Genomic DNA, 144,179 nt, shown 5'->3' with positions numbered 1-144,179 from the left:
AGTGCGCGGGCTTCTCATTGCGGTGGCTTGTCTTGTTGCGGAGCACAGGCTCTAGGTGCGTGGGCTTCAGTAGTTGCAGCACACAGGCTCAGTAGTTGTGGCACCATGCTTAGCTGCTCTGCGGCATGTGGTAACTTCCCAGACCTGGGATCAAGCCTATGTCCCTTGCATTGGCAGGCAGATTCTTAACCACTGCGCCACCAGGGAAGTCTCTCACTGAAACATTTTAAAATATAGCTTTATTAGGATATAATTTGCACACCATACATTTCAGCCATTTATAGTGTACAACTCAGTGTTTTTTAGTTTATTCAGAGTTATGAATGTATTATCATCACAGTATAATTTTAACACATTTGTCTGCCCTAAAAGAAAGATTTCCCAGCCCCATTTTCCCTGAAACCTCCCAGCCTTAGGCAGTTGTTAATCTACTTTCTATCTCCATGGAATTGTCTATTCTAGAATTTTAAATAAATGGAATACAATATATGGTCTTTATGACTAGCTTCTTTTGCTCAGCAAAATATTTTCAAGGTCCATATATGTCCATATATGAGCATATATCAGTACTTCACTTCTTTTTATTGTTGAATAAATTTCCATTCAATGAATACACCACATTTTGTTTACCCATTCATCAGTTGACAGACTTTTGGGTACTTGCTAAAATTTTTAAATTAATTTCTAGGCTACCTTTCAAATATTTTGATCATCAAGTCATATTCTCAATTACTTTTAAAAAAATCCTTGAGTCATTTTGAATACCACAAAAGTAATATGGAGTCGTGAAAAATTAAAACACTTGAGAACTGTTGACGAGAAAAATGGAAACTCCCTCTGTGTTCCCCAATTCGTCTTTCTTTCCCAGAAGTAAACCTTTTATTTCTAGTGTTTTTGTCTAAAATGTTTTCCTCTATGTTTACAAACATATACAGTCAATCCTCATTATTCATGGATTCTGTATTTACAAATTTATCTACTCATTAAATTTTATTTGTAACCTCAAAATCAATACTCGTGGGGCTTCCCTCGTGGCACAGTTGTTGAGAGTCTGCCTGCCGATGCAGGGGACACGGATTCGTGCTCCAGTCTGGGAAGATCCCACATGCCGCGGAGCGGCTGGACCCGTGAGCCATGGCTGCTGAGCCTGCGCGTCCAGAGCCTGTGCTCCGCAACGGGAGAGGCCACAACAGTGAGAGGCTCGCGTACTGAAAAAAAAAAAAAAAAAAAAAAAATCAATACTCGTGGTACTTTCAAGGTCATTTTTGCACATTCAAGGAACTGCAAAAATGTGAGTTGCCTGAATCCATGTTCTCAGCTGAGGTCGACAAGGTGACATTCTGTCATCTTGTTTCAGCTCATGCTGTACAGAAGTGTCCTTTTCGCGGTCTACTGAGCATATTTTTCTCATTTTTGTGCATTTGGTGGTTATTTCAGCGTGGTGTTGAAGTGCTACCTGGTGTCCTAAGCACAGGAAGGCTGTCATGTGTCTTATGGAGAAATCATGTGTCAGATAAACTTCCTCTACCCATGAGTCACAGTGCTGCTGGCTGTGAGTTCAACGTTCATGAATCAACAATATGTATTATGTAAATAACGTGTCTTTAAGTAGAAGCTCACACAAAACAAGGTTATGTATATATTAAGCAGTTCGTGAAAATATTGTGACCAGCAGCTCACAGAAACCTAACTTTGTATTTCCCTTAGGAGCAAATGGTTCAGTATTGGATAATTCACTGTTGGAAGTCACTTTATAGAACATGACTGTCACGAATAATGAGAATTGACTGTATATGTAAATGCACATGTAATTTTCAAAATTGCACCATATAGTACATTGTTTTCCAACTTGATTCTCTAAACTAATGCATGATAGAAACATTTTCTTATCAGTACATTAGATCAAACGAAATCCTTTAAATGAATGGCAGGCAATCTGTAGTCAAATCGGACCAGTTGCTTCTTCGTATAAATGAGGTTTTATTGAAGCACTGCCTTGCTCATTCATTTTAGTATTGCCTAGGGCTGCTTTTGCATTCCAGTGGCAGAACTGAGCAGTTGAAGAAGAGACCATAAAGCACCCAAAACCTACAGCATTTACTATCTGTCCCTTTACAGAAAAAACTTAACCAAACTCTGCTTCAAACTATTGCAGAAGATTCTGTGGTATGGATATTCAACAATTCAGTCGTTCCTTTATTAGAGGGCTTACAGGTCCTTTTTTTAATTTTAGGTAATACTCCATGGATCATTGTCAACATTTATTTGTATGAACAAGTGCAAATATTTCTTAAAGTTTCTTAGAAGGGGAATTGCTAGTTAAAAGTGTATATGTGTTTGAATGTTTGAGAGATATTAGTAAATCCCCTTCCAGATGGCTTATGCATTTACACTTCTACAAGAGTATATTTCCCTTTACCCTGACCAAAACTCAAGTTTATAAAAACAAATGTTTACCAAAATGATGGATGGACTTTCCTGGTGGTGCAGTGGTTAAGAATCTTCCTGCCAATGCAGGGGACACGGGTTCAATCCCTGGTCCGGGAGGATCCCACATGCCGTGGAGCAACTAAGCCAGTGTGCCACAATTACTGAGTCTGTGCTCTAGAGCCCTTGAGCCACAAATACTGAGCCCACACGCCACAACTACTGAAGCCCATGCACAGCAGTGAAGACCCAACGCAGCCAAAAAAAAAAGAAAAGAAAAGAAAAGAAATTGTTTTCCCTTGTTGTTTTATTATGCTTTTCCCTAATGGTTAATGAGAAAGAATCTGTTATTTTTCTATATTCATAATTTCACCACTACCACCTGGACAAATATATATATATATAATTTTGAGAATAAATATATTTATGTTACTCTTCTACCTTTCAAGACAAACTCTGGTGTTTTTGTTGACTTTGTCTTTTAACTGTTTCTTTTTCCTGTATTTTGCTGAAATAATTGGGAATTGTGATTCCAGATTACCTTATTTTAGAAAAACAATGTTTGCTTCTAATTTTTAAGGAATGCTTATGTAAAAGCTGAGTTCCACTTTATAGCCATATCATTGACTACTATCAGATATATCGCTATGTTTCTTTGTCACCATTCTTCTTTGGGTGTCATCCTTTTTCCTGAAGGTCTTTTCTATTTTATTGGAGTATATCCTTAAATTATTTTTTTGGAAGGGATACAAGAGTGTGTAGTGGATTGTTATTTGGCAATCCAGTACCCGTTTTCCTTCTTTCTTTCCAAGAAAAGCTTTTTGAGGTATTTACCCCTCTCCCACTTCAACCACATGACTGAGTTTGTGGATTAATTTAAGATAATCAGCACGTGTTATGTTGTGCAGGGCACACACAGCTCGAGCCAGTTTCATCAGATTGAAGGGAAGGAAGTAGAGTTTCCGCTCTTTCTCTCCTGATGCATGTAAATTAGGAAACTTGACACCCTAATGAGAGCGAGTCTTAGAATGAAGCGGATTCTAGAAATGGTAGAATGGAGAGATGGACAGACAGGAACAGGGTCTCTAGTGCCATCATTAAGCCCTGAAGCAACCCCATGTGACCGTTGCCTTACCTCAGGGTTCCTGCTGCCTTCAATCAAAAGCTTACCTTTCCAAGTTCAACATAGTGTTCTTCCCTGCTCAGATTTCATCGATATTTTGGCTGTGTACAGGAATCTAAGTTCAAAATAATTTCCCCTAAAGCACTGCTTCCTTATCTTCCAGTGTTAAAAAAAGCATTAGATAGAGACCTCAGTCTAAGTCTTGTTGTTCATGAAATAAACTGTTTATCTTCTTTGAAAGTTTTAGGATTTCCTCCTTATCCTTGATGTTAGGAGTTCCTCCAAATTGTACCTAGGTGTGTGTCTTGTAAATTTTTCTGTTTGGTACTTGGTGGATTCTCTAAATCTCAAAACTTGTTCATCTCTAAGAAATATTCTTACATTATTTCTTTATTGTCCCTTATCTGCCTATTGACTTTATTCTCTTCTTCAAAGAATCTAACCAATTTATTTGACTTACATATACATATTTTGATGTCTCAAGTTTTCTCTCACCTCTAATTTCCTTGATTTTACCTTATAGACCACAAATAATTCCATCTTTACCTGCTTTGTATCAATAATTTGAAATTTCAGATGAAATCCCAAGTTATAATAATCATACATTTACACAATTTTATATATATAATATATAAATTTTAAAAGTTCTAGCAACTTTTGCTCTAGTTGCTCCTTTTTCCTAGCAGCCCATTCTTGTTGTTTGCTTTTTTTAAATAAAGTTATTTATTTTATTTTATTTATTTTTGGCTGCACTGGGTCTTCGTTGCTGCGCGTGGGCTTTCTCTAGTTGCGGTGAGCGGGGGCTACTCTTCATTGTGGTGCGCGGGCTTCTCGTTGCGGTGACTTCTCTTGTTGCGGAGCACAGGCTCTAGGTGCACGGGCTTCAGTAGTTGCGGCACGTGGGCTCAGTAGTTGTCGCTCATGGGCTCTGGAGCACAGGTTCAGCAGTTGTGGCGCACAGGCTTAGTTGCTCTGCAGCATGTGGGATCCTCCCAGACCAGGGATCAAGCCTATGTCCCCTGCATTGGTGGGAGAATTCTTAACCACTGCATCACCAAGGAAGTCCCCCATTCTTGTTTTATTGATGCGGTATAGGCACTGAATCTAAGGATCATGATTGCAATTCACATTGGGCAGGGTTTTCTCAGGTATAAAAAAAAAAAGTCATGTATGTTGTCCAGGTATTAAGGCCTTTAATACAGAGATTTAAGGGTTCACATAACTATTTAAAGGTGGGGGGATAAAGCTAAGTGAAGCAGCCATTAAAATTTTTAGCTTGGCTCCTCAGAAGTTGGTGATTCTCAGGAGATTCCCAGGATGCTGCTGCAATTCTCATAAATCTTTGGAAGCTCCCACCAAATTTCACTCTGCAAAAGTGAGATGGGTAGTTCTGTAGGGCAATCCAGGGAGATGCTCTGAGTTCAACATCTGTTCACATGTTCTATTATAACTGCCACCTCTAAATAATCGTCTCTCGTCTTCTGTCCTCCTAATCTCTTGCACGTGTCTTTCATGGGCAGACACTGTCCCAGAACCAACCAAGGAAAGAGATTCTGGGAATGTGGTTCCTGGCTCTATTGCAATGTGGAGACCATAGATGGAAGTGTTGTTGATGCCTTGTTTGCTTACAATAGACTGTCAAGCACATACTGCTCTCTTTATTGTCTCTGTTTTCTTCCAAGTCTGTTGTGTTTGCTCATCTTGGTCCTTCTCTCATGGATGTTCCATGTATTTTAATGACAGAAGGCAGCCGAGTGAGCCTTCTTGTGTGTTTCCTTAAGGACTTCCCATCAGTCTCCTTTCCTGAAGGTGTGCTGGGGAGAAGGTAGGCATGGCAGGGAGCTGCATAACTGTCAATGGGTGCTCTTATTCAGGGGGTGGTGTAAGTTCATATATCTCTTACACTTGGGGTGAGATATCTTTATTTTTCTTTCCAATTTCCTGTTAGTCCAAAATTACCTCATTCTCTCCCATGCTTCTCTAAGAGAAAAATACCCATGCTGTCAGATCTCTGCATTGTTTAGACCCTTGAGAAGTGAACTAGGAGCTTTAGTTTTGGGACAAACATCTCTGTTGCCACCTAATTTTTTACGATTAGGCAAAATGTTTGATTCCCTGATAAGCCCTTTTGCTGTTTTTCAACAAGCTGATGGATTTGTCATTTAAAAGTAAGTTTTCTCCCATTTCATGGGATTTCTAAGGGAAGAAATACTATGCTTAGGACCCCATCTTGAACTGGGGACTCTGCAGAACCTTTACCAACACATGGCTTCTTTAAGTCCTTCCTGTGCTTGGCACACCAAGCTAAGGGGAAAATGTGAGTGGGGGGAAGGGTCAATTGGTTTAACAATGAACCTATTATTAGAGTTTCCTCCGGAAAAAAATAAGAAAAGGCTCTTGTTTATATTTTTATTGTCATATCTAGAGAACATCTGGAAAACATCGTTGTCACTAACTCACTCCATTTGTATTGTTTCCCCAAGAAGTAAAAACTAAGAGGAAATCCCAAATAACAATGTTTTCTTTTCCAGGGCCAAACATCTCTCTTTATTATAGACATGTTTGATTATAGCTACTGATACAGCTCTCAACATCTAGTAAGCCAGGATCATAGTGAGTATACACTGTAACAGATTGTTGAATATAATAATTGCTACTGTTGTTAATAAGAAGTGTTCAGCGAGTACCTTTTATGCATGCAGCGTGATGCTTCAGAATGCAGCATTTAAATGTGGCTCCTGCCTGCAAAGAACATATGGCTTGGTTGGAGGGATAGTATTAATGGTCCTGGTGTAGTTTGAGATCATGAATTGTGTGGTTCTGACAATGAAGGATCAAGAGGGACTCAGAACATTAGGGTACTAAGGATACTAAAGTATTTATGCTGGTCCTTGAAGACTAATTGGCTTGAAATATGGAATTGTGATATGTGGGTTGTAGTCATTTTCTATTGCTATTTAATATATTATTCCAAAACATATCAGTTTAAAACAATATACATTTATTATCTCATAGTTTCTGTGGGTAGGGAATCCCTGTGCAGCTTAGCTAAGTGATCTGGCTCAGGGTCTCCCCTGAGGCTACCATCAAAGTGTTAGCCAGGGCTGGGGTCTCATCTGAAGCTCAAATGGGGAAGGAATCAATTCTGGGCTCTCATTGTTCTTGACAGGCTTCAGGTCCTTGACGGCTGTTTAACTGAGGAGCTCATTCCTAGCTGGGAGTTGGTGGAGGCTGTGCTCAGTTCTTTGCCACATCAACTCCAACATGACAGTTTGCTTCATTAAAGTCAGCAAGAGAGAGAATCTGCTGGCCAGCTGGAAGTTACTATTGTATGCAACCTAATTAGGGGAGCGACCTTCCTTCACCAGTGCTGTATTTTACTGATCAGAAGCAAGTGCCTTTCCACACACAAGGGCCATGTTCACTGTGCTTACGACTATGGACTACAGGAGAAAAATGACCTTTGTATAGAGCCCAGCACACACAGAGGCATGGAGGTGACCGCAAGGTGCATCAGACCAAGCACAGTGACAGTGTGCAGCTCTGGACAAGGAGTGGAGTCACAAGACTGATGGCTGAGAAGCTGGCCTGGGAGTAGAAGGTGGCACACGGATCTGTGTGACGAGAAGAAACTGTGAGAAATATCTACATGTCTCTCCTACTGTGTTCTGGCTAAAAACATTTTAACTCAAATCTCACCAAACTTTTAGACATAACTCCAGTTATAGGAAATACAGGGACAGAGCAACGATAAAATGACACCAACAGTGACTTCCCTGGTGGTGCAGTGGTTGAGAATCCACCTGCCAATGCAGGGGACACAGGTTCGAGCCCTGGTCTGGGAAGATCCCATATGCTGCAGGGCAAATAAGCCCGTGTGCCACAACTACTGAGCCTGCGCTCTAGAGCCCATGAGCCACAACTACTGAGCCCACGTGCTGCAGCTACTGAAGCCCACGCACCTAGAGCCCGTGCTCTGCAACAAGAGAAGCCACTGCAATGAGAAGCCCGTGCACCACAACCAAGAGTAGTCTCCGCTCACCACAACTAGAGAAAGCCTGCGTGCAGCAGTGAAGACCCAATGCAGCCCCCCCCCAAAAAAGTAAAAAAAAAAATAACACACCAACAGGAAACAATCTGAAAAAATCCTTAAAGTGAGACGCTTTTCATGACAACTGGCCTGGTCTCTCCAACAAGCCAATATTATGCAGATATAAGGGGTTGGGAGGGCTAGTTTAGATAAAAACAGAATGCAATTCTTGGATCGTGGTTCTAAAACCCAACTATAGCAGAGGTCCCCAACCCCCGGGCTGCAGACGGGTAGTGGTCCACAGCAGGAACCAGTTAGGAACCAGGCTGCACAGCAGGAGGTGAGCGGTTGGCAAGCGAGTGCAGCTTCATCTGCTTCTCCACATCACCCGCGTTACCCCCTGAACCCCACCCACTGTCCGTGGAAAAATTGTCTTCCAGGAAACCCGCCCCTGGTGCCTAAAAGGTAGGGGATGGCTGAACTATAGGACATGTTTGGGGTGGACAACTGGGGAAATTTGAATATGGACTGAGCATTAGATTACATCTGGAAATGATTCATTATGAAGTATTCAGGGGTAAAGTGTCATGAAAGCTACAACATATTTTATAATTGTTCAGAAAAAATACATACATGGCCTTATATTGGGAAGTCATAGCAGAAAAAACAAAATATTATAAGACTTGGGAACATGACAATACTCTCAAATAGGCTTTGCTATAAATTCCAGAAAGCCTCTTCCTTGATGCTTTGCCTTAGTCAAACTATGTCTTTCCCCTCAAACTAGCACAGTGCTCTGCTCAGAGCAATTGCTCCACTATTTTTTGTTGAATTGAAAACGTTCAAAGACATTAGGCCACCTTTGGGCTAAATATGGCTTCAAAAAAAGAAGGGCTTATTTTTCTTACAGAACAAGAAGTCTGGGGATAGCAGTTGCCAATGCAGGTTCAGCTGCTCTGTGATGTACCCCGAGATCCCGGGTCTTTCTGTCTCCCTGCTCCTCCATCCTTGGTGTGATGGATCTCAGAATCACATTTGCTGCCCCCTGTTTGGAGGTGGCTGCAGTGACCTTCAGTGCAAGAAGAAGGGAAAGCCTCCCATGGCACCTTCACTGACATATCTTTGGCCATAACTGCTCCCATGGCACACTGACCTGCAAGGGAGTCTGGGAAACAAGTATTAAGCGATTCTTTTTCATTTTTTTATTGAAGTATAGTTGAATTACAATGTTGTGTTAATTACTGCTGTACAGCAAAGTGACTCAGTTTTATAGATATGTACATTCTTTTTCATACTCTTTTCTGTTATGGTTTATCACGGGATATTGAATATAGTTCCCTGTTATATAGTAGGACCTTGTTGTTTATCCAAGTATTAAGCCATTCTAAACTCTCTTAGGGGCAAGCAAAGGAGTTGACTTTATGAATTGGGTTCTGGAGGAGCTAAAAAACAAGTTTGCCCTCCAACTGTTTCTTACCCTATCGAAATGTATCTTCTAAGTAGATTTCTTTAGTAGATATCCATGCACAAATTAAAGGAAAACAAAAATAGGAAAAAAACCTAACTTGGAAAAATTACTGCATTTAGTATGGATGGAGCATTAATTCGTTCCATAAACATTTCACAAGGCCCTGACTACACACCAAGCACTGGGCTGAAATCCCTGGAGACAAGGATGACTGAGGGATGTCCCATATCCTTAGGAAGTTTACAGTACAACTGTGGAAACAGGCCTATAAATAGATAGTTACAATATAATGTGGGAAAGGTCCTGCAAAAGAAACACTAAACAGACAGTGACAAACTAGCATGGGGACTCAGAAACGTTTCAGAGAAAATTCGGCACAAATGAAGGCGTGGTGATGAGGACAGCTTGGCACCCCGAGGAGCTGTGAGCAGCTTTATGGACCACTCTTGTGAGGGCTTGTGTGTGTTCTTCTAAGAATTTTCATTTTTTAGCTCTGCAGAAGATGTGCAAGACGTGGAGTCAAGAGTCTCCTTCTGGTTCTGCTGATGACTAGCTGTGGGAGATCAAGTTTGAAATTTAACTCAGGGAGCCCCTTTATTTAGCACTGCAATCTTAGAACGGTTCCCATCCTGTAAGAACACTCGTGCTTCGTGTGCTGGTTCTTAGCTGCGGAGCTGCCAGTGGTGGTTGCAGTTGCAGCCATCTGCTAGCACTTGGTAAATTTCTTTTGCAGAACAAGCCAGACATAACTCACTATGGCAAATTTGTACCTGGAAATCACGGAGATGTGATGGCAGACAAGCGCTGTGGTCTTGGAGGAGTCTCGCCAAACTGTGAAGTGAAACCTGCAGAATTTCCTGTGACAGCACTGACTTCCCGATGACTAGAAGCACCAAAACCAACATCACCAGGAGGAAAGCACTTTAAATCAGGAAATACTGACATAACTTTGTATCTGCCAAATTCGGAGAGAGAGATTGCATGCTGTCATGGGTGCTCTAATTTCATTTAATCTTTTTTTTTTAATAGAAAGCCTTCACCTCTCCTTTTTTGGTCACTTAAGCTTTTCTTGCTGGTGGTTTAAAAATGTCTTTTATTCCATGACATTATAGGAAAGGCTCTTTTGGAGCCATAGTTTAGTTATAAATGACTCTTGCACAACTGTTTTTTATTTCCATTTTGTTTCACTGACTGAGAATGTAAATTGAACTTTAGTGCTATTGTGCTTTGTTCTGCCTCTCTTTGTGGAAATGTGTTCTGAATTAAAGCCCACGAATAAACCAGAGCTGTCCCAAATATTGCCCTTCAGCTTTTGACTAGCCTGAGAGCCAAGAAAAGATAGAGAATGTGGTTTTATGAGCCCCAGATGGCGTAGTGGGTGTCATGATGTCTTTATGCGGAGAGGTCATGGGTTCAGTCTCCATCTGGAGCCGTCTCAGAGCCACTTTGTATCCAGAGGAGTCAAGATGGGATCTTGGGAAGGGGACGCAGTGCCCCCTCTACCTCCCCATGCGACCTTGATCAGGGTCCATCATCTGTGCGTTTGATGTAGACCAAAACGCTGTCCTGAATGATTTCCCCACCATCCCTGTCTCCACTGGCTTTATCTTTGCTAGGACCCCGTGTTAGCCTCTTCCCTGTTCATCACTGGGAAACTCACGGCATCCTCTCACTCACTCACTCCTGAAGCAAGTACGAAGGCTTAGAGAAGTATTTTTCTGGTCCTCCCTATGCTGTAGTCCTTGGAGAAAGAATAATTAAAAGAAAGTTTCTGAGACCATTTTCTGCTTCTCTCCAGAGCAGGCATAAATCCAGACATAGTGATGGCATTTCATTTTGCTTTTGAATAGTACTGGTACAGTAAAGTCATAATTGATTTGTGGCCATGTTATTAATTCATGTACCTTTTTTTCATTTTCAATTTAAAATTTTAAAAATTGTGGTAAAATACACATAACGTAAAATTTACTATCTTAACCATTTTTAAAGTATATGGTTCTGTGGCATTAAGTACATTCACATTGTTATGCTACCACCATCCCTCCACAGAACTCTTTTTATCTTGCAAAACCGCAACTCTGTCCCCATCAAACACTAACTCTGCATTCATCCCTCTCCCCCAGCCCCTGGCAACCTTAATTCATGTAGTTTTGCTAGACTTTTAGATATAAGCTGTAGGGAAATCATCCTCCCTTTTTCTCCCCCCAGCATTCTGAGCTTAGCCCAGGAGCAAGGAATCTCTTTCCCTTCACTCCAGTCAGCACAAGGGAAGAGGGGAATTTCTCTGATGGGTGTTTGGGGGAAGCCGAGGGTTTCTGGATCGTCCGTGATTTTTGGAGGTAACAGGCTCTCCAGATCTGGTCACTGGGCTCTTCTGCCTTCTCAGGGGCTGTGGTGGCTCAGGTCTGCCTGTGACTGGATGGGGCTGGGGGAGGATATTAAGAAAAAAGCCCTTAGAAAGTAAAGGAAAAACACTTTTCTCCAATCCACTTTAAACACTTGTAAGACTGGTATTCTGGTCACTGATTGTCTTACTTGTCAATTAGTTCAGAATTCAGGAGAAGAAAAGAGGGGTATTATTTGCTGCCCCCCAGCAATCTCAACACAAGCTTGAGAACTTTGTGCATGCCTTCCATTTTAAATTATGAACACATTTTAGTCAATTTGTTGGCATATCTTTGAAGATTCCTTAATTCGACTTTCTGTTCAAGTCATACGCCAGTCTTGGTGATCAAGAGCCAGTTCTCTTATTACTAATAACTGGCACCTTTCCGTTTTTCATGAGACTAAATAAATCGTGACCTTGATTCTCCTGGGACTGTTCCAGTTGCCCATGAGAGATTCAGACAGATCGCTGATCACAAATCCATGCCAGCCATGGAGAGCAGCCACCCGTGGGTCTCGTGATTTGGTGCTCAAGTGGGAGGAAATCATTCTCTCTGTTGCCATTGCTTCTTTTCTTTATATTTTTTATTTTGACATAATTTTAGTCTTGCAGAAAAGTTGTATAATAGGACTGAGAGTTCCTGCATACCCTCACCCAGGTTCCTGTAACATCTTCCAAACCATGGTGATCAAATCCAGGAAATTAGTGTTGAAAGGATGCTACTACACAAATCACAGACCTTATTCAAGTCTCACCAGTTTTCCCACTACGTCCCTTCTTTGTTCCAGGATCCCACCTGGCATCTAGTTACCATGGCTCCTTAGTCTCCACGGTTCTGGGACAGTTCCTCAGTCATCTTTGTCCTTCATGGGCTTAACATAGTCTTGAAGAGCACTGGTCAGTTATTTCTATAGAATGCCTCTTGATTTGGGTCTGATGTTTTCTCATGATTAGGTTGAGGTTACACATTTTCAGCAGGAAAACCACCCAAGCGGTGTTGCACCTTTCTTAGTGCAAGGTGCCCTCTCTGGGTTCCTCATGTGGGTCTGTCCGATCCTTGATGAGGTCACCCTCAGTCCCCTGGGGAAGGTTGTCTGTTGGGGTCCCCACTATGCAGTGTCATTATTGGAGGGGGGGATATTTTGAGACAATGCAACTATCCTATTTCTTCTCAAACGTTTCCTCACTGATTTTCACACCCATCGGTGGATCTTGCCTACAACGATTATTATGTCTGTTACTACCTAATGTTGACTTTCTATTTCCCTTGTTCCTTATACCATTGTTAACTGGAATTCACCTGTAAGAAAGAGCTGTTGCTACTTCTCCATTTATTTACTTATTCAAGTTTTTATTTGTGCCAGTATGGACTTTCAGATATTTATTTATTCAAAGGGTTAGATTCCATTATGTACGTGGCTGCTCCATTTGTCAGCCCTTGGGTCCAAAATCTGGTGACTCCCTCCTGGCGTTTGTAACTGATGCAAAACAGTTCTAAAGTCAGAGGTAGCCTTTGTTTTACACTAGTTACCATTTCAACGGGTGCTCCATGCCAAAGGCACTGGATTTTTTCTAATATAATATCCTGCTAATTAATCTTGACCTAACGATTAAATTTTTAGTCATAAAAAGTTTGTTATTCGTGAGAGGTTTTGCCTGGTTTTTGAGGGAATCAGATAAGTGCTTGACAAAGTGTAGGGCTCATTAAATGCTAATCATTAATTATGGTTATTGCTCCAATCACTCAGGAACAGTATCTTGATAAATAGGACAATTCATAAAGAGGCCAGCAGAAATTCATTCAGAAAAACATTTCTCATTTATACAATGGGGTGAATACCTACCCCACGGAATTAATGTATAATATATATATATATATATAACTGTTATTATTATTAGTTTGATTTTAAGTGTTATGTGGACCATCTTCAAGCATTTCTTCTTTTTTGTTGTTGTTGTTGAGGGTAGGAGTTTATTAATTAATTAATTTATTTTTGTTGTGTTGGGTCTTCGTTTCTGTGCGAGGGCTTTCTGTAGTTGTGGCAAGCGGGGGCCACTCTTCATCATGGTGCGGGGGCCTCTCACTATTGCGGCCTCTCTTTTTGCGGAGCACAGGCTCCAGACGCACAGGCTCAGTAGTTGTGGCTCACGGGCCTAGTGGCTCTGCGGCATGTGGGATCCTCCCAGACCAGGGTTCGAACCCATGTCCCCTGAATTAGCAGGCAGATTCTCAACCACTGCGCCACCAGGGAAGCCCGCATTTCTTCTTTAAGTGTTACTCCCCTACCCCCTAAACTAACTCTATCACTAATCAAGTTACTCGTTGCAAGTATTAATAATAATTAGTCTTTTACCTTTGTGGGGAAGGATCAAGGGTGATTTTTGTCCTTGATGCTTTCCTGAACAATTTGAAGTTTCTATACAATGAACATGTATTTTTTTCTATCATAATAAAATGTTATTTAAAAGACTTTATAATGTAACCCTTAAACCCTGCTCAAAATGAAGTAGAAATCTCCCTTTGTTGAAGAGACAGGATGTCTCTCCCGTTTTGCTTCTCATATTGAAATGCACAGTTGCTTCCCCCTTGGGCAGCCACACTTGTTTGTTTATACATCAGAACGGTGTTAGGGAGATTATTATGTTAGCTTGTAAAATACACACAATTGGATTCATCTTTCTCCTTTTGAAAATAGTACCACCAGGAAAATGTGATCTGTTCAAATTTCCCCAACACAGTAAAGAATTTTAATTTACTTATGTTTCGGCTTTGAGAAATAGGATTGCTTAAACAAACTCCCTCCAGACCTTGGAGTGCTGTGGGCCAGGTATTGGATTAAATTCAACAAGCCCGAGTTTCCTTACCTAAGTATAACCATATAGGCGAATTAGCATTTGTTCACCAAGCTCTGCTAAAACCTTGAATGGATTTTAAACTAGATGGGTTTAATTCAGAAAACTCTCTACAGCAATAAACCTCGAAAGCATTGAAGAAAGCATTTGGAATATAGCTGCCCAGCCCGAATTCCAGTTGAGATGGAATGAACTAAATGGCTGTAAACAGTGCCCTTGATGGCTCAGGGAAACTTGGGGGCAGCGGAGGCCTTGACACTGGGAAGGTCCCCCCAGGGGCCCAAATCCCAGGGCCTCACAACTTCTGGTCATTGAACAGAGCTCATCCAAGTCCCCAGAGCATTTGTTTGCATAGAGTATCCATTCTGGTTAAAAATCTCCAGGCTGTTTACCTGCTTAATGAAAGTGAATGACCCTGTCCTGGGAGAAGGCTGGTGGGACGGGGAAGGTGGGGAGGGGAGTGATGGAGACACCCCTCACCAAAAAATCAGAATATGCCACCCCAAAATCGCCACTTTGGCGTATTGATTATTTTGAGCTGCAAACACTTGAGAAACAGCAGGTGCAGGAAGGGCTCTGACCTCCTCCTTCTCACCTAAAAGCAGGTCATCAATTTCCAGTGATAAAGTGCTCTCTCCATACTAAGCAGAGAACATTCTTACCACAGAGTCAATACCGAGATGGATCCCCACAAACAAACCTTACTAAAACAACCCTTATCTTCCGTTAGTTTCCCCCATATATTTATCTTCCCTCAATTTACTGCCCCTAGAAACATAAACCCCCTTTCCTCTGTCCTGTTTCCACAATCTTTCACTCATTTTTTCATTTCATTTCTGTGAGCCTCCCTCATTTGTATATGACATAAACTTTTTCTCACCTTAACACCTTAATATGTTTTTTTTTTTGTCAGTTTAATTTGCAGGGTCCCAGGAACTGAACATAAGAGTGTGAAAAAATGGATTTTTTTCCCCTCTCATTACACCATCTCTTGACTCTCCTTTATCCACATGAGTAAATCTTGCTCAAGGAGCCCCTGCAGCTCAGGGAAACTGGAGCTCTTTTCATTGTAAAAATAAAAAGAAGAAAGTTCTGTCTCTTAGCTTTTTGGAGGGAGCTTAAGATTTAGACTGGGAGCTTGTTTAGTAAATTAACCTTGTTTGGGATGATAAGCCCCTTTAAGAATCTGATGGAAGCTACGGACTCTCTTCCCAGAAGAGCACAGTTGTGTATAATGAGGGTGGATTGTCCCTCCTTACAGCATCCAATGGCATTTCTTGCAAACTTATGGGAAATGATCAGGGAACACTGCCTGGGGCGCTGCGGGCTTGGAAGGAGGACTGTAGCTGACACTTCAGGTCTGGGTCCATGGCTCCTCGCACCCTGGTGTAGGTCTCAACCAGTAGTTCTTTAGAAACTTGAGATGTCTTTGCAATAGCTAAGGAGTGGTTATCAGTCCTTTTCAAATGATCTCCTGTTTAAACAACATTCTTTTTTTTTTAAACTGAATTGTTGTGAGCACTCCTCCCAGTTGATGAAAGAGCAGAAATTGTATCAATAGCTTTATCTTGCTTACCCACTCCAAGATGTCTTGGGCAAGTGTCCTAGTCTCTTTGTTTCTCAGTTTTCTTATACTAAAATTGGGGTAATATTAGTATCTATCAAATAGCGTGGTTGTGAGGATTAGATAGGCTAATATGTGTAAAACTCTCAAAACTGCCCCTGGTACCTGGTAAGTGTTGTCTAAATAGCATTAATTTGATGATCAATGGACTCAATGATTTCTAGGGTTCTTTCCTGCTTTAAAAATCACAAAAGCTACCTCCATATATTAATCTACTACCCTGTTGACATACTTTATTTCACTTAATGCCCCAAACAATCCTGTGAGTTGGGTTATATCACCTGGTTAGAAAAGAAGAGGCTGAAGTTGAGTAATTTGCCTAAGATCACAAAGGAGTTGGTTTAGTCTCAAAGATGACACAACCAATCTATAAGGGAAAAGAATCTGAAAAGGGATATATATATATATATATATATATATATATACACATATATATACATATATATGTGTGTATGTATATATGACATATATATATAACTGAATCATTGTGCTGTATACCTGAAACTAACACAATATTGTAAATCAACTATACTTCAATAAAAAAAAAGGAAGAAATAACTCAGTCTAGAAATGCCTACATACTGGATGATTCTGACTATACTACGTTCCGTAAAAGGCCAAACAATGGAGACATTAAAAACTTTAGTGGTTGTCATTGAAAGGGAAGACAGCAAGGGATGAAGAGGCAGAGCTTAGAAGATTTTTAGGGCAGTGAAACTATTCTGTATAATACTATCATGATGAACATATATCATAATACATTTATCCAAACCCATAAAATGTACAATTATCAAGAGTGTACTCTCTCTCTCTCTCTCTCTCTCTCTCTCTCTATATATATATATATATATATATATATATATATAAAATGGAATAACTACTTAGCCATAAAAAAGGATGAAATAATGCCATTTGCAGCAACATGGATGCAACTAGAGATTATCATATTAAGTGAATAAGTCAGAAAGAGAAAGACAAATACTATATGATATCACTTATACGTGGAATCTAAAATGTGGCACAAATGAACCTATCTATGAAACAGAAACAGACTCACAGACATAGAGAACAGACTTGTGGTTGCTAAGAGGGAGAGGGCGTGGGGGAGGGATGGATTGGGAGTTTGGGGTTAGTAGATGCAAACTATTATATATAGAATGGATAAACAACAAGGTCCTACTTTATAGCACAGGGAACTATATTTAATAGCCTAGGAAGAGAATATAAAAATGAATGTATATATGGGTATAACTGAGTCACTTTCCTGTACAGCAGAAATTAACACAATGTTGTAAATCAACTATACTTCGATAAAAAAATAACTGAAATAAATGAAAAAAAAGAATGTACATTAAGGTAAACTATGGATTTGGGGGTGATTATAATGTGTCAATGTTGGTTCATCCTCGGTATTAAATGTACCATTATGGTGAGTGATGTTGATAATGGGAAAGGCTATGCATGTGAGGAGGTAGAGGATATAAGGGAGATCTCTGTACCTTCTCAATTATGTTACGAACCTAAAACTGCTCTAAAAAATAAAGTCTTTAAAAAAAAAGATGACACAGCCAGAATGCAAGCCCTAATCTCCCCAAATTACAGACTGAGAAGTTATTTTCAACATAGAGAATAAGGGATTAGTACCAGAAGACAAAAGGAAATTTACACATCAGTAAGGAAAGAGCAAGGAATTCAAAGTGTATAAAACAAGTGGACAGTTCCTAGAAGAAGAAATCTACATGGCCAATAAACCTGTGATAAATGCTCAGTCTCACTGGCTATCAGCAAATGTAAATTAAAATGACAATGAGAAACCATGGGGTACCCACTGGAAGTGCTGGTGAGGACAGAGGGAAATGCGCACTCTCTACTAATCTCTTACTCTTTTAACTTCTCATATTGCTGCTGAAAAGTTCCATGCTACTATTATTTCTGATTCTTTGTATGTGTATTAATTAAGCTGCCTTGGGTAGCAAGGAACTGTAGGGGAGGCAAAACATTTCCTCTACCCTCTTAGTTTCTGTAGATGCATTTGCAAATGAAACTGGTAAAAGACAGATTAACAGGAGAAAACGCACACAAATTTTATTTGATGTTAATTTTTATGTGTACATGGAGGCCTCTACAGAAAAAAAGTAAAGACCCCAAGGGGTGGTTAGACCTGGGGACTTCTATGTCATTTTAACAAAGTGATAAACTGTGGAGATGCAATTAGATAAAGGAGAGGGGTTTAGGCTTCTAGAAGCAGTAAATTCTGGGGAGGTAAATATACGGGAGAAAGTAGTGAAAGATAAGGATTATTCAGTAAGGTTTTTTAATGCAGATTTATCACCTCCATCTCCAGCGATAAAGGTGGTTCTTCCCTTCCTGGTAGGGGAGAGGGGTACAGCTTCATGAAGGGAAACTTATGCCCTGATTTTAGGCAGATAGGGGGAGGCTAGAGAGCCTTTCCTATATCTGCTGCTTCTCAACTGCCTTCAGCTCAAAATAATCCTTATGCCAAAGCGTCATATTTTGGGGTGCATGGTTCTGATTCTTCCCAGAACATAACACCTGTCTAAAAGTAGCATGAGTACACTGATTGCTCCCTTAAGGAGAGGTCTAGAAGGAAGCAATCCCAAGGTTGGATTGGCACCTTCCCATGCTCTTCAAGGCTCCAGGCTTATTCCAGCTCTGCCCCTCCCTCCTCAGTGTGTCAGCAATGGTGCTCTTCACTGGGATAAGATGGCTGCACCAGCTCCACACATCACAGCCCGAGTAACAGGAGAGTAGCAGTAAGATTAAACAGTCCCAGTAGATGTCTCCCTGCATCTCCTTGGTCAGGGCTGTGCCACTACACACCCTGTCCAGTAACTGGCCAAGGGGCCCTAGTTGACCATGCCTGACCTGGATATGATTCTTCCCCCAGGAGGGGCCATACTGCAGGCTTCTGATGTGGGAACATCCACAGTGGCTGTCACAATAGAAGATCTGTACTTTTTTCTCTATGGAAGTTTAGGATTATCAATTTTCCCTGTTTTGGGTGGAAGTAGATAACTCTAAGCCCCATATTCTTTAATTCAGCTTCGGCTAGAACATTTGGCTGAAGTGGAAGCATTTAATTAAAAAAACCCAAGTGAATGCGAATCTGCTAACATTTAACATTGTTTTTTCCTGTTCTTTCTTTCTATACCTTTGGTAATTCGATATTGTTCCTCCTACAATGATTCTCTAATTTTCTTATATTTTCCATCCTTCTTATCCTGATATTTCCTTAACTTTATCTTCCATGCCACCTACTGAACTTGTAAAAAAAAAATTAATTTAGAGGACTTCCCTGGTGGTGCAGTGGTTGAGAGTCCGCCTGCCGATGCAGGGGACACGGGTTCGTGCCCCGGTCTGGGAGGATCCCACATGCCGCAGAGCGGCTGGGCCCGTGAGCCATGGCCGCTGAGCCTGCGCGTCCGGAGCCTGTGCTCTGCAACGGGAGAGGCCACAACAGTGAGAGGCCCGCGTACTGCAAAAAAAAAAAAAAAAATTTAATTTAGGCTGCTTTTTTTTTTGTCTCTGATAATTCTTCTCAACTCACAAATGCCAAATTTTCTCTTCTATTTCTGATGATATCCAACCACAGGAATGTGTGTGTAAATAATTCTTTACCTGATTATGTTTGATTTGTTCATTTGTTTTGGTCCCTCACACGATGGTGATCTTAATCCATCTGCTCGTATTGAAGAGTCAGGTGCTGAGAAGCTGGCTGAGGGAGTTTGGGGCTAGCAGCCTCCTAGGAGTGAGCCAGTTCTTTCACTCCACATGTCAGCGCTTGGAGGTTTTTTTCTCCAAAGAAGGACCCTCAGAGGGGGTGGCCCTGGGCAGCTGAGAGCCTGCCGCCTGCCAGAATTCTAGAACGTACTGGACAGACACGCCATCCAGTTACTCCTTGAAGGAAGGGCTTGTTGCCCCAGCTGTCAGCTCCTTCAGGTCTGTCTCAGTTGTAGTGAGCTCCTTACCTTGGGAGCGCAACTCGCCCAATGACTGACTGGGGTGAAGGCCTGCTGTCGGTGCCTGGAGTTGAGCTTGAGCATCAGGCCAGGTCTGCTCACTGTGCAGAGAACAGGCACCGGCGGCAGAGCCAGGCAGCGTGCTTCCAGGTCCTCCAAAGTCCTAGGTTTAACTCTCTGCTGAAAGTGACCACTGTCCCCTTGGAGACTCGCTAAATGCTGAGTCCTCTTTTGCAAAACCTGTAATAGCAGTTGTAGCAGACGCTGTGGATGCCACGTTCCCTCAGAGCTCATGTCTGCCCATCTGTGACACCTACAGCCAGCGCCTGTGGCTGCAGGAGCTTGTGCAGAGTGGGCAAGAATGTGCTGAGCAGCCCTCAGCCAGAGGGGCAGGAGTAGGATCACTAACCAGCCTTCTGACTCTCCAAGCAGTCAACTGAGAGGTTCCCAGCAGGACTGAGCCCCTGATGTCCACAGCGTGACCCTCTCACTGATATCCATCCCTGGAGAGGTGTCAGTGCCTCCCGCTCCCCTGCAGGTGCTTCCCGGGATCACCTCCCAGATACACTGCTGTCACTTTAATCTTCGTTTCAGGGTCTGCTCCTGAGGGAGCCCAAACTCAGCCACAGTCAGTCAGTAGACATTCAATCAGCACCAAGCTGGATGCTCTGCATGACCCGCTTAGTCAGAGCTCAGTTTGAGGCTGGCTGTGGGCGCCATTCTGATTGGCCATCGGTTGTGTGCATCCATTCTGACTGGTCATCGCTGGAATCAGGGCTCTGCCCTAAGTGGGTCGGGTATCTGATTACCTAAGCCTTGTGGAATTGCCCCACACCTCTGGGAAGCAGCTTGTCCCACCTCATTTCATAGAAGGGGAAACTGAGGCTCAAAACGTTGCCTGAGGTCATAGAGCTAAGAAACTGGGAGACCCTTATTGAAATTCTATCTTCCTGAAAAACTCCAGAGTCCTCTGTTCTTAACGTGGAAGAGTCTGCTCTGCCTGTCCAGAAACAGATGAAAAGTGATTCGGAAACAATAGCCCAGGAATATCAATAATGTTCCCAAGACTCTAAACACCTATTCTCTAACAAATAAATGCGTTTCTCTCACTTTGTGATTTATAAGTTATTTTTTGATACACCAAAAAAAAAAAAAAAACCCACAAAAAAACCCCAAACACCATCATTTGAAGGGAAAAAAATTCCAAATTTAAAAGTAGAAGGTGGTGAGTGGGACACAAAGAATGTTACAGTTCAGTGGAACAAAGGAAAGTCATGTTGATTAGAAATTAAGGGAGATTCGAGGGCCCTTTTGGAAATTATTGTTTTCCCAGGATTTTATCTTCCAGGGCTATTTTTAGCCCATTTTGGATTGCTGTGTGATAGAGAGAAAAGTATAGCAAATGGAGTGAATAGGAGTCAAGAACAGGTCTTGGTGACATCCTGGCTGTAGGACGAGAGGCAAGTTAGTTTCCCTGTTTCTTTTCTCATCTGTAAGTGGGTTTTGGGGGGTGGGTTAAATGAGTTGCAGTTTCTTGGAGAGCTTTGAGATATAATGTGACAGATGCTAATACTCTACACCCTTGGGTGCTTTTAAGCTAAGTCTTGGGGAGAAGAATAAGTGGGATCCAATTGTGTCACCCTGACGTGTGGGTACAAATGAAGATCCGCATTCCATTTCTTCTTGGTGCACAATCTCTTCCCAAAATATTTGTTATAAAACCCTTCCAAATTTGAAAGCTCATCAAAATAACCCATTCATCTCTGAAACATAAGCACACTTGGAATTTGGTTTCTATGAAATTATTTAAGAAATGGCTGTGTGACTATTTCTGAAACAACATAAAAGAGGAAATACAGTTGGTAAATTCTTTAGATGTTAAAGTGTGTTTTTTCTTTCTTTTTTAACCAGACTCTGATTCTGAAAAATCAACTTTCAAATATAAACATTCCTGAAATCAGAAAACTGTACCTATTAGTTGCCGAAAACTGGGTTTAAACCCAATTTTACACCCTCTTGTTTGACTGCAGTCAGGGTGGAGTGAAGGAGACAGTTGGGTTTTGAATTCCTGAACACTTGAGATGGAAAGGGAGTGAAGCCCGTGGGACAAAGTGTGCAGGTAGCCACAAAGCCGCCCACAGACCTCCCGGAACACAACTGCGTGTTCTTAATGGTAGATTACCTTGGGGTAATTTTCCATTCGTTTAATAAATATTCGCTGAAGAACCTATTTAGTGTCACTTATGCTTCTGAAGGAAGAAGTTAAATGTTAATAAAATGCTCCAGGTTTAATTTATCTTTGGCATGAAAGCCATCATTACTAATGAAAGATAATAGGTGACATTCTAAAAGCTTATAAAAATGGGGTACTGAAACAACAAAGTTGAGAATATAAAAGTTTATTTCTAAGTATTCAGAACTCATCTAATCTGCCATATCATCTTGGGGAACAAGGGCTGTCTGCAGTAGCAGTTTTGCAGAGGGGTGGATGCCAGCACCCCACAACCTAATTTAAAATAATCAAGTCCAGATGCCGTTGCCAAAAAAGAGGTTTGCACCATTCACCACTGTGACCTAGATCATATTTCAAAAGTGTCAAATCAAAGCTGTCCCACCAAAGCCTGATTTCTTAATGAATTCCTTATGTATTTCATCTCTTGAATACAAAAAGTGGGGTATCCACTGGGGAGTAAAATTCAGATTTACAAAAACAAAACCTGCGAGTGTGATCCTTTGTGAAACACACCCCTCACAGTTGATCCCCTCACCATAGAATTATTTACTGCTTCATTAAGATGTTTTTATTTAAAAAGCCACATCTGAGAGGCATCATACTATTCACAGAGAAAAGGAAATATGAGCTGAAGGAAATCTCATTGAAATCTCAACATTAACATCTTTAAAAAGTGCTGACATTCTGTCATGTTAATCTGGTGTTACTAAGAGTAAAATTTCAAAAATTTTATCATTTCTGTATCTTAAATACTGGCCTTTTTCTTGAAGAAAGATTCTAGCTAAGGGGGTGTTTTTGAGTCCTGACTTATTATGCTAAGTATGTCTGAATACTGAAGAGCAAGTTTTCATCTTTTTGGAAAAGAGAAAAGAATAATGATCCTCGAGGTGATTATATATATACAGAGAGATGGATGGATGGATGGACAGACGGATGGATGGATAGACAGATATAAGGACATAGTAGTGTCATCCGCTTTTAAACAATAGCAATCTCCTACCTTTAGGCCACCAGTTCATTGTGGTCTTTTCTCAGAAAGATGAAGCCTAAAACCCCTGAGAAGTACTTGTCCAAGAATTCAGGAAAACGGGGCTCTGTCTCACACATGCCTCCAGGACACTGAAATTAAAGTATGAAAACTCCATTTTTTTCATTCATTCAACCAATAATGATTACAGAGTGCCCACTCTGTACCAAGGCCCAGAAGTGGCTCTTGCAGCCATGCAATTTAAATGGTTCATTCCTCTTTCCATATGCAAAATCTTTAATAGCATTTCCAGTTCCAGAACAAGAAAGTGTAGGCTCATTTATCCCTCCTCCACCCATCCCCCCAAGAAACAATCAAATAGCCCGGAAATAATCCAACAGACAAGAATAAAGGATTCTGAAAGCTGGAAAGAAGAGGTGGACTAGTTAGAGACCTCAGGACTTCAGGACTGATGATGTGGTGAGTTCTTTTATCTCCTATATGCCTCATATGGGTGCCAGAGAGGCCTGAAACCTGGAATCACCAATGTGCATAGACAAGCAAACAAACAAACAAACAGACAAGAAAGGCATTGGCCAAAGAACCCAGAAAGGAGAAACCCAACAGAGCCAAAATGGTGGGGGGTGGGGTGGAATGCTAACTCCCACTTCACAAGGGGGCACATCAGAGGGTTCCATTTGCCTTCAAAGTCACACTGGGCTGACCCAACCCCTTCTCCACCCCTTCTTCTGGGGACTGGTGGGTAGACTGATCCACCGTGGGGCAGCATCAGCACAGCCTGGCATGGCTTCACTCTCCATCCAATGGCATGAGAAGATCTAGGCCCTGTGGCTTCAGTCTCTCCACCTCCCTTGGCTGAAGGTGGCCTTGCACTCTAGGTGACCCAGGAAAGCAACTTCCACCCCTTCAGGCAACACCTGCAGGGACTGAGCAAGAGCCCCAGAAATGCCAAAGAATGAAGCAGACCAGAGTAGAAAGTCAAGGGCTCTGAAAACTAAACTGTCACTGGAACTACAGCCCACAAAAATAGGCCAGAATCTAAACATTAAACTTAAAAAGGGTGAGTGTCTAATAAAATAGATTTAAATAGCATTTAAAAGTCTCCTAATATAATAACCAAAATGTGAAGGATACAATAAAATTTCATACCAAGAACCAGGAAAACCACACTTTTAATGAGGAAAAAAAAAATCCAATACTAAAATTTAAAAAATGCCAGTACTGAAATGACTATGATGCTGAATTTATTTAATAAGGATTTTAAAATCCTTGTATTTAATAAGAATACTTCAACAAGCAATTACAAATTTTCTTGAAACAAATGAAAAAATAGAAAATCTCAGCAAAAAATGGAAATTATCAATACAAAAGACAGCTATATGGAAATTATAGAACTGAAAAATATAATAACAGATATTAAAAAAAAAAACCTCACGTGGTAGACTCAATAGTAGAGTAAAGATGACAGTGGATAGAATCCATGGACCTGAAGATAGATCAACTGAGTCTATACAATATGAACAAAACAAAAATATAGACTGAAAAAAATGAACAGAGCCTCAGGGATCTGTGAAACAGATATGTAAGTAAATATTTAAAATATATAACATCCTATCATCAGGGTCCCAGAAGGGAATGAGAAAGAGAGTGGGGCTGAAAAAATACTCAAATAGTTCTTTCATTATATCAAAGAAATAATGTTTAATTACTTCATAAATTTGGCAAGAGACATAAAACTTCAGAGTCAAGAAGCTAAGTGAAACCCAAATAGGATAAACCCAAAGAAGTCCAAACAAAGACACATCATGATTAAACTTCTGATGAACTAAAGACAAAAAAAAAAGTCTTAAAAACAATCAGAGAGGAATGATGCATTAACTATACAGGAAGACCAAATTAATGACACTGGATTTCTCATCTGAAGCCATCAAGCCAGAACTCAGCAGCACAACACCTTTCAAGTTATAAAAGAAAAGAACTGTCAACCTTGAATTCTATATCTGGCAAAATTATCCTTCAGAAATGGATGGAAAATAAGACTTCTCAGATGAAAGAAAATTAGGAGAATCTGTTGCTATCTGACCTACATCTAAAGGTTGGTTAAAGGAAGCTCTCCAAACATAAAAAAAAACAAACGTTATGGATTGAATTGTATCCCCCAAAATTCATGTGTTGAAACCCCAATCCTCAATGAGACTGTATTTGGAAGGCTTCCCTAGTGGCACAGTGGTTAAGAATCTGCCTGCCAATGCAGGGGACACGAGTTCAAGCCCTGGGCCAGGAAGATCCCACATGCCACGGAGCAACTGAGCCCGTGCGCCACAACTACTGAGGCCCTCGCACCTAGAGCCCGTGCTCCACAATGAGAGAAGCCACCACAATGAGAAGCCCATACACCGCAATGAAGATCCAATACAGCCAAAAATTAAAAAAAAAACAATTAAAAAAAATATTACAAATAAAGAAAGAAAAAACATTCAAGTAACTCACAAGAAAACAAGAAAAAAATAGAGGAATGAGAAACAAAGGGACAAATAGAAAACAAATACCAAATGGCAGAACTTAAGCTCTAACACATCAATGATTAATTTAAATAAACCAATTAAAAGAGATCAATTATTCTTCAGTAAAGTTGGAAAAAAATTAAAAATAGATAGAGTGAATAATACACATTTATCAATTATATACAGACTAAGAAAATGACTTCACAGATAGCATAGATAAGTAGGAAGTAAAAGGATAGAAAAAGATGTATCATGTAAATAGGAATTAGAAAATTGTAAGAGTGACCATAATAATATCAAATAAAGTAAACTTCAGGGCAAGGAAAATTATTAGGAACAAAAGTGGGCATTGCATAATGATAAAGGATTAATCAACCCACTAGGATGTAGCAATCCTGAGTATGTGTGCAGCACCTAGCAGCATTTCAAAATACATGAAGCAAAAACTGATAGAGATGAAAAGAGAAACAGACAAATTCACAGTTGTAGTTGGGTATTTCAGTACCCAACTTGCAGTATTTGGTAGCACTACCAGAGATAAAATCAGCAAGAATACAGATGAGTGAACAATTCATCAGCCTAGTAGATCTAACTGACGTTTATAGAACATTCCACCCAACAATAGCAGAATACTCATTCTACCTAAGTGTTCATGGAACATTCACCATGATGACTACGTCCTAGGTCATATAACAAACCTTAATGAATTTAAAAGAATTGAAATCATAGAGAGTATGTTTTCTGTCCATAATAAAATCAAATCAAGAAGTCAGAAGCTGAACAGGGGAGATCAGCTCAATGCTTTGTGACGACCTAGAGGGGTGGGATACAGAGGGCGGGAGGGAGGCTCAAGAGGGAGGGGATATGGGGATATATGTATACATATAGCCGATTCACTTTGTTGTACAACAGAAACTAACACAACATTGTAAAGCAATTATACTCCATTAAAGATATTAAAAAAAAAATCAGTAGATGAAAGACAACAGAAAACTTTCCAAATTCTTGGAAATTAAACAATACACTTCTAAATAATCCATGGGTCAAAGAGGAAGTCTCAAAAGAACTTAAAAAATAAAAAAATTGCATAAATGAAATAAAAAATACAACATATCAAAGTTGGGCTGAGAGGGATTTACAGCACTAAATCTTTACATTAGAAAAGAGAAAATATATCAGTAGTCTAAATTCCTAACTCAAAAGACTGGAAATAGAAAAGAAAGGAGAAAACAACAATAAAAAGCAAACAGAAGGAACAAAACAAACAGCAACAACAAAAAAGCAGAAGTCAATGAAAATAAAAACAAGAGAGAAAATTAATGAAACAAAAAACTCATTTGTCAAAAAAAATCAATAAAACTGGCAAACCTCTTGACAAAAAGAGATGACACAAATCACCAATGTCACAAAGGATCCTGCAGCCATTAAAATAATAAGTAACAAATACTACAAGAAACTCAATGCTCATAAATTTGATAACGTAGAAGAAATGGACCAATTCCTTAAAAACCACAAACTACCAAAATTCAGCAATATAAAATAGGTACATGAATAGTTCTATAATCATTAAAGAAATAGAATTTGTAATAAAAGCTCCTGAAAAAGAAATCCCCAGGTTTCAGATGTTTTCAAATAGACAATTTCGCCAAACATTTAAAGAATACCAATTTTTACAAATTGCTCCTCTTCCAGTAAAGAGGAGAGAACACTTCCCAACTTATTTTATGGTTAATTACAAGATAAACGTGCCCACTACCACTGCCACCACTTAATCTTGTTCTGGAGATCCTGGACAATGCTACAACGAAAGAAAAAGAAATAAGAGGTATAATGAACATCTAACTAGAAAAAAACAAAAGAATCAACAAATGATTCAGTAAGTTTTCAAAATCAACTTATAAAAATCAGTGCTAGGGCTTCCCTGGTGGCGCAGTGTTTGAGAGTCTGCCTGCCGATGCAGGGGACACGGGTTCGTGCCCCGGTCCGGGAAGATCCCACATACCGCGGAGCGGCTGGGCCCATGAGCCATGGCCGCTGAGCCTGCGCATCCGGAGCCTGTGCTCCACAACGGGAGAGGCCACAACAGTGAGAGGCCTGCGTACTGCAAAAAAAAAAAAAAAAATCAGTGCTGGAGTCATGCTGGTCATCGTGTGGTTCAGAGTGTGCTTGGAACTTTGAATTATAATGCCAAGACATTTTCTGAATATGTTTCTGCTCTCAACTGCTCATAACTTTTTAATTATCTACTGAACACATAAAGGAATAAGCCAGAGATAAATTAAAGGGAAGCCCAGGCCTCAAGCTTCTGCAACATCCATCAAGGAAGCTCAAGCATGTCAACTGAATAAAAAACTTCATCTTTCTTCCCTTCAAATATCCAGCTGCAGTCTTGACCAGTGGTGTCTAATACAAATATGATGTGTATATCATATATATAATGAATTGTTTTCAGTACCCACAAGAAATGAAAATGGAAAAAAGTGTCCTTTCTAAGGACCCTTTCTGCCTTCTTGAGGAAAAGATAGAGGCAGAAAGGATGATGACTGAGTGTTTGAGAAATTGTTCTTGGGACTCAGTGACCTTCGCTGATGTGGCTGTGGACTTCACCCAGGAAGAGTGGACTTCACTGGACTCTTTTCAGAGATGTGATGCTGGAGAACTACAAGAACCTGACCACAGCAGAGTAACAATCATTGAAACCCACTCTGATCTCTTTGTTAGAACAAGAAGATCTGAGGACAGTGGAGAGAAGAGGAGTCCTCCAAGACTCAGCAATTCAGCAGGATAATCCTGGGGGAAAAACATCTGTTGGAATTGAAGCAGTAACATTGAACTGAAAAATGCAGTGAGGAACTTGGAAAGACAAGCTCATCTCTCCCATTGAGACAACAAGCAGGCTTGGTTCCTACTTCAAAGAAACTGAAATAAATCCCACAACCTCAGCATTCCTCTACTGTGAGACAACCAAGCGTATGTGCAGACTTCACGTGGGCCCTCTGTGTCACCCCTGAGAGACTCAGGGACAAAGGGAACCAAGACAAACAGGCTAACTTTCCTTGGAAGAAGGGAATAATCAAGTCACAAGTCCAACAGTTTTGGTGATGGAGACGTGGCTTCCTGGAAGAGGCAGAACTGTAGTGGCCAGTCTGGGTGGAAAGACAGAAAAGCATCTGGAATCCAGTTATGAAAGCTCTTCCCCTAGACAACTGCCCATGTTTGGGGCAAGAAGAGGGAACAAGGATCCCTGCTGTCCTACTTCTTAATGATGCTCATCAGTAAGTATATCAGTAGTTATATCAGTTTGCTTTTCCTTAATTGCTCAATCTTATTTACTTTTTTAATGTCACTTTACACACAGTGGACATTATGTGGAGTTTTAATATACCTAAGTTTTTGCTATCCAATCTTAAAATGCTTTTCTTTTACTTGGAGCATTTACTCTATAATATAATAAGTTACTAATAAATTTGAAAAAAAAGTCAATGCTTTCCTACACCAGCAAAATTGACCAGTAAATACTATAAAAGTAAATACAAATTACAATAACTAAAAGTATAAAATATCTAGAAATTATCCAGTACAAAAATCCCTCTATGGGAAAACTTAACTCTAATAAAGGAGATTGAAGATCTGAATAAATATTTACAAAGATGTCCCATTCTCTTAGATTGGACAATTTAATATTATAAGATGTTGATTCTTCCTAAATTAATCTATGAATGAAATGCAATATCAGACAATTCCACTTGGATCTTTTTTGAGGAACTCAACTAAACTTTATTTTAAAACGTATATGAAGGAATAAAAATCTATGAATAGTGAAGTCAGTTTTAGAGAAAAAAAAGGGTGAGTGTGCCCTGCCAAATATTAAGACATGTTGAAAGACGATAATTTAATAAAGACAGTGAAATTGGCACGAGAACAGATGAACAGACCAAGGGAACATAATAACTTAAAGACTGATCCTTGTTTGTATGAGACTTAATATAAGATAAACTATAAGAATAAATTAATGGAGAAACAACAGTTTGCTTAGTGAATGATTTGGGAAAACAATCTCACCATGTGAAGAAGAATAAAAATGAAATTTGACCCTTGCCTAATCCTGATACAGGGATAGACTTTAGCTGGATTAAAGACCTAAATGTGAAAATAAAGATCTGAAATCAGTGGAGAGCTAAGAGTATTGAAAAGTCCTTAAACTAAACTTCAAAAGCAAAAACTGTAAGGAAAAAAAGTTGATAGGTTTCATTACATCAAAATGCACGCTTCTGCTCAATGAGATAGCTAAGATATAGAGGTCAGCTAGTAATGCAATTGCATGAAACTATAAGGGGTTATTACCTGGCATAAACCAAGAATTCCTAGAAGAATGAACAAGTGAAAGGTAGTAATTCAAACAGAGAAATGGGGAAAAGATATGCACAAAATATTTTTGAAATAGGGGATCCTAACTAAGGCTGATAAATGAGGAAATAGAGACATAACATTACTTAGATAAATATTTGGTTCTCCAGAAGAAATAAAGAGAAAAAGGTTTAAGTGGTTGCCTCGTGAGAGTGTGGCTGAAGGTGGGAACATTTGGGGTAGAAATCCTTCAATATAATTTGATTTTTAAATTTTAAAAGAAAAAGAACTAATGTCAAATAGCCTCATCCATATCTTTCAAAAAATTAAAGGAAGTATCTCACTTAGAGTCATCTAGTCAGTAGTAATTACACTGAAAATGTTGCATAAGAATAAAAATTTTAAGATATAATTTCAAAAATGACAGCAACATACTATTCACAAAATAGAAGGATTCAAATAGGTACAGATAAGTGACAAATAAAAAACAGTTCTAATAAATCTTATATAGGAATTAAATATATCATATTTTATAAGACTTTTTAGCAGATTACAAGAACACAAAAATACACTGAACAGAAAAAATTATATTGAAAATGAAATAGATATGAAATACAAACGCTACAGTACATAAAAATATAAACCAAGAAATCTTTTTTTTGGGGGGGGCGGATAGGTAATAAAACAACAGTAATTTATTCTCTCACAGTTCTGGAGGCCAGAGTCCAAAATCAAAATGTTGGCAGGTCTGCACTCCCTCCAGAGGCTCTGGGGTAAGATGACCAGCTTGTGACAGCTGTTGGTAATCCTTGGCATTCCTTGGCTTGTAGCTACATCACTCTGATCTCTATCTCTGTCTTCACGTCTTCTCATCTCCCCTGTGTCTCTCTTCTGAAGATACTTATCATTGGACTTAGGTACGCCCCCGTCACTTCTCAATACTCGAGAATGATCTCTTCATCTCAAGAACGTAAAATTAGTTACATCTGCAAAGACCCTTTTTCTAAATAAGGTAGCATTCACAGGTTCCTGGAATTAGGATGCAGACGTCTTTTTTTCTTTTTTTAATTAATGAATTTTTAAAATTGAAATTTAGTTGATTTACAATACTGTATTAGTTTCAGGTATACAGCACAGTGATTTGTACACCAAATAAATCTTTTATGTTAAAGTACGTTATAGTTTCCAAAGCATTTTCATTTTGAATAGAATTAACATTAACATTAGCTAAACATCACTCCAGATACCTTACTTTGGAGATAAGTATCAATATATATCTCTTAGATGGATATCTAAGATTCTTAGGATCCTCAGATACATGTAACCAACAGAGAGAGAAAGCACATTGAAAATGTGATTTTGGGGCTTCCCTGGTGGTGCAGTGGTTGAAAGTCCGCCTGCCGGTGCAGGGGACACGGGTTCATGTCCCGGTCCGGGAAGATCCCACATGCCGTGGAGAGGCTGGGCCCTTGAGCCATAGCCGCTGAGCCTGCGCGTCCGGAGCCTGTGCTCCGCAACGGGAGAGGCCACAACAGTGAGAGGCCCGCGTACCGCAAAAAAAAAAAAAAAAAAAAAAAAAAAAAAGAAAATGTGATTTTGCATAAGAAGCAGTGTGATGTGGTGGATGGGCACATAGTCGCTGGAGCCCAACTACCTGGGTTCTATGTAGATCCTACCTCTTATTGGTTGTGTGATGATGGGCAAGTCACTCCACCTCTTTGTGCCTCAATTTCCTCAACCATAAAATGTGGATGTCAATAATCCCCACCTCACAGGGTTTCCTTGAGGATGAAAAAGTGCTTAGAACAGCATCTGGTACATTGTAAGCTTTCAATTAAAGACCATCGTTTTCCTCGGTCTGATTTCCAACAGACAGAATGCCAAGGAGGAGCAGAGACAGGTAAGGATAAGGAGAGAAGGAGTCATTGCTGGGTCTGGGCTCTGTACACTCTTTTGCAATTTTGTCAGATGTTTTAAGCAGAGGTTCATCCATCATTTTTGGAGGTGTTTTACTCCCCCAGGTCCCAGGCAGCTCCCTAAGACTTCCAGGGATCCTGAGAACAGGATGTCTTTTGTCTCTTCTAGAGCCTTCTGTGGGTGGTTGGGGGATGGGTAGCAAACAGTCCAAGGAGAACATTTTCTTTCTTGTCTAGCTTTTACCTGTCTTTCCACCTCCTCCCATTTCCATTTCATTAGGAAGTTTCACCTTAGCTCACTCTCTTAGTGTTCTGACACCGCATGGCACACATTTGGTTCTGGAATCACCGAGAGGTAGGCAGGACTTGTAAGACTGTGACCATATTACTGATGAGAAAGCCAACTGTCATAAAGTAAAGCTATTTGCTCAGGGTTGTACAAGGCTGTAAGGAAGAGCCAATGCTGTGGGTCTATAACAAGAGCTCATTGCTCTTGTCCTAGAATCTATTCACTCAATGTTTACTGGGTCAATGAGGGTCAGGTTGCACTGATGCAGGGGGCAGAGGGGACAAAGATTAATAAATATAGATCTTCTTTTTTTTTAAAAAAATTTTTCTTTGGCTGCACTGTGGAGCATGTGGGATCTTTGTTCCCCGACCAGGGATTGAACCTGTGCCCCCTGCATTGGGAGCGTGGAGTCTTAACCACTGGACCGCCAGGGAAGTCCCTCCCTGTGGATCTTCTAGCATGTTCAGAAAAGGTTTCCATCAACACAGCTGGTTGGAGCATTTGACCTCATCAGGTAGTTTCTGCCTGAGAGAATTAAGGTCTCCATCAACATGTTTGAAGGCTGTATGGTGCAGATACAACCGTGCCGATTTTAAAATATGATAAGTTGATTCTAACATTCTTCCAGAAGAGAAAAAGTGTGAGAATGTCAAAGAACATTTTGAACAAGAGAAAGATAGGAGACTTGTCCTACCAGATACAAAAACATATTAGAAATCAACAATAGTTGGAAAGTTCTGATGTTAGCCAAGGCAAGACAAACGGCTCTCCAAGCAGCTATGGATCCATACGAAGAAGTATTTGAAGGAGAAAGGATGGCCTTTTTATAATTCTGGAGTGGGGACATCTTTTTAGCAAGGCAAAATTTCCAGGCCATAATGGAAGAGACTGGAGAACTTGATAGCATAAAAATTTGAAATAGTTGTAGAGAGAAAGATAACAAACTCAAGAAAAGAAATAAAATAAAAAAAACTTGTCCTATAGATACCTGATAAAACTATTTGTTGGTATCTATCCAAAGACTTTGCAAACTCTTGGACTCAAGATTCCAATTCTAAAATCCACATCGTAGAAATACCCACAGAGGCACATATAGTTACATGTTCCAGGATGTTCATTTCAGCATTGTTTGTCATAGGAAAAAAATAAGAACCTTAAATGTCTACAAAAAGAACGTCAGTCAAATAAATTGTAACACATCCAAACTACAGAATACTCTTCATAAAGTAAAAGGAATGAGGGCCTGGTATAGAAAAATTCCTAGGCTAAGTCAGAACAAGGAACAAGAACAAGGCTGTTGTTCTGCATTTTAAAAAATCTATTTGAATACAGGTATATATGTAAATGGAAACCAGTCCTGAAGGATCTCCAATGAACTGTGAATAAGAGTTACCCCTGGGAAGGGGAGTGGAATGGGTGGAAATAGGATTTTCAAGTTTTATTCTTCATGCCTCCTCATTGTTCGGATGTTTAATTTGAACATGTAATCACTGTGTAATTTTAAAAATGTAAACAACAAGGAAGCAAGGCTCCTCATCCCCAGGGACGGAGAATAAGGACTTTGCACATCCATCTAAGCTGGGGAGTCAGACGAGCCAGGAGGCCACCCAGCCACTAAGGGACAGAAAACAGATGTGGAGGAACCGTGGGCCACGTGCACTCACCAATCCCCTGGTGCTCAGCTCCAAGCAGAGACTGTGGGTCGATTGCACAGGGCAAATGAGGGTTTTCTCTTCACTTGAACAAAAGAAATCAAGAATGTGGAAGAGGCAGATGTGACAGCCATAAAATGATGTATCACCCACAGATCTGAGGCCGTGGAAATGGCAACTCGGGCCTGTTCTAACTCAACTCAGCTCAGCAGCAGCAGCATTAGGATGCTCAGATAGAGAGACATCTCTGCTATCCCGGTAGGGGACTCAGGCCTGCCTGCATGGAGGCAGCCTGTTGTGAGGCCTGGCCTCCAGACCTCTACTAGTTCTGAGCTTGTGAGCTGAGAAAGGGCTAAGCTGAAAATACAAGTCTTGCTTACCTGCAAGGAGCTGGGAAACCTGACAACACACCACACTTTCCCTGCCTCTTTCACTTTCAGTGGCATCAGATCCTAAAGAAACACGCTGGGAATTTGAACAGAGGTCTCTCTCTTCAGCTCCAGCCCCCAGGGTGGGTGGGGCACTCAGTTTCTCAGCTTTCTATCAGCCCCCGTGTGGGAGATGGAGGGGTGGGCTTGGAATTAACTGCCAGGAGATCTGGATTGTCAACAGAACATGCAGGAAGCTGGTTCTAAGCCGTGCATGTGAATTAAAGGGACAGAAATACTCCTTCAGTCTTCAGTATTTGGGGTAGCTTCCATAAAGCAGTTGCAGGAAAAATCATGGACCTGGATGTCATGTAAGTCCTAAGCCCTCCTGGAGTGATTTCTTACTGGATCATATAAGAGGTAAGAGATCTGCACTCCTGTATCGAGTTCTTTTTGCCAATTTGTCTCATTTACATTATTAATAATAATAATAACACATATTTTGTACTTACTACACATCAGGTACGATTTAAAGTATTTGCATGTATCGTCTCACCTAATTCTCACAATGGCTCTGTGGGCTGGGGCACGATTACTCTCATTTCACAGATGTAGAAACTGAGGCACAGTCAGTTGAAGCCACTCTCCAGGTTCACACGGATGGCAGGTGGTGATGCTGGTTCTTGTCTAGATGACCTGACTCCAGGGCTTCCTCTGCACTGTGCATGGAACCCTCAGCAGCCTCCTCAGATGTCACGGAGTCTGTGGACTAAATGAGGGTGAGAGGACAAAGGGGCCCATGGTGACGAGCAGCGTGGAGGGTGCCTCCAAGGAAGTTCTTGGAAGCCATTAAGCAGGGGAGAGATGGCGTGGGGTCAGGGGGACAGTCACTGAGGATAAGTACCAACAATCGGGGGAATGGAACCCTATATTTGAAGTTTTCTGGCTTGTGCATTTTCATCAAAATAGGATATTGGTTGGTGTGAGGCCGAACAAAGGGGCCTCCACATCCCCTGTGGGAAAGGTGTGTATGGGTAGTTCTTTCTCAGTGACAGAGGTCTGTCTGGAGCCAAGGAGAATTTTCCAACTTGGCCTGGGAAACACTATGACAGCAGGAGGATTTAAGATAATTCAAATATAGTCCTTCAGCCCAACTCTCTATTTCATAGAAAGAACTTGTTTCAGTGAGGAGTAGGGTCTTGTCCAAGGACTCATGGCTATTGAGTAAATGAGCTAGGAACAGACCCTGTTCTGTTTTCGAATTTGCCTTGGGCTGCCTCCTGCTCTGTTCTGGCACGTGGGCCACGTGCACTCACAAACCGTGCACATCACAAAGGGGATGAGGAACCCAGCAGGAACCACCTCTGTGCTGAGGCCTGCCAGCCCATACACGTCACAGACTTCCAAATGTTCATCATGGACAACACAGATAAGAGAGTATTTGCTGTAATGACTGGAAGAAAGTCAGTTCATTAGTAGTTATGTTCATTATCAGAGATTTGTGCTTGATTCAACGGTTTCTAGTATATTCAGAGAGTTGTGTGCCCATCACCACAATCCGGTTTTAGAGCACCTCCTGGAAAGGTCCCCGGGGCTGACAGTCTTCATCAGTCAATCCCATTCTCACCCCCAGCCGCGGGCAACCACTAACTTAGCTTCTTTTTACATTTCTCTGGACATTGAATATACATGGAATCACGTAATTTCGTGGTTGTCTTCATCTGGTTTCTTCACTTACCAAAATGTTTTCTTTTTTGAGATTTATCCATTTCTTTTTATTGCTGAAGTGTATTCCATTGTATGGATATACGGCTTTCTGTTTACTCATTCATCAGCTGGCAGACATTTGACTATTATGAATAATCCTGCTACGAATAGGGCTTCCCTGGTGACGCAGTGGTTAAGAATCTGCCTGCCAATGCAGGGGACACAGGTTCGAGCCCTGGTCGGGGAAGATCCCACATGCCGCGGAGCAACTAAGACCATGCGCCACAACTGCTGAGCCTGTGCTCTAGAGCCTGCGAGCCACAACTACTGAGCCCACGTGTTAAAACTACTGAAGCCCGCGCGCCTAGAGCCCGTGCTCCACAACAAGGGAAGCCACCGCAACGAGAAGCCCACGCACCGCAACAAAGAGTGGTCCCCGCTCGCTGCAACTGGAGAAAGTCCGCGCGCAGCAACGAAGACCCAATGCAGCCAAAAATAAATAAAAAAAATAAATTAAAAAAAAAATCCTATGAATACTTGTGTACAATTTTTTGCACAAACATGTTTTTATTTCTCTTGGAAGTGGATTTGCTGGCCCACATGACAAATTTATATTAAGAAACTGCCAAACTTTTCCAAAGTAGTTGTACCATTTTACCTTTCCACCAACAATGTAGTTTCCAATTTTTTCCGCATTTTGCCAATATTTGGTGTTATCTGTCTTTTTGATTTTAGTCATTCTAGTGAGTGTGTAATAGTATCTCTTTGTAGTTTTAATTTGCATTTCTCTGATGACTAATGAGGTCGAATACGTTTTCATGAGTTTAGATATTTGAATGTCTCTCTTGATGCAATGTCAAGTCTTTCACCATTTTAAAATTATGCTTTTGGATTTCTTATTTTGGGGTTGTGTTCTTTATATTTATGGATACGCATGTTTTATTACATATGATTGGCAAATATTTTCTCACAGTCTGTGACCTGTCTTCATTTCTTTCAAGCTGTCTTTTGAAGAACAAATTAAACAATGAATTAATGAAGCTTAATTTACCAATTTTTCCTTTTATGGCTTACGCTTTTGGTATTGTATCTATGTTTGCCTAACCAAAGATTTAAAATATTTCCTCCTGTGCTTTCTCTTAGAAGTTTCGTAGTTTTAAGCTTTATATTTAGGCCTGTGGTCCATGTGTCCTAACCTGACTCAAAGCCCCACATTTCCTGAGCTAGAGCCTTCTATGGACAACAGAAAGGGAGCCGCTGTGGGTGGCTTCTTTCTCCCCTGGGGGCAACTGTTGAGTGGAAACCGGCTCAAAAGGTTTCCACGCTGCTCACCCAGCCACTGCCTTTCTAAACAGAGGTCCGTTGATAGAGCACTTCAGAACCCTCTCTCTCTCACTGTTTCTAAAACAGCAATTTGTAAACTACTTGAGGTTTGAGATGACTGTTGTTTCTCAACATTTTGCTTGTTTCATACAAATTTATTGCTTCCAGTAGATATTTTCTGTGGTGTGTATTACCAGATTGTGGTCACTCTATAGCTTTAATATAAAGACTCTATTTTTGGTTCGTGTTGATGTGTTTCAAGGATTGAAGTTAAATAATGTGTGAGCATTAAATAATGTTAATAAAGTTAAATAATGTCCACCATCTTTTCCAGGAACGTCCAATCATTTTTTTTTTTGAGTCCAATCATTTTTTAAATGTAGCAATAAACCACTAGATTATTGCAATTTTGACTTATAGAGTATTATAAAAGTAGCTGAAAAGTTACAATCCTAATCTGTTTATAAAAATAACAGGTCTGGTATTTTTGTAGTCATAAGTGGCCAAGGGTTAAATCAATAGGAACCAAGGAAATTTCAGATACTGTACATTGAAGAAAGGCACTAAGAAATTAAATTAATATTTTCCAAAAACCCCCACGACACAAACACACACACACACAGAATACTACCCTAGGCCTGCAGAATTTAAAATCAAGAGACTATTCTGTTGAATAGATTACATATGCAAAAGACTGATTATCAGGAATGTAGGTTTATTTCATTAAAAAACAAAACAAAACAGATTCATCCCCCAAAGAGTACTGTGTCCTTTAAAGCAGCAGCAATCACAAGGCACATATGTACAAAATACCTCGAGCAAAATAGAAACTAAACATTAAAAAAATATGTTATTTAAAAAGATGTTGAAGACCATTTGTTAATATGAACATATATTATAAAATGACGTTTTTAATATAATTTTATTCCTTTCCCTTTAATAAGAGATGGAGTAATAGTGTAATATTTATGTAGTACCTTATGGCACATATCACAAACATTTATACCACCCAACTTGGTTTGCTAAAGAAAAAAACAGATAGCTGAAGCACAGCTTAAAAATTTTATTTTTAGTGCTTTCACATCTTTTTTAGATATTTGGAATTCATAAACTGAAAAGAAATAAAGGTCTCATTTTCTTTAGCTTAGAAAAAAAGCTTGTAGTTATACGTCCCTATACAAAAAAGAACACATTCTAGATATTCTAAAATATCAAGGACATGATTTCTATTTTGGGATCATCACAATAATCCTCTTCTGAAAACAGATTAGAAGTCAACACATAACGAATGTAAAGGTCAATTATACTAAAATAAAATAGCATTTGATTTAAATTATTGCTCACTTAGGAAGTATAATGACTATTCTCTGGTTAGGGATGCTAAGATTCACTGTTAGAAATGGTGCAACATCAGTATTTAGTGTATATAAAAATTCTAGGATTCAAATATAACGAAAAATTTATAATGATCACACATAAAGTATTCTTTATATATTAGCCACCATTGAGCTTCACATGACGAAGACTGAAAAAGATGTGGTTGAATTAGATCTTCAATACATTTTGTATCATATATGCTGAAGTGCCTCTAAGCTTTAATGTTGCAGAAAATTTTCTATGAGATATTAAGGAGTGCTCACAATCTTTATCATTAGAAGGGAAAGAAGATACACTGAAGCTCCATTTTTAAACAATGACAACAAAAAAAAAGAATATAAAATACTAGTATTAATAAAACGTTTAAATAGTACTAAACAGCACAATTTAAATATCAATTATACGCTGTCATTAGTTTTTCTCTTAAGAAAATCAGTTCTTGGGCTTTTGGATTTGTTTTCTTTTAAGTACCCAGCATCCTTTCCATGGTCATACACTGAGTCGATATCCACACCATCTAGTGACACCCTATGTGGTTCCCGCAGGCCCCCTCTGGCTCACTCTGCAGTGACTCAGGTCTGTCTGCGTGTTGCGTGGTGAGAGGCCACCAGGTCCCAGACTAAAGCAGCACGGTCTGGGCCACCTTGCTGATTGTGGTCGCAGCTTTCTCTAGTTCCTCTTCTGTTTGTTCCACTGTGACCACAACCCTAATGCTGAGAAATAATAAGGGACACAAAAGACAGTCAAATGAGAGTCTATACCAAGGGTCAGCCTGCCACCTGTTTTCGTGAATAAAGCTCTTCTACTGGAACATGGCCTACTGTCCATAGCCACTTTCTCACTGCCCCAGCAGGGTTGTGTAGTTGTGGCAGGGACCTTGTGTTCTGCAAGCTGAAAGCATTTTACTATCTGCTATTTATAGGAGTTTGCCGTTCCCTGCCTGGACTAGTAGCGATCTAGTCAAGGTAACCTTGCAGTAGGGCTCTGCCCAGGGCCGGCAGGAAACTGTCCTTTAAATCTACCGCTGCAAGCAGTATCAGGCCCAAAGCAGGAAGTCAACGTTTCTCATATTAATGTGTGGTTGTTTATAAGTGTAATTCAATAAGTCATATAGAGGTTCTACAATACTTTGATGTGAGGCAGAAATTTTCAAGTTTTCAGGAAACTGAAGACAAGAAATATCAGCCTGACAGGGCACTTCTACCCCTGTCCCTCTCACTCCCCTCTGCAAACATCTGCATCAGCCACTGGACACACACACACTGAGTTGGGCTGGGCCCAGAGTCCTGAGGGCATAAAACGATGGTGGCCCCTGTCCTCATGAAACACAGGATCACAACTTTGGATGGTGTAGCTAGAACGGAGAGAGCAGGATCTTTAGGGTGCCAGAACAGTCTTCCAGAACCCAGCCCAGTGCTCCACGCCTGCACAGCGCTGACTTTGTGTGCTCTCGTGGGTCTCTCCCAGACTCTTCCAGGCTCCCTCTCCATGGTGCCTCTCAAACCTGTGCTCTGGGCTCCCCAGATGCACCTGTAGGTCTCTACGCCACTGCAGACCCTGCTGGAAGGCCTGATGCCCACCCCAGCTTGTTTGATATGCTTCATTTTGCAGGCTCGGCTTAAGTGTCTCCTGTTCTAGGAAGCCTCAGCCCCTCCCAGGCCAGAACTAACCATGCCCTCCTCCTCTGTGACCTCCCTGACCTGTGTCATGACCCTGAAACCCTCAAGCTCTGGGTGTCTACCTTCTTGGACTACACTGTTTAAGTGCTTAGGGGACAGAATCAGGTGTTGAATGAACGCCAATTTTAAATCATGAGTCAAGGTGCCTTCCCATTGAGGGCTGCTTGAACCTCTGTAGAGGTTTTCCCCACTGTCACTTTGCTTTTCCTTGGGTGTTTAATACGTATTTGTCAGATGAAGTACCACACAGCGCTTGGGCCAGAGGTGGGATGAGCAGCAACCCCCAGACTGTGCCCCCACCCCCCCACACCGTAAGGACTATCCTGGTGGCGGAAACAGCTGGCCCAGCACATGCTACCACAGCACAGTGGTAGGTCGTCGCCAATGCGAACCTGGGCTGTCCCAGTTCGTTCTTGGGATTGCAGATGTGTCATTAAGTTAATTACAGAGTCCTGAGGGCATTTTCAATTAAAATGGGAAAACATCTAGCTTAAGAACAGAAACAGGTGATGTTCTATCTTTTAACAATACACATTCTTCCTTATCCTGTGACAGTCTTTCAAAAAATTTCAAAACATAATACATTTCATACAGTTTAAAGTAGAAAACAATGACTCAGGTCATAATTTTAAGTCTACCAACCTTGGAGGAGGGAGATGCTTCTCTTCTTTCTCCAGGTAGCGCGCCTGAGTTAACGCGATGCCTCTGTCCATGCACTGTATGAGGAAAAGGAATACATTTGCAACCTGAACAGCAGACACTGATCATTAAAACAGGAAGGTGCAGTGAAATGCTACTCTCAGTAGTAGTTTTAATTCATTTTTCCAATTATAACTGCTAGAAGACAAAACAAAATACCACAGAATCATCTTATCATCTTGAGAGCACTGTTCTACAGAACTTCCTGCAATAATGGAGGTGTTCGCCCTGTGCTGTCCAGGACGGCAGTCAGGGGCCCACGTGGCTCTCGGGCACTTTGAGATATGGCTAGTGCAACTGTAACACTGAACTTTGAATCTGACTTAATTTAAACAGCCATAGGTAACTAGTGGTTACCACTTTAGGCAAAGCAGAGTTAGGACAAGGGGAAACAGGACCAACAAAGCTCCGGAGGCTAACCAAGAGCTGCACTTAGTAACGCCAGCAGAATCATTTCAGAGAGGAACTGCTCACACGTCAAATATCAACAACACCTCTGATTCCCATGTGCTACACTTGGACACAGTGCTACCAAGCACAGAAGAGTCTGGTGTCACATTTTGCACAGCTTTCCAATACATCAGCTACCTGCCAACATTTTTTAAAAAATTAAATAATCGCTATCAAAATAAAGCATAAAGTCAGACGAGGGTGATGGTTTATAAGGGTTTCTCCTTGGGGTGATGAAATGTTTTGAAATCAGACAGTGACGGCTGCACAACCCTGTGAGGATACTAAAAACCACTCAACGGTATACTTTAAAGAGTGAATTTTATGGAACGTGAATTGTATTTTTAAACAAATGAACAAACAAACAGTCAGCTAGAGCAAGGGGTGCTGTAAAGGAAAGAACAATCAGTGCCAGCGTGTGGCAGTGCAGGTATTTGCCTGAAGAGGGGCCATTCTGTAAGCTGTGAGGCAAGGTTTTCCTCTGCTAGGAAAAGATGGAAAACAATGGCAGGCAATGTCTTTTGCTGATTCTACATTCTGGAAGTGTACTTGGAAAAGTTAACTCCTTCTGCAAACATCTGGACTGGCTCTGTTTCTAGTCCTGTCTAGTTAAGAAACAGTATAAACCATAGCTCAGTTTGTAAAAACTTTTATCAGGAAGTCAACAAAAATTTGGCAGAACTGCTCAGTTCTGCAAAGCTTAAACAAGAACTACGGTGTCATGATCCTTTTTTCTCTTTCAAATATTGAAAAGAAAAAGCAAAGAGGAACAGGACAAAAGACTTATTAAGATGGAAGCTGCAATGATGCAAAGAAACTCTAAGAGTTTTCCTCTTCCTTCCTACAAATGCAGTTTCCAGATAGTATTCTGTTCCCTTCCCCAGAGCCTGTTCTCTCCTCATTCAATTCTCAAGGTGATTTCCTGAAGACAGCCAATATCCAGCGGGAGCCCACAGATGTAATTTTGGGATCTGTGAATTGTCCAGACTCACTTTTTCTTTTTGTTATGAGGATAACCTATGTAAGAGAAGTATCGAGTCACTTGATTCACATGCCCTTTCTGAGTCTCCCTCTGGAACAGAGTAGCAGTAAGACCTTAGCTGTCGCTACCTACTGAGAAAAGAACCGAGGTGGATCTGACTGGAACTGACACCCTGGCACCTAGAGAAGGCCCACGTCCCGTGACACAAAGTGTGTAGAGAAGCACCCTGAGGGGGGTTGGAGGGGAGGCTCTGGGATAATAACGGCGTCACCACAGACTCCAACACAGGACATGCAGCTTCACAAGGCTGCTCTGGCGGCAGTCAGCGTCAGTCACACCACCCGGCAACTCAGTTAGAAAACAAACTCAGCTGTCACATGAAGGTAATGTCATAATTTGACTCTTACTAGGCTTGTCTGTTCTGCTTATATTTAAGTTATAAATTTGTTTTGGTATTACATTTGTATAGGAGCTCTAATTAAAAGGATGTTGTACTTCCTTTTATAGCTTATACATTTAAGTAATATGACAATAAAAACACCGAGGCAGTAAAAAAGGTCTGTGGGATGCTTTTCCCCTTTAAAGAGTTTTTTTCATGTTTGCAGAGCTGCACCTGAGGAGACATCCGTGACATTTCCTCACCCAGCAAGGCGAGAGCCACTCCAGCCTGTTCATTCATAATCTGACACGTTTCCTTAATTAGGAATCTCATATTCTGGGTTTGGTTTTATTTTGTTTTTTTAGGACAACTGACTCTGGAAGGCCACAAGTTGCAAGAAGCTCTCCATGAATCAATGATCCACAAGTTGCAAGAAGCTCTCCATGAATCAATGCCTGCAGGTACTGTGGTTCACACATCTCAGGGTACAGGTCAGCTGAAGCCAGAGGCTGGCTTAGCACCACAGCCTCCATACTGAGCAGCCACGTGACTGCCTGCTGTGCCACAGCCGGGCAGGGGCACATGGCAGACTTGACCGTCACTACTACCCTGATGCCTGGCAGCACGGACTCAGGGAAGGAGCCTCTGAAAGGAACCGTGAGGACAAGCAGGACAAGGAAATTCTCAAATACATATTCCATGTATTTCAGATTCAAGTACAAGGCAGCACCCCCCTCGGTGCTCAGTGCTGCAGGGCCACTTGACCATTCCTTAGAAGGAGGTAAGTGAGGAGAGGGGACTTGGGTGAAAGCAGCTCTACTGAACAGTAAAAGGCCAAGGGATCTTCCCTAGTGATGCGTTTCTTAGTTAATAACTAAGGTACACTTAGTAGTAAGGCTTTCAGAAGTCAGACATTTAAATCAAGCTCCCAAGTTAGGCATGGTAAAGGAGTGGCTCTTCTTCCTTCCTTTTTGGTTACAAGATTATTTCGACCTGTTTCTGAGCTATGCTGGGTGTTCAGCCCCAGTCAGCTGTCCGGTGTTGTGCGCCATCACCATACACAATGCCATCCCCACCTACATGTGCAAAAGCCTGTCTTTGTAAATAGTAAGCAACTGGGTTTTCTGGAAGACTAATTATTCAGAGTGGAAGCAAAGTGTATTTTAATACAATGTGGCAAAGGACACAACTTCAATGTGAACTGAAAATTGACCCAATGGAATAACCTGCAGCCTGTCAGTAGAGACTGCTACAGACTCCACTGGGCAGGGACAGATGTCAGGAAGGCTGGGCATCGGAACAATTCCATGTCACCAGAGGGGTAACCACAATTTCTGTTGTACCCAATCTCTTAGGGCAAAGAGAGCATTCTTAAAAATGACCTTAAAAATTGCTTGGGTTCAGGGTAGAAGAGTACGAAGAGATTCACCTGAATAACTGGATACTCACTTGAGTTACTATTTCCTGAAGTAGTTTAACATCTCCTTCTCGACACCCAGTGCTCTCTTCCAGCTGGAGGTGAAATGCTGGAGAAATGGACTCACCCACCACTTTTAATCCAGAAATGCTGAGGAAGGGTAACACACACACAAGCATAAATCCTCTTCCGAGCTCAGATTTCTCACATATAAATAATTTTACAAAGTCTGCATTAATGAATGTGACAGAAACTTGGGACTTCCATGGGAAACATCATGTGGTGGGATTCCAGATCTGACAAAGGGAGGTAAAAATGCACGCTCTGGGCAGTGCTTCCTAGTCTAGGACACCCTGCAGCATGGCTGGGAAGAGGATTCCCGGTCCCGCGGGACTCTCCGGCTCACATTTAACAGGGAACACGTGCGTCATCCCCAGCCTCCCACCAGACAGTCTACGTGCCTCACCCACCTTGGCTGGGGCCAACCCCTCCTCGAGGGGCCCCTTGCAGGCCCACTCAGCCCTGGGCCTCTGCCCTGTCGCTTCCTCTCACCTGCTCTCTCCTGTTCTTGCACGGCTAGCGCCAGACACGCCCGGTCCCAGGTCCAGGGGGGCCTCCCTCATCACCCACTTTAGGGAAGTGTCTGCACCATCAGTTTCTATTACCTCTGTTTCCTCCATGGATAACATATTATAATTGATAATGTTGCTTCCTTATTTTCTAAATCTTTAGTTTGTATCTTGTCTTTTATAAACTACAGGGATGATTTCTGACACTAAAATTTTATACTTTGATCACCAACAATATATTTAGGTTGTAAAGCTGTCTTCTTGTGTACATGTTTAATTTTAAATTTTTCTTGAATTACAATTATTTTCTTCTCTCTTAGGATTAACAGCACAGAATCTGCTGTTTCTCAGGAAGGAAGGGAGATTTCTTTAGGGGTGAAAGCCTGTATTTTCAAATGATTATTGCAGTGTTATGAGAACGGTAGGCCATATAATTTAGCCATGTATGGTTTGATTTCTGACCTATCTCCTAGGACAAAAAGAGTGATACATGTCTATCTGAAATTGGGCTAAACATTTTAAATGGCTTTCATTTAGTCTGCTTTACCTGGAAAGATTTGCTTTTCCCTTAGAATGAAATGAGCACAAAAAGCATTTGCTGGCATATTCGATTCTTCAAACATGTTTAGGACTCAACAAGCTTTTACTGAATGACTACCTGTGCCGAGTATCACATGAAGTGAGGAAGCTAAGCTCACCTGCCTTTCAAACCACCCTTGAACATCATTAATTTGTGTCTACTTTCTTTAAATGTAATGCATCACACTAGGATCTCTCAATAAATCAGGCTGCAGATTTGAATCATGGAATCTTAGACTCTAGGGCTTCTGGAATATGGGGAAACCTTATAGACCAGTTGTTTTACTACTGTAGAAACTAAGAAATATGCTTTCAAAACCCATTTCTTAGGTGAATTTTGAATGTGTTAAACTTGTACACAAAGAAGTATTAATTGTTTTAGGTCATGTACTCTCAGGGAGAACTTAAAAAATTACTTTTCAAATTGCATTTCATATGAATTAAATGGCCTGGATTTTCCTTGATACAAACAAGGCACCTATAAGCCCAATCGAGCTTATTATTTGATCAAATGGGCTCATCTCACATGTTAGGTGGAGCAAGTTGGTGTGAGAAGGAATGAAACAAAATGCCCTCTTTCTGGCTGCCTGGACGCCGCATTAAAGTTTAACTAAAACCAAATGGACAGAGAATTATAACTTGAGTTCAGAAAGTTAGAAGCTGTGTTTCAGAGCCTGTTATACTTAAAAAAAGCATTTCTGGAGAGCACATTATTTACCATATTATTTTACCCATTTTACCAAATGGAAATACTAAAAACTGGTCTAGGTCCTAGGGATAGAACAATCAACAGTTCAGACGTGGTCTCCATCATGTGCTTAGTGTGGGGAAAGCGCTGGACATGAATAATTATCTGTTAGAATTTAGGGGCTCTTCAAGATTCCAGCAAGGACCCAAAGTAGCAAAGGCCGCTGACCTCCTCTCCCAAATGCAACCTCAGAGATGAGAGAAGCAAATCACTGATTAGAGGAGACTAAAAAAAATTACTTAGAACTGAACACTGAAAATACTTACTGCCTTTGAAATGTTTATCCTTAAGATATTTATTGGAAAATAATAACACCAATAACCTAAATGTAAAAAGCTAAAAAAGAGTAAAAAAACACAATTCAATGAAACAAGAAAGTAGAGAAATAAAGAAAAAAAAATCAATCAGAGAAAACAAAATATGAGTAAAAAACAAAATCAAACTTAAAAAAACGTGCTGGGCAAAATCCTGGACAGATTATCATAAGAATGAAAATGACAAAAACAGAAAATAAAAAGGGGAAATAATACAGACACAAGAGAGATAATCACAGACTATGCCCAGCCCAAAGGCCCCAAGTCTAGAGAGTCTCACAGAGGAGTCCTGCTCAACTTTGGAGAAACAAATAATCAAGCCTGGTCTTATACAATGGCTCCATAACGCAGGGAAGTGGAAAAACTGCTCAATACTTTACTGAGGCTACCACACATTGATTCCTAGGTTATGTAAGGTTGTTGTAACAAAAGATTATAGGCCCATTTAAATTATAAATATGGATATAAAAATTCAAAATTCTAACTAACAGTGCAGAAAAATACACTGTAATCAAGGAGGGATTTACTCAGGAATGCAAGGATGTTTTAACATCAGAAAATACAGTCATCCCTCGGTAGTCACAGGAACATTCTGGGTAAAGTGCCGTAGAGGTGGGTTTCAGTAGTTTCAAGTGTACATGAGAGGTGAGGATGTGGAGAGGGCATAAACAACTCTGGAAAAAGACTGGCTACAAAGAGAAGCAGAGCAATGGGCTAGTTGCTAGAGGGGAGTATGGGGCCACAGGAAAGAAGAATTTAAGACAAGATAGGGCAGGGTGTACTTGAATGCTAATCAAATGACTCAGGAAAGGGGAGAGACTGAAGAGAAAGGAGAGGAGACAACCAAAGGCACTTGGTCCTTAAGAAAGAAGAGCTGTGATGGATGGAGGAACGTTTCTTTGGCTATAACACGAGGGAAGACTGGTTCGGATACCCGCAGGTGTTGCAGGTCTGTGAGGGAAAATGAGGGAGTTCCCAAGTGACAGCATGAGGCAAGGCTGTCAGCTAAAACTGGGTGGAGTGAGACAGAGGGTTAGGGATTTTGGAGAGAAGAAAAAGTGTGAAAGAGCTGGGAAAAGTAGAGGATTGGATTTAAAAAATAAACAAATTAACACTCATAGAATAAAGGGCATCTGAGGTAGGTGTTCATGAGTTGACAGTGACTCCAATGTGCTAGGCTGAACTGGTTTATTAATATTTCATAAGCCAATGTAACTGGAAACAATAATATCTCTCTACCATAAATCATACAAGGACTTTTGTTAGGATCAGAAAGTCAGACCCAGACTTCAATTATTTCTCCCCCTACTTTATCGGGAACATCTGTGACCCGCTTATTTATTAACTGTCCTTTTTAGAAAAGTTTCTAGTTTCCATATCTGGCAATAGGGATAGGACTTCCATGACTGAGAAGGCAGGTTTCAACTTGGAAAGGCAAAAAGAAACCACAGGCAAGGTGAGATCATTTTCTGTAAGATAAGAAATCTGCCTGAAGATGTCACTAGCCTCAATTTTTTTCTCAATTCTAGAGGAATCTTAAAGAACTACTCTTGTGTAGTTAAAACAAAATTAAACAGAACACTCATAAGGTTCACTTCGATTTCACTTGTTTCTTTTTCTTGAAGTAACTTAAAATAAATCAGTGATTTTCTAAAAAGCAGGATGGACAGTATGAGCCCACTGTCATCCTTTTATCCTTACAGATGTGTGGAGATTCTCCAGTGTTTATGCTGGTTATTTCTGGTGGCAGCATGTTGTGTTATTTTTTTTCATCTTTGTTACCTTCTGTACTGCTGTAGTATTTTACCGATGAGCTTGTATCATTTTTAGAAAAACAAAGTTATGATATTTTAAAACAATGACAAAATGAATGCTCTGGTTTCACACACAGAGACAAATTTGAATGAACTGTGTTTTTGGTTTCTTAGCTGCAATTTAGACAAACTGACTCAAGCCTATTAAATGCACTGAAAACCAAAGAGGTGACATTCAAAATATTTCACAAGTTGTTTAAATGTTGTGCAGATAAACTTTTGAGTTGGTTGAAAATATGTAAAACTCACCCTTGTAAAGCTTTATGAATTCGTTTGCACTTTTCCTTCAACACTGCAAAAATACCTGAAGGAAACAAATACATTAGTACATTTGGAAGATTGCATATACTAATCTAAAAATGTTTTTAAAGATCCAGTTCATCAATTTAAAATGCAGCAAATCCTTCTGCCCACTAATAACACACAAATAGACTGCCAGTAACTCCTCTGAAGGTCCCCGACTTTCATCTGTGGCATATACTAGCTGGCACGTGCTCACCCAACTTTCAGCAAAATCTGGGATGAGGTTTTCCACAACAAAACAATGGCTCTTGTTCTTATTAAGACACTATAAATTATCTGGCCAAGAACAAAAGGGTACAAATATATTAAATATTTCTGGACCCTAAACAATTTGGGAGAAAATAGACACTGCAGTAATGTTTATGATCTCTTCTTGATATTTTCACTTTCTTTTAAGGAAAATCCACAAACTGAAATATCTGAGGAGACAGGAGTGGCAGGGTATCTGACAAGCAAGCATATGAATGTGCACACAGAAACACTCACTTTTACTGATTCTCTGAATTAAAACCAATGCTGAATCTTTAGAAATTTATAAAATTTAAAATTACAAATGCCAGGCCTGCTTTTCCATTTTCCTTTTAGCCTTTGGTGAGGAGGTGCTATCACAGCCTAAAACCACATTTTAAATTGAGTCGACTGCCCATTAAGCAAGATTTAATAGTTGGTAAACCTGTATGGCCTCAGCACCAACTCATGAATCAAAGGCTGATGAGGAAAACTAGACAACAGTTATAAAATTATAAGTACCAAGAATTAGCATACTTCAGCTAATTTCTCAAAAAACCCCGATAAACTAAAGGATGACTGGCCCAGAGCTAGTCCCTCCTTTTCCTGGCATCTCTGCCCACCAAGGGAGCGAGCTTTGCTTTGGCTCTGGCTTCACCTCCCGAAACACGAGAGAAGCTCTAACCCGAAACCCTGAGGCAGGGGCAACTTCTTCACCGTCATTTTTCCTATAAATTGCCAGATAATGTAATTCAGAGCCAGAGCCTTGTCTGGGAAATCATTTCCTCCAGCTAATTTCTCCAAAAAGGCAAACCAGCAGCATGGCTAACATGACTTGAAATATCTTTGACTTCCTGTGTTTAAAGGTTATACCTGGATTTTCTTCCATGATGTTGAGGGCCTCAATTGCAGCAGCAGCTAAGAGGGGAGGTAATGAAGCTGAAAAGCAGTATCCCTGGCCGGAAAGTCGCTGAGAAGAAACACACAAGTTATAAAACATAAACACTTTTTTTTGTCTTTGTTTTTCTTTGGCTAAAAAAACGAAAGTCACCAAATCTCTGCACTCCCTATCAAATAGCACGTACAAATCGTGAGGTGGTAAGACCCAGGCATGTACAGAAGTTATGTAACAAAACCAAAACTTTTTTAGGAAGGGAGATAATTTCTAAATGTAAATATTTTGAATGATTCTTTAACAAATCTACTTCTAAATAAAAATTGTGTGACAAACTAAGTTAGAATGAAATTTTGTAATAGCAGTTACATTTTTAGTTGACCAATGGAGCAACAGGTTTCAGTTTTTACTTCTATTTTTAAAAAGAACCCACCTGATGGTCAATTACGAAAGACCTGCCACAGCAGAAACCCCCAATAGAAGCAAGTGAATTCTCCATGTTGGCACTGATAAGATCAATATCATCAATCTGTCAGAAAAGAGGGACAGCGGGAGTTATTTCTCAATTTAAAGAAAAGGGGGGGGGAAGGCCAATGTCAATCCTAGAGACAAAATTTCAGCACTAATCATGTCAACATCTGGATTCAAACTACCTCCTTGAAAATAAAGGGTAAGTCATACAAAATCAGTCGTTAAAAGGACCGATGTTTCATAGCCCACCTCTGAAGATGTCTCACTTTATACTTTTTTGCCATTCCATCATTCATTGACGATTTATTCACAGTGGAAGAGCTAGATAAAAGATGAAATCTAAAGTTGTTTGATACTAAACATATTCAGAGGTACAAGATAAGATAATTTCCTTGCTAAAACAGTGGTCTCAGCTGTCCTTCTCCATAGAAGGTACTTGAGAGAAATAAAAAGAAATCTATCAGGGTTTTGAACACTTTGGAGCAAGTACTACATTCCATTTACCTTTTCCACCTTTTCAAAAATGAAATCAATTTATCCAAACATGATGGCAATGGGCCATCGTGGGCTCTGACCAAAATGGACCAACTGGGCAGTGGATGAACCTAATGTGCCCACTGGGCTCCTGAGTACCCACTACCTTCTCAACTGCTCAGCACTCCTTTGGTCCTCACCTTCTGCTCCAGCCCCCAGCACCAAGTTCCATCCTGCATACAGCAGCCATTCTGTAATTACTCACTGATGGCCATAATAATGACTGGTCAGATCACATCTGGTGTTTTCCCAAGTGTTCCACAGATCCAACAAGGAAACCTGTGCACTATTATTCTTTTTTTTAACCTTTCATTATGAAATATTTCAAACATATACAAAAGTATAAAGAATCCCCATCACCAGATTCAATAATTATCAACTTATGGACAATCCTGTTCCACGTATAAGCCCCCTACTGCCCTCTTCATTTCTTTGGAGCAAACCTCAGACTTTTTAATGTTTTCATCTATAAATATTTCAGTGTGCATTTCTAAAAGATATGCACTCTTTCAAAAACATTACCACACTTAAAAAATGAAAAATTTCTTAATTTCAAATACTGAGTGTTCAAGTATCTCTGTCTCACAAAGCTTGTTTTTCACAGTATTTGTTTGAATTAGGGTCCAAATAAGGTTCATACATTCTGCACTCTTACTCAAGCCATTATAAATACTACCTCTGAGACAACTGCTGGAAGCAGTGAGAAAACTAGAACAGTGAAATTAGATAGTGCTTTTTCCTTCTTTAAAATTTTCATGCCTTAAAAATTGCTCTGGTGTAAATTTTACTTGAATTACATTTCCATTTATCTTAAATTCTTCAGTGCATTTTATTGCCAAATGTCAGTTTGTCTTTGAAGAGTATGCTTCAGTTAACTTGGTGTGATATTCATTCTGCTCTACATTTTTCTCTAGGTCTGTATGGGTAGAGGGATGCAAATAATCTAAGGTGAGTTTATGTTTTATAGTTCAACATTTTAACACAAGTTGCAAAACTTTTATGCACAAGATTTGGAGAAAAGCTTCCTTCACATCAACCACACAGCGGTGGGTAAGGACAGGTTACACAGTGGTGGGTGAGGACAGGTTCTGCAGATGGGCCCACACTGTTCCTCTCCGAGGCTCTAGGAGCAAAACCCACTAAGAGTGGGGCTAGTTGAGGCTCACTTCCTTTCAGCAAAAGAAACAATGAAAAAATCACTCCAGTTGTCTGGGACCTTGAACGGCTTTGTGAATCCATGCTGGTGGTATTTCTATTATATATATATATATATATATATATATATATATATATATCACCCCCATACACACAAATAACAATATAGAATTTTAAATATTAGAAAGAACATCTTTTCACTGCTTTGATACTTTCTAAAGGACAACTTAGAGAATTCTTACTGATTTTAAAGAAAAAATGGAAGGCAAACTTAACTGTTTCTAGAGAAGAAACACTGAAAGCTGGGATCAAATGTTACCATGTAAACAGAACACAAATTCTATGATTAGCCACTGAGTTCCAAGGGAAGATAGGGACCCCGGTCTGGCTGACCCAACCCTCTGTGGGCTCAGTGAAGTGACAGACACCAAAGCTGCACCCTGCACATTGATGAGGAACACTGTCTTGTGCCCATGAAACCTGCCCAGCAGGATGGAACTGCATGGTTACTGTATGAGGGAATGTTCCAAAAAAGGAGAGCTTACATCGATTCCAAAATGTTCAGTGACTCCTCGGCCATGCTCCCCCAGGACTCCAAACGAAAGGCTTTCCTCCAGAAAGATCCTTGCTTTATATTTGTATTTTAACTTAACCTAAGTGGTAAATAAACACAACTTTAAAATACTGAAAATTCATAAAATTCATATTTGTGAATCTGCCTACATGCTAAAATTTATTTGTAACCTCCAAATCGATACTTAGGGCATATTTGCAGGGTGGTGAAAAACTTTGAGTCACCTGAAACGCACCTTCCCAGCTGAGTTAACAGGCTACTGCTTCAGCTTATATTGCAAACAAATGTCCTTTTCACATTCTGTTTACTGACACATTTTTCGCATTTTGTGTTTTTCTTTGTGATTTTGTTGCTTAAAATGGCCCCCAAGCACAGTGCTGAAGTTTGGCCTAGAGTCCCTAAGTGCAAGAAGGCTGTGATGTGCCTTATGGAAAAAATGTATGTGTTACATAAGCTTCATTCAGGCCTGAGTTATAATACTGCTGGCTGTGAGTTCAATATGAATAAATCAACGATATATATTAAATAAGGTGTCTTTAAACAGAAACACATATAAAACAACGTTATGTATTGAGTGACTGATGAAAATGTTGTGACTAGAGGTTTGCAGAAAACTAACTCTGTATTTGCCCTAGGAGCAAAAGTTCAGTATTTGCAGCAGTTTTATAGAACATAAATACACACACACACACACACACACACACACACACACACACTTTATAGAACATAACTACCATGAATAATGAAAAATAACTGTATTTTAGATGCTCTAAAATGATTCAATTTAACTCAGTAATACAGACAGCACAATGCCAATTTTTAAAGAAGGAACTGTTAAGACATTATGAGTACAGACATGTAATCTATCTGTTAAATACTGGTCTGATTATACATAAAAACTCCTAGAGAAATGTTGTAAATATTCTTCCCTCAGAGGCACTGTTCCAATTTAGATTCATTTTTTTAATCCAGAAAAAGTTTTCATTAATATGTTTTTTAATCTTATTTTTCCCCCTTTGCTTTCCGGCTTATAAGAAAGTCCTTTCCCATCTAAGGTTTAGATGCATATTTATCTATATGTTCTTCTAATTATTTCATAAATTTTTTGGTTTATACAATGGGAGGCTGAACATATGTACAGATTTTTTCCCCCTAGTGTTTAATTGATTTACCCCTTTATGATATGTATGTGATAAGTTTCACAGCTGAATTAAAATACAGTGATTATCAACCACTAAATTTTTATATATATAACATGAGAAGTTGGGCTCTTAAATCTTTCCATGACTCATGTAATCTTCTCTCGTGCCAGAATCATAATTTTAGTTATTAAATGTTTAATTACTATGATTTTTTCCACTGAAACTATAGAAATAATGCACAGAAATATATAAGATGGGTTGATGTCTCATATCCTGAGTCTGATAATTTATTTTTTAACCATCAAGATTTTACAGGCTAATCTTGTGAATCAACATCAAACTGGGAGAGGGGTCCTCACTGGGCTTTTAGCTGAATTTTCATTAACAATGAACAAACTCATTTGGGGAGAATTACATCTTTTCAATACTGATTCTTTCCCATCCATTAATATGAGGTATTATATGAGTGAGATAGTTTCTAAAAACTATGTTTTAGAAAATATTTAATAATATTATCACAGTACTGGAACACAAATAGACAAGTAAAACAAAACAGGAATCCTTTCGTCAAACCTTAATTTGTATCCTGTAATTTTACATACTAAGTACTTTAGGTACTTGATCTGTTCCTACACTTCACATTTTGTTTCATTGGCTATATATTTGTCCATCAGTACTGCTTTATTATTGTACCCCTGTAACATACAGTTCTAGTATCTTGTGGCCGACTATCTCTCCTACATTATTCTATCAGTCTTTGACACTCACAAAAGGAAGGAGAGGAAAACAAATCATCTCTTTTACTGACATTTAGGATGTATCTAGATTTCCTCAAGAAATAGTGAAAAACTAAAAAAATAAGATATGAAACCTTTATTTTGAATCCCTACTCAATTGATGGACTCATAGATTCAGATTTTAATGGTCAAATGCAATGGTGGTTTATTACAGGAAAATCAGTGTAATACATCATATTAATAGAATGAAGGATAACCACATGATTAACTCAGCTGAGGCAGAAAAAGCATCTGACAAACCCCAAATCTCTCATGAGACAAGCATTCAACAAATAAGAAATAGGAGGGAACTTCCTCAACTTGATAAAGGGCGTTTATGGAAAACCCACAGCTAAAATCATACTCAATGGTGATGGCCTGAAAGCTTTCCCCTTAAAGAGCAGGAATGACACAAGGACACTCACTCTTGTCACTTCTAGTCAGCACTGTACTGGAAGTTCTAGCCAGAGAAATCAGGCAAGAAAAAAAAAGAAAAGCACCCATCCTTAGAAAGGAAGAAGCAAAACTAGCTCTATTCACAGATGACATGATCTTATATACAGAATACGATCCACAAAAATACTGTTTCAGCTAATAAACAAGTTCAGCAAAAGTTGAACGATGCAAGATCAATACACAAAAGTCATCTGTATTTCTATAATTAGTAGTGAACCATCCAAAAAGGAAATTAAGAAAACAATTCCATCTATAATAGCATAAAAAAGAATAAAATACTTAGGAATAAATTTAACCAAAGAGGGGCTTCCCTGGTGGCGCAGTGGTTGAGAATCTGCCTGCTAATGCAGGGGACACGGGTTAGAGCCCTGGTCTGGGAGGATCCCACATGCCGCAGAGCAACTAGGCCCGTGAGCCACAACTACTGAGCCTGCACGTCTGGAACCTGTGCTCTGCAACAAGAGAGGCTGCGATAGTGAGAGGCCCGTGCACCGCGATGAAGAGTGGCCCGCGCTTGCCACAACTAGAGAAAGCCCTCACACAGAAACGAATACGCAACACAGCAAAAATAAATAAATTAATAAACTCCTACCCCCAACATCTTCTTAAAAAAAAAAAAAGTAACCAAAGAGGTACAAGACTTTACAGTAAAAACCACAAACAATACTGAAAAAATTGAAGAAAATTGAAATAAATGGAAATACATTCCCTGTTCATCAATGACAAGACTTAGTATCATTACGATGGCAATACTTCCCAGAGTAATCTAAATACTCACTACAATCCCTATAAAAAAATCTCAATGTCATTTTTTACAGAAATGGAAACTGATCCTAACATTCAAATGGAATTTCAAGGGATGCCAAATAACCAAAACAATCCTGAAAAAGAACAAAAATGGAGAACTCACGTCTTGATTTCAAAGTTTACCACAAAGCTACATGAATTAAGTAATTAAGCATGGTACTGGCATAAGGCTAGACATATAGACAAATGGAATAGAACTGAGAGTCCAGAAATAAACCCATATACCTACAGTCAATTGACTTCGGCAAGGGTGCCAAGGCCATTCAATGGGAAAACAATAGTTTCTTCAACAAATGGTACAGGGACAAATGGATAACCACATGCAAAAGAATGAAGCTGAATCCCTCTCTCACAGAATATACAAAAAGTAAGTCAAAGTGGATCAAAGACCTAAAATAAGAGCTAAAACTATAAAAATCTCAGAAGAAAACACAGGGGTGTATCTTCATACCCTGCAATGTATTTCTTAGATATGACACTAAAAGCACAAGCAACAACAAAAAACTAGATAAATTGGACTTTGCCAAAATTAAAAAGTTTTGTGCATCAAAGGACACTATCAAAGAAATGAAAAGACAACCTATAGAATGAGAGAAAATATTTGCAAATCACGTACCTGGTAAGGGTCTAGTACCCAGAATACATAAAGAACTTTACAAAAAGACAACCCAGTCTAAAAATGGGCACAGGACTTCTACAAACATTTCTCCAAAGATATACAAATGGCCAACACAAGAAAAGTGGCTCAACACTATTAGTCGTTCATGAAATGCAAATCAGAAATGCAAATATACTTCACACCCACTAGAATGGCAAAAATTAAAATAAAAAAGTATACATTGGTAAGGATGTGGAGAAACTGAAACCCTCCTCCATTGCTGGTGGGAATGTAAAATGGTACAAGCCACTGTGGAAAACAGTATGGCAGTTCCTCAATAAGTTAAAAATAGAATTACCACATGATCCAGCAATTACATTGCTAGGCACATACACGAAAGAGTTAAAAACAGGGATTCAAACAAATACTTGTACATGAATGTTCACAGCAGCACTATTCACAAATGCCAAAAGGTGAAGCAATCCAAATATCTGTTAACAAAAAAACCAAAATGTGATATACCCACACAATGGAATATTACTTAGCTTTAAAAAGGAATGAAGCGAAGAGTAGCCCCTGCTTGCCAAAACTAGATAAAGCCCGCACACAGCAACGAAGACCCAACGCAGCCAAAAATAAATAAATTAAAAGAAAAAAAGAGAAAAAAAGAGGAATGAAGTACTGATAAAATGATGCCACAAATTGGATAAATGATGAAAACATTATAAGTGAGTGAAGCCATAGTCATATATTATATGATTCCATTTATCAGAAATACCCAGAATAGGTAAATCCATATAGATAGAAAGCAGACTGGTGGGGGCTAGGGGCAAGGAAAAATGCGGAGTGATTGCTTAATGGGTACTGGGTCTTCTCTGGGAGTGACAAAAAGGTTTTACAACTATCTAGTTGATGAGTGCACAACACTGCGCACGTACTAAATGCCACTGAACTCTACACTCTAAAATGGCTACTTTTATGTTATGTGAATTTCACCTAAAAAAAAAAATCTCAACAGTCATGGTTTCTAAAGACAGTGTACTGTATCCCCTTTTAAAAAGCTGAGTTTTAAAAAGTACATATTATATGATTTCATTTATACGAAATTCTACAAAAAGCAAAACTACAGGAACAGAAAGCAAGTCAACAGTGGCTTGCAGCCAGGAATGGGGTACAGATTACAAAGGCGCATGAGGGACTCTGGAGTGACAGAAATGTTTTATATCTTGACTGTGGTGGTGGTGGTGATAGGGGAGTATACATCTGTCAAAACTTATCAAACTGTACACTTAAAGTGAGTATATTTTATTATGTGTCAATTATACCTCAATAAAGTTGGTTTTATAAAACTCAGTCTTGGGCTTCCCTGGTGGCGCAGTGGTTGGGAGTCCGCCTGCCGATGTAGGGGACGCGGGTTCGTGCCCCGGTCCGGGAGGATCCCGCATGCCACGGAGCGGCTGGGCCCGTGGGCCGTGGCTGCTGGACCTGCGCGTCCGGAGCCTGTGCTCTGTGGTGGCAGGGGCCACAGCGGTGAGAGGCCTGCGTACCGCAAAAAAACCCAAAAAAAACCAAAAACAAAAAAAACTGTCTTGATTACTCTTTAAAGGTCAGGGTTGGCATTTAACGTTAACCTACTTCCCTAGTATGATCAGAATTTACTTATGATACCTATTAAGCAAAGCAGTGCAGACATTATACATTAAAAATGGTCATAAACAAAAGGCCTAAGTGCCAAATAGTCTGAATACTAAAATAATAAATAAACATGGCTGCTCACCAATTCTGGAAGAGGGCAAATAGTTCCAGTATTCATATACAACCCTTCGACTACAATGAAACGTCGAGTTACACGAGCCTTGCGAGGATTCTTTAAAAGAAAAAAAAAAATAGATGTTTTAAATTTCAGTAACTCCAAATACAAAATCTGTTATGTGCTCTCTAGCACTTTCACCCTACAAGATTTATTCACCAAGATAAATCAACAAATAGATAGTCAAACTAAATTAATTTCAAGCTCAAGGTTTGAGGTCCTGTTATTTTGAGATGAAAAACAGTGCTTTCTTCTCTCAGACATGTTTTCAGGTCACACAGTCAACTAGGAGGCCTCACACACAAATACAAACTGTTTAGACACTGAGAATACTAAAACACAAACAAAACCCTCCAAGCCCAGAACGACTGGGAAGGGACCCAAGGGAACTTTCTGGGGGAGGTGGGGATGTTTTATGTCATGATGGGGGCCATGATACCTGGGCTACACGGGTATAACCACTGGTCAGAACTGTATAACTAGGACTAATGTATTTCAATGTCTGTAAATTTTACCTAAAATAAAAAGAACTCTAATGATGATGACCATCATCATCATCACAGAGATTGAGTGGGGAGTTAGGCGAAGGTTCAGATGATACAAGAATGGCACAATATTGAAAACAAAGCCAGGAGAAGGGTACGGGGGCTTCACTACACTACTGTCTCCTTTGAATGTGCCAGAAATTTTCCTAATAAAAAGTTAAAAAACAGACAAACCCTGATCTCCCTTATTTACCAAAACACAGATGAAACCCTTTTCCTTCCTTACTCCTCACTACTGGTTCAAGTAAAACTGGACCATGACCTCACCCAGTGACGTTTGAAGGTGGTGCAGTGGAGGGACTCTTTCAAGTAAGACACACCTTCCCACAACCCACTGATGTCATATCATTAATAAACCACTCCCACTGCTGAATTTGTAGATGTTTCAGGTACACTGCACTAAAAAAATTCCACATAGTTTGCCGCCACCTTTCTACTCAAAGGTTTCTTGCCTCTAAGCTTCTAATGAACAACTAGAAACTCAAATATCAGAGCTATTCTTTAAGGGGTATTTTAGAACCCACAGCTGTATGTAATGCTCAGAAAAGTGTCGGCTGAAGCATGCAAAAGTTTACATCATTCTTGGTCATCTTTACTCTGTCACTAACTCAGACCTGAAGGCTGTGGGTCTGCTGGGAGGTCACAGCTGAGGACATGGGGGCATCCCGCCTCTCCCTGCCTTTAAAAAACAAAGTATCTTTCTTATGATCTTAAAATACTCAATAAAGGAATATTTTATTTTTGGAATATTCTTGGGAAATGGAAAAGTACAAAAAAGAATTTAACAAATGAGCTCACACCACACACTGGTAACTTTTTCTTGTAACTACATATCTTTGTGAATTACCTTGTTCAAATCGGGGTTTTACTGCAATCGTTCTAGGACGTGAGGTTTTAAAATATTATGTTGTGAACATTTTCACATTATTTAATATTATTTAAACCATGATTTTAATGGAGATTTAATATTCCACCTTGTAGATATACCGTAAATTATTTAACTACTCCCACAGTGTTGGATTTAGGTTGTTTCCCTCATTTTGTTTTTTTACATCACGTGAATACCCTTCGATCTTTGACACCACTTCTGATTCTCTTCTAAAGATAGCACTCCAGAGGGTGTGGATATTTAAGAATCCCAGAATATACCTGCCCATTTACCCTCTAGAAAGGCTGTGCCAACTGAAGCTCTCCTCAGAGTTTTTGGAAGGCCCTTTGTATCCTCACATACATCAGTGTGGCACTGATTATTATCATAAAAAGTTTTCCCTAATTGGACAGGCAAAACCTCTTACCCTAATTTCTGTAATTGTTAGTGAGGTCAGACTATTTTCTATTTGCTCAGTTATCTGCATTTCTTCTATGAACTGCTGTTTTTATCAACTGTCTTTTTTTTTTTTTTTTAAGAAGGATTAATAGGGGATAAGAGAACTCTATAAGAAAAGGAATGAAAAAACATATGAATCCCATTAGTTGGGAAACTGACAAAAAGAGTTTGATCCATACTCAGATTATTTAACTTACTTTCAAAGGAAATATAAGCATCTAAGTACAAAATATTTAAAAATTTAACATTTATTATTTTTGTGAAAACAAAATTAAAAAAGAATTATTTCTAAAAACCAAAATGTAAAGTAATTTAGAAAGCCTACTCTTGGCAGGAATATGTGGTATAAATTAATTAGTAAAAAGGTAAAAACTATAAAATGGAAATAAATTTTAAGATAACTTTATTTCTTGTTATTCATTAAAAAAAAAGTCCCACAGATTATAAATCTTACACAACACACACACAGAACTTGAATATGTTGTCTTCCAAATTTGTACAATGCTAACTTGGCAAAATAACTCTACAGCAGACTGGTTCATTGGTCACACTTTCTAAGGCAGTGTTTTTCAATATGGTAGCATTCCATTACTGAATCAGAATCTACATCTACTGAATCTACATCTTTTTACAATCTGTAGAAAAAATTCATCGGTGGAATGGTCTCAATTTTAAGATTTTCCCTATAGACTTTTCTAAATTGTATAATTATAAAACACTGTCTATAGCACACCCAGCATAAAATAGCATAAGTCTATACATATTCATCACAAGAATGTGTATAATCATGAAGTGCTGCTCTTAGGCTATCACCTCAACAAAGATGATAGAATCCAAAAGGAATAATGCAAATATCTGGAAAAATGGAAATTAACACAAAATTAAGGATGTGATGACCATTTTTATCAGTTACTCTAGTAACGGACGAGTTACACTGGGAAAGTCCACTTGAAAGTGGTGCTTGAGGCAAAGGATGTGGTGAATGGGTTCCCAGTACAATCCACACACAGTGGTTCCTGATGGAGAACCACAGACCACAGAACTACGTTCTCTGATCATGTTGTCAGGGGCAAATAAATGCTAATTCTAACAGTGATGCTTTGAACACGATTCCTCTGTTCCACTCTCTATCAGAACAACAAGGAGCAAGTTCCACCTGCCTAATTCCCTCCCTGTTCCAAGGGACGACACAGGTGCTTGAGAAGAAGTGTAAATAGGTTTCAAGGTAGAAGGAAACCATGCTTGAGGCAGCTGCTTCCCACAGGGAGCAGCTGAGCTGCTCAGAGATCTGGGATGAGGTTGGGGTAGGGAGAAAGAGTCTTCACTTTGTTCATAAATTCATAAATTAAGATCTGCCGCCATAGTGTCTTCCGGTGAATTGATACATGATTTATTCTAATATGAATAAGCCTATTTTGAATTCACTAGATACATCTTGTTAATGCCCTAATGAGTTCTGTTGTTACTTCTGTAGAGTTGAGTGTACATCCCTCCACCCCCAAAATGCATGCTGTTTTTCTTTTTCTCTTTTAGAAAGCTGTCTAGATAACCTTCCCTCAAATTTGCCATATATAATTATGGCAATGATGAGGCAATTACTATCAGCCTTGACTCTCTAATCTGAGGTACATTTAATAAGTAGAAACACCCTTATTTAATGTCCAAATGTGATCCACAAGCAAGTTTTCATGACAAATTACCATTTCACTTATAATTTAGCTGGTTAGAAAGTACAAAAGAACTGCGTAATTTTCTTCAAAAGAATACCTTTTTAAAATTTTATTTTATTTTGTTTTTTTTTAAGAATCATACCTTTTGATCTTCAATTTCTTGTTCTTTCAATAGTCGATCCAGGTCATCCATATCATTATGGTTAAACAGCTTAATGTCACTACGTGATGCCTGTAATCCCTTCTGAATAGCAAAGCAGGCAGCTTTATCTCTGCAAAGAAGAGAGACCCACCAAACTGGGGTTTAAAGGGTTTTGTCAACATTCTCAGAAAAGGAATGCTTGCTTTTGTAAGTTGACCAACATACACTTGTTAAACTGAACATGGCAAAAAAATGAAACATGTTTGAACTTTAATACATTATTGTTTGCACTTCACTCTGCAAGCCTTTCCACATAACTACCATACTGATTCTGTTCCAGGAAGCAAACTCTTGCCATATTTTGACATCTGAGAAATCAGCATGCATCTTACTATATGGATGGCATATTATTCAAAGTACTCTTCTCTTTCTGAAAAATAAATGAAATACTGGTGTATCTCACCATCAGTGGCATCTCTGATTTGACTGGCCACCACTTGCCATCAAAAGGAATACTGGGTTACTGACTCTACATAACCCAGAGGAGAACTCTGAGTCATGCAGATTAATCTTCAGTAAGATCTCCTAAATTGAGTTAATGGGGGGCAGGATATATTTCTTAAATTAAGTGTATTATTTAAAAGTACATGCAACACTTCTACTTCTGAGAAAATAGACGTATTTTCCCTATTTTTCTCACTGGGTACAACCAAAAATCCTGGACATCATGTATAAGACAAACATAAGATGATGCTGAAAAATGGAGAGAAAAGGCAGACCAGCGAGGGACCTGAGAAATGACATGAAACAAGTTCCTGGATTTTCCTAACTTGGAGCTGATGCAGCTGGCAAACTGGAAATGCCAACAGGCAGAGACAGAAAAGCTCTGACTAAAGTCTGCTCTCTGTAGCCAAAGGGACAGGAAAGGGGACAGCCCGGCAAATGTCTCTACTGCAGCCAAACCACAGAAAAACCTGGGCCTGTCCCCTCCACACTAGCAAAGGCTGAGAGGGAGGCCCAGACTCTAACCGTCACAAGGCCATAACAAGGCTCCCCAATACCCCTGTGGCTGCTGTCAGAGAAGGGAGCCAGAACTTGTATCTCTGCTGGGTAGTAACAAGTGGCTCCCACTGTGGTGTTAGTGAAGACCGTGTGGAGAGACCTAACTTCCAGTCCCCTGCAGGGAGAGACACTCTCCCCTGCCTATGCTTAGGCTGTGTCAGGGGAGGCTCAGAGAAGAGTAGGACTCTCACCAACAACCAGAAGAAATGAAAATAACCCCACCTCAGTGTCAGTGGAGGCCCCGTGGGGACCCTGGACTTGTACTTCCACCTGACAGTAATGAGGCAGCAGTGCCCCCCTGCCCTTGTTGGAAGACTGTCAGAGAAAGCCAATTAAAACAGAAAGTTTAAATAAAGCATAAACTATAACAGCATAATATGAAACTGTTCATGTTTCACTTGTCATACCAAGAACCAGAAAACATCACACAATGAAAAAACAAACAAACAAAAAAACAATCAACAAATGCCAGTACTGAGATGACAGAGCTGTCAGGATGATCTGATAATGACTTTAAAACAGTCATGATAAAAATGTTTCATGAGTAATTATGAACATGCTTGAAACATGAAAAAACAGGAAGCTGCAGCAGAGAAAAGGAAGATACAAAGAAGAATCCTGTGGGGATATTAGAACTAAAAAGCAAAATAGTCAAAAGAAAAAGCATAGTGGGTGAATTCAGCAGCAGAATGGAGAGAGGAAAGAATCAGTGAGCTGAAAGATGTAACAGTAGAAATCAAGTCAATGTAAATCACAGAGAGAAAGTAGACTAGAAAGAAAAGAACAGTCTCAGGGACCTGTGAGACTACAATAAAATATGCAGCATTCAAGTCTGTGGAGTTCTAAAGAAGAGAATGAGGGCGGGACTAAAAAGGTACTTAAAGAAATAATGGCTGAAAACCTATAGATTAAAGAATAGGCTTAAAACTATAGATTAAAGAAGCTGAGCAAAATTCTTGCAGGTAAACCCAAACAAATAAATGCCAATACAATTATAGTCAAACTTCTGAAAACTAATGACAAAGAAAAAAATCTTGAAATCAGCACAAGAAAAATGACACCTTACTTGTAAGAGAAAAGCAATTTGAGTGACAGTAGATTTCTCATAAACCATTAACAACAACAACAAAAAAAACAAGAAACCATTAACACCAGAAAAAAGTGTCCCAATGTATTTCAAATGCTGAAAAAAAAGACACAGCAACCAAGAATCCAAAACTAGCAAAAATATCCTTTAGGAATGAGGGGGAGAAGACATTCTCAGTTGAAAAAAAACTAAGAGACTCTGTCCCAAGCTGACTTCCCCTAAAGGAATGGCTAGAGAAAGCTCTCCACATAGAAAAAATAAATAAATAAAAGAATCTTAGATTATCAGGAAGGAAGAAAGAACACTGTAAAGAGTATGAACAAACACACTAGGCTTTTCTTCCCCTCTTGAGTTTTCTAGGTTATTTTGGATGGTTGAAGTAAAAATTATAACACTCTCTGATGTGGTTCTCAAAGTGTTTACAGGAAATACTTAAAACAACTGTATTATAAATAAGGAGAGTAAGGGGATGTAAAGGAAGATAAAAGATTCTATAACTGAACTGGTGAAATAACACCCGTAGAATGTGATAACTTATGCATACATATAACATCATACTTAGATCAATGACTAAAAATCTATACAAAGAGAAACACTAGAAAACAAATGAATAAAATAAATGAGATAAATAAAAATGGAACTCCAAAACTCATTCAATTAACCCTGAGAAAGGCAGGAAAAAGAGAAAAGAAAACAAAAAACAGAGAGAACAAATAAACAAAAAATAAAAATTGGGAGATTTAAGATGCCATATATCAATAATTACATTAAATGTAAATGGCTAAAATATACAATTTAAAGACAGGGAGTGGCAGATTGGATTAAACATGCTGTCTATAAGAAATTCACTTCAAATGTAATGAGATGGGTAGTAAGGGAATGTGTGTGTGTGTGTATACATGTAGTTATATATATAGTTATATGCCATATATATGTATGTATGTTATATACAATAATATAGGTAGTAAGGGTATACATATATATTACATACAATAAACACACCATGCAAACATTCAAAAGGGAAAGCAGAGTGCCTATGTTAAAATCTGATAAAGTAGACTTTGGAACAAAGAAAATTACCAGAGACACAGAAGGATGTTATATAATGATAAAAAGAATCAACTAACCAAGAAAACTTATCCTAAATATGCACCAAATAACAGAGCTACAAAAGACACAAAAACTAATAAAAGTGAAACAAGAAATTGACAAATTACAACAACTGACAGAACTACCAAACAGAAAATCAGCAAGGATATAAAAGAACTCAATAACACCATCAACTAGAAAGATCTAATTGTCATTTATAGAACACTCCATTCAGCAGAATTTTTTTTTCTATTTAATGATAATGACAAAAAAAATTTTTTTTCTCAAAAGGTAAATAAAGTTTCATATGTAAATTGCTTTTTGTCTCACTAAAACTTTTATATAAGTATACCTTAGGAAGTCGACATGTAAAACTAGCGCTCTCTTAGTGGATTAAAGGATAGAAGTGGCAAATGAATGTTCTGTATGTTTTTTTTGGTTTTTAATTTGCATATCAGTGACTTTTAAAAAATAATGGTCAGTGTAACATTTGATCATCCAATACTATAATATGAAAAACAGAAATGTATAAAGAAGGAAATTAATCACATGTGTATCATGGAGTGATACCTTCTCACTGGCGTCCTCACGTGGCCTTTTCTCTGTATTTACCAGAATATTCTTTTTTAAGTGACTATGGAACATATTCCAAGATAGACCACATCATGAGCCATTAAACAAACTGTAACAAATTAAAAATTTCCAAACGCCTGGAAATTAAACAACACACTTCTACATAACTCATGGGTCAAAGAGAAAGTCTAAAGAGAAATAAAATACAAAAATGAACTAAACAAAAATGAAAATAAACACATCAAAATTTGTGGAACGCAACTATAGCAGTGATGACAGGGAAATTTACAGCACTACTACATTAGACATGAGGAAAAGTCTCAAATCAGTAATTGAAGTTCTCACCTCAAGAACCTAGACAGAGGAAACTAAACTGCAAATGAGCAGAAGGCAGGAAATAATACCAGAAATCAGTAGAAATGAAAACAAAAATACAATGTAGAAAAATCTATGAAACAAGGAGCTGATTCTTTGAAAAGATCAATAAAATTGACAAATCTCTAGCAAAAATGACAAAAAAAGAGTAGACAGAAATTACCAGTTAGGAAGGAAACAGGGATCTGCAGACATTAGAAGGATAATAAGGGACTATCACAAACAATGCTACACATACAAATTTGACGATTTAGAAGAAATGGACCAACTCCTTGAAAAACACAAACTACCTCAACTCACTCAATATTTGAATAGCCTTACAAGTATTAAGGAAATTAAATTCATAGTTAAAATACTTCCAAAAAAACCCCCCAAAAACTCCAGGTTTTTGGGGAGAATTCTACCATACATTTAAAGAACTAACAACAGTTTTATACAGTTTCTCCAGAATATAAGAGGGAACACTTTCAAATTGACTTTATGAAGTATTACCCTGATGCCAAGACCAAAGTCTAAAAACAGTAAGTATGGTAGCATCAGGGAAATATAGACTAAAACTACAATGAGATATCTGTACACACCTATCAGAATGGCTTAAAAAAAAAAAAAGCGACAACACCAAATGCTCCTGAGGATGTTGGAGAAACTAGATCACTTATACACTGTTGATGGAAATGTAAAATAATACAGCCACTCTGGAAAAGTTTAGCAATTTCTTAAAAAACTTAATGCACAATACTTTATGACCAGCAACTGCATGCCTTGGCATATATCCCAAAGAAATGAAAACTTATGTATACAGAAAAACCTATACAGGAATATTTACAGCACCTTTATTTGTAATAGCCCCAAACTAGAAACAACTCTGATATCCTTAATAGGTGAATGGTTCAACAAACTGTGGTGTATCCATACCATGGAATATGACTCAGCAATCAAAAGGCACAAACTCTTGATTCACATAACAACCCTGGAGAATCTCCAAATAATTAATGCTGAATGAGAAAAGCCAATCTTCAAATGTTTTACCTACTATATGATTACATTTGTACAACAATCTCGAAATGATGAAATTATAGAAATGGAGAATAGATTAGTGGCTGCCAGGGGTTAAAGAGTGGGTAGAGTAAAAGGGATATGGGTGTGGCAACAAGAGGGATTATCTTGACTTCATCAGTGTCAACAGCCCACTTTTGAAACTGTATTACACTTTTGCAAGAGGTGACCATTGGGGAAGACTGGGTAAAGGGCACATAAAAATCTCTGTATTATTTCTTACAAGTGTATGTGAATCCATGATTATCTCAATATAAAACATTTCATTAGAAAAGGGTACACAAAGTAACATAAAAAAGACAGAGTGACAAGGAAAGACTTACGTATATAAACAACCATTGTTCTGAGACCTACTGGCAAAGCATTATCACTGTTTACTACAAAAGAAAGAAAATAAAACATCGAACATAGAGTCTATGCCTAATGAATTTATCAAAAACAATTTATCAAATAATTTACTAAACACCATTTTTACCTCTAGCGTTCCTACTTTCAAATGAATTTCAGGTGGAATATTTAAAATTATGTATAAGGGAATAATTAAGTTGTCTAATGGCTCACTAGAAACTGAAGTTCTAAGACACCAGGCATAAGATTTGAAAGTGAGTTTAGACTAGGTTTCCTAGCAGTGAAAACCAAAAGGACAATATAGTATTTATTATCTGACAAAGGAAGCATACAAGTTCAACTGTAACTATAAACTTTTTCTGGACTTTAAACTCAAAAAGGAATTTATGGTGGAGGCTTGTATAAAGCGACATTGGCTGACACTGTATTGTAGTTGTCTGCAACTATGCTTTATTAAAAAACTAGAATCACTGTTTAAATCACTGGCTCTCAAATTTGTGATGAGTCTTTATTATTATTGATTTTTTAAACTATGTGCAAGAAATTAATAGAAACATTCATTTTCATGGTCACATTGGGAAACAATTCTACTCAGGCCCAGGCCATGTGCTGGAGTGCTCCCAGGTAACTGTCACAGGGCTGTGGGGAAGAATGGGACACAAGCACGCTGAAAACCCCCAGGAAGAGCCAGCCCTGCAGCGTGTGCTTGAGCTTGTTGCACTACAGGTGCTCCGACACGGAGTGAGAAGCAGCAGGATGGTACAGGGACTGAGGTAAGCCGGGCTCTGAAGTCCAGTCACTTGGACCCCTCTTCTGAGCTCCAGCCTCCATTCATTCTCTTACTGAAGGTATTTATTGAGTACCACTAAATGGCACATGCTATCCTAGGCAATGGGCTGGTATAAACTGTTGAATGTGCTATAAAAGAGTACAGTGAGTGTGAGGCAAGATGAGCCAAGAGCAGAGGGTATGGGTGCACATGAGCACACAGGCCCACACCTACATATATAAGTTAAGGGAGGCTTGAGAAACTGATTTTGACAGGCATGTAAGTGCTACATGGTCATAGATTCACAGGGATACCAAACTCCTCTGGCTGTAAAATTTTCTCCACATGCAGCAAGGGGTCTTGACCTGGTCTGAGAGCTTGGGGAAGGGTTTCCTGCAGAGGTGGTATATGTGCAGGATGAGCAGAAATTAAGTAGGAGATGAGAGGAGGAACAATGTTCTAGGCATAGGGACTCAGGGTCTTAGCACGTGCAAAGGCCTTGAGAGGAAACTAGCATATAAGTCTGGTAAGGCTACACAGCATGACCACCTAAGGGAAAATGGTAGAAAATGGGTCTAAAACAGCAGTCTAGAATCATAATAAGAACTTGGATATTTATTTTAGGAACAATGGAAGCTCTTAAATGGAGTGTCTGGATATGGTGTCAAAAAGGAAAAGAGGAAACAAAAGTCACTCTGAGACCTAAATTAAGAGAGTCATTTAATAGTCCAATCAAAAGATAACAGAGGCTCGGGCTAGTGGCAGGTGCTTCTGATGGGTATAACCAGCTGCCTGGGCTATGCCAGCCCTCATTCTACTCCTCTCTGCTCTTCCCCTCCACAGTAAAAAGCAACACCATACATCTAGTGCACATGTATGCAAGTGTGTAGATTTGTTCCTGGAAAGTTAAGGAAGTCTGCAACTCATGATGACTTCTATATTCTTAACAAGCCATGAAGCAAGATCAGCAGAGGCCAAGAGTTGCAGCGAGGGTGCTGAGAAGTGGAGTGACTTTATCAGGTAGTGTGAGTGACTATGTGGGTTATGACCATGGACTCACAAGGACACCACACTGTCACAGAGCTGCACAGGGAAAGCAGACGGCTGGCCCCCTCCTACATAAATTTGGCCTTCTCAACATCAATAAATAAAATCATAATGGCAGATAACAAAGCACCGACACCTTAAGGCATCCTTCCAGTGGAGGTCTCACTAATTCTGCAGAACTACTTGGCTGGGTGGCTATATATTTCTTTAAAAATGAAAAAAAAAAAAGTCAATATTATTTTAGGCAGATGACCTCTAACAAAGGAATTCTCTAGGAGGGCCAATATTATTTCCAAAGGAATTCAGGTAAGAAATGTCAGTAAAGATTACTTACACAAACACAATGTCCCCTCTCTTAGAGTAAGCAGGAATAGCACTGGCTATGGTGGCAAACCCATATGAGTATATAATGGCTTCTTCTGTCTTCATAAATTTTGCCAGGCGGTCTTCCAAATCCAAGTGCACATCTAGTTCAAGAGTAAAAAGTTAAATAGTTAAACTGTCTTATAATTCTTTTTCTTTGACTAAAGAACAAATAAAATAACATAAGCAGTTTAGTTGTTAATACTGTCTAAGATAATTCTGGGCCAAAACTGTTTCTATACTCTGTGAACTGAATCAGCTACTCATTTGTCTATAAATATGTGACTGGGACAGCTCTGACTCTAGGTTTTGCTTTTATATCACTCTAGCAATAAGAATTCAAGGTCCAGTGACCTTGTCTGCTTTAACTTCCCTCAACCAAAAATGCCAAGACTTTACCAATGTAAGACATTAATTTATTAACACCTTTTTGCATTTTAGTAGAAGTGACCAAACCAGGCACTAAGACAACTGTCAACCAGCTTTTAAAAGGAAAAGAAAGAAAAAAGAAAAGTAGTTAAGTTAAAAAGAACCCCACATACTCTGCATCAAGGAATTTTTTCAGTTGTGGTGGTCACTCCTCTAACAGTTTGTGTCAGCACTTAGTTGTGGCACCTGCCATCACTCTGCAGGACTGAGTTTCTGTCTGAATTTCTTTTTAAGTGTACTGGTGAATTCAAACGTATAGTACAAAGAGAAATATGGTCCTTTTATGGAAGCAGCTTAAGAAGAATGTTGATGTAATTATAGGGATAAATTGTAATTATTAAACTGGTATTTTTTTTTCTCTCTTACATCATGGTTCCATATAGCCTTTCACCTTCCCAGGCTAAGCCATGAGGCTTCACACCCTGGGACGGAGGGACCAGCGATGTCTAAAATAAATAGTGTACCAGCTGGCTGTGAACTGGAAAACTTCGAAGTGTCTGAAAATGAGGCATTACCCAAGAGAGAGAAAAAATTTTTAAACCTTCTTTAGTTCTTTTAACTACAGCAGGACCCAAGTTTGGAGAACAAGATCAGAGTTTTACCACATGCTCTGCGCAAAGAGAACTCAGAAGTTGATACAGGAAGGATGCAGCCAGGCCCCTCCAGCCTTGGAGCTTCATGGGAGAAACGAGGAACTCTGAGGAGTAAAGGCAGACTTTCAGAGCCGCGCCATGTCCACCGAGGGGAACTCAGAAGTGGAGGCAGTGGCAGGGGACCCAGACGTTCCCCAGTGAGGGGTGGTGGAGAGGGCCGATGGCCCGGCAGAGCCCTCCGTCCCAGATGTCGAGGACCTGTGGCTGGGAGCCTTGCTCCAGAAGACTCCTTCAGCATCAGCCTTCCCTCCAAGTATGCCCCTCCCTACCAGAGACATTCCCAGTAAGAAGGGAGAGAGGGAAAAGACCTGAGGGACTGAGATATACAAAAGAAACAACTTAACCCAGCTGGATACAAGGCTGTCTGGACAGTGAGTGGACTAAATATTTCCAACAGAGACCTGGTTAGTTGTTAAGTGTGAGATTTCCACCAACTTCCAGGGAGGAACAAGTGAGTAAGGTCAGTTTAGCAACAGGAACAAACAACTTTTTAGAACATTTGAATAAAGCGTCTAAAATCTGTAAACCCACTCACTGATTTATCAGAGGCAAGTTAATCTTATTGTGATGCTTTTTAACTAGTAAAAGACAAAATTAAGAATTATAAAAGATACAACTTCACAAAGGACTATATTTTAAAAAGTAGTTAAATGAGGGCTGTCCAACAATCTCATTCAATTGTTAATCAAACATTTAGTAAGTATCACATAAAAATACTCTGAGAAGCACTGGATCAAAGAGAAATATAGGGTTTCTGCCACTTGACAAAGTGAGACAGCTAAGAGAGGCATCTGGCAGCTGTCAATGGAGAACTCAGAGCCCAGAGGGCAGATACAAGGCTAAGCTGTGACTTCAGTCCCCTGGTCTGAAGCACTTGGGTCCCTTCTACACTCAGAACTACAACACGTTCACAGTGACTTCTGACTAAAGGCACACAGGTCCCTCGATTGTGAACCAAAGGCTGCTGGGGTGGGCGCCAGCTATTGAGTGAGAGATGAGAAGACACAGAGGGTCCGAACTAAATCTCAATTTGATGGCAAAAGAGGTATAGTGAGGAATTAGAAAATTTAGCAGCAATATCCAAATAATAAAATAAACTGAAGACACTTCATTTGTAGACTTCTTAAAGGATGATACAGAATTGTGAAAATGAACTATTTATCCCATTCCAATTTATCCCATCAAGTAATGATAAACAACTAGGCATGCTTCTTCCCATTTGTAAGTTAAAATGTATACCAACATAGTTTATTACATAAAAAACACATGAAATACCACTTGATTTCCATTACCAATCAGGTATTCATTTTTATAGAAGTGACACTTTCATTAGATCAACATTAAATAAATATGAGATTTCACAATAACGTTTAGAAGAATGTATCCCGGTTGATCAAAATGGTACCAAAGGAGTGCTTAGCTCTTCAAGCATCAAATCTGTGACACCAACACCACCAAGTCTGAAGACATGATCTTGCTCCTGACTGCCCGCCCTTCCACGAGATATGCTGCCAGGGAAATGTGGCAGGCAAAGTCTGGCAAGAACGAGGAAAGCAGCAAAGCACCAGAGAACCAGCTACCTCCATGCAGCTGAGCATGGGCGCGTCTCAGGCATGTCTTCCTTTCCTCTTTGTTAGTGTTCTCTGAGCACCCTGCCTACAGATACGTCCCCACCATTCTGTTGCCTCTCACTTCTGATGAGACAGGACGGCAGGTCCCCCATAAGAGGCCTCCTTCAAATTACAATGCTGCCTCTAAACTGGGAATCATCTACCCCAAATCTCAACAATTTAGCTAGCAGATGGGCAACCCAAGCCACAGTGAATTGCTCTCATTCAATATCTACATTTTAAAAAGAAAAAACACGTTATGGATACAGACAAACTGTTTTTGCCAACTACAAAAAAGGATTTTAAATCATTCTGTAGCTCTAAATGACTCTCTTCATTGATTAGCAATAAAACAGTAAAACAATCTTGGCTTTGTTTTAGGGCTTTAGAGTTAGCTACCCAGTTGATAAAAATTATGTTAGTATTCTCATTATACATACTCATAGCCATTTTTATGTCATTGCCATAAAGTGGTAAGAAGAATCTCTCTACAATAAATCAATGACTTACTGGTTCTTGCCTAGTCCCAAAAGTTTAAAAAAGATGGGCCTTTCCTCCTCCTATCTAAAGACACTGGGTCTTAGGGGATGTCAGCCGTGCAAAGCAGGTTTTGTGACAGGTAAACATGGACAGTTGCATAACATCTTTTGATGTCTGATAGCTACTCTGCAATGAAGAAACTCTTAACCCAAAGGCGGGGGAGGCAGCAAACAGAAAAACTGCCAGGGCATGTTCTTTGACTTTGGATGCCTATCTTCTGTGTGTATGATCCATTTAAACAATTAGTGCCACAGATTTGCATGTGTCATTCTCTAATTCACTGCTAGGAACCAATATGGTAGGCAAGAGGCCACGGAGGAAGGTGACCAGAAAGCCTCTGTGTCTTCTCAGCACTTGCTGCCCTTTCTGGCACCTGCTCCCTCACCAGAATGTAAGAGACGGGAGGCAAGGCCAGGGCAGGATGCCCCACACCAAACACAAGGCCTGGCCATGGCAGTCATCACAGGGGGTTCAGATCTGGGCTCCCTCATTGCCAGGTCTGAACCATGGACAGGCCCAAAACTGCTCTGTGCCTCTCAGTCCTTCCTCTGTCAAATGGTTAACAGTTCTACCTGCCTCAAAGGACTGTTAGGAGAACCGCAAGAGAATGCTTATAAAGCACTCAGAACAATGTCTGGCATGGAAAAAGCAACATGCTGGTGTTTGTTCAACTAACTCAATATTTGTAGAATAAAAATAAGTAATCTTTTTTTTAAAATGAGATTTAGGGAGATTGTCTTTCAGTGTAGATTATAAATCTATAATAGGATTTTTACTTTCCTTGTCATCCTACTTTATCTGATTTTTTTTTTACATCTTTACTGGAGTATAATTCCTTTACAATGGTGTTAGTTTCTACTTCATAACAAAGTGAATCAGTTATACATATACATATGTTCCCATATCTCTTCCCTCTTGCATCTCCCTCCCTCCCTCCCACCCTCCCTATCCCACCCCTCTAGGTGGTCACAAAACACCAAGCTGATCTCCCTGTGCCATGTGGCTGCTTCCCACTAGCAATCTATTTTACATTTGGTAGTGCTTATATGTCCATGCCACTCTCTCGCTTTGTCACAGATTACCATTCCCCCTCCCCATATCCTCAAGTCCATTCTCAAGTACGTCTGTGTCTTTATTCCTGTCTTACCCCTAGGTTCTTCATGACATTTTTTTTCTTAAATTCAATACATATGTGTTAGCATACGGTATTTGTCTTTCTCTTTCTGACTTACTTCACTCTGTATGACAGACTCTAGGTCCATCCACCTCATTACAAATAGCTCAATTTCGTTTCTTTATATGGCTGAGTAATATTCCATTGTATATATGTGCCACATCTTCTTTATCCATTCATCCGATGATGGACACTTAGGTTGTTTCCATCTCCGAGCTATTGTAAATAGAGCTGCAATGAATATTTTGGTACATGACTCTTTTTGAATTATGGTTTTCTCAGGGTATATGCCCAGTAGTGGGATTGCTGGGTCATATGGTAGTTCTATTTGTAGTTTTTGAAGGAACCTCCATACTGTTCTCCATAGTGGCTGTACCAATTCACATTCCAACCAGCAGTGCAAGAGTGTTCCCTTTTCTCCACACCCTCTCCAGCATTTATTGTTTCTAGATTTTTTGATGATGGCCATTCTGACTGGTGTGAGATGATATCTCATTGTAGTTCTGATTTGCATTTCTCTAATGATTAATAATGTTGAGCGCTCTTTCATGTGTTTGTTGGCAGTCTGTATATCTTCTTTGGAGAAATGTCTATTTAGGGCTTCTGCCCATTTCTGGATTGGGTTGTTTGGTTTTTTTGTCATTGAGTTGCATGAGCTGCCTATAAATTTTGGAGATTAATCCTTTGTCAGTTGCTTCATTTGCAAATATTTTCTCCCATTCTGAGGGTTGTCTTTTGGTCTTGTTTATGGTTTCCTTTGCTGTGCAAAAGCTGTGAAGTTTCATTAGGTCCCATTTGTTTATTTTTGTTTTTATTTCCACTGCTCTAGGAGGTGGGTCAAAAAGGATCTTGCTGTGATTTATGTCATAGAGTGTTCTGCCTATGTTTTCCTCTAAGAGTTTGATAGTTTCTGGCCTTACATTTAGGTTTTTAATGCATTTTGAGCTTATTTTTGTGTATGGTGTTAGGGAGTGATCTAATCTCATACTTTTACATGTACCTGTCCAGTTTTCCCAGCACCACTTATTGAAGAGGCTGTCCTTTCTCCACTGTACATTCCTGCCCCCTTTATCAAAGATAAGGTGACCATATGTGCATGGGTTTATCACTGCGCTTTCTATCCTGTTCCATTGGTCTATCTTTCTGTTTTTGTGCCAGTACCATACTGTCTTGATTACTGTAGCTTTGTAGTATAGTCTGAAGTCAGGGAGCCTGATTCCTCCAGCTCCATTTTTGGTTCTCAAGATTGCTTTGGCTATTCGGGGTCTTTTGTATTTCCATAAAATTGTAAAATTTTTTGTTCTAGTTCTGTGAAAAATGCCATTGGTAGTTTGATAGGGATTGCATTGAATCTGTAGATTGCTTTGGGTAGTAGCGTCATTTTCACAATGTTGATTCTTCCAATCCAAGAACATGGTATATCTCTCCATCTATTTGTATCATCTTTAATTTTTTCAACAGTGTCTTATAATTTTCTGCATACAGTTCTCCTTAGGTAGGTTTATTCCTAGATATTTTATTCTTTTTGTTGCAACTGTAAATGGGAATGTTTTCTTAATTTCACTTTCAGATTTTTCACCATTAGTGCATAGGAATGCCAGAGATTTCTGTGCATTAATTTTGTATCCTGCTACTTTTCCAAATTCATTGATTAGGTCTAGTAGTTTTCTGGTAGCATCTTTAGGATTCTCTATGTATAGTATCATGTCATCTGCAAACAGTGACAGCTTTACTTCTTTTGCGATTTGGATTCCTTTTATTTCCTTTTCTTCTCTGACTGCTGTGGCAAAAACTTCCAAAACTATGTTGAATAATAGTGGTGAGAGTGGGCAACCTTGTCTTGTTCCTGATCTTAGTGGAAATGGTTTCATTTTTTTCACCGTTGAGGACAATGTTGGCTGTGGGTTTGTCATATATGGCCTTTATTATGTTGAGGAAAGTTCCCTCTATGCCTACTTTCTGCAGGGTTTTTATCATAAATGGGTGTTGAATTTTGTCAAAAGCTTTCTCTGCATCTGTTGAGATGATCGTATGTTTTTTCTCCTTCAATTTGTTAATATGGTATATCACACTGATTGCTTTGCGTATACTGAAGAATCCTTGCGTTCCTGGAATAAACCCCACTTGATCATGGTGTATGATCCTTTTAATGCTGTTGGATTCTGTTTGCTAGTGTTTTGTTGAGGACTTTTGCATCTATGTTCATCAGTGATATTGGCCTGTAGTTTTCTTTCTTTGTGACGTCTTTGTCCGGTTTTGGTATCAGGGTGATGGTGGCCTCGTAGAATGAGTTTGGGAGTGTTCCTCCCTCTGCTATATTTTGGAAGAGTTTGAGAAGGATAGGTCTTAGCTCTTCTCTAAATGTTTGATAGAATTCGCCTGTGAAGCCATCTGGTCCTGGGCTTTTTTTTGTTGGAAGATTTTTAATCACAGTTTCAATTTCAGTGCTTGTGACTGGTCTCTTCATATTTTCTATTTCTTCCTGATTCAGTCTTGGCAGGTTGTACATTTCTAAGAATTTGTCCATTTCTTCCAGGTTGTCCATTTTATTGGCATAGAGTTGCTTGTAGTACTCTCTCATGATCTTTTGTATTTCTGCAGTGTCAGTTGTTACTTCTCCTTTTTCATCTCTAATTCTATTGATTTGAGTCTTCTCCCTTTTTTTCTTGATGAGTCTGGCTAATGGTTTATCTATTCTGTTTATCTTCTCAAAGAGCCAGCTTTTAGTTTTATTGATCTTTGCTATCGTTTCCTTCATTTCTTTTTCATTTATTTCTGATCTGATCTTTATGATTTCTTTCCTTCTGCTAACTTTGGGGTATTTTTGTTCTTCTTTCTCTAATTGCTTTAGTGCAAGGTTAGGTTGTTTATTCAAGATGTTTCCTGTTTCTTAAGGTAGGATTGTATTGCTATAAACGCCCCTCTTAGAACTGCTTTTGCTGCATCCCATAGGTATTTTTTAATTTCCTCTTTGATTTCTTCAGTGATCACTTTGTTATTAAGTAGTGTATTGTTTAGCCTCCATGTGTTTGTATTTTTTACAGATCTTTTCCTGTAATTGATATCTAGTCTCATAGCATTGTGGTTGGAAAAGATACTTGATACAATTTCAATTTTCTTAAATTTAGCAAGGCTTGATTTGTGACCCAAGATATGATCTATCCTGAAGAATGTTCCATGAGCACTTGAGAAAAATGTGTATTCTGTTGTTTTTGGATGGAATGTCCTATAAATATCAATTAAGTCCATCTTGTTTAATGTATCATTTAAAGCTTGTGTTTCCTTATTTATTTTCATCTTGGATCTGTCCATTGGTGAAAGTGGGGTGTTAAACTCCCCTACTATGAATGTGTTACTGTCGATTTCCCCTTTCATGGCTGCTAGTATTTGCCTTATGTATTGAGGTGCTCCTATGTTGGGTGCATAAATATTTACAATTGTTATATCTTCTTCTTGGATCAATCCCTTGATCATTATGTAGTGTCCTTCTTTGTCTCTTCTAATATTCTTTATTTTAAAGTCTATTTTTTCTGATATGAGAATTGCTACTCCAGCTTTCTTTTGGTTTCCATTTGCATGGAATATCTTTTTCCATCCCCTTACTTTCAGTCTGTATGTGTCTCTAGGTCTGAAGTGGGTCTCTTGTAGACAGCATATACATGGGTCTTGTTTTTGTATCCATTCAGCCAATCTGTGTCTTTTGGTGGGAGCATTTAGTCCATTTACATTTAAGGTAATTATCGGTATGTATGTTCCTATTCCCATTTTCTTAATTGTTTTGGGTTCATTATTGTAAATCTTTTCCTTCTCTTGTGTATCTTGCCTAGAGAAGTTCCTTTAGCATTTGCTGTAAAGCTGGTTTGGTGGTGCTGAACTCTCTCAGCTTTTGCTTGTCTGTAAAGGCTTTAATTTCTCCATCAAATCTGAATGAGATCCTTGCTGGGTAGAGTAATCTTGGTTGCAGGTTTTTCTCCTTCATCACTTTAAATATGTCCTGCCAGTCCCTTCTGCCTTGCAGAGTTTCTGCTGAAAGATCAGCTGTTAACCTTATGGGGATTCCCTTGTGTGTTATTTGTTGTTTTTCCCTTGCTGCTTTTAATATGTTTTCTTTATATTTAATTTTTGACAGTTTGATTAATATGTGTCTTGGCGTATTTTTCCTTGCATTTATCCTGTATGGGACTCTGTGCTTCCTGGACTTGATTAACTATTTCCTTTTCCATATTAGGGAAGTTTTCAACTATAATCTCTTCAAATATTTTCTCAGTCCCTTTCTTTTTCTCTTCTTCTGGAACCCCTATAATTCAAATGTTGGTGCGTTTAATGTTGGCACAGAGGTCTCTGAGACTGTCCTCAGTTCTTTTCATTATTTTTTCTTTATTCTGCTCTGCAGTAGTTATTTCCAGTATTTTATCTTCCAGGTCATTTATCCATTCTTCTACCTCAGTTGTCCTGCTATTGATCCCATCTAGAGTATTTTTTTAAAATAAATTTTTTTATTTATTTTTGGCTGAATTGGGTCTTTGTTGCTGCGCGTGGGCTTTCTCTAGTTGCAGCGAGCAGGGGCTACTCTTCATTGTGGTGCGAGGGCTTCTCATTGCTGTGGCTTTGTTGCGGAGCACGGGCTCTAGGTGTGCAGGCTTCAGTAGCTGTGGTTTGCAGGCTCTAGAGCACAGGCTCATGGCACACGGGTTTAGTTACTCCGTGGCATGTGGGATCTTCCCAGACCAGGTCTCGAACCTGTGTCCCCGGCATTGGCAGGCGGATTCTTAACCACTGCGCCATCAGGGAAGCCCTAGAGTACTTTTAATTTCATTTATTGTGTTGTTCATCGTTGCTTGTTTCATCTTTAGTTCTTCTAGGTCCTTGTTAAATGTTTCTTGCATTTTTTCTATTCTATTTCCAAGATTTTGGATCATCTTTACTATCATTATTCTGAATTCTTTTTCAGTGAAACTGCCTATTTCCTCTTCATTTGTTAGATCTGGTGCGTTTTTATCTTACTCCTTCATCTGTTGTGTGTTCTTCTGTCTTCTCATTTTGCTTATCTTACTGTGTTTGGGGTCTCCTTTTTGTATGCTGCAGGTTTGTAATTCCTGTTGTTTTTGGTGTCTGTCCCCAGTGGCTAAGTTGGTTCAGTGGGTTGTGTAGGCTTCCTGGTGGAGGGGACTTGTGCCTGTGTTCTGGTAGATGAGGCTGGATCTTGTCTTTCTGGTGGGCAGGTCCACGTCTGGTGGTGTGATTTGGGGTGTCTGTGGACTTATTATGATTTTAGGCAGCCTCTCTGCTAATGGGTGGGGTTGTGTTCCTGTCTTGCTAGCTGTTTGGCATAGGGTGTCCCACACTGTAGCTTGCTGGCCGTTGAGTGAAGCTGGGTGCTGGTGTTGAGATGGAGATCTCTGGGCGATTTTTGCTGTTTGATATTACGTGGAGCTGGGAGGTCTCTTGTGGACCAGTGTCCTGAAGTTGGCTCTCCCACCTCAGAGGCACAGCACTGACTCCTGGCGGCAGCACCAAGAGCCTTTCATCCACACGGCTCAGAATAAAAGGGAGAAAAAGTAGAAAGAAAGAAGAAAGAATTAGTAGAAGTAGAAAGAAAGAAAGGAAGGAAGGAAAGAAAGAAATAAAGAAGTTAAAATAAAATAAAGTAAGATAAAATAAAATAAAGTTATTAAAATAAAAATTAATTATTAAGAACAAAATAAAACTTTTTTTTCAAAGAAAAAAAAAAAAAACCCAGACGGATAGAACTCTAGGACAAATGGTGGAAGCTAAGCTATACAGACAAAATGTCACAAAGAAGCATACACATACATAGTCACAAAAAGAGGAAAAGGGGAAAAAATAATAAATCTTGCTCTCAAAGTCCACCTCCTCAATTTGGGATAATTTGTTGTCTATTCATGTATTCCACAGATGCAGGGTACATCAAGTTGATTGTGGAGCTTTAATCCACTGCTTCTGAGGCTGCTGGGAGAGATTTCCCTTTCTCTTCTTTGTTCTCAAAGCTCCCGGGACTGAGCTTTGGATTTGTCCCCACCTCTGCGTGTAGGTCACCAGAGGGCGTCTGTTCTTCACTCAGACAGGACGGGGTTAAAGGAGCAGCTGCTTCAGGGACTCTGGCTCACTCAGGCCTGGGGGAGGGAGGGGTATGGAGTGCGGGGTGAGCCTGTGGCGGCAGAGGCCGGCATGACATTGCGCCAGCCTGAGGCGTGCTGTGTGTTCTCCCGGGGAAGTTGTCCCTGGATCTTGGGACCCTGGCAGTGGCGAGGTGCACAGGCTCCCCAGAAGGGGGGTATGGATAGTGACTTGTGCTCACACATAGGCTTCTTGGTGGCGGCAGCAGCAGCCTTAGCGTCTCATGCCCTTCTCTGGGGTCTGCGCTTTTAGCCACGGCTCGCGCCCGTTTCTGGAGCTCCTTTAAGCAGCCCTCTTAATCCCCTCTCCTCACGCACCAGAAACAAAGAGGGAAGAAAAAGTCTCTTGCATCTTCGGCAGGTCCAGACTTTTCCCTGGACTCCCTCCCGGCTAGCCGTGGTGCACTAACCCCCTGGAGGCTGTGTTCACGCCGCTAACTCCAGTCCTCTCCTTCCGCTCCGACTGAAGCCCGAGCCTCAGCTCCCATCCCCGCCCGCCCCGGAGGGTGAGCAGATAAGCCTCTCGGGCTGGTGAGTGCCGGCACCAATCCTCTGTGCGGGAATCTCTCCGCTTTGCCCTCTGCACCCCTGTTGCTGTGCTCTTCTCCGGGGCTCTGAAGCTTTCCCCCTCCAAAAAAAAGTAATCTTTTATAAGGAAAAAAGGTACGCTATCTGCTAATTACGTTATCCAAATCCTGGATATTAAAGGACTATCTTATATTAAAGCCACTTATTCAAGTTCATATTTATCAGAATAAAAGGAGGTATTATGGCCTTCTTGATTGTTTTTCAGAGGAAAGACTATAAAATACCCAACTTTAGAACAGTTTAAAAACAACCAACTATATTTTCTCTTAAAATCTCCATATTTTTGTGTTACATACCTTTTTTTTTTTTTGCAGTACACGGGTCTCTCACTGTTGTGGCCTCCCTCATTGCGGAGCACAGGCTCCAGACGTGCAGGCTCAGCGGCCATGGCTCACCCCCCCAGCCACTCCACGGCATGTGTGATCTTCCCAGACCAGGGCACGAACCCATGTCCCCTGCACCGGCAGGTGGACTCTCAACCACTGCGCCACCAGGGAAGCCCTACAGACTTTTTTTAAATCCCTTGAGATTTGGACAATTTTCTTAAAAGTACAAATATCACCTATGTACTCATTAGAACATTAAAAACAGTGCTGAATGTTTTCCAGAATGTTTTCACATACAGTATCTTATGTGATTCTTACCAAAATGTTCTAAGTTGTGCAACAAAGATGATTCCCTGCCTACACTGCGAAAACTACAATTCCATGACTGGTAGGAAGAAGTGGCAGATCTAGGAATTTTATGACCAAATGCCCTTCCTACTAAAACATGCATCCATGGTCCTACAACAGAGAGAAAATATTTTTTAAAATAAACAAATGAACAATTGTTCACTATTGGCTCTAGAACACAATTATATGCCACTATCTCTCACCATGAAACTCTGCCACTAATTGTCTTTTGATTTAGTTTAAGACCAAAGAGTCAAGTAGGCATCATGTATGCAAAGCAGATCCCAGGCACAGGGATAAACCACATGTAAATGAGATCTGAATGCATTACAAACAAAACAATCAGAGAGGTTCAACAAGAGAAACTATCAAAGTACACAGGGACCCCATTAGCCTTAGAGGAAAGGAAGGCTCCACAACCTGATAAAATCACTTGATTGATTCTAAACTACACATTAAAACAATAAGATGAGAAGGTGGAAACACTTCTGATCCACACAGTCCTCACAAGACTATTTTAAGAACCTGCTGGGCCTTTAGGAGGCAGGAGAACATTTAGCCTAAGAAACTAGAAGAATTTTAATTCAACTGTCAATTTTCTTTTTCTGTGTTAATCATCTAGTACCATCTAATATGTTACTATGAAATAACAGAAAATGTTTTAATAAGGAAATTTACTTTTCCAATAAGTGATTTTCATTCACTATCTGAAAAGTTGAGAAAAGAGCTAAAAGACAGAGCATTTTCATCACTGAAAACAGATGCCTGAGTGATATTAGTACTTCCAGGAAAAGAAAAAGCCAAAATCAAAAGCAACCTATTGGTGGGCCTGGGAAAGAGACCCTAGCCTCACACACAAGCTACTAAAATGAGAGGAAAGGGAAGTTCACTTCTGCTTTAATGCTCAGTACAAAGGGCAAATATCTAAATATTTAGAATAATTTAATTATAGAGGGTATTTTATTATTTTATTTTTAAAATAAATTTATTTATTTATTTTTGGCTGCGTTGGGTCTTCATTGCTGTGTGCAGGCTTTCTCTAGTTGTGGCGAGTGGGAGCTACTCTTTGTTGCAGAGTACGGGCTCTAGGCACACGGGCTTCAGTAGTCATGGCGCACAGGCTTAGTTGCTCTGTGGCATGTGGGATCTTCCTGGACCAGGGCTCGAACCTGTGTCCCCTGGATTGGCAGGCGGATTCTTAACCACTGCGCCACCAGGGAAGTCCCAAGGGTATTTTAGAGATTTAAAATATAGCCTTAGCTGACCTCAAGTATCTTCCTGAACTTATCTAACACTGAAATTTCAAGGTAATTTAATACAACTACAGTAATTGAAGTGATTAGTTCCAGAATAAGGAAAAACATAGAAAATACCCTGTTGGAAAACCAAGTAAAAATACATACGATATACACATAAAGAAAGGAAAAAAGATGATAAGCAAGCATGGGCAACTGTTGAAAAGGAACAAAACAAGTTTACAGGAAGGACAATGTACTCAGAAAACAATACACATTACTCCAAGCTGTAGGTTTGGTGTCTTATTACAAAACCATCACACTGCAAATTAACCTTCAACCTTTGTCCAGATACCACAGTCTGTTTGAACCTTCGACTACATTAGGATAAGGATGACACAGTGACCAATAATGTAGTTCACAGAGTAGCTAATACACAACTATGTGTTCATTATATTGACTCTGGTGGCCCATTCAGACACTTGAAAGATCAAATCCAATTTAAATTTAAAACGCACTTGAACAGCACACCACATGTATGTGGTATGCTACTATTTTTGTAAAACTGGGGGAAAAATGTATGGAAGTGGTTTGCACACACTGAAAAAAGCCTGGAAGAATGAACAAGAAACTACTGAGAGTAGCTGTCTTTTTTGGGGGTGGAATGGCAGTGGGGAGAAGACTTCACTATCTCTTTAAATCTTTGAGGTTTATATCTTGGATTGAATTATTGAATCAAGAAAATTAATTTAGGATGGATCAAGAGGGTTTTATGAAAAGTGAAATAAGTTGGACAGAGAAAGACAAATAGCATATGATCTCACTAATATATGGACTCTAAAAAACAAAACAAACAAACAAAATGAAAACAGACTCATAGATACACAGAACAAAGGGGTGGCTGCCAGAGGGAAAGGGGATCAGGGGTGGGGAAAATTAGGTGTAGGGGATTAAGAGGTACAAAGCTCCAGTTATAAAATAAATAAGCAATGGTGATGTAACATACAGCATAAGGAATATGGCCAAAAATATTTTAATAACTTTGGGGACAGACGGTTACTAGACTCCATGGTGATCATTTCATAATGTATGCATGTCAAATCACTATATACTAAACCTGAAACTAACGTAATATTGTACGTCAACTATATTTAAATTAAAAAAAATAATTTAAAAATCATTAAAGACCCCCCCCCAAGTTTGGAGGCACACAGCATCCTATTACACATATTTCAGGTGATCCAAATGAAAAACTGACTGGGCAATTAAAACAACATATTTCCATAGCTCTGGGAAAACTAGTCTTGAAGATTTGAAACTTTTTTTTCTCTAAATTTAGCAATAAATCTCTTATCAGTCTTCTCAGATTAACTCCTGAGCAAGAGCCAAGGCCACACATGCAAATAAGATCTACTAGAAAGAGAGGCTTTTAAGAAAGCAATTTCTTTACCCCACAAGCAGATCATGGAAAGAAAGCCTTGTTGATCAGATTACAACAAACAACTTTGTAAAAAAAATGCCTTTTTTAGTTTTCTAATTCTTATGAAGGAAATAATACCCTACCAATAAAAAGCAGGCAAACAAATCATGTTTGCACTAGGCTAGAGGAAAGAGGGAGCCTCTGATCTGAGCTCTTTTAAGTCTTTGATCTTGCCATTAATATTGCAAATCAGAATACTTATTTTCTAGTTTTAGGGCTGAAATTAGTTAGCTATGTGACCATGAGGAAGTCACTTAACCTCTCTGAGCTTTCTGTTCTTCTGAATAACTGGGATGCTGGAATCCAGGATTTTAAAGATCCTTTCCAACTGTAGGATTCTTGGACACCAACTCCCATCATCTGTTTCCAATAAAAATAATTTAACCACTAAATTAGCTAAGGGATAAAGAAAGGTGCTCCCTTAAATAAAAACATCTTAACTGTTAAAGTGAAAAAAACAAAGACCCAGAAATGAAAATGAGGAGAGAAGACAAAAGAGACTTCCCTGGCCCCACTGTCCCCACCCTCTGACATTTTGTAAACCAGAATGTTATTTCCAGTAATATACTCATTTGGAAAATTATTTAACAACATTTTTGAAATTTTCAGAAGCAAAGAACAATATACATTTAATAAAAAACCACCATAAAATTCCAGGGTCTTCTTTGATGACTCTGATTTAGGGAGTTCATCGTGTTTGAAATCACACTCTCATCCTAATATGTAGTTAGCCCATCTCCAGGTCATCCACACACAAGGAAATCAATGATCCTTTGTCTTCATTCCAGAAAGAAAAGGGCTACACAGTCTATGACTTCCCCCATCCCCCAAATCTGTTCTCACTTTCCTCCCGGCACGTGGTGGCTGCCCAGCTAGAGCAATTTTCCAGTCCCTCTGCTGGGAGACATGACCTGGGTAATGTTCTCACCAACAGAATGTGGCCAGAATGATGAGCAACACCACCTGCCCACCTAAACAGGTGCCAATGCCCTGCACTCCTGCTCCTCCATACTCATCACTTGGCTTCGGTCACACAGACAAAGATGGTGCCCTGAGGCCTAGAGCAACGAGACAGGGAAAATCTGGGTTCCTGCACGACTACAAAGAGCAGAGCCACTCACAACAGGATGCTTCCCCTTACAACTGTCATGCACGGCAAAAAGTCTCCTCACACCATGTCTCCTGGGGCAAATGCAACAAGAGCTCAAGCTTCGCCCTACTGAGACAGTGTGCCTTAGATACCTATGACTCTTCTCCACAAGGGACAGTCAGCCCCAGACCAATGCATCTCCTACCAATGATTTCAAACACAAAATCTAGAAAGTTCACCAGCTTATTACCACAACTAATTAAGGATACCTTTTCCAAGGAGTTTTGAAATCAAACTGAATCTTAATTCTTGAAAGCAGTAGTCTGAAAAATATGACAGAAAACATACCAAATGTGCCATAAAATCCTCTAGGTCCACAAGTTCCCACACCATACTTCTTTAGAGATGCCAAAGCTGCTGCCTTTGTGAAAGTAAAAAAAAAAAAATTAGACTGTAATAATATATCTTTAACAGTTTAAAAATGACATTTCCTATTCTTTAACCCACATAGCTCCCCAGTACCCTGGCTTTTCCTTTCTTAGTACTAAGACAATTCTAACAGGATATAAAGAAAAGAGGGATGGGAAGACTTAGGTATACGACTTAAAACATGGAAAAGTTGTATTAGCTTGATCATTAAAACCTGGTTAACTCAATGCATTCGTACTTTCTGGCATTTGTGGGCACAGGTGTTTCCTCAAAAAAATGTTTACTGGCCCACAATCCCAACAGGAGATGAAGCAATTTCCTAGACACATCTCCAACTATTACCTGGGTCTGGTTCATATAGTTCTCTGGTTGTCACCCAACACTAAGCCACATTAGGACACTCTTGCCTCCCTTTGTTGAAAACTAGGTTACAGCTCTGTCACTAAAGAGTAAAGAGTAAGTACTTACACAGCCCCTTCTGATATTCTGCATTTGTCTCTTATTTTATGTCCAGATGCTTATGTCAGTCATGTTATCTGTCCACTTCAGCATATGTGCTACTTACCTTGAGCCTAGGGTTATCCAACAATCCAAGAAAATTGAATGAGGCAAAGTTTATACATTCTTTTCCATTCACCACAATGTTATGGCTTGGAGGGCTGGGGAAAGAGACAGGAGTGGTATACTTCAGCAGTCATTCTTGTTACAGGAAACACATTATCAGCTGTCCAGAAGAGGGAAGGTGACAGGACACACAAGTGTTGTCATTCTACTCTATTTGCCTTCTGGCCTCCTAGCTCTCTTTTTATTCTTAAAAAGTAAAATTAGACAATAGTATATTAAAAATCAGATACTCGGTCATCAATTCTACTCTTAATAGGCCACCTCGTAGTACTTAAATAAAAAAAATTGAGCTAGAATTCCAAGATGAATAGATGAATGGCAAACCGTTGCTTTAGTTTTAAAACTCACTTAAGAAAGAAGCTGCTAAATAAAGTACCTGGAATGAGACAAACAGGGAGGAAATATAAAAAGATCAAGATCAAAGGTATGAAGAGGCAGAGCAAGTAACAATCTTACAGTTAAGTGGTTTAAAAATACATGTTACTAGGACTTCCCCCATGGTCCAGTGGGTAAGACTGCGTTCGCAATGCAGGGGGCCCGGGTTTGATCCTTGGTGGGGAACTAGATCACACATGCACGCTGCAACTAAGAAGTCCGCATGCAGCGACTAAGACCCGGTGCAGCCAAAATAAATAAATAAATAACTATAAATAAATATTTTTAAAAAATTACATGTTATCTACAGGAAGCCACCAAAAGAATAAGTGAGCTCTGTTCCCAATTTCTAAAGTTAATGCTGGAATACCATTTAAAAGGAATCCCCCTCATCCCAAAAGGGGGGAAAACAGAGTGGCCAGTTGCACAGGAGAAGCATGGATTGAGTTCAGCTGAGACAAGAGATGGGCTCTTGAGGAGACAACCTATTACATCCTCTGCTGACAAATACTCTAGCTTTAAGTCATGCTTCAAAAACACTGGGCAGGGCTTCCCTGGTGGTGCAGTGGTTCAGAATCTGCCTGCTAATGCAGGGGACACGGGTTCGAGCCCTGGTCTGGGAAGATCCCACATGCCGCGGAGCAACTAGGCCCGTGAGCCACAACTACTGAGCCTGCGCGTCTGGAGCCTGTGCTCCACAGCAAGAGAGGCCGCGATAGTGAGAGGCCTGCACACCACGATGAAGAGTGGCCCCAGCTTGCCACAACTAGAGAAAGCCCTCGCACAGAAATGAAGACCCAACACAGCCAAAAATAAATAAATAAATAAACCAAAAAAGAGAAAAAACAAAACACTGGCCAAACTATGGGACATGAGCTATTAAAGGGTTGTGAGATCAATTTACTTAGTCACAGCCAGCCTATTTCACCTAAAGTAAACCATAAGAATAGAATGGAATGGAAATGCACCAACAGGGCCAGGGAAAGGACGGTGGCACATAACTGTTCTACACATGCATTGCTCTGTGCACTGGGCTGCTCTGTAAAATGCACTGTGGTCAGAAAAGATTGGGAAACACCACTCTCACTGGTATGTTTTAACAGAACTGGTTTTCTATGAGAAAAATAACGAAAGATGCTGGGAAACCAGGGAAGGAAAAGAATGACTGCTTGAAGTAAATTCACAAAAGCAGATGAACTCGTACAAGACTCGGTGAAAAGAACATGGTTGTGGAGTCAGGCAGATCCCGTCAGTATTATGGCTACTGACCACTTCAGAAACTCAGAGATGTTACCTGGCCTGCATAAGCCTCAGTTTCATTTCTCAACTTGTCATTATAAGAGGTGTTCATTACATATTTTCCTTTTTTTTCCCTATTGCTTCAAGAGCTTCTTCTCTTTCAAATAATCCACTGTGTTATTTAGTTTCCCACTTCCCAGGACTTCTTTAGTTTCATAAGTCCTCCCTGATGTGGAGGTGTTGGCACCCACAAAAAGATGAAAAAAAATATCCATGTAGACAAGTCTGTACTAACGGTTGCTGCTGTGAAAGCTGAGGCCATTCTACAAAAAACTGGGACACACAGAGAAATCAAACTACCAGGAATAAGTACACCCAAAGCCCCTGACCAGAGTTGATAAGCTGCCAGCATGATGTAGGGATGTAGACATCTTGTTTCTGCCTAGCACATGGGGCAGGAAAGGAGAACAGTTTCCATGAGAACTGGAAGGCTCACACCTGTGCCCCATGCAGGCTTGCAGCAGTAAGCCAGACAGGGCACTTAACACAGGAATCCTGGAGCTGAAGACACAGTTCCTCACAGAAGCAAATAAAACCGATACAGAAAGACATCTTCACAACAAGGCTTCAGAAGAGTCAAGGGAGGGAAAATAAAACCCTTCCAGTCAAAACCCACAACCACACTATTACTGAGAGTCAGTAATTACATAAGTGAACTTAGAAATAGGACAATGGTGCTTTATCAGAAAGAAACAAATACTACAGACCCCCATTAACAACAGGTTTGGCACTTGAGGGAGAACAGACAAACGGACGAATGAAAGAATCCAGAACTCAAGAAAATTGTGTATACAGGAACACCTCAGAGATACTCTGGGGTCGGTTCCAGACCACTGCAATGAAGCAAGTATAGCAATCAAGAGAACCACATGAAGTTTTTGGTTTCCCAGTGCATATAAAAGTTATGTTTACACCATACTGTAGTCTATTAAGTGTACAGCAGCATTATGTCTAAAAAACAATGTACACACCTTAATTAAAAAATAATTTATTGGGACTTCCCTGGTGGTGCAGTGGTTAAGAATGCGCCTGCCAATGCAGAGGACACAGGTTTGATCCCTGGTCTGGGAAGATCCCACATGCCACGGAGCAACTAAGCCTGTGCTCCACAACTACTGAGCCTGCGCTCTAGAGCCTTCGAGCCACAACTACTGAGCCCATGCACTGCAATTACTGAAGCTGCACGCTCTAGGGCCCGTGTGCTGCAACTACTGAAGCCACCACAGCAAGAAGCCTGTGCACCACAACGAAGAGTAGTCCCTTCTTGCCACAACTAGAGAAAGCCCGTGTGCACCAACGAAGGCCCAACACAGCCAAAAATAAATAAATAAATAATAATTTATTGCATTGGGAGTGGCCAAGATGGCAGACTAGGAAGACCCTGAGCTCACCTCCTCCCATGGGCACACCAAAATTACGACTATTTACAGAGCAGCTGTTGATGAGAATGACCTGAAGACTAGCAGACAAGATCTTCCACAACTAAAGATAGAAGGAATCACAATGAGATGGGTAGGCAAGGTGGAGACATGGTATAGTCAAGGCCCATACCCGCAGGTAGGTGATCCACAAATGGGAGAATAATTACAATTACAGAGGTCATTCCCAAGGAGTGAGGGGTCTGAGTCCCACAAGAGGTTCCCCAGTCTGGGTGTCCTGCACCCAGAAGATGAACCCCCAGAACATTTGTGGTTTTTTTTTTTTAATTTATTATTTATTTACTTATTTTATCTATTTCTGGCTGCACCAGGTCTTAGTTGAGGCATGCGGGATCTTCATTGAGGCATGTGGGATTTTTCGTTGTGGCACGTGGGCTTCTCTCTAGTTGTGGTATGCAGGTTTTCTCTTCTCTAGTTGAGGCATGCAGGCTCTGGGGTGTGTGGGCTCTGTAGTTGTGGCACAGGGGTTCCAGAGTGCATGGGCTCCGTAGTTGGCAGCACATGGGCTCTCCAGTTGAGGCGCGCGGGCTTGGTGTAGTTGTGGTGCGTGGGCTTAGTTGCAACACTGCATGTGGGATCTTAGTTCCCTGACCAGAGATTGAACCTGGGTCCCCTGCATTGTAAGGTGGATTCTTACTGGACCACCCGGGAAGTCCCAAACATTTGGTTTTGAAGGTCAGTGGAGCTTCCTCTTGGGACAGCCAGAGAACTGTGGGAAATAGAGACTCTACTCTTAAAGGCTGCACACAAAATCTCAAACACTCCAGTATCCAAGGGCAGAAGTAATATGAAAGGAGCCTGGGTCAGACCTGCTCGCTGAACTTAGAGAGCCTCCCAGAGAGGCAGGAGGCAAATGGGACTCATTCTGGGGACACAGACACTGGCAGCAGCCACTTTTGGGAGATTATCATACCATGGCAACACTGGTATTGGCAAGTGCCATTTTTGAATCCTCACTCTAGCTTATTAGCACTGAAACTGATCCTTGCCTACCAGCTAATCAGCACCAGTACTGGGAAACACCAGGCCAAGGAGCCAGCTGGGCCGGGACACAGTCCCACTCACCAATAGGCAGGCTATCATAGGACCCCCTGAGCCCCAGGCAATCCAGGACTAGCCCTGCCCACAAACACTAGGCCAACACTAGCTCTGGGACCCCTGGCCCTACAGCCAGCTACTTTGTGACCTGGGCCCACCCACCAGCTGGTTGGCACCAGGACTGGGACTCCCCTGGCCATGCAGCCAGCCATGCCAGGATCTGGGCATGCCTACCAGGGGCCAGCAACTTCTGCACAAGGCAGGGTCTGGCAACCAATTGGACCAAGGGCCAACCACGGCTACCAAGCACCCACAGTAGTTAGTCAGCACACCAAAACAGAAAGACTCGCTCAGCACACACACAGGGCACACTCAGAGCATGTAGCTCTGGTGACCAGAGGGAAGTGTGCTGTTGCAAGTTTAAAGCAATATAAGACTACCTCAGGAAACAAGAAAAAGTTCAAATAAACAACCTAACCTTACACTTAAAGGAGCTACAAAAAGAACAAGTAAATCTCAAAGTTGGTAGAAGGAATGAAATAATAAATATTGGAGCAGAAATAAATGAAATAAGAGACTAAAAAACAATAGAAAAGATCAATGAAGAGTTGGTTCTATGAAAAGACAAACAAAATTAGTAAACCTTTAGCAAGACTCTTCAAGAAAAAACAGGGTCCAAATCAATAAATCAGAAATGAAAAAAGAAGTTACAGATACTGCAGAAATATAAAGGATCATAAGAAATTACTAGGAACAACTAAACGCCAAAAAATAGACAACCTAGGAGAAATGGACAAATTCCTAGAAATGTACAATCTCCCAAGACTGAATCAGGAAGAAGTAGAAAATATGAACAGACCAATTACCAGTAATAAAACTGAATCAGTAATAAAAACTCCCAACAAACAAAAGCCCAGGACCAGAGGGCTTCACAGGTGAATTTTTCCAAACCTTTAAAGAAGGGTTAAGACCTATCCTTCTTAAACTATTCCAAAAAAACAGAGGAGGAAGGAATGCTTCTGAAATCATCCTACAAGGCCAGCATCACCCTGATACCCAAACCAGTGATATCACAAAAAAAGAACATTACAGGCCAATATCACTGATGAACATAGATGCAAAACTCCTCAACTAAATATCAGCAAACTGAATTCAACAATACATTAAAAGGATCATACACCATGATAAAATGGGATTTATCCCAAGGATGCAGGGATGGTTCAATATCTGAAAATCTATCAACATGATACATCACAATAACAAACTGAAGAATAAAAATCATGAACATCTCAGTAAGGATAAAGACAAAGTCTTTGACAAAATTCAACAATCACTTATGATAAAACCTCTCAACAAAGTGGGTATAGAGGGAACATATCTCAACATAATAAAGGCCACATATGACAAGCCCATAGCTAACATACTCAATGGTGAAAAGCTGAAAGCATTACCTCTAAGATTTAGAACAAGACAAGGATGGGCAGGGTATATGAATAGATATTTTTCCAAAGAAAACATACAGACGGCCAATAGGCACATGAAAAGATGCTCAAGATCACTAATCATCAGGGAAATGAAAATCAAGACCACAATGAAATATCACCTCACACCTGTCAAAATAGCTATCATCAAAAAGACCACAAATAGCAAATGTTGGCAAGGAAGTGAAGAAAAGGGAACCCTCATGCACTATTCATGGGAATGTAAATTGGTGCAGCCACTATGGAGGACAGTATGGAAACTCCACAAAAAATTAAAAATAGAGCTATCATACAATCCAGCAATTCTACCCCTGGGTATTTACCCAAAGAAAACAAAAACACTCGTTAGAAAATATTCTTGCACCCCTATGCTCATTTCAGCTTTACAATAGCCAAGATGGGGTAGCAATATCTGAGTGCCCATCGATAGATGTACGGAAAAAGATTTGCCATATATGCGTGGTGTGTTGTGTGTTATTAAGTGAGTCATGGATATGAAATGTACAGTGTGGGGAATATAGTTAATAATTACTGTAATATCTTTGTATGGTGACAAATGGTAACTAGACTCATCAGGGTAATCATTCTGAAATGTACAAAAATATAAAATCACCATGTTGTGTGCCAGGAACTAACAGTGTTTTAAGTCAACTATACTTCAAAAAGAAATGAATAAACAGTGTTTTAAGTCAATTATACTTCAAAAAGAAACGAATAAACTCATAGGAAAAGAGATCACATCTATGGTTACCAGAGGCAGGGTGAGGGGAGGGGGAACAGGATGAAGGTCAAAAGGCACAAACTCTCAGTTATAAGATAAATAAGCACCGGTGATACAATGTACATCATGACAAATATAATTAATGCTGCTGTTAAATTATGTATGAAGATTGTTGAGAGTAAATCCTAAGAGTTTTTATCACAAGGAAAAAAAATTTTTCTATTTAATTTTGTATCTAAATGAGATGATGGATATTCACTAAACTTAATGTGGTAATCATTTCATGATGTGTTCAAGTCAAATAATTATGTTGTACACCTTAAATTTATACAATGCTATATGTCAATTATATCTCAATAAAACAAAAATATTTTTTCTAATTTTAAAAATTTTATTTGTTTTCTAACATTTATATTGGAGTATAATTGCTTTACAATGGTGTTAGTTTCTGCTTTATAACAAAGTGAATCAGCTATACATATACATATATCCCCATATCTCCTCCCTCTTGTGTCTCCCTCCCAACCCCACCCCTCTAGGTGGTCACAAAGCAGCGAGCTGATCTCCCTGTGCTATGCAGCTGCTTCCCCCAGCTATGTTTTACATTTGCTAGTGTATATATGTCCATGCCACTCTCTCACTTCATCCCAGCTTACCCTTCCCCCTCCCCGTGTCCTCAAGTTCATTCTCTACATCTGCATCTTTATTCCTGTCCTGCCCCTAGGTTCTTCAGAACCTTTTTTTTTAAGATTCCATATATATGTGCTAGGATATGGTATTTGTTTTTCTCTTTCTGACTTACTTCACTGTGTATGACAGCCTCTAGGGCCATCCACCTCACTACAAATAACTCAATTTCGTTTCTTTTTATGGCTGAGTAATATTCCATTGTATATATTTGCCACATCTTCTTCATCCATTCATCTATTGATGGACACTTTGGTTGCTTCCATGTCCTGGCTATTGTAAATAGAGCTGCAAAGAACAGTGGAACATGACTCTTTGAATTATGGTTTTCTCAGGGTATATGCCCAGTAGTGGGACTGTTGGGTTATATGGTAGTTCTATTTTTAGTTTTTTAAGGAACCTCCATACTGTTCTCCATAGTGGCTGTATCAATTTACATTCCCACCAACAGTGCAAGAGGGCTCCCTTTTCTCCACACCCCCTCCAGCACTTATTGTTTGTAGAATTTTTGACGATGGCTATTCTGACTGGTGTGAGGTGATACCTCATTGTAGTTTTCATTTGTATTTCTCTAATGACTAGTGATGTTGAGCATCCTTTCATGTAACTATTGGCAATCTGTATATCTTCTTTGGAGAAATGTCTATTTAGGGCTTCTGCCCATTTTTGAATTGGGTGGTTTGCTTTTTTGATATTAAGCTGCATGAGCTGCTTGTAAATTTTGGAGATTAATCCTCTGTCAGTTGCTTCATTTGCAAATATTTTCTCCCATTCTGAGGGTTGTCTTTTGGTCTTGTTTATGGTTTCCTTTGCTGTGCAAAAGCTTTGAAGTTTCATTAGGTCCCATTTGTTTATTTTTGTTTTTATTTCCCTCTCTCTAGGAGGTGGGTCAAAAGGATCTTATGTCAGAGTGTTCTGCCTATGTTTTCCTATAAGAGTCTTATAGTGTCTGGCCTTACATTTAGGTCTTTAATCCATTTTGATATTATTTTTGTGAATTCTGTTAGGGACTGTTCTGATTTCATTCTTTTACATGTAGCTGTCTGGTTTTCCCAGCATCACTTATTGAAGAGGCCGTCTTTTCTCCATTCTATATTCCTGCCTCCTTTATCAAAAATAAGGTGACCCTATGTGGTGGGTTTACCTCTGGGCTTTCTATCCTGTTCCACTGATCTATATTTCTGTTTTTGTGCCATTACCATACTGTCTTGATTACTGTAGCTTTGTAGTATACTCTATAGTCCAGGAGCCTGATTCCTCCAGCTCCGATTTTCGTTCTCAAGATTGCTTTGGCTATTTGGGGTCTTTTGTGTTTCCATACAAATTGTAAAATCTTTTGTTCTAGTTCTGTGAAAAATGCCATTGAGTTTGATACGGATTGCAATGAATCTGTAGATTGCTTTGGGTAGTACAGTAATTTTCACAAAGTTGATTCTTCCAATCCAAGAACATGGTATATTTCTTCATCTGTTTGTATTATCTTTAATTTCTTTCATCAGTGTCTTATAGTTTTCTGCATACAGGTCTTTTGTCTCCTTAGGTAGGTTTATTCCTAGGTATTTTATTCTTTTTTTGCAATGGTAAATGGGAGTGTTTTCTTAATTTCTCTTTCAGATTTTCATCATTAGTGTATAGGAATGCAAGAGATTTCTGTGCATTAATTTTGTGTCCTCCTACTTTACCAAATTCATTGATTAGCTCTAGTAGTTTTCTGGTAGCATCTTTAAGATTCTCTATGTATACTATCATGTCATCTGCAAACAGTGACAGCTTTACTTCTTCTTTTCCTATTTGGATTCCTTTTATTTCTTTTTCTTCTCTGATTGCTGTGGCTAAAACTTCCAAAACTATGCTGAATAATAGCGGTGAGAGTGGGGCTTCCCTGGTGGAGCAGTGGTTGAGAGTCCACCTGCCGATGCAGGGGACACGGGTTCGTGTCCCGGTCCAGGAAGATCCCACATGCTGTGGAGTGGCTAGGCCCGTGAGCCTTGGCCGCTGAGCCTGCGTGTCCGGAGCCTGTGCTCCGCAACGGGAGAGGCCACAACAGTGAAAGGCCCGCGAAATGCAAAAAAAAAAAAAAAAAAAAAAAAAAATAGTGGTGAGAGTGGACAACCTTGTCTTGTTCCTGATCTTACAGGAAATGGTTTCAGTTTTTCACCACTGAGAACGATGTTGGCTGTGGGTTTGTCATATATGGCCTTTATTATGTTGAGGAAAGTTCCCTCTATGCCTACTTTCTGCAGGGTTTTTATCATAAATGGGCGTTGAATTTTGTCAAAAGATTTTTCTACATCTGTTGAGATGATCATATGGTTTTTCTCCTTCAATGTGTTAATATGTTTTATCACATTGATTTGGGTATACTGAAGAATCCCTGCAATCCTGGGATAAACCCCACTTGATCATGGTGTATGATCGTTTTAATATGCTGTTGGATTCTGTTTCCTAGTATTCTGTTGAGGATTTTTGCATCTATGTTCATCAGTGATATTGGCCTGTAGTTTTCTTTTCGACATCTTTGTCTGGTTTTGGTACCAGGGTGATGGTGGTCTTGTAGAATAGTTTGGGAGTGCTCCTCCCTCTGCTATATTTTGGAAGAGTTTGAGGATAGCTGTCAGCTCTTCTCTAAATGTCTGATGGAGCTCACCTGTGAAGCCATCTGGTCCTGGGCTTTTGTTTGTTGGAAGATTTTTAATCACAGTCTCAATTTCAGTGCTTGTGATTAGTCTGTTTATATTTTCTATTTCTTCCTGGTTCAGTCTCAGAAGCTTGTGCTTTTCTAAGAATTTGTCCATTTCTTCCAGGTTGTCCATTTTATTGGCATATAGCTGCTTGTAGTAATCTCTCATGATCCTTTGTATTTCTGTAGTGTCAGCTGTTACTTCTCCTTTTCATTTCTAATTCTATTGATTTGTCTTCTCTCTTTTTTTCTTGATGAGTGTGGCTAATGGTTTATCAATTTTGTTTATCTTCTCAAAGAACCAGCTTTTAGTTTTATTGATCTTTGCTATTGTGTCCTTCATTTCTTTTTCATTTATTTCTGATCTGATCTTTATGATTTCTTTCCTTCTGTTAACTTTGGGGTTTTTTTGTTCTTTCTCTAACTGCTTTAGGTGTAAGGTTAGGTTGTTTATTTTAGATGTTTCTTGTTTCTTGAGGTAGGAAGAAACAAGAAATATTACTATATTGCTATAAACTTCCCTCTTAGAACTGCTTTTGCTGCATCCCACAGGTTTTGCATCATTGTGCCTCCATTGTCATTTGTTTCTAGGTATTTTTTTATTTCCTCTTTGATTTATTCAGTGATCTATTGGTTATTTAGGAGTGTATTGTTTAGCCTCCATGTGTTTGTAGTTTTTACAGATTTTTTCCTGTAATTGATATCTAGTCTCATAGCATTGTGGTTGGAAAAGATACTTGATATGATTTCAGTTTTCTTAAATTTACCAAGGCTAGACACAAGATATGATCCTGTAAAACATTCCATGAGCACTTGAGAAGAAAGTGTATTCTGTTGTGTTTTGATGGCAAGTCCTATAAATATCAATTAAGTCCATCTTGTTTAACGTATCATTTAAAGCTTGTGCTTCTTTATTTTCATTTTGTATGATCTGTCTATTGGTGAAAGTGGGGTGTTAAAGTCCCCTACTATGATCATGTTACTGTCGATTTCCCTTTTCACGTCTGTTAGCATTTGCCTATGTATTGAGGTGGGTGCATAAATATTTACAATTGTTATATCTTCTTCTTGGATTGATCCCTTGATCTTTATGTAGTGTCCTTCTTTGTCTCTTGTACTAGTCTTTATTTTAAAGTCTATTTTGTGTGACATGAGAATTGCTACTCCAGCTTTCTTTCGATTTCCATTTGCATGGAATATCTTTTTACATCCCCTCACTTTCAGCCTGTATGTGTCCCTAGGTCTGAAGTGGGTCTCTTGTAGACAGTATATATATGGGCATTGTTTGTGTATCCATTCAGCCAGTCTATGACTTTTGGATGCAGCATTTAATCCATTCGCATTTAAGGTAGTTATTGATACGTATGTTCCTATTACCATTTTCTTAATTGTTTTGGGTTTGTTATGGTAGGTCTTTTCCTTCTCTTGTATTTCCTGCCTAGAGAAGTTCCTTTAGCATCTGTTGTAAAGCTGGTTTGGTGGTGCTGAATTCTCTTAGCTTTTGCTTGTCTGTAAAGGTTTTAATTTCTCCGTTGAATCTGAATGAGATCCTTGCTGGGTAGAGTAATCTTCATTGTGGATTTTTCCCTTTCATCATTTTAAATATGTTCTGTCACTCCCTTCTGGCTTGCAGAGTTTCTGCTGAAAGATCAGCTGTTAACCTTATGGGGATTCCCTTGTATGTTATTTGTTGTTTTTCCCTTGCTGCTTTTAATATTTTTTCTTTGTATTTAATTTTTGATAGTTTGATTAATATGTGTCTTGGTGTGTTTCTCCTTGGATTTATCCTGTATGGGACTCTCTGTACTTGCTGGACTTGACTGACAATTTCCTTTCCCATATTAGGGAAATTTTCAAGTATAATCCCTTCAAATATTTTCTCAGTCCCCTTCTTTTTAACTTCTTCTTCTGGGACCCCTATAATTTGAATGTTGGTGCCTTTAATGTTGTCCAAGAGGTCTCTGAGCCTGTCCTCAATTCTTTTCATTATTGTTTCTTTATTTTGCTCTGCGGTAGTTATTTCCACTATTTTATCTTCCAGATCACTTATCCATTCTTCTGCCTCAGTCATTCTGCTATATTGATTCCTTCTAGAGAATTTTTAATGTCATTTATTGTGTTGTTCATCATTGTTTGCTCTTTACTTCTTCTAGGTCCTTGGTAAACATTTCTTGTATTTTCTCCATTCTATTTCCAAGATGTTGGATCATATTTACTATCATTACTCTGAATTCTTTTTTAGGTAGACTGCCTAGTTCCTCTCCATTTGTTTGGTCTGGTGGGTTTTTACTTTGCTCCTTCATCTGCTGTGTGTTTCTCTTGTCTTTTCATTTTGCTTAACTTACTGTGTTTGGGGTCTCCTTTTCGCAGGCTGCAGGTTCGTAGTTCCTGTTGTTTCTGGTGTCTGCCCCCAGTGGGTAAGGCTGGTTCCATGGGTTGTGTAGGCTTCCTGGTGGAGGGGACTTGTGCCTGTGTTCTGGTGGATGAGGCTGGATCCTGTCTTTCTGGTGGGCAGGACCACGTCCGGTGGTATGTTTCCGGGTGTCTGTGACCTTATTATGATTTTAGGCAGCCTCTCTAATGGGTGGGGTTGTGTTCCTGTCTTGCTAGTTGTTTGGCATAGGGTGTCCAGCACTGTAGCTTGCTAGTCACTGAGTGGAGCTGGGTCTTAGCACTGAGATGGAGATCTCTGGGAGAGCTTTTGCTGTTTGATACTATGTGGAGCCAGGAGGTCTTTGGTGGACCAATGTCCTGAACTCGGCTCTCCCACCTCAGAGGCACAGGCCCGACACACGGCCGGAGCACCAAGACCCTGTCAGCCATACGGCTCAGAAGAAAAGGGAGAAAAAAAGGGAAAAAAAATAAAATAGTTATTAAAAAATTTTAAAAAATATTAAAAATTAAAAAATAATAATAAAAAAATGAAAGAGAGCAACCAAACCAAAAAAGAAAACCACCAATGATAACAAGCACTAAAAACTATAATAAAAGGAAAACAAACAAAAAATAAAAAATGGACAGATGGAACCCTAGGACAAATGGTAAAAGCAAAGATATACAGAAAAAATTACACAAAGTCCACCACCTGAATTCTGTGATGATCTATTATTCAGTATTCCAGAGATGCAGGGTACATTAAGTTGATTGTGGAGATTTAATTTGCTGCTCCTGAGGCTGCTGGGAGAGATTTCCTTTCCTCTTCTTTGTTCGCACAGCTCCCAGGGTTTAGCTTTGGATTTGGCCCCGCCTCTGCGTGTAGGTCACCTGAGGGCGTCTGTTCTTTGCTTAGACAGGACGGGGTAAAGTAGCAGCTGATTAGGGGGCTCTGGCTCACTCATGCCGGGGGGATGGAGGGATATGGAATGCGGGGCGAGCCTGAGGTGGCAGAGGCCAGCATGATGTTGCAACAGCCTGAGGCGCGCTGTGTGTTCTCCCGGGGTAGTTCTCCCTGGATCACAGGGCCCTGGCACTGGCAGGCTGCACAGGCTCCTGGGAGGGGAGGTGTGGATAGTAACGTGTGCTTGCACACAGGCTTCTTGGTGGCTGCAGCAGCAGCCTTAGCATCTCATGCCCGTCTCTGATGTCCACGCTGACAGCTGCGGCTCGTGCCTGTCTCTGCAGCTTGTTCAGGCGGTGCTCTGAATCCCCTCTCCTCACGCTCCCCAAAACAATGGTCTCTTGCCTCTTAGGCAGTTCCAGACTTTTTCCTGGACTCCCTCCCAACTGTGGCGCACTAGCCCCCTTCAGGCTGTGTTCACGCTGCCAACCCTAGTCCTCTCCCTGGGATCTGACCTCCTAAGCTAGAGCCTCAGCTCCTAGCCCCCACCCGCCCGGGCGTGTGAGCGGACAAGCCTCTCAGTGCTGCTCTCAACCTCTGAGTGCTGGTCGGCACTGATCCTCTGCGTGGGAATCTCTCCACTTTGCCCTCTGCACCCCTGTTGCTGCGCTCTCCTCTGTGGCTCCGAAGCTTCCTCCCCGCCACCCACTGTCTCCATCAGTGAAGGGTCTTCCTAGTGTGTGGAAACTTTCCCTCCTTCACAGCTCCCTCCCAGAGATGCAGGTCCCGTCCCTATTCTTTTGTCTCTGTTTTTTCTTTTGCCCTACCCAGGTACGTGGGGAGTTTCTTGCCTTTTGGGAGGTCTGAGGTCTTCTGCCAGCATTCAGTAGGTGTTCTGTAGGGGATGTTCCACATGTACATGTATTTCTGATGTATTTGTAGGGAGGAAGGTGATCTCCACATCTTCCTCCTCCGCCATCTTGAAGGTCTCCCTTTTTTCTAATTTTTATAAGATACTTTATTGCTAACAAATGATAACCATCTTCTGACAACACAGGGTTGCCAGAAACCTTTAATTTGTAAAAAGTGCAGTATCTATGGGAATGCAATAAAGTGAAGTGCAATAAAATGAGGTGTGCCTATATATAAATATATGGCAAATGACAGCAGCTGCCCCCACTAACTACTAAGTTACACATATTTCTTTCTCTATGGAGAAAAATAAAATTGAATTACCATATTCAAAGATGAATTCCACGCATATTAAAAAAAACCTAAAAAGTATTTTGGAACAGAGGGAAATTTAGAAGGTCTTTGTGACCTTGCAATAGGAAATGATTTCTGAAACAAGTATGCAAACACACAAACCATGAGGCAAAAATGGATGAATATGACCAAGTCCAAATTTAGAATTCTGGTTCAATGAAGATACCAAAGACAAAATTAACAGACGGGTGATAAAGAGATTTACTAGATTTCATGAATCTAAGATGGCATCGACTGTATTTTATCTATCACTAAGGAAGTAAAATGCAATGATGCAGGGACTTCCCTGGTGGTGCAGTGGTTAAGAATCTGCCTACCAATGCAGGGTACATGGGTTCAAGCCCTGGTCCAGGAAGATCCCACATGCCACAGAGCAGCTAAGCCCGTATGCCACAATCACTGAGCCTGTGCTCTAGAGCCCATAAGCCACAACTACTGAGCCCGTGTGGCATAACTACAGAAGCCTGCGTGCCTAGAGCCTATGCTCCACAATGAGAAGCCACTGCAATGAGAAGCCCGTGCACTGCTACAAAGAGTAGCCCCCACTCGCTGCAACTAGAGAAAAGCATGCATGCAGCAATGAAGATGCAACACAGCCAAAAATGAAAAAAATAAAATAAAATGCAATGATGTTTTCTTATCATTTATATTTTAGTTCATATTTAATGAAAGGGCTATCTTGACACAGATTTTTGTCATTCTACTTTTGTACCCATGAAAAGAAAAATATAAGCAAGATCAATCAGGCAAGACATTCGTAACTTCTAGTCAGCAGTTCTGTCTGCTCTCTGCTACGTAATGGATATCATGGGTATTCATACTCCCTGCTAACATATTCTGCTCCCTGCTGACAGAAGGATCCTGGCATTGCTTAGCAGGATGCTCCGCTATCATCTCTGGGATGACTTGACAAGTCAGTATCACCCATTCTCTAAGTTTGATGCTGGAACTTTCCTACTGGACTAAACTCTTAGTTTCATCTTTATGCAGTTGAATCACGTTTCTAGAAAGTAAACTGTTATTACCCAAAGGCAGTAGGAGTTTGACAAAGGAATGTTCAAAGCCTTAGTCCCAGCAGCCTCTGTTCAACTGTCTGGAGGGATCTGGCCATTTCTCCTTCCATCGCTGATTTACTTACCAGCAGTGCACAAAATTCAACTGAGGTGTTGGCAGTAAGCACAGCCATGACCAAGTTCATCAGTGTGCAAGAAATGATGCCCTCACCTGCTCCCAGCTGACAATGACTCTCAGCAGCTGTAAGATTCATACATGTTTCAGAGATCATAAAATCGGAAAAAAAAAGTTTCTTAGACTCATTGTAATAGACTACTACTCAAAAACTGACCAAGGATTAAAATCTACACAATACTGGGGACTCTTGATAATCGAAAGATAGACTGGGAATCAAGGAGAAGAAGAACTAAAAGATATGAAGAGGCATTCACAGGAGGGAAAAACCCCAGCAGCTAATAATAAGTAGATCAAATGATACTTAAAGGCTCAAATAATCAGAGAAATGCAAAATAAAACAATGTTACCAAACACAGCTGTGGGAAACTGAACGCCCATATACTAACTCAGGAGAATCACAGTGTAGGAAAGTCCCATAGGGAAATGAGACAGGCATATAGAGTAGTACCCAATTTCTGGTCCCACACCCCTAGAGAGACTCAGACAGGTCCACAAGAGGACATTAATCAGGTTTAATCACCAGGTTTTTTTGTGGCAGTGGGGAGTGGGGGTAGCTTAGGTATCCATCATGAGGAAAATCACTAAATTTACCCATCACTAAGTAAAACATGGTGGCCATACACAATAGAATAATAGGTAGCAGTTGGAAGAAATGAACAGGAAGTCCATCTAGCAATTCCACCTCTCTGCCCTGCTTGATATTTCTTCACACTGCTCAACACCAGCTAACATTGTATTTATTTCATTCTTGGTCAGCCTGCCCTAAGAGAACTAAGATTTTGATTTATCGCACATGCTCATCAGCACATTCCTTAAACATGGTAGGCACTCAAATATTTGTTGAAAAATAAGTGCCGAGTAAAAAACTTGTAAGAAAAAAACCAGAATGAAGTCTAGAGCACAAAATTAAAAACATACTTTCATAAAATATTAAGATTACATGGATTCAAGCATACATACGTAATAATAACATATATGACTTTAATAACATAGAATAATAAAAGAAAGCAAAATACACGTATTACAGTGGGATACCTTACTGGGGAGGAGAACAGATGCAGGCACTGGGGATGAAGGAAATAATAAAGCAAATGAGAATGCTGCCTTACATGGGTGCTGATGAGAGCGGTGCTGAAGGGAGAGTCAATGCCTTTGCAGGAAAGGCTCAAAATGAAGAAAATAAAACAGAGACTCAACTAAACCAGAGGATAAACCTTTGGCAAATTTGAGTGAGAAAGGAGACACAAACCCCATAGATGTGTTGTTATATATATCTATATACAAAGTTATATGTATATATTTTACATATAACTTCCCAAGAGAATCCTATGAATTACTTCATGCCAATGCATTTGAAAACAAAAGAAGAAATGAACAATTACTAAATGGCAGTAACCAAAACTTACTCAAAAAGGAAATATGAACAGCTTTAAAAACTCACTGAAGACATTTAATTCATGATTAAAAATCTATGCTCAACAGAACAAACAACAAATAGTGTTGCCAGGAAAACTATAAGACTAATATACCTCTGATACCAAAGCTGGGCCAGCACAGTAAGGGAAAAGAAAAAGACTAAACTCATTTTTCAATACTGATGCTAAAAATAACAAACATAAGCAAAAAAAAAAAAAAATCCAACAATTAATAAAAATTAACCAAATAGTCATGCTTAAATAGGGTTTATCACTGAGTTGTAAGAGTTCTTTTTATATATTTAATATTTTGGATACTAGCCTCTTAACAAATATGTGACTTGAAAATATTTTCTTCCATTTTGTGGGGTTTTGTATCATTTCTCTAGTAATGGGCTTTGAAGCACAAATGTTTTTAATTTTAATGAAGTCCAGTTTGTCTATTTTTTCTTTTGCTGCTTGTGCTTTTGTGTCATTTCTAAAAATCTCTGGCCAATCCAAGATTATGAAGATTTACTCTTTTGTTTTCTTTCTTCTAAATTAAGAACTTATAGTTTTTGCTCTTAAATTTAAGCCCATGATTAATTTTGAGCTAATTTTTACACATGGTGTGAGGTCAGGGTCCATCATCATTCTTTTACATGTGTATATCCTGTTGTCCCATCACAATCTGTTAAAAAGAGTATTCTTTCCCTACTGAATTGTCTTGGCATTCTGTTGAAAATCAATGGACCATAATTTAAGGTTGTCCACCCATTTTTAAGAATAAGACACTGAAATGCTAATTGCAAGCACTGTGTAAATGGGCTTGGCTTCTTGACTGATGGTGCGCTTCACTCTATGATAATGAGACATAGGCTTGTTTATTCATCTGTGGAGACCGCAAACTCAAAATTTGCTGTTTTTACTCTCTTGACTCTGAGTTTCACCAGAGAGGAATCCTCCAGTGAGGTGTATATGAGGATATAAATCTGGTTTCCAACTTTCTGAAAGCTGAGTTGGAGGAAACGGGATTAGCATCCCATTATTCATTATATACCTGCTTTCTGTTTTTAGAATGGCACTCGCCTCCTCACACATTCTTAGGACTTTCAATTTATATTTAGCCTTTCCAGAGAGTAAATCTCCCATCTTTCTGCAAGTCTACAGAGCTGGAATCTGGGGTACGGATGAGTGGCATGGTTGCTTGCAATTTTTCTCATAAAAATTTATGTATATGCTTAATTAATGTAAAAAATTCAATCAGTACAATTTAATATAGTAATGGATTAGAGAAGAAAAGTCACAACCATCTCAATAGATAAAGATAAAATTTAATAAAATTTAACACTGACTTTAAAACTAACAAAGTTCCCTTAGCAAACTAGGAAGAGAAAGGAAGGCTTATAACACCATACAGGTTATCCCTTAAAAGCCATCAGGAACAGGATACAGAGGCCCTTGTTACCACTCCTATTCAACACTGCATGGTAGGTATCCTAGCAAGTGCAATAACACAGAAACAAGAAGAAAATGACGCTTCATGACAGAAGTGAAAACTCTCTGGAACCCAGAGACGAAGCTATTAAAAGATATGCAATGTTAATTTCCTGGTTGTGATACTGTACTATAGTTAAGCAAGATGTTACCATTGGGGGAAACTGATGAAGGGTATATGAAATCTCTCTGTATTATTTCTGACAACTGCATGTGAATCTACTATTATTTCCAAATAAAAAGTAGCAAAAAAATAGTTAAGCAAAATCTCTATGAAGAATGTTATGCAACTTCTCTCAGAGACATAAAAGACCTAAGTATACAAGTGACACACAAGGTACGTGGTGAAGAGATTCAGTATTAGCAATATACCAACTCTCTCCAAATTAATCCATAAATTCAATGCATTACTAGTCACAAACCCAAACCCATTTTCTGGTCAAATCTGATCAGCTAAACCTAAACTCATAGTGAAGAGTCAAGGATAGCCTAGACAATTGTGAAGAACAAGGAGGTGAAGGACTCACTCTAGTCAAGGCCTATTATTAAGCTGTGGTATAAGCGAGGTTCTGGCACAGGGAGAGATAAATATACCAAAAGAATAGAAATAAAGCCAGAAACAGATCCTTTATAAGGGAACTTGACATATGAAAGAAGGGAAATTTCCAATCAGTAGGTAAAAAATGGACTATTCAACTAATAATGTTGGGACAACTGACTGTCATATGGAAAACAGGCAAATTAGACGTTTGTGGTAGGAAGGATTTTATAACCATAACATTAATGATTGGTCAGTCTGATTTCAGAAGTAAAACTTTCATGAGACCAAAGAAATTTGTGAAAGTGAAGAATACAAGCCTCTCTCAGATCAGACCAGAAGTAGAAGGACATACTCAGGAGAATAGCCTACATCATATTTTAAAATAGAATACTAAACACTTTCATGGCAACAGGCATGCTGTGGCAAAAGTATAAATATAAGCAAAGGAAAAACATCTACCAACTTCAAGATGGTGGTTATCTTGCCTGGGAGGCAAGAGTAAGTGATAGATGGGAAGGGATTTCTTTAGTGATACACTTGACCACTGAACAACATGGGTTTGAACTGTGCAGGTCCACTTATACACAGATTTTTTTCAACAGTAGATACTACTGTACTACATGATCCACGGTTGGTTGAATCCATGGATGTAGAACCACATATCTAGAGGAACTGGGTATCTGGAGGGCTGACTCTAATTTATATGCAGGTTTTTGACTGCCCAGAGGGTCAGGGCCCCTAACCCCCATACTGTTCAAGGGTCAACTGCATTTCTAATGCTTTATTTCTTTTAAAAAATAGATTTAAAGTAAAGATAGCAAAATGTTAATACCTATTACTTCTGGGTGGTAGATACATATGTGACTGATATTTTCTGTATACTTAAAATTTAAGAAATAAAAATAAAAATAAAACATTGGAAGCCAGGAGGTAGGTAGCATAAGTGAGCTGAAGTTTCATAATTCATATTGTGAAAGTCAACAGGCACTGCCTATCATTAATCAATCAAGAAACAGTAATGTAAGCATACTGCTAATATCTAGTTATGAAGGTAACCTTCAACAGATCTAAAATCAGAAGCAATCCAGGTGGGAAAAAGTAGGAATGCTGTTTTTCATTTTAACTGTCTTCCCATTTGAAATATTATGTGTGTGTATTACTTTTTTTTTTTTTTTGCAGTACGCGGGCCTCTCACTGCTGTGGCCTCTCCCGTTGCGGAGCACAGGCTCCGGACACGCAGGCTCAGCGGCCATGGCTCACGGGCCCAGCCGCTCTGCGGCATGTGGGATCTTCCTGGACCGGGGCACGAACCCATGTCCCCTGCATCGGCAGGCGCACTCTCAACCACTGTGCCACCAGGAAAGCCCCTGCTTTTAAAAATATATATATATTTTTAAAAAGGGAAAAACTTGGAAACCCAAATTGAAGACTATTAAAAAAGTTTCTGATCTCCAGAAATTTCTGAAAGTCTTATTTCAGTTAAAAAAAAAGGAATACTATATAAACCACTGTGTACTTTGTTGAGTTTACCTACAGGAAACCAAATATAAGCCCTTGACTAGCAAAACCAATTTACCCTGAAACGATGTTGTAGTTGAGAGCAGGATGGTCTTTTGAGACAGGAGGAACAAGAGGTTCTGGTTGCCACTCTTCAATCAATTCTTCCTTTTCCTACAGGAGAAAAGCAGTTAAAATACAGTGCAGTGCTACTTACTGGACAGCAACTCTAGCGGTATCTAAACTGTTTGTTGTAATGGAACCATCATAATGAACACACTGCTAGACACAGACATCCAGCTGCTGTGCCTGGAAATGACACAGAATCACTATTGAGTTTTGTGCACTTAACCCCTCACCTCTTTCCTTATCTCAGGCTAAAGGTTCTTTTTCCATGAAGCTTTGTGGCTGACTGGAAATTTCTTAAAAATTTTATTTCTATGTTCAGGATTTTTCACTGTGGGAAGTAGGAAGTATAACTGCTACTGATGATAAAACTAAAAGTCTATAACACAAAGGTGAGAGGCATGACTGCAGGTAAGGGAGCTCAGCCTCTACTGCAAGATATGACAGACAGCCATGCCTTAAGTTCTTACAGGCATGGCTGTCACAGGAAGGGATCAACTAGACTACAAAGCACTGTTTCTACAAGCCATTGGCAAGGATTCAGAAGTAACTGAAATATACCAAAAGACTCTCATAATAATTATTGTAACAGGATTTAGTTGTTTGGAAATTTCTCATAAAAAACTACTTTATTCCTTTTACCTGTTATTTCATGCATTCCAAGTGTTTTGACTATTTTGAGTTTCTTACGCTTTCTCGAACTAGAAAACAATGTAATTTTGAAAATGTAGTCTGGATGTACAGGATGAGATGAGGCACCTGATGAACATGACAGCCACAGCAAATCCTGCCTTACATAGGCCCACTCTCAATACTTCTATCTTCACACTCCTGTTAAATGCTTCTGTGCATTTTTCTCCTAATAGGCAATTCTAGGGCATGGCTAGGAGCATATTCACCTGATGCTCAGGCACTCAAAACTGCTGGCTGAATAAATCAGTCAATAAATTCCTCATCTATTTCTGCCAATGACTGCACAGAACAGCAGCCTGAACAAGCCTGAAGTATGTATCGTGCACACTGTCCACTTGCTACCACAGAGACAGATTTGAGAATCAACTCAGGATTGCCTGGTATTCAAGAGTCTCTGCAAGGGACTTCCTTGGTGGTGCAGTGGTTAAGAATCCGCTTGCCAATGCAGGGGATATGGGTTCAAGCGCTGGTCCGGGAAGATTCCACATGCTGCAGAGCAACTAAGCCTGTGCACCACAACTACCGAGGCTGTACTCTACAGCGCGTGAGCCACAGCAACTGAGCCTGCCTGCCACAACTACTGAAGCCCGCACACCTAGAGCCCGTGCTCCGCAACAACGGAAGCCACCATAATGAGAAGCCTAAGCACCTCAACGAAGAGTAGCCCCCGCTCGCTGCAACTAGAGCAAGCCCACGCTCAGCAACAAAGACCCAACATAGCCAAAATTAAATAAATAATGAAAAAAGAGACTCTGCAGACCTATAAAACTGAGAAGGGCATTTCTTCTTTGCTGCCATAAGTTAAGCTTTAGAAACACTCATAAAGTTTTTTTTTTTCTTCCACAGCTTTTAGGGTAAGATGTCAGTGATTACTGAATCTTGCTCTAGGTAAGTTCTGCTTTTAGAGGGTTATCCTAAAATTATGTTTCAGTATCCTTCTTTAAAATGCATATCTGTGTGGATTGACTTGTCTAAACTTAAACTAAGAATATTAGGAATGATCAACCCCTTAAAAAGTTGGGCTATAAATCTATTCCATGGCCTCATAATCATTCACGTGGAGCTCCTAAATACCAAGGGAAAAAAGAAGAGACAGGATTTCTGGCCCAGATAGCCCAATCTTAATGCAATACTATCAAAAGAGTGTTCTAAGGCACCCTAATCCCACAGGTATTCATAAAAAAAAGGGCGGGGGTGGGGATCTATGGTCAAGTTTATGGCAGTTCTCCAAACAGCGGTTCAAATATCCACTGGCATATTAAAGGTTACAAGAAATCATGCAATGAGACACCTCTTTAGTCTTCTTTACCCAGGTTTCCAAAACTTATTTGCCCTAAGAACCATTTGTTGCATATCCCCTATCCCCTAGGGGGGATACTGCCTGACCATCTCATGACAAATATTAATGATCAGGACAGCAGGGGCAGCCAGTGAAACCAGGGGAACAATCGCCACATTGCTGTAATTCCATTCCACTTGCACTTCCTTCTGTGAATGCTCCAGAAAAGAGCGGTGCTCCATCATTGTGCCACACTCAATGCTGCCTTGTGAACCAAAGTTTCAGGCATTTTTGTGGGAAAACATCTCTCACCATCTCTGTATCCCTAAGTAGTATTCTGGCACATTGCTACAGAGGCTGGATAAGGAAACAATCCAAGTTACAGAAACCACACCGCAGTCAAAACTGCTCTTCCTCTCACACCCGGGGCACAGTTACTAAGTGTTCCTACCTGCGTGAGAAGGTAGGGGATTCCACAAACCCCTTGGTCCCTCGTACTAACAGACTCGAAGTGGTCAGGACTGCAAGTCCTCTCGACACTTCTGCTTCCTAAGGTTTGCCTAGCTTGTGCTTGAGCTGGGTCCCTTACCATATAGAACACAACAAAATTTGATTTGGGGTGGGAAGGTAGAGAGCAGTGGGATGGGGAGGATTCTTTCTAACTCTGAATTTCCTTTATAAAGACCACAGGGGAAACTTTCATTCAGGCTTCAGAAATAGTGGTGCTCTTCCTGAGCAACTCATGTAATCCTTCTTGTATACGGACATTTGAAATCAAGCATGCATCCATGCTTCCCGTCCAGCATCTAGTACGTTCCCAGACTGCTGTTTACTCCTAGCAAAGTATAAAGGCCTGTAACATGGTACTCCTTTGTGTATTCACTTTATCCCTGGCTTCCCCGTATTTTGCTTACCCTGATTTCCTTACATTCCAGAAAATATTTTAACATTTATAGTTGAGCCACCACAAGTCCTGTTTTGAAAGATGTAGCAACTATAATCATACACCGAATAATAAAATAGAGATTTAACTTCTTACCTTGACTGTAAGATCAGATCGTTCTTGTAACTTGTAAGTTTTAGAGAAAAGAAGTCTGATTATCCAGAGTATTAAAATTCCTTCCAAAATAAGATGATAAGCAGGAGCCTAGGAGTGAGTCAAAAGCAAAAGCATAACAAGAAGTGAAATAAACATTTCCAAAACCTGCACATAAAATTTAATTCATCTGCATATGCTGCTCCCATGACCTTTATACCTATTTATTACTTCTTAAAATTTACTTTCAAAGCTCACTTCATGTCTACTCATTCGTTTTCCCATTTCTAACAGAAGGCAATTTCTCCTACATGAAAAATCTCTAAAACTGCAGCGTTAGGAATAAAAATTAATTTTAAAAGTTAAATCTGACACAGAATTCCAATAGTCTAACAATATCAACTATCAGATCCTTCAGGTAATTTATATTTTTACTGGTGAGAAATAACTGTAACAAACATTTCACAGCTTCACAAGCCTTCTACAACCCCCACATACCATGGATAAATTGAGAATTATTTGGACACCAGTTTCCATAATTCTCAAAGACTTTTGCACAATTTACTATAATTCCTGTATCCCCAATAGGCCTCTTTAAATTCTCCTTGGAATGTGGCAGAGAAAAAAAGACTTTATAAGTGTTTAAAGAAATAGCAGGTCTCTTTTCTACCAGTTTCCCCAAAGTATGTAGTGTTTTCCATGTCAACATCCATAAAGGTACCTTAATGAAATTATCCGCATCAGGTCTTCTTTTCAACTGTACATTTCCAGGATAAAAGCCAGGCTGACTTTTATGTCTTACACAACTAGATACAGTAAGTGCATATAAAAGATTTCATATATCAACTAAACCTCCATAAGTCAGTTATGGGGTGCTACATTCCAATAGGTTGTCATCGGAAAGTCATTTAAAAGAGGTATTTATGCAAGAGGGAAGAGATATGGGGATATATGTACATGTACAGCTGATTCACTTGGTTATAAAGCAGAAACTAACACACCATTGTAAAGCAATTATACTCCAATAAAGATGTTAAAAAAAAAAGAGGTATTTAGAAACGTAAATACAAATTATTTTCAAACATTAGACAAAAAGAAAGCAATGATGATTCACAACAGTTAAAAAAGTTCAGAAGGGGGGACCAGGGAAACTGCTGGCAATTTCATAAATAAACTTTCAGGTCATTGGACAAATGACTTTAAAACTACATACATGCTACATATGTATGGGTACACAGCAAGACTCCTCAAATTCTGCATACACTGTGCACAGAAATTAGAAGCAAAACCAGAAATCTAAGACTATTTTTAAAATTTGCTGATCCCTCCTGACTATAATTCATTTAAGAATGAGGACTCTACTAAAAAAATCCTTTTGGTTTTATCAATAATTGGATTATAGTTGACAAACATAAGTCCAAGTCACTAAACATTCCACTCCACAAAGAAATCCTAAGAAAAGTTGAAATGTCTACTGAATTAATAAAAATCACAAATGTGGCTTCTTTTCTTCCCTAGGAAATGTTACATCAAGGAGACCTTCTCTCAAGTCTCACTCATGGTCAATACCAGGGTATGAGAAGTTACATTGTCAAAGGGCAGTCTTCAAAAAGGCAGCAACAATATATAGTAGAAATTATTCATTTCTAAAAAAGGAAATCTTAAATTTTAGTGGTTCTTCTTAGTCACTATAATCTACCTAAGGCTGGACATCACCTAGGCTCTATTTGCTCTCTTAACTGTTTTTTTTTTTTTCAAAAAGTCCTGATGGGTTTTGCAATAATACATCTTGCATCATCACCCTTACCAGTAAGCGCTATATTAAGTTTTAAGAAAATTATCAAAAGAAAACAGATTCACTTTAAGTGAATGTAAGCTCTGTAAGCACAGGGACTTTTACCTGTTCCCTCATTGCACTATTCCTAGCATCTAGATCTCTGCTGTCCAATACTGTAGTCACTAGCACCATTCAACTATTTAAATACACATCTAAATTAAATTAAATGAAAAATTCAGCCCCTCAGTTGCACTAGCCACGTTTCAAGTGCTTAACAGCCACATGTGGTTAGGGGGCTACTGTACTGAACAGCTCAGAGAACACGCAGAAAAGTTCCATTGCACAATGCATAGAAACTCACTAAATGTCAAATGAATGAACATTCTCCGAGACTGACATTTAAATTTTATATTTTCAAAAAAGCTCCTAACTGGTCTTTCTTTAAAATTTTACTAAAATAGTTGTATCTTTACAAGACAGAAAATGGGACGTAGGCGGAAGAATGACAAACTATTTCACATACCTAAATCATTCGGCTTCCTTTCTAACCCCACGTCCCAACAAAAACAAAGTCCAACTTATTACAATTCTTTCCCCTATTCCCTGCTCCACAGTTCCGAGAACCTGTCTTCCCCAGGACCTCACCAGACTGAGATTTTCCACTCTACTTTCATCACTCCGTTTTACCATCAGTCCCAACTCTTGTTTTTGACTAGCCTCTCTCCTGTATTCGGGCAGGACCTGGAGAGGGCTCCGTGCTCGCAGCAGCACAATACAAGACCCCCGGCTCCGGCTCTCGCCGGTGCCTCCCTACATTCCGCCACTGGGAAATGTGTGCGCCTATGAGCCTTTCCAGCGAGGGACGCCGGGGGTCCGGGCATAACCGGGCCAGCCCCGCCCAGGCCTCAGGCCAAAAATCCACACAAAACGTCCCACTTCCCCAGGGCTGGGTGTGGTCGTGGACGCCTGGGGCCGCCAGGCTCACCTCGTAGAGCGCCTGTACCATCTCCACCAGCACCCACTGCTCCGCGACCGTCGCCATAGTTAGCCGCCAGGGTTTCCTTCCGGAAGGCGGGCCACAGGCTCGTCAGATATTGCGCGGCGCGGTCCAGTGACGTCTATACGCCCGGAAGGCGGGGTCGCCGTCAGTTGGGCACCGCCTTCTCGCGCCTGTGTACTGGGCGGCGGGTGGCTGCGCTGGCTGAGGAAGGTTTAGGGGTGAAAGGTCAACTTGGGGTCTCACTTGGGTGCGGGGAGGGGTGGGAAGCGGCAGGCTGGTCCCCGCAGCAGGTGTTCACAACGCGGCCATTATGTGCCAGACCCCGTGTTGGGCTCTCCGGATGGAGAGATTTTAATAAATGGCCCTCGCCCTTCGCAGGCAGTTGGGTGCAGGGAGTTATTAATGCAATCGCAAACATATTCTTTACTTTTAAATTACGTAAGTAATGCAGGAATGCATTATCGTAAAAAAAAATAGACAGCTCTTATATAGCACTTACTGTGTATAAAGCCTAGCCTAAGGCCTTGCAGGTATTAAGCCATAATAGGAGTTTGGTGTGGAACCTTCAAGAGCCTATGTATCCCAACGTGGTGTGCACACACACTTCGGTTGGATTTCTTAAATTTAACCGGGAGCATAGGGACAATATCGTTCTACAATTTGCTTTTCTTCCATTCTTTTTTTGGCTATAAATCTTGTGTTTTTAATCAACGAAGAAGCCTATTTATTGGAATAATTTGTTATGTATATTTCTCTTTCCATTTTATTTAAACATTTTCCTATTGATGAACACTTAGTTTTTTTCTACTTTTTCACCTATTACAAACAATGCTACAGTAAACATCGATGTGCCCTATTGTCTTTCTGTGCGTGTTGGGGTATGTCTGGCAAGTTTCCTCAAAGTCGAATTTTACTCAGTATGCATGTTAATGCCGATAAATAGTGCCATACTGCTCTCCAGAATGGCTCAACCAATTTTAAATGTTCGAAAGTGTATCCATAGTCTATCTCATGATGGATATTATCAATCTTTTAAAATTTTTGGCCAATTTAATTTAATGGAGATAAAATGTCTCTTCACTGAATTTTACTTTCCATGCTGCTGGTTATTCACGGTTATTCTTATATGTTTATTGGCATTTGTAGTCCATTCGTGAATCATCAATTCATATTCTTTGCCCAGTTTTCTATTAGTTATTTTTCACTTTCTAATGGATGTATGGAAGCTCTTTATGCATTCTGAATATCTTATATTTTCCTATTTCATATGTGACAATTATTTTTGCCCAATTCCTGTCTAGTTGTTTATATTGTCTTTTGTCATACCTATATTTTAATTTTTATGTAATGTGTCAGTATGTTCCTTTATTGCCTGTGGGTTTGTATCTTGCTTAGAAAAACCATCTAATTTCATATGTGACAATTATTTTTGCCCAATTCCTGTCTAGATTTTTACATTGTCTTTTGTCATACCTATATTTTAATTTTTATGTAATGTGTCAGTCTGTTCCTTTATTGCCTGTGGGTTTGTATCTTGCTTAGAAAAACCATCTAATTTCATATGTGACAATTATTTTTGCCCAATTCCTGTCTAGATTTTTACATTGTCTTTTGTCATACCTATATTTTAATTTTTATGTAATGTGTCAGTCTGTTCCTTTATTGCCTGTGGGTTTGTATCTTGCTTAGAAAGACCATCTTCACCACACTTAGGTTTTCCTCCCATGCTTCAGTTTGTTGTTTATAGTTAGCTCTTTAATTATTCTGGAAATTATATTTTTGTATGATGAGAGTTATGGGCCTTTATTTTTTCCTAAAGGAATAACAATTTTTCTCAGTGCCATTTATTTGAGTAATCCTAATTTCCCCAAATTCTGTGAAATGGCACCAGCACTAATGCACTGCACATGAAGTTGCCACTATGTACCCGATGATGTTGGTGCCCTGGGATCCAGTATCATGTTTGTGCACACTGCCTCGCCAAACAGCCAGCTCCTGCAATTTTCAGAGGCGTACCTTCAGGCTGCCAGAACCCATGTTTCCTACTCTCATGGAGAACTGGAAGGATTTGAGAACGTGTTTTCTCAGGCAGCCCTTTACTGGGTGGGTGACTGATGGTTGCTGGAGAATAAAATATTGGAGCTTCCTGGCTGCACAGAGCAAGACGATTCTGAGGGGTAAACCTCACCATCTCCTCTAGAATGAGTCAGGGGTACTGTGTGCAAATTCTTTGACACACCCATCAAGAGGTAGAGTCTATGTTCTCTTTGCTTGAATCTGGATGTACATTGTGACAACTTCTACAGTAGATTGCTGCTGCCACGTGGAGAGATCATGTGGGGACCGCATACACACAAAAAGAGATGGCGAAGTGACCCCACCTGCTCCAGCCCCCTGTTGTTTGAGTCTTACCAGTCCAGGTGCCAGACATGTAAGGGAAGTTGCCTTCAAGATGACCCTGGCTCTAATCACCCTCTGGTTCAACCATCTAAGAGACTTTGAGTGAAAAATGTCTAGCTAAGCTCAGACAACTCCAAAATTTGTAAGCAAAACAAATGATTGTTATTGTCCTAAGCCACTGCTTTGGGATTGGTTGCTATGTAGAAGTTATCTGCTACAGTAGATCACTGGAATGGGTACCCTGTAGAACCTTGCAGGCTTTTTCACTCTTGCATGGTCCCTTTATTATTTTCCTCAGGTTGCCATAACAAATTATCAGAAACTGGGTGGCTTGAAATAACAAAACTTCATTCTCTCACAGTTCTGGAGGACAGAAATCCAAAATCAAGTTGTCGACAGGGCTGCACTCCCTCCAAAGACTCTGGGGAATAATCCTTCCTTGTCTCTTCCAGCTTCTGGTGGCTCCTGGCATTCTTTTTTTTTTTTTTGCTGTACGCGGGCCTCTCACTGTTGTGGCCTCTCCCGTCGCGGAGCACAGGCTCCGTACACGCAGGCTTAGCGGCCATGGCTCACGGGCCCAGGGATCTTCCTGGGACCGGGGCATGAACCCGTGTCCCCCGCATCGGCAGGCGGACTCTCAACCACTGCGCCACCAGGGAAGCCCCTGGCATTCTTTAGCTTGTGACTGCACAACTACAGTCTCTGCCTCTGTATTCACATGGTCTTCTCAGTCTGTCCTATATGTGTCTCTTTACAGACACTTGTCATTGGATTTAGGACCCATCCTGATAATCCAGGCTAATGTCATCTCAAAAGCCTTAATTTAATTACATCTGCAAAGAAACTTTTTCCAAATAAGACCATATTCACAGGTTCCAGAGATTATGACATAGACATGTACTTTGGGGACCCACCATTCAACTCAGCTACAGTCCAATCTCTGGCCCACAATTCACATCTGTCCCACATGCAAAATACATTCACTCCATTCCAACATTTCCAAAAGTTTCAACCCTCATCTAAATCAGTTCAAAAAGTCCAAAATCTCATCATCTAGGTCATCTAAATCAGATATGAATGAATCTCTAGGTGTAACCCATCCAATGGCAAAATTCTCCATCTATTGACCTGTAAAGCCAGAAGGTCACATACAAAGTACAAGGGTGGGACAGGAATAGGATAGACATTTCCATTCCAAAAGGGAGAAAATGCAAGGAATAAAGGAGTCATCAGTCCCAAGAAAGTTAGAAATCCAGCAGGGCCAGTTTCATTTTGTTTCAAGGCCTGAGAATAATTCTCTGTGTTATGAAGCTACATCATCTGGACACACAGCTCCATAGGCCTCTGTACTTATGGTAGATTGGTAGGCCTCTGCTCCTACACCTCCAGCTTCTAGCTCTTGAGTCCATGGCTCTGCCCTTATAGTCATTCTTGAAGGGGAGCATATGCTTATAGCTAAGCAGCTCTAACAGCCCTGTAGAATTCTGGAAATTCAACAGCACTCTTTCACTTTGTCCTGTCTCTGTCCCTTCAGGCAAAGCTGACCGTGTTTCTGCTGATACAACATTCTCAGAAACCTTGTGGGTCTCCCATGTATGTCATGAGACTGTGCCATAGACAGAGAGTCCTCCAGAGATCTTTTCTGAATAACCCCATCTCTACTTCTGACTCTGCTGAGATGATTGAGTGGATCCATGAGTCACATATTTAATCTCTTTACAAAAAGTTTGTCCAGCTGCATCCTTGACCATCTCTCCAGAGCATACTTTCCCAACAGTGACTCTACTAATTTTTTCATCCTTTGCAATATGGATAACCCAAGAACCTCCCACGTCATCAAGTGCTGTGTTCTTTTTTGCCTGACAGTTCCTTCCTCAGTTTACCTCTTTCCTCTCATATTTTTGAAGAAACAGCATGAAGGAACCAGACCACACTTTCAACACTTTGCTTAGAAATTTCTTCAGCTAATTATCCAAGTTCATCACTTAAAAGTTCTGCTTTCCACAGTAGCTACAGGACACAATTCAGTTAAGTTCTTTGCCACTGTATCACTACAATTGCCTTTCCTCTAGTTTCTAATAACATGTTTCACATTTCCTTCTGAGCCCTCAACAGAAATGACTTTAACATCCATATTCTGGTCATGATGGGATCCCCATTCTCTAAGATGATAGACATTTTCTCTACCATGCTCTTCACTTTCTTCTGAGATCTCACCAGAATTATCCTTAAAGCCCATATTTCTACTTGTAGACTGTTCAAATCTTTTTCTCTCATGCACCTCAAAATTCTTCCAACCTCTACCCATTACCTAATTCCAAAGCCACTTCCATAGTTTTAGGTATTTGTTACAGCAGCACTTCACTTCCTAGTATCAACATCTGTATTAGTTTCCTAGGGCTGTCATAACAAATTACCACGAATGAGGTGGGAGAAAAAAAAAGAGAAATTTATTTTCTTATATTCTGAGAGGTCAAAAATCCAAAATCAAGCTGTACTCACTTTGAAGGCTTTAGGGGTGAATGTGTCCTTTCTTCTTCCAGGTTCTGGTGGCTCCAGGCATTCCCTGGCTTGTGGCTGCATCACTCTAATTTCTATCTCCATCTTCACATGGTCTTCTCCTCTTTCTCTGTGTATGTCTCCTCTGTGTTTCTTATAAAGATACTGTCACTAGATTTAGGACCCATCTGGATAATCCAGGATGATCTCATCTTAGAATCCTTAATTACACCTGTTACAGCCCTTTTTCCAAATAAGGTGACATTTACAATGTAGGATTAGGATTGGGATAAGACCATGACTTTGGGGGCCACTATTCAACTTACTACAGCCTCCTTTCTTTTCTGATCCTACCACCAATCTCTCCCACCAGTTTTTCCTGAGAATGCTTCTTAACAAATCATTTTCACACATATCCTTGTCTCATAGCCTGCTTCTGGAAAACCACACCTGATAGAGTTTGTATCTGGAGCATCTATTTGATTCCATTAATCTGTTTTATTTGTGCCCATTCTGATACAGTATTACTTAAAAAAATAAATTACTTATTTTGAAATATTTTCAGGTCCATATGGCATTGTAAGAAATAAATCAGAGAGATCTCATGTCCCCTTTACTCAGTTTTCTTCAATCATAACGTCTTGCAAAACTATGGTACAATATTAAAACCAGAATACTGACATTGATACAGTCAGGATACAGAAACATTCCCTTGCCACAAGGATCCCTCATTTTGCCTTTTTATGGCTACACCCACTTCCCCTTCTCCCTCCTCAGTCTCTGTCCCCTGACACCCCCTAATCTGTTCTCCATTTCTATAATTTTGCATTTTTAGAATTTTATATAAATTGAATCATACCATAGGGGAAATTTTAAGATTGGCATTTAAAATTCAGCATAATTCCCTGAAGATTCAGCCAGGAAGTTGTATGTATCAATAGTGTTTCCCTTTTCATTACTGAGTGGTATTCTGTGGTATGGATGTTAGGTCATTGTTAGGCCATTCACATGCTGAAGGACACTTGAGTAGTTTCCAGTTTTTGGCTATTAAGAATAGAGCTCCTATGAAGATTTGTGTACAGATTTTTGTGTAAACATCAATTTTCATTTCTCTGGGATTCATACCCAGAAGTGAAATTGGTGGGTCATATGGTAATTTTATGTTCAGTTTTACAAAACCTGCCAAACTATTTTGCAGAGTGCCTGTACCATTTTGCTTTCCCATTAGCAACATATCAGTGATCTAGTTTCTCTGCATCCTCACCAGGTGTTGTCACAATTTTTTACTTTGGCCATTCTGATAGGTATGTAATTATATCTCACTGTAGTTTTAATTAGAATTTTCCAATTTTCATATGTTTATTTGTTATCAAATAAGGATGAGAGAGGTCTGTTTATCGTCTTTGGTAAAATGTGTATTTATGTCTTTTGCCCATTTTCCAATAGGATTTTATGTTAACTGTTCAGTTTTAAGAGTTCTTTGTGTAATCTAGATACTATTCCTTTGCCATTAAGTGGTTTGCACCATGTTTTTTTTTAATTCACTGTAGTTTTGTGGTATTTTGTTCTTGGTGTATGTAGCAATTCAGTTGGCTCATTGTTTCTTATTCATAAGTCAGTTCTTCTTTCATGAGGTTACATTTTCTTTTCATTTACTCTTTCAACTGATATTTAACCAGTACCCACTATAAGCCTAAGGAGATAGGGACAAAGAAGTGAATAAAATAGTCAAAGATCTTTTTCTTCCTGGAGCTTATATCCTACTAAGGGAACCAGAAAGAAACAAGACAGACAAGGAAAATATATAGTGTCTTAGATAGTGATAAATGCTAGAGAGAAAGTAATAAAGCAGGGAAGGGGGATATAAATTGTTTGAGAGGTTGATATTTTAGATAGTATGACCAGGGAAAGCTTACTGAGAAGTTAACTTTTGACTTAAATACTAGTTGCAAATGGAAGAGCTAGCCATGCAGATACCTAGTTGATACTATTGTCCTTTGTGCTACACACTACAAAAATTTCTCAGCTCCTATGAACTTTGCAGGTAGAGTGACTAACAGGTGCAAGGCCCTAAGGTTGGAGCATTCTCAGAGTGCTCAAGTCAGAATGAGGGGCCCATCTGGCTGGATTGGATTGAGCCAGAGGGCAGAAGAGTAAGAGGTGAGGTTAGGAGTGAGGAAGAAACCTGGTCTTATGGGAATTGTAGGTCGCTCTCAGGACTCTGCCATTTCCCAAATGACATGGGGGCTGTTGGAGGTTTCTGAACAGAAGAGGGACATGCTCTGGCTTGCATTTGCCAGGATTTCTCTGCCAGCTCTTTGAAAATTGATTGATGGGATCATTTTAGAAGCAATGTATCAGCTAGGGTCTAACAAGGAAAAATAAACCACTTGAGTGGTGAGAAAGCAAACCTGACACTTTGTTCTGAGTCAAGTGTGCCCTGCCTGAAGTTCTTTAGCACTTTTAATGGCAGCTGCCACCTAAGCAAATAGCTCTGCTCAGGGGCAACCTCACAACACCTATGTCTAGCAAATATTGCTAGAGGCAGAATAAAGTAGAATCAAAAAAGGAAGAATCATGGGATTCATCACAGAGCGATGAAAATCTTTTGATAATTATTAAGAAGTGGGATATATAAAACAAATACTGATGTGGTTACTTACTCCCCTACTCATCCCCCCAACATTAAAGGGCCCCAAACAAGTCTGCTCTATTTACCTCAGTTTGGAGAAAATGGGAATATTTGAATGGGCTTTATGTAAAATGGTTGTGTCTCTTTTGCCTGATTGTTTTGTGGGAGTGAACTTTGTGTCTCACTGTGGAATGCTTCCCCTGCCTGGTATTGTAAGACAGGCCATATAAATCCACCTTTTGGACAACGTAGTACGTGAATTGAACATACTAAAAGAAGTCAATAGGGTTGCCTGATCCCACATAGTGTAAGGTGGAAACTGGGGATTGACAGGAGTAGTGGCGGAGGACTTTTGTCCCTAGCGTGAACTGGTTTAGGGTTGACTTATGCACTCAGATAGAGGGCCTTTGTTGAATGCCTTGTGCAGATTTTTTAAAGATGTGGTACATAAACCCCGAAATTCTAGAACATAGAAATATTTTGATTTCCATTTTAGTTGTTGGAAATCTCCTTGATATAAAGAAGCAAGTGAAAGAAAATGTAATTGAACCAGAAAGTCAGCCTTTTCATACCATTTAGGCGGCAACCCAGTTCTTTTGAGGAAATTGAAAACATTGTCTTGTAATCTCTACCTAAACAGACATGTAAACACAGGTCACTATTGCCTAAGACTGGGCCCTGTTACCTCAGTCAGGTAGTACCTGAAACCAAAGGGGGAAAAAAGAGGGAAAGAGAACTTTAAAAAGTACAACCTGCTGTAAAGACTTCCTTGCCCCAAAATCTGATTCATAGTCTCTGTAAAGATTTTTCAAGGACAAATGCAAATCTTAAAAGTCTCTTCCACAGATAGTAAAAAAACCTTAGTCTTCTGAGCAGATAAACTTAACTTATTCCAACTGTTACTTATAAACTAGTGAGTTTTATATTGTAATACCTGATTCATGACTAAAGTTTTAAAATGAAACTATGAGATCACTGGTTGTGGCTGTATGGCTGTGGTGTATGTTAGAGATACGGTATTTTTTCTACCTCTGATAATATTATCAAAATTAATTTGTAAAAGATTCATGGCTAAAGTTTTAAAATGAAGCTATGAGATCACTGGTTGTGTTTGTATGTCCGTGGTGTATGTTGGAGATAGGGTATTTTTTCTACTTTTGATGGTATTATTGAAATTAATTTGCAAAAGATTCATGACTAAAGTTTTAAAATGAAGCTGTGAGATCACTAGTTGTGTCTGTATGTCTGTGGTGTATGTTAGAGATATGGTGTTTTTTCTACCTCTGATAGTATTATTGAAATTAATTTGTAAAAGATTCATGACTAAAGTTTTAAAATGAAGCTATAAGATCACTGGTTGTGTCTGTGTATCTGTGGTGTATGTTGAAGATACGGTATTTTTTTCTACCTCTGATAGTATTATTGAAATTAATTTGTAAAAGACCTCTGTTTACTTTGCTTAAAAGTGTTTACAGGGCTTCCCTGGTGGCGCAGTGGTTGAGAGTCCGCCTGCCGATGCAGGGGACAAAGGTTCGTGCCCCGCTCCAGGAGGATCCCACATGCCGCGGAGCGGCTGGGCCTGTGAGCCATGGCCGCTGAGCCTGCGCGTCCGGAGCCTGTGCTCCGCAACGGGAGAGGCTGCAACAGTGAGAGGCCCGCGTACCGCAAAAAAAAAAAAAAAAAAAAAAGTGTTTACAAATTAAATATTTTTAAATGTAATAGAAACAAACCCAAATATTTTTCAAGTTCATGTGATCCAGGATTAATCTTTAACAAATAAAAGTATATTTAAGGTTATGAGTTCAATTAAAATAGGCATGTGTTTAGAGTTGTCAGCATTAAATGTAAAACTTTTATTCAACCTAGGTTTATCAAAAGTCAAAAAAGTTTATGTTATCTCTGATACAAAATTTGTCAGCAAGAAAAATAGCTTGGGATGTTGATCGACTTTGTCTAATGTCTCCTGAAGTTTTCAAGGGTGATCTAAACATAATTTTTGAGAACAGTGATGTAGATAAATGTAAGTAAGCTAAAACTTAAAAACAGCTTCCAAAATAATTTGGTAACAAAACTGTACAGTTTTGCTAAGTTAAATTAAATGATGAAAATTCATCAAATGTCTAGATCATTTCCAAATATGATAAATTGCTGAAATATTAATTGCTAAACGAGTATAAATATACTTACTTTTTGTCTTCTTATTACAGAAAAACTAAATATGTTTAGATTTATTAGAAACGTGTCATGTACCACATTAAAAAAGATATTATGTTATGAGGAAATGTATGTTTCTAGAAATTATGAAATGTATTCACATGTTTGCCAACCAAAAAATATTGGTATAACAAACAGGTCACAATTGCTTACTCCTTAGTTTTCACTAGAAATTAAGGCTTCTAAGGGTTAAGAGCTCTAATTAATATAAATAATTAAAATTAATAAGGAAAACATCTTTATATGTAAGGGGAAAAAAGTATAAGGAATGGAAATGCATTTTGTTAAAGGGGAAAACAAGTAATTTTGTCCTAAAAAGAAGTTAAAGGAAAAAGGAGAGAGAGAGAGAAAGGGAAAGCATAGGACAAAATTTGAATATACAAAAGAAAGGTGTTATAGAGGTTTGTGGAAAAGAAACCCTGAGAAAAATTTTTGTGCATGGTTAAGACTGGCTAAGAATAAAATAGAATAAATTTAGAATAAATATAATAAATTTAATTGAGTGAATGAATTTTAATATTAAAACTAAGCTGTTGCAAAACTAGAATTTGAATTTTTCTCTCTGTTAAGTGGACAAAGTTATCTTGCAATATTGATCTGTTTTTGATAGCAGATTGTAAAATTTCTTTACCTTTTAAATAATCTGTTGTAATTTTCTGTATTTGCCTTTGAAATACATATATATATATTTTGCGGTACTCGGGCCTCTCACTGTTGTGGCTTCTCCCGTTGCAGAGCACAGGCTCCGGACGCGCAGGCTCAGCGGCCATGGCTCACAGGCCCAGCCGCTCTGTGGCGTGTGGGATCTTCCCAGACCGTGGCACGAACCCGTGTCCCCTGCATCGGCAGGCGGACTCTCAACCACTGTGCCACCAGGGAAGCTCTGCCTTTGAAATATTTTATTGTCACTTTGGTTAAGTGAATAAGTATTCTTTCACAGTGACCTATGATCCTATTTGACCAAGTGTTTTAAACCTTTTGATATCTTTGACAAATTTCCCCAAATCAAATTCTAAATGAAGTCTTTTTGACCTCTAGCTAACTTTGAGGTTTTCAGAGAACCCCTGAAAAATCTCAAAGAGAGATATTAAACTTATTAGGCTTATTTGGTATGTTAAATTACATGGAAAGCATTGTCAGATGAGTGATAATTTGAGATAAACCTTAGGTTATATTGTATGAATGAATGTTACTAATATAAATGTTATAGAAATTATATAAAATTCTTAAAACTCAGATATGTCCTGGTATAATATCAATCACAATTCTAGTTATTATTTTATAATGTCGTATGTCACAGAAATAACCAAATTTCCTTGTCAATTGCATTATAATAAGATCTTTAACCATACCATTTTAAGTATTTTGTCATTTACAGACAGTTACTGTTTTACTCTGATGCTTTTACAAAAATGCTTCACGTTCAAGAAGATTTATAGAAAGAAGTTTTTGACATATATACCTTTCTGATAACTTTCAAATCATATACTTAACTGAGTAAGAAATTACAGAACTCTAATGAAAACCCTGACGGCTTCATAAAACTGCTAACAAAGATCAAGATCAATAAGAATTAATTATACCAAACTGAATGAACTGATGAACATGATCATAATTTTTATGATTTTTCATCTGAACTATTACAGGCTTTTTAATCTCTGCTTTCCAGATATAAGGAAATCTTTCCTCTTAAGCTAACAATATTATAGCTACTTGGTAAATTATACATTTGTAAGTAGAATTGAAAATTTATCTTTTTTTTATCCCTACCTGATTGCTCCAGAATTTGGAGACTCTTGGTGAGTATTCTTATTTTCATGGCAATATAGTTATTTGTATAAGTTCACTAAGAATATCTTCCCCTTATAACAGGACCCAATTGGAAACTTTGGCTATGGCTTTGGCTGGAAAGTCATTTTTGAGAATGTGCATAGAATCAGATACAGCCAGACAGCTTTAAGGAACTGAGGTTGACTTTAGGGAGCCATAAAATCCCTTGGAAAGTTAGCCTGGTGCCCTGATAACAGGTTCTCAGTGGCCTTACCAGGTGAGTAAGGAAGATCACTTCCTGGCAGGCACAAGAATCTCAGAATATTTGGGGGACCTCAAGAAGAGAGGAATTCACCCAAATATATAGGTATTACAGGCAAGTCAGATGGCAAGTCCTTGGTGTGGCTTCATGGCTTCCTGGTCTCCATAGGCTAAAAAAAATTTAATCTGGAATTCCTTGTGAAAAGTTCCAGCAAAGCAAATTTAAAATAGTCTTTATGGTCAATCACTATTCTTTCTGGATTTAAGTAATCAGGCTAGGCTTAATGAAACTAAATTTATTTAGCAAACAAATTAAATGTTAATTCAGCTATCTTTGTTAGAAATAAGGGTGACTAGAGAAAAAAGTTGTTTTTCAGTAGAACTTTAATACACAGTCATGGATATTAGATGCTAGTTCTGTTAATTGTCTTCAAGGTTTTGCTTTTCCACTCGTTAGCTGGTCTGGATCCTGAATTCTTCTAGCTTACTCAAATCTTTTACTACAACTTTTCAAACTAATGTTTCCAATTTTTCTCCCACTTTGGACGTGGAGTCATTGAGAACTAGAACTGCCTTTTTCCTGAAGCCCTGTGAACTGAACAACTTGATATAAACTTAAGAGAGGTTACCTCAATAGCCCATGTTTAGACAATCTTTGTGCTTATTGCTGTGTAAGGCACTCAGAAAGTTTACCTGAACACCTGATGACATCCTCAGAGACATTTCAAACTGCAAAATCTGCTTCAACCCTGACATCGAGAAATCTTCTGGACTGGCAGCAATCAGAACTCACTCAGACAGTGAGTTTATAACTTGCTCCAATCATTAACCATTGCTTTTCTTTTGTCTCCATAGAAATGCCTCTTATTAAATACCCAACTTCTTACACCCTATAGGCCTAGCTTTGGGAGCCCACCTGCATTTCTGCTTCCTGAAATGAGTAACTGAACTGACCTATTATCAGGAGTAAGATACTGGTTCAATGCGATATAAAGCAATTTATCAACTTAACTTCTGGACTGTGAAACTAAAGAGAAGTTTCAAAAGTGGGACTACAGAGGAGCAAAATTTCTCACCCGAAAATGTTTCTTTGGCATGCAGATTATTTTGAGCTGAAAAAATTCAAAGCCCAAAAGACTCAGGAAGACCTTTGACCTTCCTCCTAACTGCCTAAAGAATGTAGATAGAGGACCTGTTTCAGGAAGGGAGCTATCACCATAGATAACTATGGTATGAACTGGGTGTGTACACAGGGAGGAACCTAGCAGTGTGTTTTTTAAAATTCCTCTCTGTCTCACTGTCTCTGCATGGCCAGCAGACATTTGTTTACCAAACAGTTGCTTTTCCATCTCCATGTAAATTGCCTTCCTCTTCTTTGAAGTCCCAAACTGCTATCCCCAACATCCTATTTTGTCTTTAGCTGAAGATGATATGTAAGGTGAGGGTTTCTGCCATTTTGGTGAGTTATCCGGTTTTCCTGGGTCTCTCCAATGTATACATGTTATTAAAATTTTGTGTGATTTTCTCCTGTTAATCTGTTTCATGTCAGTTTAATTCTTAGACCAGCCAGAAGAACCTAGAAGAGTAGAGAAAAATTTCTTCCTCCTGACAGAGTGAACCTGCAAAACCCTACACACCCCAACCTTGGACCCTAACAAAGGCAGAGCCCCTGATTTTTGCTAGGTTCTCTATCTCTCTCTCTCCGCCCCCCGCTCCCTCCCTCCCTTCCTCCCTTCCTCCCTCCCTCTCCATGACCTCACAGTGTGGTCCTGGAGCTTGCCGTGTACCCTCCAAGACCTGTGAGTGATAGGCTTTGTTCCTTAAAGTTCCCTGATGGTTTTTGCTGAAGTGCATCCTGCAATCATAATAAGAAGTACAAGGACCAGACCAGCCACAACTTTGGATCAGGTCAGGGAAATGTCTGTGGGGACTGACTCCTTGTAATATAGGCCCTGGGCAAGTGTCTTAGGCATTCCTAACCATGAGCATCACTATCAAGAATCTGAGACTAACACAACACACACACACAAGTATTATATGTAGTAATGTTAAACATTTTTCATTTATTTTGCTGGTTACTAGGTGGTTTCTTTCAAGCTGAAGCATTATGACTTTCTTCAGTTCTAGAACAAGTTTTTTGACTATTTCTACCTCATTATTTATGTTACCTTTAAAACAGTTTTTTATTTATGGGAGAAAATATTTGCAAACTACACAACTGATAAGAGATTAATATCCAGAATGTATAAAGAACTCCTGCAACTGAACAAAAACAAAACAAAACAAAAGTAAGTTAAAAAATGGGCAAAGGATTTGAACAGATATTTCACCAAAGAAGGTATACAAATAGTCACTAAGCACATAAGCGGATGCTTAATGGTGCTGAATTATACACTTAAAATGGTAAATTTTGTTATGTATGTATGTTTTACCACAATAAAGGATTTCTTTATATGTATGTATTTAAATTTTATATAGATTAACTTTTTTCCAAAATTTCCAATTTTTGTCCTTTTAAGCTTCATTTTGGTAAAATTCCTGGTATCAATATTCTAGTCCACCATTTTGTCTTTAGTTGTGCCTATTCAGCCCATCAGATCATTGATTTAAAATCTAATTTCAGTGATCATTTTTAATTTCTAGAGATGTTATTTAAAATTCTAGATGTGGAATTCATCAACATTTATTTATTGAGCACTTATTTCCTAAGGCACTGGAGCATAGAAATGCACAAAAAATGTCACATCCCTGCCCTCCTGGTGCTTACACTCTAGTGGGTAGACAGGTAATAAACAGGTAAACAATAAAATATATGGCCTAATGTCATGAAATGCTATGAAGAAAGGGAAAGTATGTATAGAGATAAAGAATTACAGAAAGTGGACAGGGAAGCCTCTCTAAAGAGTTGTTGTGTGGACAGAACTTTTAATAAAGGAATGAAATTTATGAATGTTTGGTGAAAGAGTGTTATAGGTAGGGGAAAGACTAAGTGATGATAAAATGTTTTGGGAGTTCAAGAAATACCAAAGATGAGAGTGTGGCTGGTGTAGGGTGAGGGGAGCTACTGCAAAGGTCCTGACTTAGTTAGATGCTGGTGGTAGAGTTGGATGAGGTGAGAAGTCATCATACCAGAGACAGTTTGAAGATAGAACTGATAGGATTTGCCACTGTGGGATGGGAGAGAAAGGTAGATCAAGGATTCTCCAAGGTCTTTAGCCTGAATCACTGAGTGAATGACATTACCATTTTCTGAGATGGGGAAGACTGAAGGTGAGCAAGTTTGAAAGCAGGTGTTAGACATCTACATGGAGATGTCCCATAGGCAGGTGGATGTTTGGATCTGAAGTTCAGAAAAGAGGTAAGGAATAGAAATGGAAATGAGTGTAGATACAGGAGAAAAGAGGTATAAAGACTCTGCCTTAAAGCACCACTTTCTGGGTATATTAACTACATTTACTTTAAAATGGCCTCCTGTTTTCCCTATTAACCATATTTCCTCAGATATTATTTCTACTTGGTCATATTAGGTATTAGTTTCCAGTACATTTGAAAAACATTTCTAAAAATTAAAAAATTTTTCTAAAATTTTAATTTTTTCCTACCTTGGATTGCTGCCCACTCAGAGACTGAATAAAGTGAACGTTAATATAGTGACAGACTTTACTATAGTCACTGAAAAGACTTTTTAATTAAAGCCCAGTAAAATCCCATTTACTTTATATATCAGGATTTTCCCAACTCTTAGATATTAATGGTCATCCAAGAGCCACCGCAGAGTTGAAAAAATAATTTAACATGAAAGAAAAACACCAAAACAAAGAATAAAAAGAGCTTGGCACAATTGGCTTTGCAATTGTGACAAATGCACCATACTTGTATAAGCTGTTTAATAATAAGGAAACTAGTTGTGAGTTATATAGGAACTCTACTATCTTCACAATTTTTTCTGTAAATCTAAAACTATTGTAAAATAAAAAGCTTATTTAAAAAAAAAAGGAACTTGGGGAAACAGGATTAATGTGAAATGAAGAAGAATATAATGGAAAGAAGAAGAATATAATGCAACCATGAGGCAAGAGCCATATGTCATAAAAAGGAACATCTAGGTAATAAGGAAGAGTTCTTGGGAATTAAAAACATGGAAGCAGAAATGAAAGAATGTGTTAAAAGTCTTGAAAGATAAAGTTAAAGAAATGTCCCAGAAAATATAACAAAAAATACAAAGAGATAGAAATTAGGGAGAAATGACACACAGATGAGAGAAACAGTTTAGGAATTGCAAGATTCATATACTTGAGTTCCAGAAAGACAGCACATAGGAAAAGATGGAGAGGAAACAACCTAAGACATAATAGAAGAAAATTCCCCAAAGGACATGAGTTTCCAGATTGAAAGGCTCCCTCAAGTACCCAACATACTGATTATAAGAAGTCCCACAGGGCTTCCCTGGTGGTGCAGTGGTTGAGAGTCTGCCTGCCGATGCAGGGGAAGCAGGTTCGTGCCCTGGTCCAGGAGGATCCCACATGCCGCGGAGCGGCTGGGCCTGTGAGCCATGGCCGCTGAGCCTGCGCGTCCGGAGACTGTGCTCTGCAATGGGAGAGACCACAACAGTGAGAGGCCCACGTACTGCAAAAAAAAAAAAAAAAAAGTCCCACAACTACTTATACCATTGTAAAATTAAACATAAATGAAAATAAAGAAAGCTCCTAAATATTCTAAAAGGGGGGATTGGAGGACAGGTCATATAAAAAGGATCAAGTGTAAATGTGGGGTCAGACTTCTCATTAACAATATTAGAAGCCAGACAGCATAGACCAAGGCCTTCAAACTTTTTGTTTTTAATTAATTTATTTTATTTATTTTTGGCTGTGTTGAGTCTTCACTGCTGCGAGCGGGGGCTACTCTTCCTTGCAGTGCGCAGGCTTCTCATTTTAGTGGCTTCCCTTGTTGTGGAGCACCAGCTCCAGGTGTGCGGGCTTCAGTAGTGTTGGCACATGGTCTCAGTAGCTGTGGCTCACGGGCTTTAGAGTGCAGGCTCCATAGCTAGGCACATGAGCTTAGTTGCTCCGCAGCATGTGGGATCCTCCTGGACCAGGGATTGAACGCTTGTCCCCTGCATTGGCAGGCGGATTCTTAACCACTGCGCCACCAGGGAAGTCCCCAATGCCTTCAAACTTCTGAAGGAAATGATTTCCAACAAAGGAGTCTATCATTAACTATTATGCAATAATAAAAGTAGAATGAAGACATACAATGTGTATCAATTAGGATCAGTTAGGTGATGTTACAGTAACAACCATCCCCCAAATCTTTGTGGCTTATTATAACAAGTTTATTTCTTGCTTATGCTACACCCCTTTGTAAATCTGAGAGTAGGGGAGATCCTGCAACACTGCCCATTTTCATGATCCAGGTCAACACAACAGCCACCATCCTGGACATCACCTATCATTGTGTTAGTGCCAGTTTCATACTAGCAATTAGTGCTATGGCATGAAGGTAACATACCACTTCTACTCATGTGGCAAGGAGGTGTGATGTTACTCCATGTCTGGAAAACAGAACAGCACTGATGCCCGCACACAAGTTCTTAATAACCGATCCACGTTGGTACTCTTTCTCAAGAAACTCCTGGGTGATATGCCGCTCCCAAATGAATAGCAAAACAAGAAAGAAGATGGCATGGGACACCTCACACAGAAAAGAAGGGAAGGAGATTCCAGGATGACAGCTGTGGGCAGGCCTAAGTGTGACTAGGCAAAATTGGATTAACGGGATGGAGGACAGAAGGGATGGATCTAAGTGGGTCCAACATCAAGAAAATTAACAGAAAGAGGCAATTAAACCCAGAAGAAAAATGTTACAGAGAGGAATCACTATTTGGCTTGACAGTGAACAACGTTTAAAGTCATTTAATAATAGAAACACTGTGAATGAGCTTAACTGAAAAATGGGTTCAACTATATTGAGAAGATGGGAGTTGGTGAAATGTTGAAATGTGTGTGAGGGATAATGTTAAGACACCTGAATCTTCATCTTCTATAGCATGTTGTTAATGAACAGCAGCAAAATGAAAACATCATAAATACCAGAAGAGCAAGCTACTTAAAAATATAAAGAAATTTTTAGAAGTAACTAAAAGAAGTAGTTGCCTTTTGGAAATGGGAATCTGGGGTGGGGAAGGGTGGGCCAGGACAGATTTTTATTTTTATAAACCTCGTGCTTTTATCTGAATTCTTAAGCTATAATATACGTAAGTATATATGTATATGCATGTATAGTATATGTACTAAATGGGAAAAAAATCAAAATTAAGCAAAGTTGTATCTTTAATTGTTCTTTATAATATTTTACCTAACGTATTTAGCATTATGTGTCAGTCACTGTTATCAGTGATTTATGTGTATTGAACAGTGGAATAATATCTTATTGTGGGATGTAGAAAAATTTCTGTTTGGATCTAAGATCAAATAGATTTGTTGGCATAATATTAAAATTAACTGAAAATCCCTTAAATCTCCCATTACCCTGCAGTATATCAAACAGGTAGTTTTGTATACACACCCTTGAATCCATTCCTGCAACCTTTCCTTAGATAATATTTCTTAAGGGCTCTCAATTCATTATTATTATTTTTATTATTGTAGGGGTATAAAGTTGAGTTATTCAGACTGCTAAGTTTATAAATCACTTGTAGTCTCTTTATTCATCCATCCATTCGTTTCCCCCCACTTTGTCTCCAGTCCCCACTCCCATTCTCATCCCTTGTCCTTCTGGACACCTGCTCTAATGTCTTTAATTATACATGTAGCCTTGCAAAATATGCAGTGATAATCAATCAATCAAATAATTTGTGAAAAATTTAAAAAGTGAGGTTCAGGTCATCCCTGGATAGCTCCTGTCCTGTGGCTCAACAAAGCTATTGAAGCCTCTAGTTCTTCTGAGATCTTTGTTCCACTACCCACAGTATTAACTTCTGTGTAAGACCAATATCAAGATAATTTTAAGACCAGTACGCCTCACTGGCTATGAGACAGCAGCTGATGGTAATCAGTTCTGCATGATTCCATGTTCATGTCCAGCCAAAGAGAAAGACTGGTTTCAAGAGGTTTTTTCTTAAGAACAAGGAACGAATTTACTAAGAGATCCTGAGAGTTCTGCTCAAGTCTCCTTGGTCGACATTGACTTGGATCTGTCCACACCTGAATCAGTAAGTGTAAAGGAGAGAAGGGATGATTTGCTGATACACAATGGGAGGCACAGAATGGATATTGGAGTCAATCACAATCCTAGAAAGCCACGCCACTCGTCTCCCTATTTTATCTTCCTTTCCACCGATCCATTTGATACAGCAACCATCTGACTACACCACTCATCACTTAAAATCCTTCAACAGTCTGGAAGCTAGTCTCAAAGATGACCCTCCCACTGAATTACACCTCCTGGTATTCACATCTTGAATCTGGGTTGGCTCTGCAATTTGCTTTTGACCAATGATGCCATGTGACTTCTGAAAGTGGGTCATAAAAAACTTTACTGTTTCTGCTAGAACACTGTTTTTTAGAATACTCCCTCTAGGAAACCAGCCACCATACTGTGAGCTGCTAAAGCTGCATGACAAAGCCATGAATAGGCGCAATGTTGACAGCCCCAGCTGAGCACCCAGCCAAGAGCCACATCAGTGAGCCACCTTGGGCATCCAACCTGGTCGAGTTTTCACATGACTGCAGCTTTTGTATGAGGGCAACCACCTGTAAGACTTCAAGTGAGAACTGCCCAGCTGGGCACAGTCAACCTACAGAACTGTGAGAGATAATAATAAATGGGTGCTTTATGCCATTAAGTTCTGAGGTGGTTCATGACTTAACAATAGACCACTGAAACAAATGCCTTCCCGCACATATCAGTTTTGGTTGCATCTGGCTATGAATAAGAGGACCTGAGCAATAATGGCTTAAACAAAGGCCTTCAATGATCGTACATATCAAGGAGCCTGGGGGAGGCAGTTCCAGGGTTTGCTCAGAGGCTTGGAAATGTCAAGGGCCCAGGTGCTACTTTTCCATTCTGTCGTCCTCCACCCGGTGGCTTTGTGTTTTTAAGATTGTCATGCATTCCAGATGACCACAGTGCCGCACTGTCACATACAGTCAGGACAAGAGAGGCAAGGCAAAAAGGATGTCTTCTCTTGATCTCTGAGGTTTTATTTGGAAATCTAATTTTTCCCAAGAACACTCCAGCATTCTTTCATTTTTCCTTTATTGGTCAGAACTGGCCACTTGCCAACCCCTCTCTGGTCACTGGGAAAGGAGGCAAAGAATTAGCCAACCAATTATGACTTACCTTTTGAGTCTGGGAGCTGGGCTTACCTTCACTGAGATCAAGGGGTCTCTGCCCATTGCCTGAATAAAGTGGGGTTCTGTTTTCAGGAAAGAGGGAGTAGAATTGAATGTGCCACTGTGCCAGCCACACCATTACCTAAAGCCCCATCCTTAACCATCCTTCCTTCTGTGTCCCATCCCCACTAGCCCTTCCTTTCCTCTTCTGTGCATCTTGGCACATGTACCTGGAATGCACACTCTGTACCTAGAATGCTCTCATCTCCCAGCCAAGATCTGAGATATATATCCTTCAGATCTCAGCTCAAACACTACTTTCTCAGGGAGCTCTCCCCTCCCCGAGTTATAAGCTCTCTTAGGACTCGGCACTTTTTTTTTTTTCAGGACTCTGCACTTCTTGGTTTCACGTAATAAAACCTAAGTATGTAGTTGTGTATGTATGAATTAATGTCTGCCTTCTCCATTGACCAAAGATAGGAGCTGTGACAATATTTTCATCACTGTATTCACAAGTATCTAGTGCATACTCAATAAATAATTATAAAATATATGAACACTGTGTTTTGCTCTCTCACCTTCACCCACACCTCCCTATGTTTATGTTGTATAAACACTGAGCCACTTTAAAATGTTATTCTGCATCCTAAATCCTGAAAAACTTCAAAAGGGTGATCTTAGATTGTCCAAGCAATGATTGTCTAGCATTTTACTTAAACAAGAGCTTTTTTTTTTTTTTCAGTACGTGGACCTCTCACTGTTGTGGCCTCTCCCGTTGCAGAGCACAGGCTCCGGACGCTCAGGCTCAGCGGCCATGGCTCACAGGCCCAGCTGCTCCGCGGCATGTGTGATCTTCCCAGACCGGGGCACGAACCTGCGTCCCCTGCATTGGCAGGCGGACTCTCAACCACTGCACCACCAGGGAAGCCCCAAGAGCTTATTTTATGCTTGGTGAAATTATTAAGTTTCAGTTCAGGATACTACAAATAAACAATTTATAATGTCATAGAATCCTATTCATCTTTCAAGTTTTGGATAACTACGTTACACTTTTTTTTAAAAGTGCAGATTAACATAATTAGGAGAGCCCTCTTAAAGAAGGATAAATTAATTGTTCTAGAAACGAATGTATTTTATAGTATACCCAACCTGAGGGTCCTGGGGTGATGCTGTGACTAGGTTTATTGGGGAACAGAATCTTAGTATTGGAGGAAGTTTTGAAAGGTAGATGATTTGGTACTGGAAAAATTTCTGTGCCAATATTCTACAGATAGTTGTAAAAAAATAGTATTTCCATACTTTATTTTAAAGGAGAAACCCAGTTCTAAGTTATCTTTTGTGCTTATGAATATCCCTCCTATACATACCAGCTCTGTGACCTTGGGCAAGTTGTTTAATCTCTCTGTGCCCCAGTTTCCTCAATTGTGAAATGGCATGAGACCGTTGTGAGGATTAGGCGAGTTAGTATATGCAAAGTGCTTAGAACTGTGTCTGGCTCCTGGTAAGTGCTGTGTACTTGGGGTTGTTACTCCAATGTCTAGCATAGTGGCAGGATCTCAATGCAGAGCTGCCAAAAGCATGGGTTTTCAAAGTTTGAATCCAGACTCTACCACTTAACCAGCTCTAGGAACTTTGGTAAATCATTTATTCTCTCTAAACCTCTGTATTCTCATCTGTAATGGGGATATTAATATCTACCTCATGAAATACAGTTTAAATTAAATCAAGTTGTGGCTGCAAGTACCTGGTACACCATGCTGCTCTCACTTGATGCCTCAGCCACCAAGAAGCCATCATCCCCGCATGGCAGCCCAGAGTCCCTGGACTGCGGGGCCTGAAGGGCATGCAGGAGCCATCAAGTTCAAATTCAGTCATTTTTCAGAGGGGACAACTCAGGGGCGGAAGGAGAGGGGATAAAGTGACTTGTTCAAAGTCACCTAGCTAGTTAGAGACAGAGACAGGTTGTAAAAGAAGAACAGTTGTGCACCTCTCTGTTTTAGGATAACATTTTATTTTATTATATTTACGTTGTGTTAATTTGTAATCCCCTTCTTTTCTAGGAGTTGCAAATACTTCCTGTGGTCCGGCCATTACCCATCAAGGTACAGAGAAGCAGGAATAAGTTAGTTGCATGAGCTGGGACCCCTTAACCTCTCACTGTCTTTTAGGAGACCTGTTATAGACAGGTTTTCTCTGCTCCTCTGAATAGGAGTCAATGGATTGGAGCAGCTCTGGGGAACACCGTGGCAGAGGCCATCTTGGTTCTGAAGTCACTGAGAGGACCAAGGGCCAGGAGTCCTTGGTCCTTAGCAAACTCTATCTCTGTTCTCTATAATGAGCAAAATATAAACATTCTTTCGAATGACTATATTAGATTTTAATTAAAATGTCTTCTCTTAATTGGTGATCTTTGATACTACTACTATGCACCTATGGAGAATAACTTTATAACGGGCTCAAAGGTCATATCAGATAAATATCTGGAATGTAGAAAATGATCCTAGTACCCTACCTTCTCTTGAAGGTTCATCGAGCCAAATGGGGGAGCCCAGAATGGCCCCTGTGTGATCCCTGAGTGAGCTGGCTGTGTCTGAACTGGAGACAGCTCCAGGGCCCACTGCAGGGCCGTGCTTCTGCCAGGAGTGAGCGCTGGGCCCTGAAATGCATCTGGGCCACCAAGGAGACTCACCCCAGCAGCAGTTGAAGGATTTTCATCTCTCAGATGGACGGTTGCCCAGTGTGGTTGCCCCTGAATCAGGCACTGCAGTTAACCCAACACCAGACTGGAATCAGCCCAGATCTTCCCTGGGTTCTGCCGGTGAACTTTTCTCCACTTCCTGAGAAGAATAGAATTTTACCTGCTTAAAAGTGTTAAAACTGCTTATAGGAAACTTGAAAAATGAATTTGAACTGCTAAAATGAATACACTCAAGAGAAAAAATGCTGTTGATAATGTTTGTTGTTCTCCGGTGTTGTGCTTTTGTGCTAGGCAGTGGGAAGCATGCTGTTTAAAGGAAAATCCCAGGCACACTGCAATTCTCAACTGTGCTGGTCATACAAACAGAACCATGAACTTAAAATCACCAGGGACTTTGGGCTTGGACAAAAGGAAATGCTATTTTAGATGCAAACTATTATATATAGGATAAACAATAAGGTCCTACTGTATAGCACAGGGGACTATATTTAATACCCTGCAATAAACCATAATGGAAAAGAATATGAAAAAGGATATATATATATATATATATATATATATATATATATATATATGACTGAGTCACTTTTCTGTGCAGCAGAAACTAACACAGAGTTGTAAATCAACTATACTTCAATAAAATTAAAAAAAATTTTTTTAAAAAGGAAATGCTATTTTGAAGGTGAACCTTCTGACCTTACAAGATCTGTACTTAGTGTTGGGGAGAGCAAGGGGGTGCAGAGTGGTCTGGAGGATTGGTTAAGCCCCATACACCCTCTTCCTAGTTGTGTGCCTTGTTCCCTCATCTGTCAAGCAGGGATGATGGTGGAACTCATTTCCAAGGATGACTGTGGGGGAATAAGCAAGACAGAACAAGACAGCACATGCTAAGTGCTCAGAACTGTGCCTAGCACGTAACCTACATTCACCTAGACCCTTACTACTTTTGTGTGGGAAAAAAAATCCAGATGTTTTAAAATGGAACATTTCTACAAGAAACTTACATTTTTGCTTTTATTTTGCTTCCTGTTCTATGTTATTTCCAGCATAGTCATAGCAGTCTTCATTGTTGAGCACCTGTCATGTTTTAGACTTAGTGCTGGGCCCTTTTATGTAACTTATCTCCCTAATTCCTCATGACAATCTCAACAATAAATAACAGTAAAGAAGAACTCATTGTATAAGGTTGCAGACAAGAAAAGAATTGTGAGCTTGTGTTGATCAGGAAAAAATTTCCTGGAATAGGAAGACTTAAGCTGGGCCATTTAAGGAGGAGGGGGATGAACTGAGGGGTTGAGTAGGGAGTTGGGGATGAGGTTTTGAAGAGACAGGAACAGCATGCACAAAGGCACAGAGGCAGGGGTGGGGCACTTTCCACCCAGCACAGTTAATGACCTTCCCCAGTGACAGGGAAAAAGAGAAGCCGGAGCTACTCAGATCCCACCAGGTGATCGTGGGATGCCCAAGTGACCCTCTTCCTGTTCCACTGGTTGAGATGGATGACTTACATTTGTCATTCAGGAAGCATCTTTTCACATGCATTTAGCATTTCCACTTCAATGGCTCACAATCAAGTACAACCAATCCTTACTAGTTTTATACATTAGAGTCAAATATATACATTACATATATATTCATGTCTACTCACTCCTGCATATATACATGCATTCATGTGTTTGTATGTGTATGCATGTGTGTATGTATGTGTGTGCATGTATGTATTGGTGCACTGCTTTGCACTACTATGAATACCCCCAGGGTAGTGAGATAAGCCGGTATAGGGAGGTTTGCTTTAGTATCTTTCTCTCTCCCTTCCTCACTTCTCCTTTCTTCTCTCTATTTTTCCATCTATTACATTTCTTTATTAGATGAAGACCCTGAAACAAAGTAATCACATCAATCTTCTTTATTAGATAGTCAAGGAGCCGCAGGCTCTGGGTCTAGCTTGGGTTCCAGGTATGATGTGTTCATGGAATAAAAGAAAGATTTAAGTTTGATTCTTTTGGGAAGGCTGCAGGCCCATGTCTGGGAGCTGGAGTGGGGACAGCAGGCCACAGTACCCAGAGCGGGGGAATGAGTGTAGTCCAGGCCCAGTTGACTGGGTCTGGCCTCCTGTCCTAGCTTTAACACTCTCAGCACATTTAAAAGAATCCCTCTGCTTTCTTAGTTTTCTCATCTGTACCATGGAAATGGTAATTCCCTCTTGGATTATCATGAAGATAAAATGGTTTAATAAATATGAAGCACCTAGCACAGTAATAGACGGTAATAACAGGCAGTTATTATAATCATTGGAGAAGTTCCAGTTTCAGTGGTGACAGAAGGGCAGGGACCCATTACCTGGAAGTTGGAGGATGTGTTCAGAGCCAATTTAGGGAGTTACTAGGTGACTTGCCAGGATCCCCAGCAGAGATGGACCAGACATGCACACCTGTGGCTTCATCTGGGTCATCTAGGTTGAAGAAAGCATTCGTATGTACCCTGAACAAAAATACGATCAGAGAATAAGGCCAAAGGACTCTCCGTGTCATGTTTATGTTTCACCTCCTTTCTTCCTCCCACCTCAATCAGCAAGGTTTAAAGGAAGGAGTCAGAGAGTTGGCACAATTCATCTTGGCACAGTGAGCAAGGGTAACCTATTGGTGACTGATCTCCCTTCTGTGCTTGCTGCTTATTTGCTTGGTGTCCTCAGGTGAATCATTCCACCTTTCTTAACCTCAGTCTCCTGATCTGTACATGAAGGGGTTTGACAGGGTGCTCACTAAGATTGCTGATGTCACTGGAAACAATGAATAAACCAATCTATAATAAGAATAGAGGAGAGTTTTATTCAAGCCAGACTGGGGACTGTAGCCCAGAAGACAGCTTCTCAGATAGCTCTGAGGAAATGCTCCAGAGAAGCATGGTTTTCAGGACAGTTTTATATTTTGTCGGAACAAAACATCGAACCTGATGGGGGTACATTTCTTCAAGGTTTCGAAAAAGACAGATTGGCACATACACAGCGAGTCAGTATGGCCTTAGCTCGTAGGAAGGAAGCCTTATCATCAAAGGAGTCCCAGGAAGGGAGGCATTTATCTCTGTTTTCCAGATGGACACTCTTTACTCCTGGACAATGCACCCTTTCCTTTAATGGTTAAAGCAGATGTACAATGTACGTTTCATAGACCACAAGACGGGTTGTTCTCGTTAGCATAAAGTTCAAGCCAAAGTAGGCACAGGGCAACATAAAAGTCCATCATGAGCTGCCATGTTGGTCCCAGTGGTAGGGACTCAGAGAGGCGCTCAAAAAGGAGGTGGTGGAATCAGGGCAGCGCCAAGCGGAGGCCAAGGGGGGCTCTAAAGTCCTTATAGTCCCTATTCTCCTCATTTCTCATAATTACCTGATTTGAAAGTCAGCTTGTTCTCCATCTTGAACAAAGTGTCCTCCAAATGCAGGGTCCAGACCCTCCTAGGTGGAGCCCCGAAATCCTTCCTTCTCCCAAATTCTGGACCGAGTTGTGTTCAATCAGATTTTTAAAGTGAAATCCTATTGTGCTTTTTGTCTGCATCCTCGAGCTTTCAAACTGAGTTTGTTGGTTTGTTTGTTTTTTATGTCACAGACTGGAGGAAATAAATAACCACTCCTTCTTCATTCCAAACATAGGAGTGTTTGTGTGTGTGGCAATGATAGTCCTGAGCCCAGAGCACATCTTATTTGTGTTGGAAATGGTGAAGGAGCCAAGGAAAGTAGGAGTGTCCTGTGTCTTTTAGAAAATCTTGATTAAAATTAAGTGCCAGTTTTCTGGAGTCAAACATTCAGGATCCACAGGGAGTAGGACAAGTTTGACAACATGCCGAATCCCCTTTGCTGGATTTCTTTGAGCTGGATTTCTCAATGGCAGGTTTGCACAATAGTGTTTAAGACGTTTGCAAGGCTACCCACTTAACACTGTGCTCCTTTTTATTTCTGTGATTAAATGTGGATTTAAATCCTAAAACTGCATTTCTATGGAGAGTAAGTGGTTTTCCTAATGAGTTCTAAAACTTTTTAGAATTCCCAAGGGAATGAGCAGGTGGTTAGAAATTTACTAATATATCTAAAACACTTCCTCACTCCCTGTAAAGAAAATAAGCAATGTAATCACCATAAAAATAACAGAACAATATTGTTCATGTCTTTGCTACCTGCGGTTATGTTTTCTTTTTTAATGAATAAGTTCTTTTTTAGAACAGTTTTAGGTTCACAGCAAAACTGAGCAGAAAGTATAGAAATTTCCCATTTACTCCCTGTCCCTACAAGGCACAGTCCATTCCACTATCAGTATCCACTATTAACGTCCCCGACCAGAGAGGTATGTTTGTTGCAATTGATGAACCTACACTGATACATCATTATCACCCAAAGTCCATAGGCTATACTAGGGTTCACTTTTTTTGGTTTTGTTTGTTTGTTTTGTTTTTTGCGGCACGCGGGCCTCTCACTGTTGTGGCCTCTCCCGTTGCGGAGTACAGGCTCCGGACACGCAGGCTCCAGACGCGCAGGCTCAGCGGCCATGGCTCACGGGCCCTGCCACTCCGCGGCATGTGGGATCTCACGGACCGGGGCACGAACCCGTGTCCCCTGCATCGGCAGGCGGACTCTCAACCACTGCGCCACTAGGGAAGCCCTAGGGTTCACTTTTGATGTTACACATTCTACTGGCTTTGACAAATTTATAATGACAGGTATCCACAATTATAGTATGATACAAAAGTTTTACTGCCTAAAAATCTTTTGTGCTCCAGCTATTCATCCCTTGCTCTCTTCTAACCTTTGCCAACCACTGGTCTTTTCACTGTCTCCATAGTTTTTAGCATTTCCAGAAGGTCATATACAGCAGTTGAAATCATATGGTTTGTAGCCTTTTTAGATTGGCTCCTTTCACTTAAAGATACGCGTTTAAGGTTCCTCCATGTCTTTTCATGGCTTCATAGCTCATTTGTTTTTAGTGCTGAATAGTATTCCATTGTGGATGTATCACAGTTTATTTGTCCATTCTCCTACTTAAGGATGTCTTGGTTGCTTCCAAGTTTTGGTAATTATGAATGAATAAAGCTGCTATACACATTTATGTGTAGGTTTCTGCGCAGTCATACATTTTCGGTTCATTTGAGTAAATACCAAAAAGTGCTATTGTTAGATTTTTTGGTAAGAGTATGTTTGCTATATACACATACATACACACATAAGCATACATAACTGAATGCCTTGCTGCTAATATTATTTTGAACAAAAGAATAAGAAAAATGTGTTTTTATTTCACCTTCAACTTATTCATTCTCTGATGCTCTTTATTTATGTAGATTTGAGTTTCTGACCTGTATTATTTTCCTTCTCCCTGAAGAACTTCTTTTAATGTTTCTCACGAGGCAGGTCTACTAACAGCAAATTCCCTTAATTTTTATTTGTCTGAGAATATACTTCTCCTTCAGTTTTGTTTCTTTTAATAAAACACTTTTGACTTTGTTTTAAAAAATTTTTTTTGTCTGTGTTGGGTCTTCGTTGCTGCGTGCAGGCTTTCTCTAGTTACAGCGAGGGGGGCTACTCTTCATTGCGGTGTGTGGGCTTCTCATTGTGGTGGCTTCTCTTGTTGCAGAGCACGAGGTCTAGGCGTGCAGGCTTAGTAGTTGTGGTGCATGGGCTTAGTTGCTCCATGGCATGTGGGATCTTCCCAGGCCATGGATTAAACCCATGTCTCCTGCACTGGCAGGCGGATTCTTAACCACTGCACCACCAGGGAAGCCCTCTCCTTCAGTTTTGAAGGATAATTTTGGAGTGTTCAAAAATCTAGATTAGTGGGGGTTTTTTCCCTCTCAACACTTAAATATTTCACTACATTCTCTTTTCTCTTGCATGGTTTCTGAGAAGTCAGATGTAACCCTTGTCTTTGCTCCTCTACAGGTAGGGTGTTTTTCTCTCTGGCTTCCTTCAAGATTTTATTTTTTAATCTCTGATTTTCGGAAGTTTGAATATGATATGCTTAAGTGCAAGTTTTTTGGTATTTTTACATTTATCCTGCTGAAATGTGCTTTAGTGTCTGGCGTTAATTCAGAGATATTCTTAGTCATTACTGCTTCAAATATTGCTTCTGTTTCTTTCCCTTTCTTCTCCTTCTGTTATTCCCATTAGTTGTATGTTACACCCTTTGCAGTTGTCCCACAGTTCCGAGTTATCCACAGTTCTCGGATATTCTTTTTTATTTTTTCAGACTTCTATCTCTTTACTTTTCAGTTCTGGAAGTTTCTGTTGACATATCATCAAGCTCAGAGATTATTCGTCTGCCATGTCCAGTCTACTATTAAACTCAATAAAGGCATTCTTCATTTCTGTTGGAATGTTTTTGATCTCTGGTGCTTCTTTTTGATTCCTTGTTAGAATTTCTTCTCTCTGTTGCCCATATGTAATTGTGTGCTTTCATATTGTGTACTTTTTCCATTAAAGCCCTTAGCATATTAATCATAGTTATTTTAAATTCCATGGTCTGATAATTCCAACATATCTGCCATGTGTAGGTCTGGTTCTGATGCTTGCTCTGTATTTTCAAAGTGTATATTTTGCTGTTTGGTATGCCTTGTAATTTCCTTTTGGTGGCTAGACATCATGTACTGGGTAAATGGACCTACTGGAAATAGGCCTTTAGTAATGTGGTGGTGAGGTGTGGGAGGAGGAGAAGTACGAGTGGAGCATAGGGCATGGGGCAAGGTGTGGAAGGATATGTTCTGCGACTTCCTTTTTAAAAGTTAAACATATCTTAGGGACATTTCCTCATCAGTATCTATACAACAGAGCATTGCATTGCTTCTTTTTCACAGACAAAACCTGCATAAAGAGATTTTGCTAGAAATAGGTCAGAGTGGACCATTGAATAGATATTACATACATTAGAGATGTGTGTGTGTGTGTGTGTGTGTGTGTGTGTGTGTGTTTGTGTGTGTGAGATGAGCATGCTCTGTGGGATAATGCTAGAAGGAAGGAGAGGGGTGGGTCATTCAGTCATATATTTGATACACATTTATTCAGCATCTACTATATGCTGGGTACTGTTTTAGGACCTTGGGATACAACTGTAAAGAAAGCAGTCAAGGTCCCTGCCCTCATGGAATTTACAGTTTGGAGACATCAATAAAGGAGGAGAGATGAATGAAAACATAATACAATCAAGAAAACTAAGTAGGGCTTCCCTGGTGGCGTAGTGGTTGAGAGTCTGCCTACCGATGCAGGGGACACGGGTTCGTGCCCTGGTCCGGGAAGATCCCACATGCCGCGGAGCGGCTGGGCCCGTGAGCCATGGCCACTGAGCCGGCGTGTCTGGAGCCTGTGCTCCGCAACGGGAGAGGCCACAACAGTGAGAGGCCCGCGTACTGCAAAAAAAAAAGAAAAATAAGTAGTGTTGGAGGTGACTCTATTCCCACTAGGTTTCTGAAACTTTTTCTTTTGATAACTCAAATATGGCCTGAGGAAAAGAGGTAAGTGGATATGCTGGCCAAGGGGAGCAAAAGAAGTCCAAGACCTGACTAAGAAATTCTGGATGAGGTCATTGTTATGGGCTGAACTGTGTTCCCCCAAAATTCATATGTTGAAGTCCTAAACCCCAACACGTCAGAATCTGATTGTATTTGGAGAAAGAGCCTTTAAAGAGGTAATTAAGTTAAAATGAGGTCACTAGGTGAGTCCTAGTGTGATCTGACTGGTATATACAAAGCTGACTTCTTATAAGGATATGAAAAGAGGAGATTAGGAAACAGACATTCACAGAGGGATGATCATGTGAGGACGCAGAGAAGAGACAGACATCTACAAGTCAGGAGAGAGGCTTCAGGAGAAATCAATCCTGCCAACACCATGATCTTGGACTTCTGGCCTCTGGAACTTTGAGACAACACAGTTCTGGGTTTTTTTTTGTTTTTTTTAAAATTTATTTATTTTTGGCTGCGTTGGGTCTTCGTTTCAGTGCACAGCCTTCTCACTGCTGTGGCTTCCCTTGTTGTGGAGCATGCTAGGCGTGCAGGCTCAGTAGTTGTGGCGCACAAGCTTAGTTGCTCCGCGGCATGTGGAATCTTCCCGGACCAGGGCTCGAACCTATGTCCCCTGCATTGGCAGGCGGATTCTTCACCACTGAGCCACCAGGGAAGCCCAGTTCTGTTGTTTAAACTACCCAGTCTGTAGTACTTTGTCATGGCAGCCCAAGCAGACTAATATGGTCATTATAACCATGTTTTGCTCATACTTTAATATAGTGTCCACACTCCCTGATTTCTGAACCCATCTCACGCTGAATCAGAAACTCCAGGAATGCACCCAGCAATCTGTGCTGTAAGAGCTGCCAGGGGTCTGACACTCAAATTAGAGACCACCTCCTCATTGCTCCTCTGCCCATCCTCCAATTCAGGGTGGGGGGAACTCTTAGAAGCCTCCAGAAGGCTAGAGCATGGCACCAGTAAAGGGACTTTGAGCTTAAACTCTGCTAAGCTCTCAGGAGAGAAATGAGTACATCTGGGACTTCCTGTGTGGCTGTCTCTCCTCTGCATGCAGCTCCTGTGTGTGACGCAAGAGCCAGGTGCCTTGGCCAAGACTGGCTGGATCTATACTGCCACCCACAGAACTGGCAAGAGCCTGTAACCCTGCTTCATGCCCACACGGAGTACTTGTGAGTCTGACAATGGAGAAATGAATGAGTCTTAGTGGATTTGACTGCTGGTTCCTCATTTCCAATGGGGTGTTTTGTGCTGCTCACTGCCCATTTGTAAAACTTCTTCAGGGCATCATTTGTTCATAATTTTACCCATTTTCCCATAAGGTTCTTTTTCTTTTTCTATATGATTTGATGTATTTTTTATATTTATCTCCTTTTATGTATGTTGTACCTATTTCCCTACATTGCATCTCTCAGTGTTTTTAAAAAAACTTTTTTTAGGTATCTTTTATTGTACAGAATTAAACACTTTTTTTTGTGGTCAAATTTGCCA

At 39.8% G+C, this 144,179-nt stretch overlaps 1 protein-coding gene across 5 annotated transcripts; it reads right to left on the bottom strand.

Moving 5' to 3' along the window:
- Positions 1-25,811: 25,811 nt before the first annotated feature.
- Positions 25,812-112,477, bottom strand: SPTLC1 (serine palmitoyltransferase long chain base subunit 1). Of its 5 annotated transcripts, none has more exons than XM_089912904.1 (15): positions 110,329-110,412; positions 109,611-109,718; positions 106,553-106,647; positions 86,032-86,125; positions 85,386-85,458; positions 69,399-69,531; positions 61,659-61,788; positions 57,942-58,031; positions 52,357-52,464; positions 50,085-50,180; positions 49,630-49,726; positions 48,475-48,529; positions 44,234-44,351; positions 40,917-40,990; positions 25,813-39,308 (listed from the first exon to the last, which is right to left on the bottom strand). In XM_089912904.1, the coding sequence occupies exons 6-15, from the start codon at positions 69,491-69,493 to the stop codon at positions 39,215-39,217; spliced, it is 957 nt and encodes a 318-aa protein (XP_089769030.1). In that variant the 5' UTR covers positions 69,494-69,531; positions 85,386-85,458; positions 86,032-86,125; positions 106,553-106,647; positions 109,611-109,718; positions 110,329-110,412; the 3' UTR covers positions 25,813-39,214. The 5 variants fall into 5 exon arrangements, with proteins under 5 accessions (XP_089769028.1, XP_089769030.1, XP_089769029.1 ...); XM_022560686.2 differs by lacking the exon at positions 110,329-110,412 and adding an exon at positions 112,370-112,477 and having other exon boundaries at positions 31,547-39,308; XM_089912901.1 differs by lacking the exons at positions 52,357-52,464; positions 110,329-110,412 and adding an exon at positions 112,370-112,477 and having other exon boundaries at positions 25,818-39,308.
- Positions 112,478-144,179: the final 31,702 nt, after the last annotated feature.

This window comes from Delphinapterus leucas, chromosome 6, assembly GCF_059928025.1.
Source record: "Delphinapterus leucas isolate spDelLeu-1000000601 "Yukka" chromosome 6, BTC_Dleu_Yukka2, whole genome shotgun sequence".
Lineage (NCBI taxonomy): Eukaryota > Metazoa > Chordata > Mammalia > Artiodactyla > Monodontidae > Delphinapterus > Delphinapterus leucas.
Note: the sequence above shows the minus strand (reverse complement) of the source record. Positions and strands in the feature narration are given on the sequence as shown.

Excerpts from the sequence above, each read along its gene's own strand:
- SPTLC1 (XM_022560686.2), bottom strand. The coding sequence starts at position 112,426 with ATGGCGACGGTCGCGGAGCAGTGGGTGCTGGTGGAGATGGTACAGGCG. Across the intron at positions 48,530-49,629 it reads CATCATGGAAGAAAATCCAG|GTATTTTTGCAGTGTTGAAG; the intron begins GTATAACCTTTA and ends TGTTTCCTTCAG. Across the intron at positions 39,309-40,916 it reads AAGCATCTCCCTCCTCCAAG|CATTAGGGTTGTGGTCACAG; the intron begins GTTGGTAGACTT and ends ATTATTTCTCAG.